The sequence below is a fragment of the Arachis hypogaea genome, chromosome 6 (genome assembly GCF_003086295.3).
Source record: "Arachis hypogaea cultivar Tifrunner chromosome 6, arahy.Tifrunner.gnm2.J5K5, whole genome shotgun sequence".
Lineage (NCBI taxonomy): Eukaryota > Viridiplantae > Streptophyta > Magnoliopsida > Fabales > Fabaceae > Arachis > Arachis hypogaea.
In genome coordinates this window covers 5,246,444-5,384,305 of record NC_092041.1, presented here as the reverse complement: position 1 = coordinate 5,384,305, position 137,862 = coordinate 5,246,444, and the positions used below count along the sequence as shown (strand labels likewise).

The following is a 137,862-nucleotide window of genomic DNA, read 5'->3' as shown; positions in this document are numbered from 1 at the left end:
AGAAGAAGTTTTTGAAGTCGTGGAAAGATTCGTCAAAAAGGGTGAAAATCCTCCGACCTTGAATGGCTCGGAAGGATACCCATTGTTGTTTGTTGTTTAGCCCACTGAAGGGCTTAGTCATATGAAAGAGAAAGAAAAAAATCCTTAAAGAGGTCGGGAAGTCCAGAGCATGGCTTATAAACTGATAGATCTTCAAAAAACCCCAAGAATTGGGGTGGAGTTGAGTAGGGGCAACCTTACAGTGGTGCAAAACGGATATCTCGAAATCTGAGAAAGGAAGAAAAACACCCAAACGGGTGATCATACATTCATACATGAAGAAGAAATGAGGGGTCGCTTCATTAACTCTCCCAAAACAGACCCGGTCTTCAGGACCCGGGATTATCAGTTCATATTTGGGCTCGTCCTCGTCAGAAGTACAGAACCTATGATGAGTACGAAGGTGAGTGATGAACTCAGCGTCGACCAACGGTTCCTCCCCAAGGACCGTATCGTCAACCCACTGAGAAAGAACGTCTACAGAAGCCATTTTTTATATAAAGAAAAGTGGCAGGAACCTACAAAAGGGAAAAAGAAAAAAAAATCAAAAAACATGGCCCCTAAAGAAGAGAGATTCGAAACTAGAATCTACGGGTCAACCTATCTACTCGCAAAACAAAACATGCAAACAAAAAGCATGACATGGAAAAAGCAAAACTAACCTTTATCCGAAAGTGAAGGTTGGAGAGAAACAGAAGTCTTCGAACGCAAGGATGTAGTACGAACAAGATAAGGAGAAGTTTGAAAGATTGCAGAAACGGAAAATGGAAAGAGAGGGAAAGTATTTATAAAAAAGGCTAAGGGGCATAATGGTAAAAAGCGAGGCAGTCATTAATGAGACTGCACCGTTACCAAAGCCCTCAATCCCTAAATGATCCCTCAACGGACACGACGCTTGAATTGACGTAACTGTCAGAAACCAAAAGTCGCGAAAATCACGTCGGTTTCCAAGATCCGTGTTCTTTCAAATAAGTCGACTACGCACCCGAGTTGAATACTTGAACCCAAACTTTAAAGAAAATTTGGGCTCAAGTAGGGGCACTGTTCATACCCTGGCCCAAGGCAAAGGCCCAGGTCCAATTAAAAGGCCTGATCCAAAGGATTAAAGCCTAGCTAAGCGCCGCCCTTCACATAAGAAGTCGGTGCCATTCACGACTTGGTCTGAAGAGGTCGGATGTGAGATTAGCTGGCAGATCAACACTCATTCAAATGAGTAACCGCCCCTAAAATCTCTCTAACCGCCTCTTAAAGCCATATCTTAACCTCCCCAAGATAATAGGGACGGTTACCACCCTAAAGATACGGCACTACACCAACGGTGGTTATTGGCTCACCACTATAAATACACTGACACCCCTCAGGTATCTCTAAGTCCAATACTCTCTAGACCTGCTCACACTCTTGCTAACTTAGGCATCGGAGTGTCTTTGCAGGTACCACTCCCCATTCACGCGCGAGCACAAGTCGGACGGAGCCTCCCGAGTTGCGGACCTTTCCGGAGTTCTCCTCCATCATACACTTGGGCCGCCAAACGCCATCCGTCGTATTAATCTCCGGTTACCCACCGTAACACCTCCATAACGATGTTATATACCAACACTCCATATCAAAATTAAAAAATTCGAAATATGTCACGTGTAAAGTAAATGCATTATTGAATCCATTATCATTATTAAGAAAACTGTACCTGGACCAAGCATATCAAAATCAAGATAAGTACATATTTATTATATGTATTTTTTATTTTTTAATATTAAAAGTAATTAATAATATAAAAAATTCAAAAAAATATATAAAAAAATGATTACTTTCATAAAAATATTTTTATATAAAAATAAAATTACAAATCATTAAATAAATTAATATATTTAATTAAAATAATTTTGATAGTTTATAATACTATTTTAGATACGAAAATATTTAATAATACAAAATTAATAAAATAAATTCTAACCTTTTTTTTTCCTTACATTATCCTTTTAGATAAGGATATACCGATATAGTGATGCTTCCGATTTTCTTCTAGACAAACACGCAATAGTCGAAGGTGACTTCTCCCGTACTCTTTTAATCTGAGGTGTTGTTTTCGTGACTTTATATCTCCAGTGGACCCCATCCCCATTTTTATTTGGCCATTTTTATTTTTTTTAATAATTTAGTCAAATATATATAGACACCATAATACGCCTTTTTCTTTATATAAACTAGCTTTGCTCAGCTTCTGTTACCCAAAAGAAAAAAGGAGATAGAAATGGATGGCATAAAGCATAGGAAGGTGGCAGTTAATGGCATCAACATGCATATTGCAGAGAAAGGAGAAGGCCCCGTGGTGCTCTTCCTCCACGGCTTCCCAGAGCTCTGGTACTCCTGGCGCCACCAGATTCTCGCTCTCAGCGACAGAGGGTACCACTGTGTGGCCCCTGATCTCCGCGGCTATGGGGAAAGCGATGCTCCTGCTTCCATCGAAAGCTACACGAGCTTCCACATAGTGGATGACCTTGTTGCACTTATTCACTCTCTTCAAGTTGAGAAAGTGTTCTTAGTGGGTCATGATTGGGGTGCAATCATCGGTTGGTACCTCTGCATGCTTCATCCTGAAATGGTTAAAGCCTACGTATGCCTCAGCGTCCCCTTCCTTCGAAGAAATCCCATAGTTCCCCCCGTGGACGCCATGCGTGCTCTCTACGGAGATAACTACTATATCTGCAGATTTCAGGTCCATCGGGTCCTTAGCTTAATTAATTCCGATTCTAACTACATTCTTATATCTACATTATTATTGCTATGAAGCTGATTGATTGTTGTTTAATTAATTTGTTTTCAAATAGAAACCGGGTGAGATGGAAGCGGAAATGGCCGCAGCTGGGACTAAGTACGTGCTTCAAAACATCCTTACAACTCGCAAGCCTGATCCTCCGATCTTGCCCCCGGGCAAGTTTGTATTCAATCCTGATATGAAAGACACCCTGCCTTCTTGGCTAACGGAGGAGGATCTTGATTATTTTGTCTCCAATTTCGAGAGGACGGGATTCACCGGAGCATTGAATTACTATAGGAACTTTAACCGGTTAGTTTGTTAATTAATTAATTAAGTTCTGAGTTAGTTGAGCAGTGCATTCAAAATATTGATGAGAAAAAGTACAGTTAAACAACTCCTAACAACTCATTTTAAATAAGTTAATAATTATTAATTTTATATTTTTTAAAACATAAAATTTAAATATTCACTAATTTGTTTGTAGGAATTGGGAGCTTGAAGCAGCATATAGTGGAGTGAAAATCAAGGTGCCAGTGAGATTCATCACAGGCGAATTGGACATGGTGTACAACTCACTAGGGTTAAAGGAGTATATCCACGACGGTCGCTTTAAGGAGGATGTACCAAATTTGGAGCATATAATTATTCAAACCGGAGTTGCTCACTTCAACACTATGGAGACACCAGAGGATGTCACTAATCACATTTACACATTCATTACCAAGTTCGATTTCCGCTCCATCTAGACTCTGGAGTCTGGTCTACATATATTTGTGAAACAATCACTCTTGCGTCTCCTTTCTACCATGTATTCATTAATACGTATGTTATTCAAATAAGCGCGTTGGCAAACGCAGAGGAAAAAGCCCTGCTGAGAAACTCTTGAGCAAGCAATTCTTAGTATTTTTTTTTATTATTTAGTTAATATAAATATTAAATTATTTTTAGTAAATAAATTTTATTAATTTATGTGCATAAATTTTTTAAAATATTAGTGTATATTATAGTGATTTATATGTGTAAAATTTTAATAAATATAAATGTAAATTATATACTTATTATATCCAAAATGTCGATAAATATAAGTATAAATTATTATTTATCTAAGTGGTAGTAAAAAATAATAATATTTATTGATTATATTGTTGAGTTAAATATATAATTAATTTAAATGATGATGACAAATATTATTTAATTGGATTAAACACTCAATTATTTTTTTGATCAGCCTTTGCTAAATGGTGTAGGCTAAAGAAACAAAAATAGCAGCAGCCCAAAGAGGTCTCGGTAGGTTCTCTAACTCTTAAAGGCCAAAAAAATAATGCAAAAAAAAATCAGATGGGCTGAATGAAAAATAAATTCAACCCAAGTCCAAGAAGATTCCACCAAGTTGAAGCCTTCTAAACTACAAAGCCAATATTCACAAGCTTGCTTAGGTCAAAATCAGAAAAAAAAAAAAAGAGAATTCCGCCCTTCTTATTTATTTACCAGAGAAGAAAGAAATAAAAAGCTATCACAAAAATAAATGTCTAATCACACTAATCAAAGTAAGTTAAGGTAAGTTAGAGGATAAAGGTGATTTATTTCCATATGCATGCAATTTATTTTTTTCATTCTTTCTTCAAATTTTTGCAACGCTAATTTGGAATAAATGAAAAAAGTGATTTCTGATGATCACTGCTGTGTATCAAAGGCTCAAATTATTTTTTGAGGACAAAACACTAACTCAAAGGTTTAGATTTGAATTTACCATTGAAACATTTTCTCTTTGCGGATCTGAGGTCTTCGGTCAAGAAAAAGAACCTGCTTTAAAACCCCTAATTTGGAGGGTTAAATGAAGAAAGTGAAATGACAAATAAAAGAGGCTCAAGGTTCAACAAATTGACTTAAGAGAAATCCAAACCAGAACTTGAGAAGAGGTACAAAAAGAACAATTTTTGTTTTCTGAGGACAAGGAGAGAAAACCAAAATTTAAGTTTGTTTAAGAGCTTCCCTATGAATAGTTCAACGTTTTGGACAGTGTTTCTAAGTTAAAAAAACATTCTGTCAAGATAAAGAGCTTCATCAGAGATAGCTAAATTCAGTTCAACTTATAGTAACAGAGGCTGTTAATGCATTAATCTCCTTCATGTTTTATTGTTTTATATTTCAGTTTTAATGCAGAGTGACACACTTGAGAGAAAAGCCAAGAGTGAATTCTGATTTTCTTTGGTTGTAATTTTTTATCTTGTGTCAAGTATCTGTGAGGTACTCCTTGCTAAATTGAGTAAATACTTAATGTAAAGAGTCTAGGTATTAGCATAACCAAGTCAAATTTAGGAAGAAACTTGAGAGTCTAGAGGATTGTGTGAATCCTAAGAAATTGGTGTATGTAATACTTTGATTCTAGTAAAAATTTCACCACTGTTGTGGTAAAAACTGGATGTAGGTTGCATTGTACAAGACAACTGAACCAGGATACTTGCTATATCAACTTTCTTCTCTCTCTTTATGTTATGTTTTTCGATATTTATGAGACAAAATAAAATTGTCTCATAAAATTTTTGCTGCATAGTTCAGAAAGTTTGATATTAAAGGCTTAATCCATTAAAGCAAAAGAAGGCCATAAATTCAACCTCTCTTTTCTAAGCCTTCTGTAATCTTCACATATAGCGTTAATTTTTTCAATTGAGTCTGATATAGCAATTTTGTTGGATAACCAATTAAAGTATCATCCAACTTTGTCAATTTTAATATGCTAAAACCAAAAACCTAATGAAACAAAAAATTCCAAAAACAATTATTTTTACTCTTACCGTTTTAAAAAATCAATGCATGCAGAAACATCTCCCCTTTCCCCAGCCGTGCCATTCTCCATCCTCCCCAACAAATTATGTTACTGCCACGCTGCAGTCTAAAATCCACTGATGGTATTTGTTGCATCAATGAGTGCTACCGACCACGTTGAAGATGACGAGGACAATCTCATGAACGGAGTTCCAGGCACCGTCGCTATAATGAGTTGCCAACGCTGACTTGGACCAACCGTTTGCCAGCTTCATTCCACACCCCGTTAATGCTATGTCGTTTGTTGAGCAAGAAATGTCTGTCGCTGCCGATTTCACTAGGTAACACCGTTTTTGTTGTCGTCGATTTCACAAGGTGATGCATGTGGTTGATTCTTGCTCCATTTTTTGCTCTTTTATTTTTTGCGCGGAACATAAAATTAACATATCCTCATCTTCAGATGTTTCTTTTTCGAATTACTGGATGTTTTCATTTCGAATTATTGGACTTTTTTTTGAATTAGTAAAAAATTCTATATTAAAATAGTAGATGTTTCGTTTCTAAATTAGGGGATTTTTTTTAATTCATGGATGTTTCTTTTAGTTGCACTCTAAGTTTTGAATGTTTTCTTTATTTGTTTTTGGATGTTTATTTTAGTTTTATACTGCTCTTTCCAATGACTTGCAGTAGTAATTATGGTGCCGTGACACGGCAATGCAGCAACGGCAGTTTCACGGGAGCGTGATCGTGTCACTCGCGCAAAAACTCCCTGCAGCAGTGACGTTAAGGAACGCATGCGCAATTTGCGCGAGAAATCCATCCAGCAGCAACAGTGCGCCGCACTGCGGAGGTGGAGATGCGATGGTGACACAGCGTTTGCGTAATGATTGGGTAACACGATGAGAGAGCACCTGTCTACGCAGCAGTTTTTTTTGCATGTGTTTAGAATAGGTTATGTTGCCTAATCTTAATTATTCAAATTGTCATTAATTCTATTTATTTAAAATTTAATTTTAAAAAAAATTAAAATTAATTTTTGAACAAGTTGTTTAAGTTGACTCGTGGATATGTTGACACCTGTACTTTTTCTTATGCACTTTTGTCATCTTTCTTACCTAATAATAGTGTTTTTTTTAAGAGAAGTGTTAGGTAAATAATAATCATCTTGAAATATGAGCAACCATCAATTAAATAAAAATATACTATACCTCTAAATTATTTATTTAAATTTTAATATTAAAATAACCATTCGTATACCTGATAAAATAAACATTCAATATATCTATTATACATACTATTTAATATTTTCATTATCTACTTATACTTTTTCTTTGTTTAATTTTTTAGTATTATTATTGGGGTTCTTAGCTGGAATATAAGGCCGACAGATGCATAGAGCTCTCATCGCGTGAGATGGAGGGAATAGAACACAGAAGCGTGGAAGTGAATGGCATCAACATGCATGTTGCAGAGAAAGGGCAAGGCCCTGTGGTGCTCTTCCTCCACGGCTTCCCAGAGCTCTGGTACTCCTGGCGCCACCAGATTCTCGCTCTCAGCGACAGAGGGTACCGCTGCGTTGCGCCCGATCTTCGCGGCTTTGGCGATACCGATGCTCCTGCTTCCGTGGACAGCTACAATGGCTTCCACGTAGTGGGTGACCTTGTTGCACTTATTCAGTCTCTTCAAGTGGAGCAAGTGTTCCTGGTGGGTCATGATTGGGGTGCACTCATTGGTTGGTACCTCTGCATGTTTCGCCCTCAACTTATCAAAGCTTATGTATGCCTCAGTGTTCCTTTCCTCCGAAGAAACCCCACTGTTCCCACCGTTGACTCCATGCGTGCTCTCTATGGAGATGACTACTATATCTGCAGATTTCAGGCATCCTCTGTCTCACTCGCTCATATACATAACTTACTGTTTGCTCCATTTATTTTTTCGTATTTGATGGATCTGATATGTAGGAAGAAGGCAAAGTGGAAGCTGAGATGGCTCAAGTTGGGGCTGAGTATGTGGTCAAGAACATAATTACAACTCGCAAGACGGGTCCTCCAATATTCCCTAAGGGAGAGTATGGAACCGCTTTCAATCCTGATATGAAACAAGATTTGCCTTCCTGGCTCACTCAACAAGATCTTGCTTATTTTGTCTCCAAATTCAAAAAGACTGGTTTCACCGGAGGATTGAATTACTATAGGAATTTAAACAAGTAAGTTCTCTTGAATCTTAAATTCTTAATGATGAAATATATAGGAAAGTATATTCTCTAGCATTGAAGTGAAGTTTTCAATTGTAAATTGGGTGCAGGAACTGGGAGCTGACGGCACCATGGAGTGGAGCGAAGATCAAGGTGTCAGTGAAATTCATAACAGGTGAGCTAGACATGGTATACACATCATTAGGGATGAAAGATTATATTGAGAGTGGAGGTTTCAAGGAAGATGTGCCAGGCTTGGAGGAAGTCATTATTCAACCAGGAGTGGCCCACTTCAACAACCAGGAGTCACCACTTGATATCACTAATCACATTTACGACTTCATCACCAAGTTTTGATTCCACTAATTTATCATCTTATTATCTGCGACGATTTGGTTCTGTTTTACCATTTGAAGCCATACATATAAAAGTAAGACCACTATGATTAGTGTGTGTTTGGGCATATAAACGTTCAAAGCATTTCATAATATGGCTCATCAAACAATGTTCAAAGCATTTATATTGATGAGTAGTTGAGTAGTGCATTCATAATATTGATGAGAAAAAGTACAGTTAAATAACTCCTAACAACCAACTTTAAATAAGTGTTGGTCTTGTATGACCCTGTGAGTCGACGCCGAGTTGTTATTTTCGATGCCGACCTTTGAACTTTTGTGGAAGTACGAGCTTTTTTTCCGAAGAGATGTCTAATTACGCAGAGTATGAGCAAGGAACAAGGGGAGAGTGTACCTGCAAAGGCCCTCCGAATATTAAGTTAGTATTGAAAATCAATGTATCCTTTGAAGATAAAATATCATACTTTTATAGGTGAGATAAAATAGGTCGGTTACGTTTCTATTAATCATCTGAATTGAAGAGTAATTAATAGGTTTTAACAAGTGATAATGTCTGATTGTAACGTATAACGCCGAGTTATAACGTAATGCCAAGTTATTGTATATAATGCCGAATTATGACATCGAATTTGTAACGGCCGTATTAGAAGATAAAATATCATATCTTTATAGGTGAAATAAAATAGGTTGGTTACGTTTCTATTGATCATCTGAATTGAAGAGCAATTAATAGGTTTTAATAAGTGATAATGTCTGATTGTAACGTATAACGCCGAGTTGTCGAGTTATGGTGCATAATGCCGAGTTATTGTATATAATGCCGAATTATGACATAAAATTTGTAACGGCCGTATCAAGTGTAATTAATAATTATTAATTTTATATTTTTTAAAACATAAAATTTAAATATTCACTAATTTGTTTGTAGGAATTGGGAGCTTGAAGCACCATATAGTGGAGTGAAAATCAAGGTGCCAGTGAGATTCATCACAGGCGAATTGGACATGGTATACACCTCACTAGGGTTAAAGGAGTATATCCACGACGCTTTAAGGAGGATGTACCAAATTTGGAGCATATAATTATTCAAACCGGAGTTGCTCACTTCAACACTATGGAGACTCCAGAGGATGTTACTAATCACATTTACACATTCATTACCAAGTTCGATTTCCACTCCATCTAGATTCTGGAGTCTGGTCTACATATATTTGTGAAACAATCAATCTTGCATCTTCTTCCTACCTTGTATTCATTAATACGTATGTTATTTAAATAAGCGCGTTGGCAAACTCAGAGGAAAAAGCCCTAAGTGAGGAACTCTTGGTCAACCCAACTTTTGTATATTTTTTTGTTATTATTTAACTAGTATAAATATTAAATTATTTTTGATAAATAAATTTGATCAATTCATGGATATAAATTTTAAAAACTGTAAATGGAAATTGTATTGATATGAGTGTGTAAAATTTCGATAAATAAAAATATAAAATATATGTTTATTATATTCAAAAAATTGGTAAATATAAATGTAAATGATAATATTTATTAGTCATGTAATATTATTCTTTTTAATTGCCTCTAATATAACAATTTTGCTAAATATCTAACTAGAGTATTAACTAACTCTATTAATTTCAATAGGCTAAAACAAAAAATCTAATAATGAAACAACAAAAACTCCAAAAATAATTTTTTTAATTTTTACTCTTACAATTAAAAAATCAATGCATGCAGAAACATCTCTCCTTTTTCCTAGTCGCGCAATTCTCTATCCTCCCCAACAAACTCTGTTATTCTCCCCAACAAATTCTGTTGCCGATCACGCTAAAAATGACGAGGACAACTCCATGAATGGAGTTTCCGGCACAATTACTGCTATAACGTGTGGCCAACGTTCGCCAATTTCATCATTCCACACCCCGCTAATCTTGTGTCGTTTGCCGAATACGAAACATTTGTCGTCGCTGATTTTACTAAGTAATACTGTTTCTGTCGCAGTCAATTTCACTATGTAACAATGTTGTATATGGCTGATTCTTGTTCTATTTTTTGCCTTTTTTTTGCACAGAATATAAAATTAACATATCCTCATCTTTAGATGTTTCTTTTCAAATTATTGAAAGTTTTCATTTTGAATTAGTGGAGTTTTTTTTTTCGAATTAGTAAAAGTTTCTATGTTAAAACAATAGATGTTTATTTTAATTAGTGGATTTTTTTTAATTTGTGAATGTTTCTTTTAGTTGCACTTTAAGTCTTAGATGTTTCTTTTGTTTGTATTTTGGATGTTTGTTTTAGTTTTATACTACTCTCTCTAACGGTCTGCAGCAACAATCATTGCGTCGTGACACGACAAATGGCGATGCAGCAAAGCAGTTTCACGGGGGCGCGCGGGATCGTATCACTTGTGCAAGAACTCCTTGCAGCGGCGACGTGAAGGAACATACGTGCAATTTGTGCGAAGAATCCCTCTAGTGGCGACAGTGTGGCGCATTGTGAAGGCAGAGATAGGCGGCGGCACATGTCCATGCAGCGATGTTTTTGTAGAGTAGATTACGTTGTCTAATCTTAATTATTCAAAATCTAATTTTTAAAAAAATTTAAAATTAATTTTTGAATAAATTGTTTAAATTGATTGGTGGGTGCGTTAGCCCATATACTTCCTCTTATGCAAATGACATCATGCATGTGATCAATCATTCACTTTTGTCATCTTTCTTACCTAATAATACTGTTTTCTTTTATTTTTTAGTATTATTATTGGCATAGTTATAAGAATTGAACCATTGATTAAATTAAATTACTAATTTATTAATTTATTAATTCAATTGATAAATCACTCGTTGAACTGATAAAATCAATTATATGTAAATAAAAAATATTAAATAGTCAAAAAATTAAAAAATTTATAATACATATTTTCTCCAACATTTTAAGAATAACTAAATCTCAAATTTTAAAGACAACTAATATAAAGATAAAAATAAAATTAGTTAGTACTACTATATATAGTATTTTAATTTGACACAATAAAAATACCAATCCATAATATCATTTAATTTTAATATTAATATCAAAACAGATAATTTTAATCACAATAATAACATTGAAATAGGTTAAGATTAATAAATTTTTAATAAAATTTATATTTCTATTAATAATAGTATATAATTAAAAATATAATTAATTTAAAAAATATAAAACAAAAAATAAAAAATTAAATTAAATATTTATAAAATTATTTAATTTAAAATTTATTATATAATTAGTCTTTGTCATATATAACATTGGAAAGTATAATGATAGAGTGGCAATGAAGATGGCTGCAACCAAAAAGGTTCCCTGTTCAACTCAGGTGGAAATGCAAGAACTGGTTGATTCGATTTTTCCGATTCTCCCCGGTTCATATTGGTTTCATTCTTAAACAGTCTAAAGAATGAATCGAATCGGTTTATAATTCGGTTTACTAATTTTTTCACTCAACCTTATAATTCTTAGCAGCAATATAAGGCCGACAGATGGATAAAGCTCTCATCGCGAGAGATAATGGAGGGAATAGAACACAGAAGCGTGGAAGTGAATGGCATCAATATGCATGTTGCAGAGAAAGGGCAAGGCCCTGTGGTGCTCTTCCTCCACGGCTTCCCAGATCTCTGGTACTCCTGGCGCCACCAGATTCTCGCTCTCAGCGACAGAGGGTACCGCTGCGTTGCGCCCGATCTTCGCGGCTTCGGCGACACCGATGCTCCTGCTTCCGTGGACAGCTACAATGGCTTCCACGTAGTGGGTGACCTTGTTGCACTTATTCAGTCTCTTCAAGTGGAGCAAGTGTTCCTGGTGGGTCATGATTGGGGTGCACTCATTGGTTGGTACCTCTGCATGTTTCGCCCTCAACTTATCAAAGCTTATGTATGCCTCAGTGTTCCTTTCCCCCGAAGAAACCCCACCGTTCCCACCGTTGACTCCATGCGTGCTCTCTATGGAGATGACTACTATATCTGCAGATTTCAGGCATCCTCTGTCTCACTCACTCATATACATAACTTACTGTTTGCTCCATTTATTTTTTCTTATTTGATGGATCTGATATGTAGGAAGAAGGCAAAGTGGAAGCTGAGATGGCTCAAGTTGGGGCTGAGTATGTGGTCAAGAACATAATTACAACTCGCAAGACGGGTCCTCCAATATTCCCTAAGGGAGAGTATGGAACCGCTTTCAATCCTGATATGAAAGAAGACTTGCCTTCCTGGCTCACTCAACAAGATCTTGCTTATTTTGTCTCCAAATTCGAAAAGACAGGTTTCACCGGAGGATTGAATTACTATAGGAATTTTAACAAGTAATTAACTTCTCTTGAATCTTGATATTGAAATATACAGGATATAGTAAATTCTCTTGGATTAAACTTAAGTTTTCAATTGTAAATTTGGTGCAGGAACTGGGAGCTGACGGCACCATGGAGTGGAGCGAAGATCAAAGTGCCGGTGAAATTCATAGCAGGTGAGTTGGACTCGGTATACACATCGTTAGGGATGAAAGATTATATTGAGAGTGGAGGTTTCAAGGAAGATGTGCCAGGCTTGGAGGAAGTCATTATTCAACCAGGAGTAGCTCACTTCAACAATCAGGAGACACCACATGATATCACTAACCACATTTACAACTTCATTACCAAGTTCTGATTCTACTAAATTATCATCTTTTTGTCCACTACTATTTGGTTCTGTTTTACCATTTGAAGCCTTACATATAAGAATAAGACCACTCATCCTGCTCTCTGGAATATATCTCTCTCTTTAATTTTCACTTGTATATGTCATCCTAGAATTTCTCTTTAAAATCCTCTTTTAACTGAATAATGTATGGCTAAAAGGAGTTATTTACTAATCAGAAACATTAAAAAGACATGTAATGTAATCCCATTATGAATTGTAGGTGTGTAACTAACTGTGAACACAATGCTTAGCAAACCACAATTTTTACAGATTATAAAGCCAACAAAGTAAAAAGTACAACTAATATTCATAAATTACCATAAAACATACACCAGAGAGTTGAATTGATCATGTCATATCCGGTCAATCATTTCATAGGGATAATTTTAAGATTACTCTTATGATTATACCAACGAGAAGAGAATCAAAACCAATAATTCTTTGTCACTGATGATAAGTTTGACAATCAGCTAAATCAAATTAAACTCCTTTGAAAGCATAAAATGCAAATCAAGCGAATTGATTATACTATGAAATGGCAGATTCACTTAAAAGTTAAAACAAACATAAGTCAACAATTTCTAATAGAAAATTTTAATTTTTGGTTGAGTTAGTTGCTGAAATTGATAAAGACCCAAAAAAAAAAAAATTGAAAGTAAAGGACATGAATCCCAGAGATGGGAGCCAGAGTAGCAGGCTCATTCAGAATATAGCAGCAAAAGTGGGATCTACAAGCGCAGCGTTGACCAATCAGATTGCTCTAACACTGTTCCTTAAGGAGGTACTACTATGAAGATTTTATTATTGTCTTTATATGAAGATGTTTTTCTTTTATCATTAATGATGAATTATATGGTTTGATTTTGATTTATTATAAAAGTGTTATTTTTTTTAAAGTGTGACTAAATAAACAAAATACACTTTTAACACAAGAATATTTATAAAAAAATATTTTTAGCATCTTCATTTGAATAAACACCTTTTTTTAATGTTCAATTACCATCACAATCAGTCATATAATAAACTAGTATCACATCAGCTCTAAGTTTGTTAATCATAGTGGATTTATTCAATGTGAGAGAAGAGCTTACGAGAAAGCAATTTGTTCATAATATGGCTCAAGCTAATTAACAACAATGCAGATCTAGTTTCTTAAAAGTAAAACTTAGTGTGTCATGTCTTATTCGGTTATTCGCATTTCTACTTATGTTTCACGTTGTGTTTTTTATGTTGGTTCAATTTGGTGTAATGAAGCCCCTCTATTTGTACTGCATTAAACAATTGGCAATGATACACTGCCAACCCACTTCCAATATATAATACTCGTTCCCTCCCCTAATTGCTTATTAGCAATGGATGACCAATGGACAGAGTTGTAATTTCTTGCTTCTATAAGTTGTCTGCTGCATTTATATTAGGGACAAATTGAAAAAATGGGGGCCATCATTGAGGAGCATCCTTCTATTAATCCACCTCTGGAAGAATCCAAACTACAAGTTCCTTATATATGTAAGGCATAAAAGTAATTAATTAACAAATTATAGAATAACTCATAATATAACCCATTGTGGAATCTTCTGGAACTATAAAAAAAAATGTTTTGCTTGTATTTTAATCTTACTTTCGATTAGAGTTATCAACCAAATTTGTATACATATCAACCAAATTTGTATACATCTTAATTCGGGATGCATATACAATTTTTTTTTAAAAATAATTGTTCAAAAACTTTGTATCGATGCTAAAAGAAACTTAAAAAAAATTATTAATTTCTTTATTAATGTAAAATTTTACAAGTAATTAAGTACAATAACATAATTGCGAAAAAGATTTGAAGAAACTAATATCTTTTATTTTTTGAAAGTAAGAACTCAACACTTAAGTGAAGCATTGTAAATAAATAAAAATGATAAAAGTATAACAATTCCTATGTCATATCCGGTATAACAATCAACAATATGAGTTATTGACAACACCATTCCTTAGCACATGAAAATGATTGCTCCACGCAATCACCAATTCCTGTTCCTGAAAAATGGCATCATTTTTTTCTCCAGATACTCCATATAATTGAGAAGAATCCAACTAGCCAAAACTTGCGTCTTTCTTTTTTCATTGGCACTAATCTCCAACTCTCAAACTGCTCTTTCAACGTACCAGGGACAATCCATGTCTGTCCAAATGCCAAGATTCAAACACACCACACATGCCAAGAGTACTCACATGTAATAAATAAATGTATATTTTCAACATCTTTCTGGCACAGCACGCACACCACATCATTCTGTTGGAGGATACCCAATCTACTTAGTCGGTCTTTCGTGTTGACCCGGCCTACCAAGACAAACCACGAGAACAGCTCCACTCGAGGCGGAATTAGACCTTTCGATATCTCCTTTGTGAATCTGAATCTCATAAGCTCCTCATCCAAAATCTCTTCCTGCAAAACCTGCACAAATGAATTAGTAGAATAAACGCCTTCCTTATCAAATTTTCACACCACTCTGTCTTGCACGTCCGCTATCAGTCTAACAGATTGCAAGACATTAAGTATTTGGTTCAGTGTATCTGTCTCCCATTGTCTCAACTCTCTTCTCCATTGTAATTGCCACACCCACTCTATCACATTCCAAAACCCACAATCCCCAATTACCAATCTTTTTTTGGTTTGAAATTAAGAAAAGTCTTGAAAAGGAGTCTTTCAGCTTTCCCACTTGCAACCCATGTATCCTCCCAAAATCTGGTAGATCTTCCATTTTCTACTTCCATAGCCAGGCCATCAATGATCTTCTACTTGACATGTTGATCCCTTATTTGCACATGACATATGTCTTTTCATGGTCCCCCCTCTCCGGTAACGTCTGAGTTGACAGCAAGTAATTTGGGTTCAAGTTATTGCATGAGCATACAACCTTTTTCCATAGAGGGCATTCCTCCTTAGAGAACCACCACCATCATTTAAACAGTAAAGCCGAATTACGGACTACCGCATCACCCACCCCCAATCCTCCTATCTTCTTCGGTGCATGTACCAGCTCCAACCTCACAAGGGTCATGCCAGGTCGACCATCATCCTTCCCCCAAAAAAACCTCCTCTGCAAGGATATAAGTCTTCTAGCAACCGCATTAGGCATCTTGTACAGACTCAAATAATAAATAGGCAGACTGTTGATTACCGACTTAATAAATACCAACTTTCCAGCCTTATTGAGTATCTTTGGTTTCCACAAGTTGAGCTTCTCTTTCACCTTTTCTATAACCGATTTCCAAGTTTTTACCAACCGCGGATTTGTTCCTAGGCTAATGCCAAGGTACCTTATCGGTAGAGCTGCCTCTTGACATCCTAGTAGCTGGCACATCTGAGTAACCCACTCCTGGCTACAGTTAACTGGTATTAAGTTAGACTTCTCAAAATTAATACTCAACTCAAACATCATTTCAAAGCACCTCAAAAGCCTCTTATAGTTTCTCAGCGTCTCCTCCTCTGGTGGGCAGAATAATATAGTGTCATCAGCAAATTGTAAGTGTGATAACTCTATATTATCCCTACCGACTAATAGTGGAGATACCCGACCATTTCTAACTGCCCCTCCGATCATCCTGTTGAGCACGTCCACCACCAGAACAAACAAGAACGGTGATAATGGGTCGCATTGACGTAGTCCCCTTTCTATTTTGAACGGTTTTGACGGTGATCCATTAACCAGGATAGAGATAGAAGCCGAAGTAACACACTCCTTAACCCACGCCCTCCATTTCCTTCCGAAGCCCATCTTCTCCAGCACAGTATCAACAAAGCACCATTTGACTCTGTCATATGCTTTTTGAAAATTCAGTTTAATAATCGCTTATTTCTTCTTCTTCAGCTTCAACCATTGCACAGTTTCACATGCAAATAACGCTCCGTCGTGTATTTTTCTCCCCTTCTTAAAGGCACTCTGTGATTCTCCGACTAGGCCTGGCATAACCTTCCTCATTCTTCGTGTCAACAATTTAGAAATAATCTTATAGACACATCTCACCATACTGATGGGCCTTAGATCTTTTATAAGTCAGTTGCATAATTAAAGTACGTTATACTTTAAATTGGAACTAATTTTATTTATATTACAAATTTTTTAAATTATTTATTTGAGATAATCTTATACTTTAAGTATATTTGGATACCAAACATAATTAGAACCAAACCGATAATTAATTTACTTAGAATAATAGATTAATGAGTTACTGATTCAATCGTCAGATAACTGGTTGAATTAATTAACATGATCATAATTTAATAATTATATAAAATTTTATTATCTTTTTCTTAAAATAGTAATTTTAGCTTTTATTTTTTACCTATTGTATTCTTCAAGTATTTAATTAAAAATATTGTTTAATAAATATAATATAACTATAGATAGAAAAAGTATGTTATAATAAACGAAAGTATTTTTGTTTTTTTACATAGATGTATAACAAAATTTAATATTTATTTTAATAATTATTTAAAATAAAAAATATAGTTAATTTGAAAAAATAAATTTGAAATTAAATAAATATAAAAATAACATTGAACAGAAATTTTAGGCAATATATATTTTAAGAATTATTCTTCACATACAAGCCATTTTTCTATACAAGTCCGTACAAGTCATTTTACCCTAATTCACCTTACGCGCCTCTTAATCTAACTAACTTTTCAATCAACACGCGAATATATTTATGCCTTTTTTGAAAGGATTTCATTTTCGTTTTCGAATTTTCTCAACGTTTTTGATCTACGGGTCTCTTCCATCTCTGCGTTCTCTGTGTTTTTCTTCGTTCGTTCTATACATTTTTGAATTCAAGCTCTAAAATCAGTTTTGAACAGTTATCTCGTTGTTGAAGATAATAAATAATTCAAGTTCAGATTGTCAATTGAACCAGAACGAAGTTGATTATTGTTTTGAATCCAATCAAGTGACTGAGGTGTGATTCGATTCTAGTTAATGTTTTCGTTAGTAGTTTATGATTCTTTAGGTGAATAATATTGTTTTTGTTTGTGAAAATTGTTGTTCATCGTTGATGGTTTGAATTGAACGTAATATAAAAGTTCTGCATTAAAGAAAATATTTTTCTATATTTACAACAAATTTCGGTGTAATACGAAGATATTTGAGTGTATTGTTTAAGAATTTTATGTGTGTGTGTGTGCTGATAAGTTCTGCATAATTCAAATCTCTTCCTCTTCCTCATTTTCTGCTGCTGCTTCTTTTTTTTCATCATCATCATCATCTTCTTCTTCTTTTTCTCTTATTCATATTTTTGTTTTTGTTTTACCTTCTCAAGTTTCTTCTTGTTTTACCCTTTTAACAAGAACAAAAACAAAAAAATCAAATAAAGAAGAAGAAAAAATACATAATGATGCAAAATTACTTGAAAGAGGATGAACTTATATTCATTCAACTAAAAGAAAGAAAGAAATAAGAAAAAAAGAAGAAAAAAATACAGCATTAGAGAAAATATTTTTCTATATTTGCAGCAAATTTGGGTGTAACACGAAGATATTTGGGTGTAACACAAAAATATTTGAGTGTATTATTTAAGAATTTTTGGTATATGTGTGCTGATAAGTTCTGCATAATTCAAAACTCTTTTTCTTCATCCTCCTCATCTTCTGCTACTTCTTCTTCTTCATCTTCTTTTTTCATTTTCGCATAATTCTTTTCGAATTCAGCTTCGCAACTTCCTTTACTTTTCGCGACGATTTTTAGAGATTTTTGAGAGATTTTGATCCTTGTTTGAATTTTGAGCGTTGCGATTTTGATTGAGGGAAAAGACCCGTTTGCGTTATTAAAGAGTTAGGGAAGTGCGTGTTTACACGCAATCTAATTGAAGGTCGTTTTTGTTAGGTATGAGTCAACTTGTACGAACTTATATACTAAAAAGACTTGTATGTGTAGCAGATTTCATATTTTAATTCACACATATATTAATAAAGACAAAGACGGAGTTAAGCTTCTCTACCTTCATAATGCATGTTCGAATAAGGGTGGCAACACTACCTGAGCTCGCGGGTATCCACCCCATCCCTACCTGTTCGGGGAAGGTAATTACCCGCTCTCGCACCAGGGCGGGTTCTTGGTCGGGACGGGATGGGGTCGTGTTTAGGTTAAACCCGCCCTTACCCATCCCGATATATATAATATATATAAATATATATATTTTTAATATATAATATATGTAATATATATAAAATAATTAGTAAAATGATTAATAATATTGTATTATATTTAAATTTTAACTTTAATTTATGTTATGTATGTAAATGATGGTTATATAATTTTTAAAATTTAATTTTATTTGTTGGATTTAATAATTATAGGGACGGATACCCGCAGGAGCGGATTAGGGTTTAACACTTTACTACTTACGAATAAAGACGGGGCGAAGTCGATGCGAGATTTTGTAGGATGGAGCGGGATCGGGTAGAACGAAAATCCGCCTCTATCCACCCTGTTGCCAACCCTATGTTCGAACCCTGGCGCCAAAGTCCTTACAACAGCAATGACAACGACTCAATGGTCGCAAAATTTACCATTGCTAGCATAATCTTAAATTATCGTCAGTTTAGGCTACTAGTAAATTTATTTAACTTTTATTTTTTAGTTATTTAATTAAGTTATTGACAATTTAACCGTCGAGAAATTAAAAAAATAAATAAGTCATTTTGTTTATTTTTTATAAGGTTAGATCATTTTAATTATAAAAAAAAATTTACTATTTCTATTCGCAAAAATGATGATTGCTAACAAAAATATCTATAAAAAAAAAAGCAAAACTAACGTTTAATCTATGGAAGGTGAATTTCATATTTTCATGTAATAAAAATATCCAAACATTAAATTGTGATTAACTCTTTTAAAAAACTAATCAAAATTCTAAATTGCGCATACTCTTTATGTTTAACCTCTAAACCACCACAGCAGCTCGTTCAGAGGTGTCTAACTACCTCCTCCACTAGCCTTACTGACATTCGGTGTGCCTACTACTTTGTTTAGACTGCCCACTCCTAGCAATATCACCCACATACTAGGTGAGTAGGTGTTGGTACAATCAATTAGTTTTAATAACTTCCGGTAAGCGTCGGTAAAAGTAAAACCGTAAAAGTAGCTCGAAAATTACTAACAAAGACTTGCCTAACCGATATTTATCGGTCTTACCCATCGTTAAAATTGATTTGAATCTTTGACAGTCGGTAATATCGATTTTTTTGTAGTAAGTAAACTTAGCCGCTATCTAAGGTTTGAAGTAAATTTAAGCACCAAGCAATCAAGTATATGTTATCTCGACCACCAAATTTAATTATTCTTATTTTTTATAACCACGACTAGGGCTGAAAGTGAGTCAAGCCATCTCATGAGCTAGTTCGAACTCGACTTGTTAATAGTTCGATAAGCTAAATTCATGAGCTAGTGAGCCAAGCTTGAATTTAGAATTGAGCTCATAAATTAAATGAGTCGAGCTTGAGCTTGGATAAGCTCAGCTCATTAGCTCGTGAGCTGACTCGATTATATATATATATATATATATATATATATATATATATATATATATATATATATATATATATATATATATATATTAATACACATATCCTATATGTATTTAATCTATATTTTTAATATTATATATATATATATATATGAAATAGTACTATATACTTATATATATTAATGATTTTAATTATTTAAAATTTCATATTTATTTTTTAGGGCAAAAACCAGAAATAAGCCAAGGGAGCAAAAAAATTACCTGAATCAGCCAAACAAAAAATTGCTTCACGAATCAGCCAAAACACATTACTATGTAATTCGAACTAGCTTGGTTCGAACTCCATAAACATATAATTCGAACCTACTTGGTTCGAACTCCATGTAGTATAATTCGAACTTGGTTGGTTCGAATTACACTTGTGTTTCACTCCCCTAGTAATTCGAACCGAGTTGGTTCGAATTACTCTCAAATTGCATCAAATAGTAATTCAAACCAGGCTGGTTCGAATTACTAAGCATGGGATCCTAAGTAATGAAACTGTTTTGTTACCAGATTTTTAAGCGAAATTTCTGTTGAATGCATACGGCAATAAATAAATCTACAATTTAAATTAATACGTGATGCGAAAATTAAATAATATCAAAACGCAAAGTACATATGTTTTCATAGTAAATGATAGACGATAAAGCAATAAGTAACACAAACATACATCAACTGATAAATACATAGACGAAGATAGGTAACATACAACATGGCACATAAATCATCTAAATAGGTGTGACCCCGTGAAGCAACGACGTGGTACTCGTGTCCTCTGACCTCTCCGGATAAGGGGCTCCTCATCCTCGATCTCATCCTCCTCGAACCACACCCAAGCAGGACGTCCACCCTCGATATATATATGGAAATCCGTAAGGCAACCGTTGACATAACGGCCGTCCACTGCCAATCCCAACTGGTACACCACATCCTGAAGTGTGATCGTGCACTCTCTGAAGGGCATATGGAAAGTGTGCGTCTTAGGATGCCACCGCTCCACGAAGGCACTGAGAAGGGGCTCATCTATCCGGAACCATCTATCGTTTAGCCTCGCTAGATGGTATAACCCCGTCATCTGCAAGTACGACACATACCGCTCATCGAGTCGCATGCCCTGTTGCCGCCGCATGCTCCTGATGCATCTCTGTGGCTGGGCATTACATGGACCGCATTAGTAGATCGACATAGAAAACCAGTAAAAAAATGAATAATAACAGAAACCACTTATCGAAACCAATAACACAATATACATATGAAACCAATATAACAATCCCCTTACAAAGGCACATAGTAAACCACTAATAAAAACTACTAAACTAAACCGTCAACAAAACCACATGCTTAAACCGCTAACATAAACCGGAAGCTATTTCACTTACGAAAACCACATGCAAATCCACTATCATAAACCGCACATAAAACCACATGATAAACCTCTTCCAATACCACCTAAAGTAATCCGCCAAGATAAATCATCAACAAAACAACTATAAAAAAATCACTAATATAAACCGCTAACTAAAACCACATACAAAACCTCTAAAAGAAACCACTTGCAATACCACTATGATAAACCACTAACATAAACCGCCACTAAAACCACATGCAAAACCACTAACTTAGATAAACTGATCGCAAAGAAGTGTTCTATCCACTAACCTCGTCGTTGATCACCCCGGCTATATGAGCGACTCCGTCCAACCGATATAGCCTTGCCGAATCGTCTCCCATCGGTAGAGTTTTCTGTTCGAGTCTTTGTCGAATGGAATCTAGGTCGTTTTCTCTGGGATTTGGGTGGGGTATGGGAATGGAGAAGTTGTTCGAATGAGGGTGATTCGAACTATTTATATAGCCGAAAACTTAGTAATTCGAACCAGCCTGGTTCGAATTACTATTTGATGCAATTTGAGAGTAATTTGAACCAACTCGGTTCGAATTACTAGGGAAGTGGAACACAAGTGTAATTCGAACCAACCAAGTTCGAATTATACTACATGGAGTTCGAACCAAGTAGGTTCGAATTATATGTTTATAGAGTTCGAACCAAGCTAATTCAAATTACATAGTAATGTACTTTGGCTGATTCGTGAAGCAATTTTCAGTTTGGCTGATTCAGGTAATTTCTTTGCTCCACTGGCTTATTTCCGTTTTTTTCCCTATTTTTTACATATAATTTTGATGTAGGACATAAATAAAAAATTTATAATTTATTGATAGATAACAATATATAAAATTGATATTTTTAAATATTTTTTAAAATATATAAGTTATAATTTATTGATATAGAATTATAAATTATGTATTTGTGTTTCTATTATTTGAGCTGGATTTGAATCCTCTAAAGTTTAAATTTCACTTTAGAGAGTAAAGTATAATCTTCTACCCTTGAATAGTTTCTCTTTCATATTTATTCTTGGTCCCACCTATAAAATCAATGGTGAGAGATCACACTTTACTCTCTAAAGTAAAATTCAAATTTTAGAGGATCCAAATCCATTTGAGCTAGCTTGTGAGCTCGAGCCAGCTCGTGAGCTTTCGGTGAGTCGAGCTTGAACTTAAGAAATAGGCTCAATTATTAATGAGTCGAGCCGTGAGCCAAGCTCAATTATTGTGAGCTGAGCTTGAGTTTGGTCTAACTCGACTCAGCTCGGCTCACTTCCGGTCTTAAATCCACGACCTACTTTACATGCATATTATCTTTGACTTTTAATTATTGATTTTTTTTTTTTACTGCTGAGTTATTCCTTATTCGGATTGTTTTTGTTTTTACTTCAACTGTTGAAATCTTTTTCGAGGATGACTATTGAGATCTTTACTATTTGCACCATTTGTGCCCAATTATTTTTGGAACAACAACAATATAATTCTCTGTTTAATGAATAAAAATGAAATAAACAAGAGTTGATGGACCGGCTTCGATCCTGGTGGTCTTAGATGATGATATTTTTTTTGGAAACTATTAGAAAATATAAATAATGTTATTTTTCCAATCTTCTAAAATTGGAGAAATTTATTACTTTACTTTTAGATATAGGCGATAATTAAAGGTTGTAAACTTGTAAATAAACGAAAAACTAGTGTTTACACTTTACACACTATTATATAAAAGAACAAGTATACAGAATTATTTTTAATTAGTTAATATTAGTCAATAATTTTTTTATAAAAATATTTATGTGTATATAAAAAATCAGTTAATAAATTAACTAATATATATTTGTATATAAATATATATTATTTAATTTATTTTTAATATATATTTTATATTTTAACACATATTCTATACAGATATCTGATTTAATAATTGATATATATATATATATATATATATATATATTAGTTGATTTTTTTATTATAAAATTATTTTTTTCTTTCATTTTTTGGTAAATTAGAAATACATGGTTTAGAATTTAAAATTTATAATTAAAAATAAGAGTTAAAATTTAATATAAAAAATAATGTGATACTATGTATATAAGTCTTTTTGTAACAAAGTTTAACTAAGTTAGTGTAAAGGTCAGTTAAAAAAATGTGTGCATACATCATTATTTTTTTTTGTGCGTTCTATGGCACATAAATTTTTGTTGATGAGCACAAATTTATTGATATACCACACAAATTTTCAAAGCTTACTACACAAAATTTTGCACATAACACAAACGTATGAATATAACATACAAATTTTATCTCATAGCATACATATTTTTATACATAGTACACAAATATTTATACATAGCACAAATTTTTGCTATAAATGTATTTTATTAATTGAGTGAGTCAATATTTTGCGTATGTAGTTTTTTAAAAATGTCTATATTATACATCAAAATTCTATGCTATGCAACTAATAAGATTTTTGTATTGTTCACACAAATTTATGTGTTGTGCGTTATTAGTTGGATGTTAATGTTGACATATGATCTTTAAAAATTTTTTATATTATATACTAAAATTTGCATGCTATATGTTAAAATTGATATGTTATGAATTAAAATTTTTGTATTCTATTTTATGAATATTTATAAGAGAAAAAAATAATAATAATAAAAACGATGATAATAGTTAAAGAAAAGAGAAGTGGCGCACCTAACATTTTTGCTTAAAAAATTGAACCCCTAGTTTATCAAATTTGCCTTCAGTTAGGAGGATATGAGAAATTCAACTTATTCTAAAGTTTTAAGAAACAATAGACAGTAATAACACAAATTTATTTACTTTTATATATATATATATATATATATATATATATATATATATATATATATAATTAGAATTTATGGCAGGATAAAATAGTCGTAAATGTAAATATGTAATTGAAAAAATCTCCAGGGCATAACATCAGCATGCAGTAGCACCGTGCCTGCGTGCGTGCATTTCCGCCATGAGTAATGCTGCCCGCATTGATGTTGGCATTTAATTTGGACAACCAGAACTATAGAAGCATCAACTAACAAGTTCCTCCGGCAAAATCAGAATATTAGTGCTAGTTTGTATTGATTTTTTGAGTAAAAGATATGTATTGTGCCTCCAAAAAGTCGGATAAAACTGAACAGATATCTCGGTTCAACGGTTCAATCCAAACGAATTACGTCTCGCAGATCTCGGATCAAAACATCCCACACAATCTTGGATTTCAACAAACAAGAATTACGGAGACTAACCGACCACTAAGCGAACAGACCACGTTATAAAATCAGGCCAAAGAATTAAACAGGGACACACACAAAAAAGAGAAGAAATCCAGTATTCTCATCGAGATCACACCTATTCTCATCCACTTCTTTTATTTAATCTTTTATTTCACTGATTTGGGTGTCGGAGTCCTTTTTGCAGGTACCACGCTCGGGTCCAGATTCTTGAGGATACAATCCAACCAGCTTGGGTCGCCGAGCTCATCTCGATCGACAGGAAACCGACGTATAGCTCGGCATCAGTGTCCATACAGGAACATTTGACGCCCACCGTGGGGTCCGAATAGTCTAGTTTCGCCCACGATCATTTTAATTCTCATAATTTGTCTGCATCTACTTTTGTATTCATTCTTCTTTGCAGGAAATTTATTTTTCTACTGCGAGGTATGTATTCATTTTACTTCCCATATCTCATTAAAAAACCTTTTTCAGCATCATTTGCAGTGTTTTCGACTGTTTGATCATTAGTATACTTTTTTGCATCTCGATCCATCTTTTTAGAATTAGACTTTTTGGCAATTCATCTATATCCTCTCGTCTCAGCACACACAACATATGACTACAAGGATACCCTTCGTGATCCCAATGACAACATTCACACTCTAATTTCTTCTCATTGCGATCATATACAAATGTAAATATTTTGACTCTCTTTTGAAAAACACAAATCTTGTATACCATAGTTGTGGAAAGGGGCTGACTATGTATAATGTCTAAAGAAACCACTTCTTCAATTTGCTTCCTCACTAGTTTGAATATCTCTCTAGTGTATTGCAGCACAAAGCTCGAGAGACTGTAAGGCAGTTGTCAAAACAGGATAGAATTGATTGTCTTGAATTGAGCAACCATCTCAATGTTGTGATAATCTCGTAAAGCCCGTTCAAGATTCTCCACCAACTCTAAAATTCTATGCCTTGAATGAAAAAATCTCTTTATGAAGTTGTTAATGCCTTCGCATCGTGAAGTGGTTCTAAAACCAGCACAAAATTTATTCCGAAAAAACGCCCTAGCTCAACTTTCTTTGTTTTCATATTGTTTGTCAATCTATGACGTGTCGCTACCACCAAACTCTTTAACCAATTTTGACCATTCCTCTTCAAATTCATCAACATCCCACTTGACATAAATAAACCTTTTAAATGATTCACATAAGCCTGGGTCTTTGATTCTCAAAGTAGCATTTTTTGAAGATGCCATCTGCACAACTATGAGTTGTATTTGGAAAAATCTCATTAATGGCCTCTTTCATAGCCTCATCTGCGTCAGTCACAGCAACTTTAGGATGCTTGTTCATCATAACCTCCAAAAAATTAGCCAATAACCACTTGTACGTGGATGCCATTTCATTATCAAGTATGGCAAACCCGAATATACACGTTTGCCTGTGATGGTTACTCCCAAAAAAGATTACCAAGGATTTCTTGTACTTATTCTTTTTGTACGTTGCATCAAACGCAAGGACGTCACCAAAATATTGATAATCAGCTCAGCATATTCCATCGTCCCAAAATAAGTTACCTAACCGATCCTCCGTAGTTGAACTATATCGTGCCATAGCCATCGGGTCAACGTCAGCCTTTCCAAACAGGTAGCTTATGGTAGCATTGGCATTACCACCTAAAAGGCGTAACCGTCGACTCCGGTCAAAGTGGTTATCTAAATCTTTCTTTGTAAAATCAGCTCTGGCATACCCACCAGCTTGTCTTGTCTAGCCATAAACCCCATAATTTGAGATGTTGGCACACCATACATATGCATGATGTTAGCTTGTGCCTTGTTTGCATCAGTTATCTGTAGATGGTTTGGAATTAGGTGAATCATGCATTGTGGTACTAAGTCATGGTTATGTTCATCGAACAAATTCTTAACCCTCCAAACATTTGCACTTTTATCAACGTATAAACACAATTTAGCTTGACAATTAATTCGTGTCTCAGCCTTTTGTTCCCTCTTTCGTGAAACATTGTCATAATATTTCTTCTCTCTCAATTTGGCCTTATTACAAAAGAACTTTCGTCTTGAGTAACAACCATCTTTAGTTTTCACAAAATCGCCTTTCCGAACTCCAAAGCCCACACATTTGGCATATGTCACGTACATATCATATGCTACCTCAGATGTTGGAAATATATTGCATCCACCACATTGACATTTTTCTGTTCCTATCTCTTGGTCCAAGCTATCATCACCGTCATTGGCTGAACCCACTTCTATAGTTTTCATCTCTATCTGAAAATTACATAAATAAAATATATCGATGTGTAATTTAATATCAAGGTAAATATGTATATAATATAACATTACTCTATTCGCTTAATTAAGACTTATTCTAATAAATTTGAGAGAACAATTATTCCTTTTTAAAATAATGATAAAAAAATATATAAATTATAATTATATTGTAATAAGTTATATTATGATAAAACAAAATGATGTGATAAAAAAATATTAATTTATATTATTATAAGGATTATTGTTAAATATGCACAACTTTAAAGCAAGTAGGTAAAGATTTTACAAATTTTTTGGAAGACTATTTATTCTCATCTCCAAAAGCCATGAAACACTATTCTTACAATCCTATTGTGGTAATGAATTTGTCAACAAATTTTATTAATTTAAGAAATTTATTTATGATATTTTATCACCACTCACATCTAATATGAAAGAGTACACTTTAAAGTGCATGAAAATAAAATTTATTCTTTGGCTAAAATTAGCCTCAATGCCAACCAATCAAGAATCACCATAAATCCAGAACAAGTAAATAGTTTGCAAATTAAGGTTTATATCAATGATTAAATTTCAGCAATATAAATTGCTATTATTAATTAGAAAGAATAACCTAACAATTAGTCAATAACAAATTATAAATTATCAATTATCATCCAAACCAAGAACACAATAACAACTAAAATAGAAAAAAATTAAAGATATAAAGATCCATTACTTCACTTTTGTTGAAAGGAAGTGTTTGTGGATGCTTACCTGATGAAAGATGTGGCAACGACTAGAACCACACTGTGGAGGGTAGAGTGCCAGCGGTAACGAGATTTACACCGTGGTTATACCTCCTGCAAGAAAGAGGACCATAAAAAATTTAGTGGTGAAAGGGACATGGATTAGTATTGTGAAATACTGGGCTCATTCAAAATCATAACTGAACTTACTGATAAAATTGTGAAAGAATAGCAAAAGACGAGAAAAGAACTTTTATTGATTGTTGACTGATTGAATTGAATTGTAAACTATGAAGGTAAAACTAAGTATATATAGAGTATTGGCCTATGAAAGATAAAAGTAAATAAAGATAAGATAGAGATAAAGATAAAGATAACTATAAGATAAGATAAAGACTAAAAATTACAATTGAATTTGTGTATTCTGTTGGGCTGAATTTGTGGACCGTGAGACGTCTTTATTGTTGTCATGGGCTAAGGTGGAAGAGTGGTTTAATACGCTCCCGCAAGCTGGAGGATGAAATATGTCAAGAACACTAAGCTTATTTAGATTAAAATGGAAGGGCTGAGGAGACAAAGGCTTGGTGAAAATGTCAGCTAGTTGCTCAGAAGAGGAAATTGGGAGAAGTTTCATCACTCCAGCTTGAGCTTTTTGTCGAACCAAGTGACAATCAACCTCTAAATGCTTGGTTCGTTCATGAAAAACTGGGTTAGCAGCAATATGAAGAGCACTCTGATTATCACAATATAAAACTGGTGGGCGGATAGGAGAGATGCGTAAAAATTGTAACACATTTAGTATCCATTGAAGTTCACAAGTTATGTTGGCAAGTGCACGATATTCTACTTCCGTGGATGAGCGGGCAATGGTGGTTTGTTTCTTGGTCTTCCAAGAGACTAAAGAACTGCCTAAGAAGAAACAATAACCTGTTAAAAATCATCGAGTGTCAGGACATCCGACCCAATCAGAGTCACTGAAGCCGAGAAGCTGAATTTCTGATTCCCTTGGAAAGAAAAGTCCTTTGCCTGGACTAGTTTTCAGATATCGTAACACATGCTTGGCAGCTTGAAGATGAGATTCAGTAGGAGATGCCATGAATTGACTTAATTTTTGAGTGGCATACATGATGTCCGGTCAAGTAGTGGTGAGATAGATAAGACGGCCAACCAAACAGCGATATACAAAAGGGTCAGATAGCAGGGGACTTTTGTCTTGATATAGTCTTGTGGTACTATCTATTAGAACAAAAGCAAGTTTAGCACCTAATAAATCAGAATCCTCCAAAAGATCAAGACAATATTTTCTCTGAGATAAGCAAATTCTCTTCTCTGATTGAGCAACCTCAATACCCAAAAATATTTTAATGGGCCCAAGTCTTTAATTCGGAAGTGTTGGTGCAAAATAGACTTAATGGCAACAAATTCAGAAATAGAATTACCAATGAGAACAATGTCGTCAACATAGACTAAAAGGATAGAAATTTGATCACCAATGAATTTAACAAATAAATTATAATCAGATGAGGTCTGCTGATATCCATGAGATAGCAAAAGATGAGAAAGTTTGTCATACCACATACGACTAGATTGTCGTAAACTCTAGAGTGACTTAAGTAACTTACAACATTGATTCGGTTGAGGAGATGGAAATCTGGGCGGCAGAGTCATATAAACATCCTCAGAAAGATCTCCATATAAGAATGCATTATTGACATCCAACTGATGTATGGGCCAATGCTTCATAGAGGCCAATGCCAAAACTAATCTGATGGTGGCAGGCTTGACAACAGGGGAGAAAGTTTTCAAGAAATCAACACCTTCAGTTTGAGTGAACCCTTTAGCCACAAGACGTACTTTATATCGATCAACTGAACCATCAGGCTTACGTTTGATGCGATAGAGCCATTTACAGCCAACCGGCTTAACCCATGTAGGGCAATCAACAAGACGCCAAGTTTTGTTCTGCTCAAGAGCATCCAACTCATCTTTCATAGCACTACGCCAATTAGAGTGTTGATTGGCATCCTTAAAAGACTTTGGCTCAACGTCAAAATGTAGAGATAAAAGAAACTTTTTATGTGAAGATGAAAGAGAAAAAAAAGACATGACTGAAGATAAAGGATACTTGCACTTTGAGGGAGATTGATTTGTAGATGTGAGAGAAGAATTACACAAGTAATCAGAGAGATATGCTGGAGGTCGGCGAGGCCAGTCGGAATGACGAGGATGGAGTTGCTCAGGTGGTGAAGAAGGTGACGGGGGATGAGAAGGTGATGGTAGACTGGTGTCTAGTGTTGAAAGTGATTCGGTGGTCATAGGTTCAACTTGGTTAGGAAACGATAGTGAGGAAGAAGGAGAGGTTATTGGAGAAATTAAAAAACTAGGTGGAGTTGGGTCAATGGGTATAGGTGAGGGTTCGACTGAGAGACTAACTGAATCTTGTTTTTGAGAAGGTGTGTTTGGCAATGTTGGGCTGAGTGTATGAAATTGGACATTTTTTGTGACTAAGGGCAAAATCATTTCATAAAAAATCATGTTTCTAGAAATCTCAATTCTTTTATCTTCTAAAACATAAACAATATATCCTTTAAAACCTTGTTGAAAGCCAATAAATACAGCCTTTTTGGCTCTTGGATCAAAGTTTGATCTGTTTGCCGTTAGGGTAGAAACAAAACATAAGCATCCAAAAACTTTAAGGTCATGATAATTTGGTGGATGATTGAATAAAATCTCAAATGGTAATTTAAAATTAATTGCGGATGATAGAACTCTGTTAAGTAAATAAACAGCATGTCTAATAGCATAAGACAAAAAAGATGATGGTAAATTAGATTGAAATATAAGAGCACGAGCTATATTCAAAATATGTTGATGCTTGCGTTCTACCCTTCCATTTTGTTGAGGAGTTTCAACATAACTACGTTGATGAATAATGCCATTTGAAGCATAAAAATCAGGTAAAATAAATTCTGGTCCATTATCGGAACGAATAATTTTGACTTTGGAGTTGAATTGTGTTTCAATTAAAGTAATAAAAAATTTTATTTGATTTTGCACTTCTCCTTTTGATTTTAATAAAGTAACATATGTAGAGCGGCTAAAATCATCAACAATAGTAAAAAAATATTTATGATTATGAATAGAATTTTATCGAAACGGACCCCAAATATTAAAGTGTAATAAATCAAAACTTGTATTGGCTTTGTTAAAACTTTGAGAAAATGAAAGTTTTTTTTACTTAGAAAGATGACAAATGTCACAAGCCTCGTCATGATGCATAGAGATAAAAGAAAATTGTTTATGTAAATGATTAAGTCTTTGCCCAGAAAGGTGTCATAAACGAAAATGCCATATATTGAAAGGTGTAATGGGTGGAGATTGGATGGAATTTATGGAGTGTGTAGTGGATGAATTTCTACCGAAATTGGGTTCAAAGACATATAATCCCTCTCTCATTCTGGCTAAATCAATCGTCCCCAAATTGTTGCTCTGCAGAGTGTAAGAAGAAGATGAAAAAGTGAGTTCACATATCAGTGCTAAAGTAATTTTTGAAACAGAGATAATATTAAAGTTAAAATGAGGTAAATAAAGAACATCATGAAGAACCAAGGATGGTGAAAATTGAATGATGCCTTTATAAGAAACAGTAGTTCGAAAACCATTTGGTAAATGAACAATAATAGGAGAAATTTGTGTGTAAGAAATAAACCAAAACAAATTTGATGCAATGTGATTTGTGGCACCAGAATCAATGATCCAAGTATTCAAGAATGAATCTCGATTGTAACAGTAGAAAAAGTATTGAAAGAACAAAGATAATGAGTAGTTGGATTTGACAAAAGTTCAAGTTGGTTTGAAGGACGAGCTTCTTCGTTGAAAGGAAGTGTCATAAAAGAAAAGTGTTGGGCTGACGAAAGGTCCAAAAGAGGCTCCGGATGAAGTTGCTGGTGTGCCCTTTCTCCTTGATCTAGGACAGAGTAAGAAAGTTGATTATTCATAGCGAGAGGAGAGGTTGAAGGGGTTTTAAGATCTGAATTGGTTGATTTACCCATAGATATCAGCAGAGCTCAAGAGGAGCTCTGATACCATGATAAAATTGTGATAGAATAGGAAAAGACGAGAAAAGAACTTTTATTGATTGTTGACCGATTGAATTGAATTGTAAACTATGAAGGTAAAACTAAGTATATATAGAGTATTGGCCTATGAAAGATAAAAGTAAATAAAGATAAGATAAAGACTAAAAATTACAATTGAATTTGTGTATTCTGTTAGGCTGAATTTATGAATCGTGAGACGTCTTTATTGTTGTCATGAGCTAAGGTGGAAGAGTGGTTTAATACTTACTTCTTGTTGTAGAAACATTACTTCCATTATTTCTTTCGAAAAATTATTATAAGAAATTCTAATAAATTTTACCTTCTCTTTCTTTCTGAAATCTTTAACCCTTGATAGCTCATAGAAGAGAGTAAAGGGGAGTGGGATTGAGGATTTTGAAACTTAATGGCTCAAAAGAGGAAGAGGGGGATTAAGGGTTTTGGAAATTGTTAGGTCGGAGAGAAAGTGGAAATGGAATATACCAACTCATAATTAATAAAAAATTAAAATTATACATCAACTTTAATTTATGGTCCATCAAAAAAGACACATGTCCATAAAATTTTAAATCTCAAAACGCAACTAATGGTCAGGTGAAGTCATTTTTGATGACTTCATTATTGGAGTGGCCGCCTTAAATTATTCATTGTATTTCTATGTCTCAACCATGATATTGAAACAAAAATTACTCTAATCATTTTGGAATAAGCAGCCACCATAAAATAAATTATCAACTGTGGCAATTACGTATATGATTCCATCATGTGGTCAATAATTCAGTTTGTCGACTTTCTCAAGTACAAAACTGTTTTCTTAGTATTAATATCCGGTTCCTTAGCACTTAGCAGCAAGATATAAGAGCGATAGATCGATAGAGCTTTAGTCACGAGAAATGGAGGGAATAGAACACACAAGAGTGGAAGTGAATGGCATCAACATGCATGTTGCAGTGAAAGGGCAAGGCCCGGTCGTGCTCTTCCTCCACGGCTTCCCAGAGCTCTGGTACTCCTGGCGCCACCAGATTCTCGCTCTCAGTCACAAAGGGTACCGCTGCGTGGCCCCCGATCTCCGCGGCTTTGGCGACACCGATGCTCCTGCTTCCGTGGACAGCTATAATTGTGTCCACGTTGTGAGTGACCTTGTTGCACTTATTCAGTCTCTTCAAGTCGAGAAAGTGTTCTTAGTGGGTCATGATTGGGGTGCAATCATCGGTTGGTACCTCTGCTTGTTTCGTCCTGAACTAGTCAAAGCTTATGTATGCCTCAGTGTACCTTTCTTCCGAAGAAACCCCATTGTTCCCACCGTTGACTCCATGCGTGCTCTCTATGGAGATGACTACTATATCTGCAGATTTCAGGCATCCTCTATCTCACTCTCTCACTCATATATATAACTTACTGTTTGCTCCATGCATTTATATATCATGGATCTGATATGTAGGAAGAAGGCAAAGTGGAAGCTGAGATGGCTCAAGTTGGGGCTGAGTATGCCATCAAGAACATGCTTACAAATCGCAGGACAGGTCCTCCAATATTCCCTAAGGGAGAGTATGGAACCGCTTTCAATCCTGATATGAAAGAAGACTTGCCTTCCTGGCTCACTCAACAAGATCTTGCTTATTTTGTCTCCAAATTCGAAAAGACAGGTTTCACCGGAGGATTGAATTACTATAGGAATTTTAACAAGTAATTAACTTCTCTTGAATCTTGATATTGAAATATACAGGATAGTATATTCTCTTATTAAAGATAAGTTTTCAATTGTAAATTTTTTGCAGGAACTGGGAGCTGACGGCACCATGGAGTGGAGCGAAGATCAAAGTGCCGGTGAAATTCATAGCAGGTGAGTTGGACTCGGTATACACATCGTTAGGGATGGAAGATTATATTGAGAGTGGAGGTTTCAAGGAAGATGTGCCAGGTTTGGAGGAAGTCATTATTCAACCAGGAGTAGCTCACTTCAACAATCAGGAGACGCCACATGATATCACTAATCACATTTACAACTTCATTACCAAGTTCTGATTCTACTTAATTATTACCCACTACTATTTGGTTCTGTTTTAGCGTTTTACCATAGGAAGCCATATATATAAGAATAAGGCTACTCCTCCTGCTCTCTGGAATGTATATCTCTCTTTAATTTTCACTTCTATATCTTATCCTAGAATTTGCTTTTAAAGTCCTCTTAAACTGAATAATGAACCTATTTTTCAGTTGCTCCGAGTGGTAGTTTTCTGCACCAATTTGCCACCTTACAAACCACATTTATAACCCTACCTACTCAAAACCCAGAATGTTCTAAAAGCAATTATTTACTAATCAGAAACATTCAAGGAAATGTAATGTAAGCTCATTATGAAGTGTACGTGTGTAAATTAAAAGATTACTATGTGATGATATCAATGAGAAGAGATCAAAACCAAATATTCTTTGTTAGTAAGGATAAGTTTGACAAACAGCTAAATAAAATTAAACTCCTAAGAAAGTATAAAACGCAAATGAAGCTGTTATGCAGAACTTTTGCATAAGTGGATGTAAATGATCGACTATTAAATGTTGTGAGTTCTCAGGTCAATAAAAAATTTTAAGATAAAAGGAAAGGAAAAAGAAGGAATTAAAATGTAAAAGTAAAGAAATAAAAAAAATAAAAAGAAAAAATATAAAATGTAAATGAAAAATATAAACAACAACTGAAAGAAAAGGTATAAGATGTAAATGAAAGACTCAAAGAAAAGGTAGGAGGAATATTTGATTTTTTTTTTTTTTTGTGAATCCGTTTGCGTTAGTGTGACATTAGTAATTTTAGAGTATTTTGCCAAATAATTCTGACCCTTTATTCTGATCCTAAAATTTATTTATAGAGAATTTTAATAATTAAAAATTATAATTATATCTAATAACTTTTTAAGAATCGTTTGTAAAAGACTTGTTCCACATATTTGGACAGTATAACTCTATCATAGGAGAGTATATAACGTAACTGTTTCTAAAATTGGCTCTAATAGTGACTTCCAAAGTTGCTTTCGATCTACACTAAAGTTGGTGGTTTTTTTTACAGAAAGAAACGTTTTTCAATTATAGAAAATTCAAACGGTACTTATAAATATTAAAGAAATATCAATTCTAGATAATAAGAAGATAGATATCCTATGTATTAAATTAAAATCTGATAACAAGCTCAATATTTGATTACTAAAAATATTAACAGAAAAAAATAAAGATCAAACAGAATTTCTTTTTTTTTTCTAAATCTACACATATGTGTTGCAAACAAATAAGATACATCTTTTTCTTTTTCATATATGATATGACCAGTAAACATCGGTTACGAGTTATGAGCTCGGCAACGTATGATCCTCGGCAACCGACCTTTTTTCTGAAGGATAGCATTAATCATTGCTTGTAACGTCAGATACACAATCAATTCTCAGACGTTACAACCTCATCCGTTCGGATACACAATCAATTCTCAGACGTTACAACCTCGTCCACATGGATATAAAGGAACGAGGAAACAACCAAAGGTAAGATCATCTTTTTATGAAAGCATTCACATCACATATTACTCTACTGACTTAAGCATCGGAGTGCCTTTGCAGGTACCCGACCCCCCGCTCCAACCGACCGACGTATACTATACTCATTAGGGAGGAATCGCCGACCTACGTCAAAGAACCGAGTTATACCTCCACCTCATTCAGGCAAGAATAGATTGGCGCTAGAAGGAGGGCCTTCGTGTGAAATTTCCTTCCACGAGCCCTTGAAACCCTGACATTTGACGATGGCCGATGTCCCTCCCCCCACCCCGTCCGAACTTCTCCGGATGGTAACTGAGCTCCAGCAGGCGAATCAACGCATGGCTGAAGCAAACCAGCGCATGACAGAAGAAAACCAAAGAATGCAACAACAGATTCAACAATTGGCTAACGCCAGACTGGAACATAACAATGATCGTCGCGAGCGCCAGGAAAATGATGACCGACGCTCCGAACCGACTCATGTCTCGGAAACACCTCAAGACAACGACGCTGACAATCGGGACGAGGAGGCGATACCCGAGGATGATGATGACCAGCCCGACAACTCGGCGGGGCCTTTTACGGCCAACATCATGAATTTCCAACTACCACGACAATTCACGTTACCGACAACACTAACCCCATACGATGGGCTAGGGGATCCTAAGCAGCACATTAAAAAATTTAGATCTATTATGATTGTCAATGGGGCATCCGACCCCATTTTATGTCGTTGTTTTCCTTCCTTTTTAGACGGACCCGCGCTTGACTGGTTTTGCTCTTTACCTGCAGATTCCATTTCACGCTTTCAGGAGCTAGCAAAGCAATTCGAACAACATTTTGCAGCATCGGCAATTTACTTGCATGATTCTGACTATCTGACTACAATCAAACAGGGTCCACAGGAAAGTCTGAAGGATTATATTACCCGTTTCACGAAAGTAGCCATGCAAATTCCTGGTCTACACCCAGAGGTCCACTTGCATGCAATTAAAAGCAGCCTCCGACCTGGCAAATTCCAAGAAACAATTGCAGTGGCCAAGCCAAAGACTTTGGCCGAGTTTAGGGAGAAAGCTAAGGGGCAAATAGACATCGAAGAGCTTCGACAGGCCCGACGAGCAGAAAAGTCTCCCTTCATGAAAGATGAGGATAAACCTCGGGAGAGCAAGAAAAACTTTAAGCCTGTGCCACGATACGAGTCCTACACTCAGTTCAACACCAAAAGGGACGACATTATCAAAGAAATTTTAAACTCCAAGCTCATCAAGCCACCCCGTAAAGCCGGCAACTACCCCGAGCCAAAGAACGTAGACAAATCGAAGTACTGCAGTTTTCACCAAAAGCATGGTCACACTACAGATGAATGTGTGATCGCCAAGGACCTATTAGAACGCTTGGCGCGGCAAGGACACCTTGATAAATTCATTGCAGGACATATGCAGAAACGTCCAAGCTCCGACCAACCCGCGACAATTTCATCATCCAAGGAAAAGGACAAAGCACCAGCTCAGCCCAGAGGAGTCATTAACTGCATTTCAGGAGGATATGCCGGTGGAGGAGAAACAAACTCGGCAAGAAAACGGACATACCGGGCCATGTTGGCGGTCGAACACTCTTCTGTCCAATATCAACCAACCCCAGACATCCCTGAGATGACTTTTGGTTGCTCTGATTTTAAGTCAAACCATATGAACTATGATGATCCTGTGGTGATCTCAATTCAGTTGGGAGACCTTATTGTCCGGAAAGTGCTGCTTGATCCTGGGAGCAGCGCCGATGTACTATTCTTCACTACATTCCAGAAAATGAAGCTCAGCACCCATATCATGCAAACTTACTCAGGAGATCTAGTTGGATTTTCAGGTGAACGAGTGCCTGTACTCGGATCTGTGTGGTTACAGACCACACTCGGTGAGCAACCCCTAACTAAGACACAGGATATACAATATCTCGTGGTCGATTGCTTCAGTCCTTATAATCTCATACTAGGAAGACCCTTCTTAAATAGATTTGCTGCTATTGTTTCCACTTTTCATCTTTGTATCAAGTTTCCTGTGCAGGATAATATAATCGCCACCGTACATGGTGACCTTCACGAAGCACGGCAGTGCTACAATTCCAGCCTCAAGCCAATCAAAAGAAGCACTCAGGCACGCGTTCACTCCATACAACCCGGGAGACCACTGCTAAACGAGCTCGACCCTAGGGCCGACTTCGAAGATCGCCCAACCCCAAACGAAGAGCTGGAAAAGGTTATCCTCAAAGAGGATCCTACCAAATTCACATTCATCGGAACATCTATCACCGGAGTGGAAAAGCAAAACCTGATAAATTGCTTACGCCAACATGCCGACCTATTTGCTTGGACTTCAGGAGATATGCCGGGGATAGACCCAGCAGTAATCACACATAAACTACAAATGAATCCTACAGCTCGGCCGGTCTGCCAGAAGAAAAGAAACCTCGGAGCCGAGAAGCGATCAGCGTCCGTAGCAGAGGTCAAGAAACTTATTGATGCCGAGTTCATCAGAGAACTCCGCTTCACGACATGGTTAGCCAACATCGTCATGGTAAAAAAGAAAAACGGTAAATGGCGCATGTGCGTCGACTTTACTGATTTAAATAAGGCTTGCCCTAAAGATGCTTATCCTCTGCCAAATATTGACACCTTGGTTGACAATTCATGTGGTTATGGTACCTTGAGTTTCATGGATGCATACTCTGGTTATAACCAGATCCTTATGCACCCATCAGACCAGGAAAAAACAGCATTTATAACTGAATACGGCAACTATTGTTATAATGTTATGCCTTTTGGATTAAAGAATGCAGGTGCAACTTACCAGCGACTCATGAACAAAGTCTTCGAGGAACAAATCGGCCGAAACATCCAGGTATACGTAGATGACATGGTTGTCAAAACAAAGGATGGCTCCCCTCACATACAAGACCTCGAGGAGATATTTGCACAAGTCAGAAAATATAACATGAGGCTGAACCCCGAGAAGTGTGCTTTCGGCGTCCGAGGAGGTAAATTCCTCGGCTTTATCCTGACAAACCGAGGCATTGAGGCAAACCCTGAAAAGTGTCAAGCAATACTTAACATGCAAAGTCCCACGAGCATAAAAGAAGTGCAGCGTTTAACAGACAGATTAGCAGCTCTATCGAGATTCCTTCCAGGCTTGGCATCTAAATCACACAGCTTTTTTCAATGTCTAAAAAAAGATAAAAAAATTTTTACTTGGACCGAAGACTGTGAAAAAGCATTTGCCGATTTAAAACAAATCCTTTCAAAACCACCAATTTTACAAAAACCCAAACTCGGCAAGCCACTATATTTGTATTTATCTATTACTGACGTGGCAATTAGTTCTGTTCTCATTACAGAGGAAGATAACCAACAGCGACCAGTCTACTTTGTTAGCAAGTCATTACAGGATGCAGAACTTCGCTACCCGAGGCTCGAGAAACTCGCCCTAGCCCTGATCTTCTCCGCAAGGCGACTCCGACCTTATTTTCAAAGCCATACAATCATCATCAGAACAGACTACCCACTTTGTCAAATACTCAGCAAGCCCGAGTTAGCAGGCCGGTTAATCAAGTGGTCTATAGAACTTTCCGAGTTTGACATCTCATACCAACCACGCGGCACCATCAAACCACAATGGTTAGCCGACTTTGTCGCAGAATTAACAAACTCACACCCAGAACAGGTAAATCAGACATGGACCTTGTTTGTTGATGGTGCCTCAAACCCTCAAGGATCTGGAGCAGGCATACTACTGGAAAGTTCAGACGGCATAGTCCTAGAGCACTCCCTCCGCTTTTCCTTCAAAGTTAGCAACAACCAAGCGGAATACGAAGCTCTCATTGCAGGGCTAAGGTTAGCAGCCGATTTAAATATTAAAAATTTAACAATACTCTGTGACTCTTTATTAGTTGTTCAACAAGTCAACCGAAGTTTCCAGGTAAAAGATCAGATTTTGCAAAGATATTTAGATGTTGTTCAACAACTCTTAACAAACTTTTTGAACATTACAATACATCATATACCTAGAGAACAAAATCATAGAGCAGATGTTTTGTCAAAGTTAGCAACAACACAAGCACACACTGCCAAACTATTGCAATCAACTTTAGAAAAACCAAGCATTGATACAATGAGCATTTTAACTACTTTAAACAAAGATAGTTGGCAAAATTCTTATCTCCAGTACCTCAGACATGGATCTATTCCCGATGAAATCCAAGACAAGAAAAAGTTTAAGAGACAAGCATCTTTTTTCACATTATTAAATAACACTTTATATAGGCGGGGTTACTCCCGACCGCTCTTAAAATGTTTAGACAGGGATGAAGCCGACCTTATTTTATCTGAAGCCCATGAAGGTATATGCGGAATGCATACCGGAGCTCGCAGCTTAGCACAAAAAATTCTCCGAGCAGGATTTTATTGGCCCACACTATGGGAAGACAGCAGCAAGAAAGTCAAGACCTGTGAAAAATGCCAAAAGCATGCCCCGATCATTAACCTACCTGCCGAAGAACTTCATCATTCCGTGGTAAGCTGGCCCTTCAATAGATGGGGCATAGACATCCTCGGCCCTTTCCCCACAGCCTCGGGACAGGTAAAATATCTGGTAGTTGCCATCGATTACTTCTCTAAGTGGATTGAGGCACAACCTTTAGCAAAGATAACATCATCACAAATGGTAAACTTCGTTTGGAAGCATATTATCTGTAGATTCGGCATACCACAACACATTGTTACTGACAATGGTCGGCAATTTACCGACCACAATTTCAAAGAATTTTTGCAGAATCTGAAAATCAGGCAACATTTCTCATCTGTAGAGCACCCACAATCAAACGGGTTGGCAGAAGCAGCGAACAAGGTCCTCTTGCAAGCCCTAAGGAAAAAGCTCGACAACGCTAAAGGGATGTGGGCCGAGCTAATTCCAGAAGTGCTATGGGCATATAATACTACAACACACTCAACAACTAAAGAAACTCCATTCCGCCTAGTATATGGCTCGGAGGCGATGATACCGATCGAAGTTTCACAAAGCTCGCTAAGAACGCAAGCTACAAATCATGACCAAGCTTGGTTAGCCGAACTCGACCTTATCGAAGAAATCAGAGATATAGCAGCCATTCGACACCGTGCATTACAACAGCAACTTGCCCGACGATATTCAAAGAAGGTATTTCCCAGAGACTTCCAGACCGGCGACTTAGTGCTAAGAAAAACAGAACAGGCTCGACGACCTTCCACACACGGAAAGCTCGCAGCAACATGGGACGGCCCATATCGAATTTGCGAAGTTCTAGGAAAAGGTGCCTACAAGTTAGAACATTTAGATGGAGACAAAATCTCCAGCACATGGAATGTACAATCCTTAAAGCAATACTACAGTTAAGGACAACAGCATGCTAGTACTCTTTTTCCTAAACTTGAGATTTTTCCCAAAAGAGGTTTTGCTCAAGAAGGTTTTAACGAGGCTAGCTTACCCGACATATAACATGTCAAGGTACTGTTCATAATAAAAGTGATTATTTATTAGCATATCTTTTGCATTTTCTCAGTAACAGAATTCTTTTCAAACTATCAGATTCAAACGACCTTTCCAAAAAGGTTATCAAACAAAGTCGCATTATCAAATAACGGATGCGCAATATTTAAGCAACAAACAAACGCTTATAACAGTCAAAATATCCTCATAAGGATAAACCAGAATCTGAATATCCAGTCAGCAAACACAAACAGAAAATCCCAAATACATACAAAAATCACAGATACTATTCCAAAAAGCAAGGAACTAAAGTTCTACAAAATGCAGACCAAAAAAGCTAATAGAAACCCTAATCCGCTAAGTTATCATCGCCTTCCTCGGCACCTTCTTCATCATCAACAAGCTCACCATCACGCACAATTTTCCCAGGCTCCATGGCAGAGAAGTCTGCCTCAGGTACAAGAAACTTGGCTTGAGTAACAGCTCGCTCAAACCCCTCCGCAAATGCATCCAAGATATCACCCTGCTTAGCACTTTCCATTTCTTTCATCTTAGAAGTCAGTTCAATAACTTGATTGCTTAGACTAATCAGATCCTCTTCCTTTTTCGCCAATAAATTTACTGTCTTCTCCCGACCTTCTTTCTCATTCTTCAATTCACTTTCAATCTCAGCAAATTTTTCTTTCAGATCAGACAGGGACTTATCCTTCAACAGAAGCTCCTCCTTTAAGGCAACAGTTGCAGAAGCATCATTCGACAATTTCTTGTGCTTCTTCTCTTGACTCCGACCAATACTAGCAAGACGAAAACCTAAAACCTAACAGTCAAAAAGATCACAAGTCAGTATACTATTTTCTTTCCAAAAAAAAAATATATATATATATATACAAAAATACTAACCTGCAGAAATTGATCGACTCCTATGTCGCCGACATCCTCCACCAACGAAACATCGGAAGAGGACTGAACAACCTCGTCAGCAACAACGTTAAACGGAAACTTCGGACACCAGACAGAAGAACTCTCCCCTTCATTATAAAAAGCATGCAATTTCTCTTGCTTCAAGGTAAAATTCGACAAATCTTCCAGCGACAACATCTCTTGTTTACTTCCCGCACCATCCAACTCCACAGAATCTGTTTTTCTTTTCTTAAACACAATTGCCTTTTTCTTCGGTGGCTGGTTAACCTCGGCTCCACCATCACCCTTCTCCGGGTTTGACGAAGAACCTTCGAAATTTTTAGCCTTAAAACGAGATCTTAAGCTAGAAGCCGATACTCCAGGATATTTCTCGGCTACAAAAAAAAAAAAACAAAACAAAACAACACAAAATATTATCAACAATATCAAAAACAACTCACGTAACATAGGCCACAAAAACCCTCACCTAGATAATCCAAAACAGCCGATTTGTCATCCTCCCAAGGCAGCAACTCGGACACAGACACTAAACCTCCCTTATTCACCATTTCAACCAGAAAAGACAAAATGCATTCATTCCGACCACTAATAAGCTCGGGCCCTAGTATATGATTCGGTTGACAACACCAATACATCGGAAATTTCTCTCCTAAATGCTCGTCAAGATAAAATGGAAATTCCTCATCTACAGATTTTACCTTTAGAAACATTTCTTTAAAATCTTTAAAAGATGATTTGTAAAGCTTGAAAACAGCAAAGCCGGGAGTGCTATTCAGATTTATCCATAATCCTTTCCAAACACCCTTGGCTTGAAACAGTGAAAAGAACAACTCCAAATCCGTTTCAACTTCAAGAAATTCCATCAAAATTTCAAAACATTTAATAAACGCCCAGCCATTAGGATGGATTTGAGAAGGAGCACAATTCATCTGTGTCATAACATCACACTCAAAGCTGGAAAAAGGAAGCTTAACACGCAACTCCTCCAACACAGGACTATACATATAAAAACTCTCAAAATCTTTACTCCTATGGTAAACCCGATCAGAACGGTTGCATGGCAACAGTTCCAGACGAAACCCTGGTTTCACTATCCTAGACAAAGCGACTCTGCCCACACTGTCTACATCAGAGAAAAGCGAAGCCCGTATCTGAACATCACTATCTACCCAGTCATAAGCATCACCATCTCCAACCTTGGGCAACACCTTTTTCTTTCCCTCACCCATTTTCGAAAACAAAATGAAACTATAAGAAATACAGAAAACGAAGCTCACTAACCTCTAGTACTCATTTTCCCAAAGAGCTTCTGAAGACTTCTTGTACTGCAACAGAAGAACCACCAAGTCCCTCAACTTGTCATTTAAGAAAACTTTTCAGATCCGTAGAAGGATCTCAACCGTTCAAACTTACCCACTTCGAACGGCAGATACCACGCTTTGGAAATAGCAAAACCATTATTAAAACAATAAATAAAGTGTGAGTTAAAAAGCATTAACCCCCACTACCCTTCCATTTCCCAAAAACCTCTCGAAAGAAAAACGGTTTCACTTAAATGAACCAAGTTAAGCTGGGGGCCCCACTCGTCGAACTATAACTCGCTAACGACAAATTAAAAGCTTAACCTGTCTCTTTTAAGTCAGGACAAGCTTGGGGGCTGTGATATGACCAGTAAACATCGGTTACGAGTTATGAGCTCGGCAACGTATGATCCTCGGCAACCGACCTTTTTTCTGAAGGATAGCATTAATCATTGCTTGTAACGTCAGATACACAATCAATTCTCAGACGTTACAACCTCATCCGTTCGGATACACAATCAATTCTCAGACGTTACAACCTCGTCCACATGGATATAAAGGAACGAGGAAACAACCAAAGGTAAGATCATCTTTTTATGAAAGCATTCACATCACATATTACTCTACTGACTTAAGCATCGGAGTGCCTTTGCAGGTACCCGACCCCCCGCTCCAACCGACCGACGTATACTATACTCATCAGGGAGGAATCGCCGACCTACGTCAAAGAACCGAGTTATACCTCCACCTCATTCAGGCAAGAACAATATAGATTTAAATATTTTTTGAATTTGAAAATTTTCTTATAAACAAAACTATTTTTTCATAGAGTTTTCCTTCAAGATCTGAAACGATTTGTATCATCAGAATACCACCAGCAACCATAACGGGAACCAAAATGCTACCACAAACAAGGGAGAAAAATCACAGATGGGTTATAAAATCAAGAACATAAAGCTAAGTTCAGGTCCGAAGGAAAGTTATTTTAGATCTAGATCTGAATCTTAAATCTAAATTTCTAAAAGAAAAGCAGAAAACAGAAACAAAACAAGAAATAAGAAGCAAGAAGATAAGAGAGAAAAAGTTAAAGAGGTGGCAGAACAGTGTGGGCGAAGGTGGAGAAGAACAGAAAATAGAGAAAAAGGAGAAAGGAGGAGAAAGAAGGGGAGGCAGAAGAGACGAAAAAGAGAGAAAAGGTTAAGGAAACAGGAGTTAAAGAAAAAATGTTAAGGGAGATAGAAGCATTGAGGCGGCAACGACCCTCAAGAAAGCTTTAGGGTTTACCTCAACAGGAGAGAAAGAGAACCGATATTCTTTAAAAGTTGGTGATTCACAATGCAATATATTTTTGGCACTTGGCAATATTAAAATTTAAACTTATACTTGTCAAAGAGTTCAATAATATATTGTCGAAAATATTATTTTTTAATATAACAAATGTCTTCTATTTATGTTTTTTACTAGAAAAAACAAAATATAATACTTAATATTATACTCCACTTGAGAGATTGTATTTATAAAAGTAGTTGTATATTTTGCTATAAATAACTAACTAGTTTATTGTATGTAATTGTTGGTACAAAAAATGGATATTTTTTATTATCAGTAATTTCGACCATAAAAGTGATATTTCAACTGCAGAAACAAAAATGAACAAGTTGAAGCCGATAAAAGACGAGACAAATAATGTTAAAGTCGAAGGGTAGTTAGTGACTTTTTTTGAACATCAAGATTTACTACTCGACCTTCAAAGCTGAAGAAGAGAATATGGGATCGAAATTTGAGGAGTAAGCTAGGACTTGAAAACTAAAAGATACGTGAGTGTCAAAACTTGGGAATAAACATTTTTCATGATCAAAGCAATGTCGTGACCGAGAAAAAAGAGAAAATAGAATCGTGGACAACATGCTACATAATTAGTCAATCTTATGGACTATACATAATAAAAACTCAGAAGAGTTCGGAGATTCAATCCAGAACGCTAGATCATCACGTAAACTCATAAAATTCTCAATCTCTACGACGCAACAAAAAAATATAGAGTGTAAGTACATGTGAGTGTTAGAAATCAACATTTAATTCGCTGTCGTTTGCTTATTGTATTTATTGTTGTTTATTTTCTTTATATTATGTTACTGCTTTGATTTAATCGATACTTTATATTTTTATTGTCTATTATTCTATTTGATTATCTATTCCTTAGTTTTGCATCATCATTTATTATAATAAATTTACCACTAATAATATTGACATAAATTGCTTTGACACTAATTAAATAATTTTTTGATCGAGTTTATTCTTTTTTAAAAGAGTTATATCTGTTTTTTCTACTTGAGATCTTAATACAAATTCGTTTCCACAATACTTGTCTAAATCGACAAAAAAACGAGTTAAACAGTAACAACACAAATAGATATAAATAATAATTTCCTCAGTTTCTCTTGATCTTAACAGCCATTGTTTTTTAATCTTCAATTACCATCACAATTAGTCATGATTGGTAATAAACTAACATCACCGTCTGAATCTTTTGGAACACCGCGACAAATCAGATACGGGAAGCATATATGTTAAGAATCACATCAACTCTGAGCTTGTTAATTCATAATGGATTTTAAAGCAATATTCAATGTGAGAAGAGCTTACAAGAAAGCAATATATCTATCATATGGCTCGAGCTGATTAGCAACATTGCAGATCGTAGTTTCTTAAAAGTAAAGCTCAGTCTGTCATGTCTTGTTCCCATTCCTACATATTTTTTACGTTGTGTTTAATATGTTGGTTCAGTTTGGTGTAATGAAGCACCTCTTTTCGTACTGCATTAAATAGTTGGTAGTGATACAATGCAATCCACTTACAATATATAATATTATTTCCCTCCACTAATTGCTTATTAGCAGGCAATATTCTCAGTGGTTGGTGATGATTATGGATGACCAAGTAATTTCCTGCTTCTATGAATTACGCTGCGTTTACAACTAACATGGACAAATTTAAAAATGGGGACCATTGAGGAGCACCCTTTTATTGATTCACCTTTCGAAGAATCCAAACCACGAGTTCCTTTACATAAAAGTTAAATGGTGTATCTCATTATACAAGGCATAAAACAAATGAACAAATTACAGAATAGAAAAATGCTATATAAGTCATAATATAATATTAATTCATTATAATTCGATTGTAATTTCTCTCGTATGGTAAGCCACTTATAAAAGAAATATTCAAATTTTCGAATTATATTATTTTTATTTTTAATATTCAAAATACAATGTTCTATTTAAAGAATGAAAAGGAAATAAATAAGAGTTGAAGGCCGGCTTCGATCCACTATAACACCAGTAAACACCTCCACTGAAGAGATGCCGTACAATGATATTCTGTGTTGCATATAACTGCAGCAAGGACGGACGACACTCTCCATTGAACGAGATATGAATATTCCAAATTCTGAAAATAAATAAATAAGTTGGATAAAGAATGTAGTGTCCCATTTCCATCGTAGGAGCCACTACCCATTGCCGAACCAACTCTCTTTCTCTCCGTTTAAATTCATTCATTCTTCGTGCCATCCATACACAAAACAAAACAAACATGGAAACCATACAGCACAGAACGGTGCCAGTGAATGGCATCAACATGCACGTTGCAGAGAAAGGAGAAGGCCCAGTGCTGCTCTTCCTCCACGGCTTCCCCGAGCTATGGTACACCTGGCGCCACCAGATTCTGGCTCTCTCCTCCAAGGGATACCGCTGTGTGGCGCCAGATCTCCGTGGCTACGGGGACACCGATGTTCCAAAGTCGGTGAGCAGCTACACTTGCTTCCACATAGTGGGAGACATTGTTGCGCTCATCGACTCACTTGGAGTGGATCAAGTGTTCCTGGTGGCTCATGACTGGGGCGCCATGATTGCTTGGTACCTCTGCATGTTCCGGCCGGAGAGAATCAAAGCATATGTATGCCTCAGCGTGCCTCTCCTGCGAAGACACCCTACCATAAAAACCGTTGATGGGATGCGTTTCTTGTATGGTGATGACTACTACATTTGCAGGTTTCAGGAAGCGGGAGAAATGGAAGGTCAGATAGCTCAAGTTGGAACAATCAATGCCATGAAGAATATCCTCACAACCCGCAAGACTGGCCCTCCCATCCTTCCCAAGGGACAGTTTGGAAATGGAGTCAATGAATCTACCCCTGAGACCTTGCCTTCTTGGCTCACTCAGGACGATCTCGATTATTTTGTCTCCAAATTCGACAAAACTGGCTTCACCGGTGGCTTGAACTACTACAGAAATTTGAACTTGTGAGTGTGTGTGTGTGTGTGAAGGCATGATAACTAATTAATTGATTAATAATTGTAGTTAATTAATTTGTGAATGTGCAGGAACTGGGAGTTGACGGCACCATGGAGTGGAACGAAGATAAAGGTGCCGGTGAAATTCATAACAGGTGATATGGACATGGTGTACACGTCGCTAGGGATGAAAGATTATATCGAGAGTGGGCTTTTCAAGGAAGAGGTGCCGAATTTGGAGGAAGTCATTATTCAAGAAGGTGTAGCTCACTTCAACAATCAAGAGGCAGCAGAGGATGTCACTAATCACATTTACACCTTCATTACTAAGTTCTAATAATATCATCATCAAATGAAAGCCTTGTCTACTTGGCGTTACGTTCCTTCTGTTTCAAATAAGTTAGAGCTCACTGCTCACTGCTCTTTTTGTTTCACTTGTACTCCATGCAAGTCTTAGAGCAAACTTCCTTTTTTTTTTCATTTTTATAATAAGCTAAACTTGTCCTAACAATAATTCATTGCATCTCTTCTTCATTCTCTGTTTTCGGTTTATACTATGCGTTTTTGCCGCCTTGTTCTCTCCTTGATTTCTTGGACCAAAGTGCATATCTCAAACTAAGTCTGCCACTTAAGCAGAATGATAGGAGACCAATCACTTTTGTAATTTATAGTCATTAAATAACTATTAATAATATTTTTAATGATATAAGATTATTCAATTTTTTTTTATTAATTACATGCTCACTAAAATTTAATAATCCTCAAATTTTTCCACCACATAATACCAAGGGAAAAAGTTTGTCATCATCATCACATAAAACGCCACCTAGAGAACGACACCCAACTCCAATGATGTCTACATCCTATAAATTAAGATTAACTTAACCAAATTGGTAGTTAATTAGAAATTAGAGATTTAAAGAGATTACTGTTGAGGATGTTGCGAATATCTTCTTCCTAGTACCTGGATGGGCTCTAAATGTGACAAATTTTCCATGTTTTGTTGTTGGAAGGGGGACCAGAACAGAACAGACCAGACCCTAAGTCAAGATAGCTTATCGGGTCGGTAGGCGGATACAGATATTGTCCTTATGTATCACATGCCATAACAGAAAGTAGCTAGTGGTCCTTTCTTATTAATTGAAATGTTGATTCTTGAACATATCATAAAAGAAATTGAAGACTAATCTCTGAGGTGATTTCGTCAATTCAATTCAGCACCGACCCGACACTAGTAGCCAGTAGGTAAGAGAGAAAATAATTGTACTAATTTTTTTTTATTATTCTTTTTTTGTACATATTTTTTTTATTATTCTTTAACGTATAGAAGATTCTCTTTTTTGCATTTTTTATCGATATCTTTTATTACTAAAAGTAAAAAGTGTTTACAAAAAATGATATATATATATATATATATATATAACATTTCTCTTTATAAATAGTTTAAAATAAAAAATATTATTTTAACAATTAATAACTGCCAGATAAATTATTCAATTTACCCTTTGTTGTTAAATACTAGAAAAATTAATTCAGTTATCAATTGTTAATTGTCAAGCTACTTTTAGTTGTTGAAATAACTGTTTTTCTTTAAATTATACCCCACAATCATTTTAATTTACAATATTTAAAATTAAATAGACTTGTTTTGCGCATATTTGCAGTACGATTTTTATTTTACAGTCGTCTGATAAAAAAATTAAAAATATCTCTCTAAACATATTTAGCTAGATATATTTAAATGTTATTGTATGTGTATTTGATTTTACTCTTTAATTTATACTTTTAAAATAAATTTAAAAATAATATGTATTATTATTTATAAAAATAAAAATATATTAAATATTTTATATAAATAAAAAAGATATTAAAAATGTTTTTAAAAACAATTTACATTTTAATATTTATATTATTATAATTTATTTAAAATATATATAATGTCACGTATTTCATAAAAAATTAAAATTAATACGTCTTTGTATTAATGCATCTTGTTAGCGTATGGATTTTATAAATTTATTTATCCATAAATTTTTCTTATTAAGTAAAACCGATTACGTTTTCTATTAATTAAATAAATCTTTTTTTTTATTAAGTTTATATCATTAAATATGTTTGATGTCAAATGCTTTTGATTTGCATATATATATACTCTAGTAAAGTTACCATTACTCCTCCAACTCCCACCGCTTCAGCTGCCCAACTACTGAACTGATGAAACCTTCCTGCTCCAGAGTCAGACACATAAATTCAAATTAGGTGAAAACTTGCATAAAATTATTTGTATCTCGAGATTGATATTTAAAAATGGTTAAATAATTTAATAAATTTAATTAAATTATTATTTAATAAATTTTAATTATAAATTTTACATAAAAATAACGGCGTATAAATGTAAATTTGAATTGATCTATGTGTCCACTTTGTTTTATTTGAGGCAAATTTTTCAATGATAAAAATTTATGTATAATTTTTTTATATGAAATTGATAATTAAAAATTATTTGATAATAATTTAATTAAATATATTAAATTATTTGATAATTTTTAAATATTAATTTTATATAAAAATAATTAAATCTAAATTTTTATTTTTTTTTAATAGTTGGCTAAAATTTTGGAGGAAATTTGAATAAAATGATTAGGCATGAACAATGATGGCACTACCCTATAAATAATTGTGGCTAAAATTTTTAATAATAATATATAATGTTATATAATTAATATTATTTAGTATATATATATATATATATATATATATATATATATATATTCTAATATTCTAACTCTAATTTTATGGTTAATAATAAAGAAATAATAATTTAAATTATTTTATTTAATTTAATATTTATAATTTTATATATATAATATTTATAATTATATAATTATATATATTTTAATTATTTTAAATAATTAAAATATATATATATATATATATATCATTTTTAACTATTTTAAACTAATTTTTCGTTATCTCCTAAACTTTTTTGTTTTATAGTATAGATGTAGAATATTTATAACGCGAAACAATTATAAATCAAGAGATCTATTTAAGGAGAAGTGGAAATGTGTGCGAAACAGGTGTATGCCTTTCCCATTTCTATCCCTACTTCAAATTCATTTCATTCATTCATAGTTTCATACACACAGCACCCAACCCTTCTTCTCACATCACAAACATGGAAACCATAGAGCACAAAACAGTGGAAGTAAACGGCATCAAGATGCATGTTGCAGAGAAAGGAGAAGGCCCCGTGGTGCTCTTCCTCCACGGCTTCCCGGAGCTCTGGTACACGTGGCGCCACCAGATTCTGTCTCTATCCTCCAAGGGTTACCGCTGCGTGGCCCCGGATCTCCGCGGCTACGGAGACACCGATGTTCCTTCTTCAGTGAGCAGCTACACTTGTTTCCACATAGTGGGAGACATTGTTGCACTCATCGACTCGTTGGGCGTGGATCAAGTGTTCCTGGTGGCTCATGACTGGGGTGCCATAATCGGCTGGTACCTCTGCATGTTCCGCCCTGACAGAGTGAAAGCATACGTTTGTCTCAGTGTTCCTTTCTTGCCCAGAAACCCAAACGTGAAGCCCGTAGACGCCATGCGTGCCTTGTATGGCGATGACTACTACATCTGCAGATTCCAGGTTTTCTTTTCTTATGACAACGACAACTCTGTGATACAAAATCCGCACACTTTCAAGTATATACGTGTGTGGTACAATTAATTAATGCGCTTTTTTTGTTTCATTTATTCTATGCAACAAGGCTAACAATAATGTTTTCTCAACTTGTCAACAACCCTCTTCAACTTCATTTATTACAATTAGAGAGTTTGACACGATGAATTGGGTGTGGCAGGAGCCAGGGAAGGCCGAAGCGGAGTTTGGAAAAGCTAAGCCAGAACATGTGATGAAGAAGATGTTTTGCAATCGTGCCACTGGGCCACCAATTCTGCCAAAACAAGGGATGCCTTCAAATCCCCCCAGTACTACCGAAATTCCTTTACCTAATTGGTTAACTCAAGAAGATGTGGCTTATTTTGCTTCTAAGTTTGAGAAAACTGGCTTCACTGGACCTCTTAACTACTATAGAAACATGAACTTGTGAGTTCCCTTTACTCGTTGTAATTATTTATACTGTTTTTGAGTGCTGATATTTACAGTGTGATATTTACAGGAATTGGGAGCTGACAGCGGCATGGACTGGGGTCCAAATAAAAGTGCCGGTGAAGTTCATCACAGGTGAATTGGATATGGTATACACTTCCCCTTCGATTAAACAGTACATAGAGAGCGGTGCTTTCAAGAGAGATGTGCCAAATTTACAAGATGTGGTTGTGCAACAAGGGGTAGCTCACTTCAACAACCAAGAAGCTGCTGTGGACGTAACTAATCACATTTATGACTTCATTAACAAGTTCTGATATTAATTTTGTTATCATCACAATTATACTTTCGTTTTTTCTTATATGGTCTAGTTTTCTCCTGTAATTTAAAATATTGAAACCGTGATGCTATGTCATTTTCTTTTAATTGCAAGATCAAATCAGTGCTACTTCGATATCTATAAGCCAAATTTATATTTATTTGATTTCGGTATCTATAAGCCAAATTTATATTTATTTGATTACATTAAGTTGTTTTTTTAGTATTTAATTATACTACAATTCAGAAGTATCTTGAATTATGACAAAGACGACCGTATTTCGGAAAATAAATATAGGTTAGAATTCAACCTTGAAAACATATGAATATTGCACAAGACAATTGTAAACGATGGGGGTGAAATTAGAGAGAAATTTGGGCATCACCCATTTCAGATGGCTTGAATAAGAGACTGGTAGTTCAACACTCATTAGATGGTTTAGTAGATCGATTGTGATCTACATCAAGATCAAATCATATTAGGGATAAGAATCTAGCTTTAACAAAATGTGCCTGCACTATAGAGTTAAGTGCACAATCCCAATTCAAGTTCATACCGCTGAAAAGGCTACCGATTCAGTAGACTAACAAAAGGAGAACAAAAACTTCATAATAATATAATATACGACAACAAAAATTATAGCACTTATAGTAGACTTCAAAGTATAAGAGGAGAAAAGCAGCACAACCTCCATTCTCCATACCAAATATTTTTTACCAAAACATAACATAGGAAAACTGTCTTCAGCACTAGGATATGGGAGAATGTGTTAAATTTCAAAACTAAAAACTTAAGAAAAATACGGAAATAATACAACTTAAACCCTAAATCCTTTGCTGTTTCTCCTTCCTCTAGCCCTCTCAAACTTCCTTCCCTTAGATCGTACATAAGGCTTGGTATGGCTGTGAGGAACACCAGGAGCAGGACCAAAGTGTTTCACAGCTTCCCTGGAGTTCTTTGGGCCTCTAAGAAGGACCTGCATTCATACAACAATATATAAACCAAATTAACCATCTAAAAACTGATCACTTCAATATTTCCAAACTCATCCTATCATAATGCATAGTACCATTATTTTGAACCAGTCCAGGTCAAATATCCATTGATAAGTTTATATATCATAGTCATAGACATCATTTGAAACTAGTAAGTGGATTATATATCTCATCTACACATACCGTGTTCTGTCCGAGAGGAGCCCTAAGTGCAAGCTGATCAAATGTCAAGCATTCACCACCAGCCTTCTCTATTCTAGCACGTGCAGTCTCTGTAAACCTGAGTGCAGTAACCTTCAATGCAGGAACTTCATACACTCTGATATCATCGGTTACAGCTCCCACTACAACGCCAATTTTACCTTCCTGCATCAAAAAAACAAACATCCAGTGGAGAGTGTAAGTACTCAAAACTTTAAAGAATTCCTATCTTACCACTAAGGAATATAAGAGATGGAAAAACAAACCTTTCCCTTCATGAACTTAATCAAGCGTGACAAAGAAAGCGGAGGCTTGTTAACCTTGCTCATGAACAAGCGCTTCAGTATCACGGCATTGAAATTGCTGCCGGTCCTCCTCACAAGGAAGCGGTAAAGCTGATCATGTCACACCAAATCAGAACCGTCCAAATACATAAATAAATAAATCTCTAAAACAGATCAAAATCTGCACAATTTATGTTAAAGGAGTTCCCTCAGTATAATGAAAGGAATAATCAAATGTTATTCAGCATTAGCATGGTAAAGAATAGCAGCATCATTGGGAACCTTGCAAATTACAAGCACTAAAGTATTACTAAAAAGCATAAATTATAACGTGTTAGTGAAGTGTGTGTTGAGGCTCAGAGAAATGTGGAGAATTCTATTCCCAGGCCTTGATAATAGTGAAGGCCTCGTAATGAGCTGGGATCACATTTTCATCATCGTCGTGAATATTATATAGAAAAGAAGAAAGAAAGGGATCGGGAGTTTGAGAATAATAATGAGAAGAACCTTGACGAGGAGCTTGAGGTAGATATCATTGGACTTGGGTGCGGTCCTTTTGCTCTTTTTGCTCTTGCCGCCAGCCTTAATATCGATCCCCTGCGTATTCAAATTTGGAAATGCAGAACGGTCAGCGGTTACAGCACAACAACAATAAGAGATGGAAGAAGGGGAAGATGAGAGCGAAGGGTACCATTGCAGCTTTGGATGTGTTTTCTGTGTTGGAACCAAGAGCTTCTCCGACGCTGCGCCTGCTCGCTATAAAACACCATCAAGCCAAAACTAGGGTTTTTCATTTGCTCTCCTTTCATATGGATTTGGGCCTTATGGGCCAAACCCGTTCTATTTTATTTTTTATTGTTAAGATAAAAACTCTATACCCAATATATAGGTTGCTCTGGTATGCGTCCTCCACTGAACAAATTTGGGGACCATGAGAACAAATTGGGGGCCTACTTTGCAAATAGAGTACACATAAAAATAATATTAAATGGAGCTCAGTACCGCGACGGATTAGTCTTTGGCATGTCGAGCCGAGGGATACCGTGGGAAACCAAAAAAAAAATAATATTTGTACCAATTTCATGTATATTTTGAGTAAAATACCAATTTGATTTTTGTTCATTTGTCCGAATGACAATGAGACCCTTAACTAAAAAAACGATTCACTTTCGCCCTTGACTCTATGCTTCATTTACCAACACAGTCCTTCTGTCATTTTTACTGTCAAAGAATAACGAAATTTACTAATATGCTCGTTAAGTTGGTGAGGTGAGGTTCAGATGGTGAGGTGAATATTAGATGTTCACGTAACTCATTAGAAATGACAAAAATCTATTTGTTCCGTTTCATGTGAGTACGAATCACACTGTTTTTAGGGGTGTTCAAATCCAAACTGATCCAAATTAAACCGCTCATTCAATTCGATCCAAACCGAAAACCGATTAAAACCGCATTAGTTCGGATTTGATTGGATTCTATTTTTTGCAAACCGCTAGATTGGATCGGATTTTGGATCTACTTTTCATAACCGATCCAATCCAATCCAAACCGCACAATGTGCTATAATATTATTATTTTATTATTATATTTACAATTATACTTATAGCATGTTCAATTTGTTATACATTTTTCTATTATTCATGTATTATTATTATTTAATAAATATTTTATGTTCAAAATGTTATTTATTTATTTATTTTAACTAACTTATAAATTTATTTCTATTGTTATGTTATCATTGGCTTTTTAAGATATTGTTAAGACTTGTTATGTCATTGTTGATTATTTAAAATTTGATGTTGAGACTTGTTATATGTATTTAATTTTTTATATTTAAAAACCGCAAATCCAAACCGCTTGTAATCTGATCGGATTGGATCGGATTTTCAAAAAGATTTCATCCAATCCAAACCGCACCGCACATCAATTAAGCGTTCGGATCGGATATTTTTTTCCTTAAAACCGAACCAAACCGCACTGCGAACACCCCTAACTGTTTTGCTGCTCCCAGAAGACGTTATTAGATGATTTTTGTCGTCATCTCTCCCTTTGTTTCATGTTTGAAACCCTAAATCTCTATTAACAGTAGCAGAAAGTATAGGAGTGAAAAAGATAAGGTGAATGATGATGATAGGAGTGTAGATAAATTTTATACATATTTTGATTATCCTGTAGATCTACTATAAGTAATTGATGATGGAGTTAGAGAGAAAATTCTTGAAGGAGAGATGCATTCTAAATACCAGAAAGACATTTGAAGTAACTTGTATTAAGTGTGGCCAAAAGGGCCATTACTACAAGACTTGTTCAAAGTCTCTAACGATTTTAATTGGAAGTATATGGCCAAGAAGAAAAGAAGAGTTAGAAAGGAGAGTGTTGCATCAGTGGATTCTACCAACACCACAAATGTATAATCACTCTAGGATTCGATTGTCGGAATTTTAAGTGTCATATTATATTTTCATGAGGGGTTTAATTGTCTGTAACTAAAATGCTCATGTGTTTAATTCATCATATTTAAACAATGATTTATATAGATTTAGGAAGCACAGAAATTCAAAAAATAGTCAGAATGTCAATTCTGTAGTAACTATCATGAATCTAATGGTGAGTAGGTTCATGGTTATATCTCTCAAAGTTGTGTTCATAATCTTGTCATTGTTTATATATGAATTGTATGTTATTTGTAACTGTAGGTAAAGGCGAAAAAATAAAAGAAGAAACTATCTAAATCAATTCGAAAATGAGGGACTCTAGTAGCACAAGTGGATGAAACTCACTTTCATCATTTGTTCTCCCAAATAGAGGTTGTAACCTAAATCACAATTAAATTATACTATTTCATCGTTCACCCCATCTCTTCTACTCCCACCCTCTCTGCTAGCTCATGAAGGTTAGGGTTCCAAACATGAAATAAAGGGAGAGAGACGACGAGAATCATTTAATAACGTCTTCTGGAGACTACAAAACAATGTCATTCGTGATCCTGTGGAACAAGACAGATAACCCCTTATCCTTTTTAACAAGCCACATGAGTATTTAACATCCACCTCATCACTTTAACCTTCCACTTCAACAACTTAACGAGACACATCAGTAAGTTCTACTACTCTTTAACGATAAAAGTGATAGAAAGATTGGCCGACGAAACATAAAGTTAGGAGTTGAAGTGAATTTTTTTTATTCAAAAATTACGTTGTCATTCGGACAAATGAACAAAATCAGATTGGTACTTTATTATGTATATTTCACTCGTATACCTTTTTTACAGTATTAAAAAAGAATTCATTTTTCATCTCCTTCCACTTTTATTAATTATTTTTAATATCAATAATAAAAAAATATACAAATTATTTGGAATAAAAGACAAAAATGGATACACAAACAAATTATGGCCCAAAGATTAAACAATTTAAAATTTTTGTCCACTCCAAAATTGGAACACAAACTTGTTTAAGACACAGAAATTTCTAATAACTTTTTTTTCTATACTTATTAAATTAATTTGAGTTAGTCAAGTGATCAACTCACAAGTTTGTTTGATCGAGATTTGAATTTCACTTTGTGTATGTAATAATTCATTGACCAACAACAGACTCTTAAATTAAGCTTAGATCTACGACAGATTAATCATTGACTTGTTGAACTAAAAGATACCATGAGTAGCTAATTTTTTTTAAACCCACTCAGATAAAGACACTTAAAACGTATTTTTTAAAAAATATTTTTAAGTAATTAAAATTCAATATATGTAATTAATTAAACCATGTTGTTTTATCAAAATTAGATCAGATAAATTGATTTGGCCAAAAAATCGATAAACTATACCTTGAACAGTTCAACCTGTCTAAATTAATATTTTTTTATAAAAAATAATTTAAATATTCCTATTATAAAAAATTACTAAAATACTTTATATATATATATATATATATATATATTTGAGAACACTAAATTCTAATCTTTTTTTTATGTGTCGTTATGGGGTTAAGATTTAGGGTTTTCAAAATTAAATATATATATATATATATATATATAATAAAAATATTTTAGTCATTTTGTATAATAGGATTATTGTAGTCATTTTTTTATAAAAAAAGAATATTAATTTAAATCAGTTCCAGATTTGGTTTATCGATTTTTTTTTTCAAATCAATTTATCTGATATAATTTTAACAAAAATAATATAATTTAATCGATTATATGTATTAAATTTTAATTAATAAAAAATATCTTAAAAATATTTTAAATATTTTTGTTTGAGTGGCTCCTTTTTTTTTCTTTCTATTATATCAAAATTCCAAAATTTCTCTCTCCGTGTGTTTTTTTTCTAAAAAAAAAAAGATATTTTATTTTAGTTGATGATTTAGATGTTATATGTGAAGAGTAGTAGTGGAAAAAAAATTGAAAGTTGTTTATTAATGTAAAAAAAAAATATGATGATTTTTTTTCAGTATTTATATTTATGTTTGTTCCAAATAAGATAGAGAGACCATTTTTTTTCTTTATCTCGAATTTTTTCTGTCTTTTCTTTATTTATATCTCCAAACACAATTTAAATGGGAGCCCAAAAATCAGATGAGGACGATTTGGTGATAAAATCTAATTTTTCTTCTTACCAAAACATATCCTACATTTGAGCTGTCAAATTATAACTTATATGCAAGACTCTTCTTCCATGCACCCCACCATGGCACATCAGCAACAATGCAAGAGATATATTAAAATTGAAGAAACTGACACACGAAAGAAATTGAAACACTACGCAGTTGGCAGAAAGCAGAAAGTGGACCTAATTTATAATCTTAAGACAAATCGATCTCCTTGCTGATACAAATACAGAATTACAGACATCTACATATGTATACCAAACTTTAAGAAAGGCAAATATGAAATATCAATAACATCGAATAATATGAATACACGCCCTAGCTAGATATACTCATATATGGGTGGACCATATCTTTGTGAACATTGACAACTTCACCGGGATCACTGCTTTAAGATCATCATCATATAGTATTTTAAAAATGTCACCTCTTACACACACAAATTATCGTGCTTCATATATATAATCACACTAGAAAGATGCATACTCCCTTTTTATTTATTTATTTTTTTGGTTTCTTTTAACTAATTAATTATTGGATTATCAAATACATGATCTCCCCTACCCGCTCCACTATTCTGCATTGTACCTTTTTCCTTAGAATTCAAATTCAATTGAACATTGAACTTACCAAACTCAGCACCACACGTTCATTCAATCTTGTAACACAGTACTTTTATTAAATTAAATAAGTAGTTAACAAAAATATCGCTGATTATCCTACCTTTTGGACCTAATCAATCGCCAAATCTTTAATATATAAGGTTAGAACTATTTAATCAACAATTTCCTTTAGAACAATATATACATAACAAAATATAGTCATCCTTGCACTTTACACCATGATATTTTCTTTTCAACTTTTTCTTTCCCCGTGCATCATTCCAAGGTCACTTTATGAGGAATACTACACTCCTAAAAATTATAATATTTCTTTTTTCTAAAATCATAATAATAATTGGATGAAATTAAGTTATTATAAGCTTATATTTTCTTAAGGACAAAAGCCAATTTATATAACAAAAATCGTGCTGTCTAATATTTTTTATTTATTATATTTTTTTTTATTTTGTTATACTGTACCTTGTCACATCTCTCCTTTAAGATACATAAACATTTCATTGGCGACGGACCAGCTAATATTAAACTCGTGCCAACTATAAATTATAGTTGCTAACAGTAACATGAATAAATTTTATCGGAATATTTCATATCGCGAAATTGTAATTGTCACTACACTTTTGTTCTAATTTATTTAAAATTAAAAATGACGGATAAGATAAAACTAATAAAGCACAAGTAATATATGGTGTAATAATATAATATACCTTTTAACTCTCTGGTTGCCAAGAAGTACGGTTATTCAATTAAGAAACACACCACAAAATTGATATTTAATTAAGAAAATTCGTTATGATTTTTGGGAAAGAAAGCTCAAGCGAGCCAATGGAAATATGAAATAGATCCTTTGCAACTAGTTATATTAGCTAGCATGCAACATGTCCCTGTTATATACGTAAAATCAAAGTCGATATATATATATTCAAGGAAAAAAGAAAAAAAAAATAATCAGGTCGGTGATTTAAGTGAAGACAGATTATAAAGTGTTTACAATCAGATTTATCCAAAAGTTGCTTGTCCTTTCACTAAATTAAAAATAAATTACCAAGTTGCTTCCAATATCCGATGGATATAAATATGCTGGAGCCTTCAAAGTTTTTGCATCTTACCATACCATCAAATAGGATTAACACATACATAACTTTTTATCTAAATTTTATTGTTTCATTCATACACATCTCTTCTTCCTTCATGACCACCTTAATCTTTGCTGTTGGAATTATTGGCAAGTCTATACAAATCTTCAACTTTTTTTTTTCCATTTATTATTTGATCACTAAGCTCTTCATCAAATACATTTACTGTTTTTTTAATCTAAACTTTTTAATTTCTTTGCATGCAGGAACTGTGTTATCCCTTCTGGTTTTTGCCTCTCCCATGTATGGATCCTATGTCATCCTACATAGAAATCGTATTAATATATTAATTACTAGGGTTATACTAATATATATACCTTAATTTTGATTAAGATCATAATTAATGTCATCATCATATTATTTAATATTTATTGAAGTCATTTTAATTTATGAATTTTATATTAATAAATCTTATTAACCATTTTCTATTATTAACTTTGACATGTTTTCACAATCAAAAGAACGACGTTTCGTGAAGTGGTGAAGAAAAAATCTACAGAGAATTACAAAGTAGCTCCATATATAGCAACGTTCCTGTGTACAAGTTTATGGAGTTTCTATGGAGGTCTAAAGCCCGGTGGTTTTCTTGTGGCAGCGGTCAATGGTGCCGGTGCCCTCTTTCATTGCGTCTACATACTTCTCTTCCTCCTATATTCGCCTCAACATACCAAGGTCGAAATTAGTTACAACTTATTAACATTGTGTATGTGATATATAGTTTAAGTAATTACTAATAATCAATTACAGGTAAAAACGGCGCAATATGTGGGTGTAGTGGACGTGGGTTTTCTGGCGGCAGTAATTTCAGTAACTGTTTTGGGTCTCGATGGAACCATCCAACTAACAGTTCTAGGAATGTTATGTTCTGGTTTAACTGTAGTCATGTATGCTTCCCCGCTATTAGCCTTGGTATGAATTCCATTTCAGCTATTATTAACTTTTGAATAAATTGTCAAATTAGTCTCTTACAAATTTTTTTAATTAAATTCGTTTTTTAAATATTTTAAATTATTTATATTTTTGTTATTAACAACGTTAAAATTTATTAATATGACATATTAAGTGATACTATAACGTATATTTAATTGGCAATTAATATGATAAGTTTATGAAATTAAATCAAATCAACTTTAAATTAAAAAATTTAAATGTCTCAAGATTCTTCTTCAATTAAGTTTTGATTTAATTTAATATCATTAACTTATTATATTAACCGTTAATTAAGACTCTTCGATATATATTGTAATATTATTTAATATGTTACATTAATAAATTTTGATTCTATTAATAAAAAAAATAACAAAAAAATTAACATTATTAATTTAAAATCTTTAAATAATAAATTTAACAAAAAAAATTAAAAAATAATTTAAAAAACAAATAATTTTTCATGCACAAATTTAACTATTTACTCCGTTAATTCTAAGAGTGCTATCCAAAACTAACAATTGCAGCAATATAACTGTGTAACAGAAAACGGTGATCAAGACAAAAAGCGTGGAATACATGCCGTTTCTGCTCTCACTTTTCATGTTTCTAAATGCTGGCGCGTGGGCACTCTACTCTCTCCTCGTCAGAGATTTCTATATTGGAGTAAGCTAATTTCTTTTACGTATTCAAATTTTTTGGTCATTTTCCTATTTTGGGCCTAATACATGGATAATACAGATACCGAATTTTGTTGGGCTGATATTGGGCTTAGCCCAGATCACAGTTTACTTAAGGTACAAAGAAAAAGTGAGAGCGGCTTCAGAAAAGGGGAACATGGTGAGTGCGATGGAAATGGGAGCATACGGTTACGAGTGCGAAGAAAAACCAAGCAAGACGAATACGAATGGTTATGATGGTGGAGCTATAAAAGTGGCAGAGAAAACTCTTAAAAAGGCGAATAGTCTCCCAAAGCCAACACTGAACCGCGAACAAACCATTGAAAGGGTCCTCCAAAAAGCACTTTCTTTTGGGGAATACAATGATGATCATCATCACGACGATGTTTACTCCATTATTCAACTTATAAACTTCAGACCTCGTACTGTTGCTTAATCGACACTTGAACAAAAAATGGTTGCTGTTTTTATTTTATTTTATTCTATTTTTACCTGGAACTATATATGTGTTGGACTAATCTAAAATTATGTATGCCTCAAGAAAATATACGTATTATTTAAAATGCTTTCATTCATTCAGACATTTAGGAGCATGTAATTGTAAAGTGCCGAATGGTACAATTGATATATCACTGATTCACTGTGAAACTAATAAAAAATCACGTGTGATGTACATTTTACTGCTATTTATATATTTTTATGTTTGAGTTTGAAGAACTAAATATATTTTAAAGATGATGATTAAAACATTAATCAGGCATGCAGGACTCTAAGCCAGCTAGTACACCTATGATTAGCAATATAACAGATTCTCTTTTTGACAATCCAACCCTTTTTAGATCAATTGTAGGTGGTCCTTCGAGCCTATAATCCAATTCTATATGAGAGAATCAAGCACTTTGAGCTGAACTTGTATTTTGTTAGAGATCGAGTTTCAGGGATTGGTTGCAGTCACACATATCCCAGGTTCAAAATAGGTTGCAGATATTTTGACTAAACCCCTTTCACAAGTTCTCTTTCAAAAATTTAGAAGCAAACGCAGATTGGCAACAAAACTTTCCTAAGTTTGTGAGAAGATGTAAGAGTAATTGATTGAAAGTTAGTTATAATAAGTTAATAACTGAACTTATAAATGAGTTAGCTATAACAGATTACTATCATCTGTTATACATAAAGAAATAATGCTGTACAAAAGACACAATCAATAATATACACTTTGAACTTTACATTCACAAATCTTTATTCTCTTTCTCTGCTCACTTTCTCCCCGTCTTTGATTGCATACCAAGCTTTCTTTAGCTTCTCTATTTTGAATGTTCATAATATCAATAAAATGAGAAGATCTACTATATGAAAATAATAGTATAGTATTTTTATATCTTTTTTTTTTACATGTGAATATCAAATACTCACCTTTTTTAATAATATAATGTTTTGTATTTTAAGCAAAAATTACTATAAAAAACAAATTATAACTAAAATTAAATTTTAAACCTACAAACAAAGAATAATAAATTTTCAAAGAAATAAATTTAATTTCACGAATACAATTAAAAGTGAGAATTTTTCTATCATGTCGTGTTAAGAATAATCTGAAGATTCAGTTGAAACGACAACGTTGCTTGTTTGAGATATAGGATAAAAAAGAAAAAGAAGAAAAAAAAAGGACAGGGGAGCAATGATTCCGGGATTGACCAAACTCGAGAAGGGAGTACGGGAAGACACGTGGGTTTGAATTCATACGCGCCAAATGGTGTCAACCTTTGAAGGTTTCAACTTTGAGCGGAATAAAGGAGCCTACTTGGCAGTTGGTAGCGAATTTTACATAGATGAAGGAATGGTTGATTTTGGGCGAAATAAACAGAATTAGTAAAGCTATCTTGTTGACAACTCTCTCTTTCTTTATTTGCCTTCCTTCCTTCATTTAACAGAGAAAGAAAGGGGGCCATCGGGTTGTTTTGGATGATGATGACAATAGAGGGAATGATGGAGAAGGGGGTTCTCGATGACGTCATTAGGAGGCTGCTTGAAGGCAAGGGAGGCAAGCAAGTTCAGCTCTCGGAGTCTGAGATCCGTCAGCTTTGCGTCAACGCCAGACAAATCTTCCTCTCTCAGCCCATCCTCCTCGACCTCCAGGCTCCCATCCGCATCGGCGGTTAGTTAGTTACATCAACTAACTTTCTTTTCCTCTCTTTGCAAAATGTTTACCCTTCAAACGTTGCAGGTGACATACACGGCCAGTACCAAGACTTGCTGAGGCTTTTCGAATACGGCGGTTATCCTCCCACCGCCAACTACCTCTTCTTGGGGGATTATGTAGACAGAGGCAAGCAGAGCTTGGAAACCATATGCCTGCTTTTGGCCTACAAGATAAGATATCCTGACAAGGTTCACCTGCTCAGAGGAAACCATGAAGACGCCAAAATAAACCGGATATACGGTTTCTACGATGAGTGTAAAAGGCGGTTCAATGTTAGGCTGTGGAAGATATTTACAGATTGCTTTAACTGTTTGCCGGTTGCTGCACTCATTGATGGAAAAATTCTCTGTATGCATGGAGGACTCTCTCCTGAATTGCAAACTTTGGATCAGATAAGGGAGATTTCAAGGCCTACTGAGATTCCAGATAGCGGTCTACTCTGCGATCTGCTCTGGTCCGATCCCGATCCCAGCCTCGACGGTTGGGCAGACAGCGACCGAGGCATTTCCTGCACTTTTGGTCCTAATGCAGTTACCGAGTTTTTGGACAAAAATGATCTTGATCTCGTTTGCAGAGGTCATCAGGTAAACCTCCTACTTCCTTGCTCTTCCTGCTCTGCCCTCCTTCCGTATTTATTCTTGTTTTCTTTTCTTGCAGGTTGTGGAGGATGGATATGAATTTTTCGCTAAACGGCGATTAGTTACCATATTCTCTGCTCCAAATTATGGTGGCGAGTTTGACAATGCTGGTGCATTGTTGAGCGTTGATGAATCTCTTGTTTGTTCCTTTGAGATATTGAAACCGGTGGATAAAGGATCCTCATCAAAGGTCACTCTTAAAAAGGTATATTAATAACCTAGCAATGTTTTGAATGGTTGTGACTTGTGAATGTTAGTTTCTAACCTAACTTTTTTGGCAGCCCCCTAAACTTGGCAAGGTATAGTCAGTTGTGGAATTAAAGACGTTCAGTTCAAATAGGAATGCAGCTAACTCAACTTGTACGGAGATGAAACTTTCGAGTAGGAGCTTGGCATGAGTTGAAGACTGTGAATGATGTAATGGCTGAGAGTATTATTATTGTAAACTAGAGTACCCAGGGTAGGCATTCTTCTGTGGCAGCAGCAGCAGACATTTTTGCTTTTTCCACCAGTTGCTTGTGTTAGGATTTGGTTGAATTAGTCCCACATTGCTTAGGATAGCAAATGGAGTGGGTGGCCTAGGCTATAAATATGAGGCTAAGTTCTCCATTTGTTTTTGCACCAGTCAGAAACACTTTAAGCTTGTATCTGATTTTTCTTTTCCTCTGTACTCTTTGATTAGAGAGTGTTGTGAGGTGTAGTTAGATATTTGCTTTGAAAGAGTGTGGGTGTACTGGGGTGCCGGTGAGAGAAAGAAGTCTATGTGTTGTAACAATTTTCACATAGTGATATTCTCTGGTTGTCATTTGACAACGGCCGTGGTTTTTTCTCCGGTAATTGGAGTTTCCACGTTAAATTCTTGTGTTGTGATTGTGTCTATTTTATTTCTCTGTCAAAGGTGTTTTCTCAAGGGGGAATTGTGTCTTATTCCCAACAAGTGGTATCAGAGCTTCGGTTCGGTGGGATTTATTCTTAGTATGCTCTGTGGTTGCAGCCTAGTCTAATCTCTTTGGTTGCTGTTGTTGTTGCTGGAAGGCAGTGTGACTCTGTGAGAGTGCAGTTTGAAAAAGGTTCTGGCTAAGGAAAGACTTGGTATTTAAGTGTGTCCATTGTGACCCACCTCTCTTTCCTGGGGACCCTTCCTAGTGCACGGTCTACAGTTGAGTTATAATATTCCAGTATACGGTTGCAACAATGTCAGGATATTCAAGTGCTGTGAAGCTTGAAATAGAGAAATTTGATGGAAGAATCAATTTTGGCTTGTGGCAAGTACAAGTCAAGGATGTGTTGATACAATCAGGTTTGCACAAGGCGTTGAAGGAGAAGATCTCTGGTTGCTCTCTCTATGAGAGAAGATGATGTTCTCTAGAAGACAAGAAGTATCCTCATGGTATTACCGCACTGCCATGGATAAGGATAAGTTGTGGCAATCGGGTCCACAATTGCACACGGGCATTGGTTGGCGTTGAGATGCAAGGTGTGTGGCGGAGTTAGGTCGATGGCTGAAGAACTTCCAGGAAAAGCCAATTTGGAAGTTGCACCATGAATTTTCAGCAAGGTTTCGATCTGTACCAAGGCGAAATTCTTGGAGTGGTCTAATTCCAAGTGAGTATACTTTCATGGTGGAGTATGATAGTTCTCTGAACTATGATTGTCGGTATAGACAATGGCAGCAAAGAATTGTCGGTGTTGACAATGGAAGCTGAAGATGTGTGACTATTTCAATCAAGGTGGAGATTGTTAGGATTTGGTTGAATTAGTCCCACATTGCTTAGGATAGCAAATGGAGTGGGTGGCCTAGGCTATAAATATGAGGCTAAGTTCTCCATTTGTTTTTGCACCAGTCAGAAACACTTTAAGCTTGTATCTGATTTTTCTTTTCCTCTGTACTCTTTGATTAGAGAGTGTTGTGAGGTGTAGTTAGATATTTGCTTTGAAAGAGTGTGGGTGTACTGGGGTGCCGGTGAGAGAAAGAAGTCTATGTGTTGTAACAATTTTCACATAGTGATATTCTCTGGTTGTCATTTGACAACGGCCGTGGTTTTTTCTCCGGTAATTGGAGTTTCCACGTTAAATTCTTGTGTTGTGATTGTGTCTATTTTATTTCTCTGTCAAAGGTGTTTTCTCAAGGGGGAATTGTGTCTTATTCCCAACAGCTTGTAGCTTGTGTAATGTGTGAGCATCAAAGATATTTCATGTTTTCAAATGTAAAGATTTCTATGCCATTTGTCTGAATGACTGCTCAAGGATATTGTTTTTGGCAGTACGAGGCTGGCTATGGCACTAAATCGTATGAACATTTGCAGTCTTCATATGAATAGAATGCCTTGTTCTGATTCATAGCAACAACCATATCTCAGTTATTTAGTTATAAAAAAAGAAAAAAAAAGGAGGTGTTTTCCTATGCAATCTGTAATTCTGTATCGTTTAGTTGAATTGAATTGTGTAAAAATGATCTTACTTTCTTAAACAATGCCAGTATTTTGTGTAGTAGCTAATTGCATATTTAATTATCATCATCGTCATCATCATCACCACATTTCTCCTTTTATCATTGTCAACCGGAAATGAAAACTAAGAAATTATTTATTCTCTTAGTGATCATTTGAACATTTAACCGTTAAATTGCTGGAAGAATTAACAGATTTTAAAATTATAACAAGATTTGTTGAGCTTACTTTGTAGTTTATTCAATATTTAAGAGGATATCTTACAATAATTTTAAGATACTACTATATCTTCACTCAATGAGAAAAATCATTATGATGTTTAGCAGTTTTGATTGACTGTGCAAATAAATAGAGATGTAATGGTAAAATCCACAAGGTCTTTGAAGTAAATGAAGAAAATAAGCATTTCCAAAATATGAGTGGTGGAACAAGATAAGCGTACATTTTCTTGAATTAGCCCTGTTGATTTTCATTTACCACAGAAGGACCTAAGAATAAGATAGAATGAGAAGCGAATAAGTAGCTAATGAACAGAACTATTTCCGGTATGCCATACAGAAAGGGCTTATTAAAGATAGAATGAGATGGAAGAAGAGGAGGGAAAGCTGGAAGCCATTTTCTTCTGTGCGACTGTGCGGGAACTACACTCAAATAAAAAGATTAAAAGATCAGCATTTCAGCATAAGAAAGGTGGGTGGGGCCTATGATCTGAAAGTAAGCGATCCATTAAGATAAAGCCAATTAGTTGGATACTTATCGGAGAATGGGAACGGAGCTTACTTGTTTGGGAGGGTCGTCCACTTTGTGTGCCTCTGCAATATCTGAAAGATTAGTCATTGGACTTCTAACATGATAGATACCCTGGTGCAAACAAAAAAAAAGCCAATTAATTGGATTGAAACATAGTAGCACACACGACCCGAGATAGATAAATAAAAACATAGGTCAATAGCAATAAATTTAAAAGGAGGACAAATAACGATTTTATAATTATCTTTATGTAAACTTTTTTTATTCTTAGATGATAAATTATAGAGATAAATTTTAATATATTATTGTTTTACTTAATTTTTAATACTTTGATCAGGATGTCAAATTGAGCTTGTATTAAAATATTAGTTTAGAAAGTAGATATAACTCTTCTAAAAAAATGAATTTGACTCAAGAATTATTTAGTGTTTATGTCGAAATTGAGTGCGTCGAACTATTAGTGGCAAGTTGCAACAAATAATATAAAAATGTGTAAAATAAATGAAAAAAAATTTAAATTATTGAAAATATAAAAGTGAAATGAAAATTAACAACAAACTAATATGTAAAATAAAGAAATTAAAAGAAAAAAAATAAAAAATAAGAAAATAAAATAGGCTCCTAACACTTACAATCTCACATACACTTGCATTCTATGATTTTCTGTTTTGCTGTTGAAAATGAGAATTTTTGTAGAGTTTGTCTCATGTAATATTTTTTTTTATTAAAATTCCTTTTTCCCTTCTAAACTTCTTCTATTTATAATTCTCAAGACCTGCTACTAGGGGTGTATATGAGTCGGGTCACACCGGGTTTGGTTTAACTCAAATCCGTACCGAAATATAGACCGGGCCTAATTTTTAGACCCTAACCCGATTCTAAACCCGATAAAATCTAACATCTTCGGACCGGGTGAAAATCAGATAAAAACCGGATAAAAACCGTGTCTTTAGCATGTAAAAATCACCTAATCTCCAACCATTATTTCACAATTCACATAGTAAAATTCACTTAAAAAAATATAACAAGAACCAACCCTTCTCTAAAATTAAAGCATAACCATAATCAATACTAATATTGTCTAAAAACACCAAATATTTAAATCAATACAAATAACACAATGTTATGCATTAGTCTAAAGTCTTATGCATTTTAAATATAAAACATTAACTTATAATCTTATAGGTAGCGTTTGGTGGAGAGACAGGAACGGAAAGACTGAGACTGAGAGACAGAGATTAAGAGACAGAGATTGAAATAAATCTTAGTATTCTGTTTGGTACAAAGTGAGAAACAAAAATAAAGGTATTTTAGATATAAAATGTTATTAAAGTTTCAGTTTTCATCTCTAAAAATTTTAGTCCCCTGTGTCTCCATTTTTTAGAGGTACTGAAATACTAAAATTTTAGTACCAGTTTTTGAACTAATAACATGATACTGAGTCTCAGTCTCCCAATCTCTATTTTAGTACCTCAAAACAAACGCTACCATAATGACTAATAACACAAAATATTAAGATTTACAATATTTAAATTCCACATTAGAATAGCCATGAGCCATCACTAATAACACAAAATATTAATTGTGTATAACGACTGAGTCATCGGGCCGAGTTCGGGCGACCCGAACTATGACCGACCCCGACCCGAAATAATAACCGGGTCTATTTTTGAGACCCTTATCGACCCTAAAACCGATGAAATCACACTAAATTAACCCCTAAAATGTTCGGGACTGGATCGGGTCTCTAGACCGGGCCGGACCATGTACATCCCTATCTACTACTGAAAAATTTTGACCACGACCTTAATTCCTCTTTTTTCTTATGTTCTTATCTTGCTCTTCAATATCCACGTTTTTCATTGTGAAGGTATTTAATCATGTGATTTTTATGGTTTCGACTCATTTTTTATCATTAAGTCCTCGACTTTGACTATCATTCTTATTGTAGTTGAAAGTGTTATTTTTCTATAGCTAAAAATAAATATCTGATCCGTCGATCTTTCTCAAATTTCGATGAATCGCAGTCGAATTGTTTCATAAGTCGAAACTCATATCAATTGTTATAAAAATGTTATCTTTATTTAAAATATGGCTAAAATAAATAAGTCACATTTTTAAACAAATATTTTTATAATTTATTTTTAATTTTATTTGTAGTATGTGTCAAAAATAAAAAATAAAAAGGACAACATCGTCCAAAAAACAAAAGTGACAGCGGAACATGGATTGAAGTGTGAGGCGTGCATGTCGAAGTAGCCATCAAGCCAGACCAAAAAAAGAAGTGGCCATTAAGGGAGACAATGCAAGGTGAGTAGGTGAGTGTTTCCCATTCACCCCTAATTTTTTTCTGTATGGAATAAATGAGCGATATACCCATCATAATTTTTTAGTGTTTTTTAAAATTACAGAAGAAATGTCTAATTTTGATTTATATTAAGATTAAAAAATTTATAAAAGGTCAATTATAATATAAATAAACTCAAACTAATTTTTTTTATTCTTTATTTTAAAATGTGAGAAATTAAAATAATAGTGTTACATTTTTTTGTAATAAATTTATTTTTCAATTAGTTAGCTAAATTTCTAATTAGTTTTCTAACGGAACTCAGAAATTAACAATCCTACCGTCAACAATCTAAAAAAATAGTATTATCTATATCAAAAATAAAACAAAGCGCCCATTCACACTATCGTTAACTCAAATTCGTATTTTTTGAGCTTAATGCATTACTGAAATTGTATTTACAGTGACTTAGTGCATTACTATAACCACCAATGAACTCAGTGCATTAATCAACCAATGTTCCTCATTCAACACGCCACAAAGTGGATTCTTCAATATGTTTTCTTAGACTCCAGACGGCAGTCAAGAGTGTATATATATTATGCCCCCCTTTTCCCATAAAATATATATATTGTTAGCTGGCTCTTAAATTACAATATGATTTAATTATTATCATTAATGCCCACAATTGTTTCAGGACATTCACTAGTTCTGTTAAACTACCTTATAGCATTAGTAAATTATGAAGAATTTCACTCTGAAGCCTCAGCACGCAGCTCATATCTAAAACCTACCGATGGAGGACAGATGATGATAAAACTCAGATGTAAAACAAATTACAAATTCGTGGGATGCATGCTTGTTATTGAGGGAACGAAAACTTACAGGGAGAAGAAATGAGCAATGACAAACAAACGCAGAATTGCTCTATACACACATACTAATTACATACAAAGAGTTTCCTACAACTTACTAAACCATTACAAGCTCACCTAAATGACCTAATGTCCTAATTATTAAAGATATATAGAAGCTAAAACCACACAGCTGCATCGCATGATCTGAACTGGTGCGCGACCTCACCTTTACAGAATTGAAGGTCAGCTCACTCGAACACATACACATACACATACATTCATGCATATATAATATACGTACATACACTAAACAAAATTGGCCCGATACAGCAAAGGCCAAACACAGCATCCACATCAGCTACAGATACATTTGTGAGTAGTGTGACTCATTATTTCTCACACATCGAAAGGAGTAGAAGTGCTTGATCTGTTCTGGCCTCTCTTCTCGTACGCATCTGATGCCGATTTTCTTCGAAACCGAAACGACTCTCTAGACCCTGATACCACATATGAGATCAATTTCAATCCTCTGTCTCTGAGAGTGATGAACACCAATAATTTACTCAAAACAAATTCAACTAAGTCAAAGACCAAGTGGTCCTGAACACTCAACTATTCTCTAGAACCACAAACCTAATCAATGAACTTATGGATATTATTTGTATTCAATGATGACTTGTCGATTATTTTATTACTAACCAAATTATGAAGTAATAACCCTAGTTAGTTGTAGTTGACACCTGGGTTAGGTTGGATCCAGAATTATGGACACAAGTAAATGACTTATAATGGCCAGATAATTGTGTTTTTGAGAAAATGTCCTTTTCGCATTCGAGTATCATAACTACCCTACCAAACACTGCTTATAATGAATTATTTTGAATGATAGCCTACCACGCCATAAAAGGACAAATTTGCCCCTACCACCAATTCTGGATCATCCGTTTCGTTTACGACAAACACCACTTGAGTTACAGTAGATGCATAGTAGTACTAAAATAGAGAAACAACGACCTCACCGGAAAACGGAGACACCGGAGGAGTAGAACCCGCGGGAGAAATCGGCGGTGATCCACTCTGGTACCCCGGCGGTTTCGCGATCATGATACTACGAGTTACTCTCATCGTCTCCTCCGACGATTCGTCGCCGTACGATCTCATGCTCCCAATCTCTGATTCTGATCATCAATCAACCAATATGCCTAGCTGTTAGCACCATATTTTAATTTCTTACGAAAACCAAAATAACACTTAAAAGGAAAAAAGAAACACGAATTTCGTCTGGTTAATTAATTTCGATTATTTCAGATCTTGTATCATCATATGAAATGAATTCATTTAATTCCTTTCGAGCTTGGAGCTCCGTGATCTGAGGATATGTAACCTAAAACACAGAAATTAAACTTCGTTTCCAAGGTTACTTAAACAATATGAACCGTTAGATTATAACAAGTAACAGTAATAATAATTCAGTTTATGATTCATGATTTGAGATTTGTAGTTGCGGTCCTTCGAGAATTCGCATGCAAATATCGCCGGTGAGTTTATATATATTAATATGTTATTGGTAAGCGCAAGTAGTAGTAGCAGTAAGTAATTAACGTGGCAGAGTACAGCTCGTACCCTTGCCGGAGCTTGAACGGAAAGTGAAGGTGTGGTGCTTTCGGAGCTTGCCGAGACCGCTCTCCGGCCGAGGGCCGGCGACGGTGTCATCCCACAACTGGTCGAGAAGGCCCATAAGTGTGGATCAAGCGTATTTTAGCAGATCCGGCGTAACGGCGATCCCAATGACCAGGTTTCAGAATCAGGGATGCTACCATGTACCCAGGTGCCCCCTATTTAACGAGCGCCATGAGTTAAAGGTCGAGCAAGTTGGTAGGGTCAAGGTTAATCTCAGCCGTACGATGCGATCAATACTGAGGCGGTGACGTGGCCACTTGGTTCGGGTTCGGGTTCGGGTTCGGGTTCGGATAAGGATACTCTAGCGCATGGGGCCCAATAGTACTGAGTGAGTCTTTTACTTGACCGAAAAGAGGAAGGGTGACACGTGCTATTGCTTGTGTCACGTGACAAAGCCATTTTCCCACGGTTTTTGTTTCTTTTTATCCGATTAAATTAAGATTCGATGAGTCCTTTTTTACCTTATATTTACATATCCAAATTAAAAGTTGACCTTATGAATTATGATTCAGCTGATGATCTCTTATCAAGCTTGCAAATAAGGACACTTATAAAAGACAATTCTCGCGCAAGTAGGATTACTAATAGCAGCCGGCACTGTGCTGAGTTTTCTGATTAGTTTAGATCATTGTAATTATTTTGGGTCCCTTAAAATGTAAACACACTAGTGTCGGTAAAAATGATGCAAAAGTACGTGTATATTCCAAAATATTCTATATGTTATAGTGACATGGGGATCAGCAATTTGAAAACTAAAGAATACTGAATTAAAATTCATCATAAAATTTGGATTTAATGACGAATCGATATCTAATTTTTTATTTTTAGATATTTAAATTTTTGAAAATTTAAAAATATATTTAATTTTTTAATTTTTTTAAAATTTAAATATATTAATCTTTTAGTATAATTTGTTTAATTTTAAAAATTCTCTCACGTGTACATCCATATCAATCAGGTTAGTACAATAGGAGTTACCGTTTGATTTTTTTGTTGAATCTCACAAACTCAAGAGAACATGAGGGATTAATATTTTCAGATTTTAAAAAGGTCATGAAATTAAATGTATTTATAAATCTTCAAGAATTTAAATGTCTACAAATCAAAAGATTAAAGACTTATTTAACCTTTTCTCTAAAATTTGATACGGAATATTAATGAATAAATCGGTTTCGTTAGGTAAATAATAAAAATTGTGAATAACGTAAATAATGGATTATAATTTTGGTCCAATAACATTAAAAAAATCATCTTTAATTATTTTTATTAAAAAATTTATTTTTTATATTTCAAATTTTAATTTTTTTTTGTTTTGTTGACCATCGTAACACTATACTCATAAACTCTCTCATTGGTGATACTCCATTTTTCATCGGCCACACTGGTCGGCGTTAATTCGCCTCTCACAGCAAGTATCAACATTGTTCTTTCTTTTCTACCCTGCCTTCTCATCAGCAAAAAAATTAAACATATAATTAAAAATAAAATTAATCATCCGCATAACTAATAAAATGAATATCTATTATAATTTAATTGTATATATTTGAACTCCAATCCAAAAAACTAAACATCCAATTTGAAATAAAAATAACCATCTACATACCTAGTAAAATAAACATCCAGTATACAATGGTACCAACACCACGCCTACAACATCAACCACGATAATGAGCTTGGGACTTCTATCAGCGGTGATTGTGAACAGTGATCACAAGATAACAATGGAAAGAGGATACGGAAGGTGCATAGGACAGTGAAGGAAAATGGACGGGGATGTGGCTATGGCTGCATCTGAGAGCGGTGCAAGTACAGCGGTTACAATTGCGACTGTACGGGTGTGGGGGAGAGCAGTGTTCAGTTGCGTCTGCAAAGGGTGAAGGAATAGTAGTATTTTGCTGCATCTGAACGGCGTGAGGGGGGACGGCGACATTCTGTTGCGTTTAAACTGCTGTCTTTAGTGACAACGCTGAGTTCTGGTGGTAGATCGAATATGAAAAATGTATGATAAGCAACAAATATAAAATAATGGAGTAACCGTATGAATGAATAATAGAATTATGCATAAATTCTTATTTTTAAAATTTAAAAATTTAAAAATTAATTAATTAATTAAGAATTTGAGTTAATTTTTTTTAATCTGTTGTTCATATTATTTATTATATACATTATTTCTTATATTTTTTTCCGAATCAATTAATGAAAGAATAAAAACAAATGAGTTAGCCCAAAAGTGCTATTACACCCGACGCATGACTTGTTTGAATAAATAAATAGTAAAATATCATTTTTATCTTTGATATTTGAGGTAAGTCTTAAAGTTGTATCCAATATTTCAATTGTCTTATTTAAATCTCTAACGTTTTAAAACTGACTCAATGTTATTCTGTCGTTAGGAATCCATTAACATAATTGACGGCGGGACAAAATTGAGACAATTTTAAAACGTTACGGACTTAAATAGGACGAAAACGTTGGGGACAAAAATAATACATAGAAATAAATTTTAATTTTATCTTTTAATAATATCAATTTTTTACTATACATAGTATTCAATTTTTTAATCACATCTAAGTAAATTACACTTAATCATATTACTTTTATTTTAAATAAATTATTTTTTTTATAATTTTACTATTAAAGATTTTTAGTTATCATGAAATGTTTGTAGAATTACTAGTATATAAACTTGCAGAAAAGAAAAAAATATATATATACAATAAAATATAAATTATACCTTTTGTCTCTAATGTATCAAAATTCTTTAAAATTAAAAAAATAAATTTATTTAAAATGAAAGTAATGTAATTAAGTATAATTTATTTAGATATAATAAAAAAATAATTGAATACTATGTGCAGTAAAAAATTAATATTATTGAAAGATAAAATTAAATTAAAATTTATTTTTATGTATCGTTTTTGTCCCTAACGTTTTCGTCCTATTTAAGTCCTTAACGTTTTCATTCTATTTAAGTCATTAACGTTTCAAAATCGTCTCAATTTTGTCCCGCCGTCAACTCTATTTTGGGGTGGCTATGGGGCAGGTTTTTGTTCTACCTGACTCCGCTCTACCCTACAAAAACTCGCATCGAACCCACTCCTCTCCTATCCGCGGGTAGTAAAATGTTAAACCCTAATCCGCCTGCCCCGATAATTATTAAATCTAACAAATAAAATTAAATTTTAAAAATTATATAACTATCATTTACATACATAATATAAATTAAAGTAAAAATTTAAATATGATACAATATTATTAATCATTTTACTAATTAATATATATCGGGTGGGTTCAACACAAACCCGACCCGACCACGCCCAAGAACCCTCCTCGGTGCAGGGGCGGGTAATTATCTGCCTCGAATGGGTAGGGGCGGGGTGGGTAACCGTGTGTTCGGGTAGTGTTGTCACTCCTAACTCTGTTAATGGATCTTTAACGGTAGAATAATACTGAGTCAATTTTAAAAGACTTAAATAGGACAATTGAAGCAGACGATTTTAAAACTTATTCCAAACGTTTGGGACAAAAACGATACTTTAGTTATAAATAAATTGAGCAATGACACGTAACGACATTGTTAAGGTCGTTTCCCATAATCGGCAAGAACCACACACACGATGGCTCCATAATTATGTTAGCTAGCAGGGTCCTTTTCATGGGCAGGGCCATCTTTGTTTTAGCTAGGGTATAAAATACACCAGTTTCAATTTGATTCCGTCAAATAGAGGTAACTTGTTAAATCGTTTTTCTTCCTTTTCCTTTTTTCCGTTTGATTAATCTCTTCTTTCTTTTTCCCTGTCTCTTATTGATCTTAAAAATTGACATTAGATAGAGACATCTACCAGTAGAGAAAGAGCCCAATGCTAAACTTTAACCTACTTTTAACGTGGGCCTTTCAACTCTTAATTACTTAACCCTTGTTTGGTATGCTAAAAAGGACTGCAAGAAAAAAAAAAAGGAGGAGGAAATTAAATCAGACTTTTTTCTTCTCTTGTTCGTAGCAATTCCCCCTTGAAATGAAATAATTTGGAATGGGAAAGCTTTCAACGTTTCTAAACTTTAATTTGTTTCATCTCACCCTCTAATTGCATGAGAGGTGTTAAGAAGGGATTATTTTTTTATCTTCGAATTTTGCACATTATAAATTAACTTTTACTACATCGAAGTAATAAATTAATTAGAAACATTCGTATATGTTTCAAACTTTCAAATTTGTTTCATTTCTTCGATGATATCTATTCAGAGGGGAAGCATCCTTTTGTTTCTACTTTCTACTCATCCAAATATTCTTATTTTCTAAGTTTCTTCTGATGCAGTAACTTTGGTAGCTAAAGGTAAATTAATGGGATGTCCAAAACAAAATTTTAGGTGAGTCTGACGGGAAGCTGCCACGCTCTTTCCCTTTTAGGAGTTTTCTAGCTTTGGGTCAACACTGTCTCAAGAAGAAGACAAGAAGGTCAACAACAAGTTAATTATTATTATTGTCAACACCAATAAAGATAAGTTCACTAAAGAGATTCCAGTGATGTACATCTAAAATATATATATGGGCCTAAGCGTCAGCCCAAACCACCGACAATATTCGTAACTGATTTCTTTTGGGCCTTTTGTGCTAGTGTTTGATTACGAAACAAAAAAGAGAAAATGATAAGGTTCGGCGGATAGATACATTGTACAATATCATTCACACAAATTTATTTATACTTTTAATGTATTTTTTTGTGTATGAGAAGTGAAAAGTATGAGTGTGTTAGTAATCAAAAGAATTTTTGGTTAGGGATCCAGAGTAGGGAACATATATATCACAATAATATTGGGCGATAGTAGTTGAGAGTAGCATATGAACCTTCATGTTGGCCCAACACGCAACCTCAAATAAAGTGCAATCCGTGCATAAACACCACCACACCCATGACCCACTCAAACCATCTCATCTCCTTACACTAATTTCATGCATAAAAGGAGAAAATTCTATTAAAAAATAGAGAATATTGTTGATGGAGATTAATGAGATCATTGATGTAGTATTATCCGTTTTAGGCAACATATGAAGAAAGTAGTGGTTGCAAGTTTTGGCGGCAGAAAGTGTATGGCCAACAAAATTAAACTGACATACATACATACGCAATGATCAGTGCAGTGAATCTAAAAGCCTTGATCAGGGTAAGAATAAGATTCAGTGGGTCCCCCCTCAAATTCCTACCATCACACACCTCTTACTCTTATCAATTTTTAATTCTAATCTTACTCCAATAATGTGTTGCTCTAATTACAGGGGCCGGGTAGTAGGGGTTATTATTCACTTACTTGAAGTTGTTGATGATTGCTTGTATAGCTCCATTCAGCTTTAAAGCATAGCCACTTGGAGACTCAATCTCTTAAATTCCATGTTTCACTCTCTCTTTCTCTCTCTCTCTCTCTCTCTCTCTCTCACAAGATAGAGTTACTTACTTACTTCACTTCCCCTGTATAAATATGCAAGAGCTTTTCTCATCTTCTCTCAAAAGAACTACCATGCATTACCATTACCTTGGTGGGTTGGTCTTGTTGGAGAAGCAGGGCACGTGCAAACATCTCTATACCTTTCTCTGGTGGGGTCTAACTGCACGTGTTCTCCTTCTCCAACATGATTCTCCCACCACCCTTGTTCATGCATAACCCAATTTTGGTAACATTATCCTTGTAATTAACGTTTGTAAGTGTACGCCAATCTTTCTTTTTGTTTTTATCTCCTACTTCTCTCTACTGATGATAATGGTAAAACCGTTGCTTTCTTTCTAAACGACAAATAAAGGTGCTATCTTATTCAGTTCATTCTTGCTTTGAGCTTTTACTAATATTTGTTTCTTTATTATGTGATCCCTCTTATTTTACAGGTCAATGTACATCAAATACATAGTGATGAGCACTGATCATGAGGGACCCGTGGAAAAAATATTGGTGTTGCCACTGACTAGTGATTAGAGACTATAGAGACTAGTACATTTCCATTTTCATTGCTTGGAATGCACGTTTTCCTCTGCTTCTACGTTATGATTAGACTATATGTGGGTGGTGATGGAAGCACTAATGTATCTTTATTCTTAGTACATTCTCTTTAGTATTAGTATGATGGTATCTACTGGTTACATTCATAAAGTGATTGTAAATAAAGTCTCAGGCGTTTGATCTGGTTTCTGTGTTCACCTCCTTGAGCATTTTTAGTTAGTTTCAAAATGGACAATAAAATAAATAAATTCTGAAATAGAACATAATGAATTGACTTTTTGAGCAAGGCAATTCCATATGAATTTCTTATCATCATGCGTGGTCAAACAATAGTGGAAGAGATGGATGCTTTTCTGTCATGTCTCGCATTATTTACAATGTTTACCTTAAATTTTCTGGTGTGAACTGAACTAATGCTGGGGTCATACATTAATTCATTAAAGTACTGGTTTTGAATTCCTATAAAAGAAAACATTTTGTTTTGTTTTGTTTCATGCAACTATTATGTGTGTGATTCAAACGAAGTCCCTTTCAATAACTTTAATAATTGTGTAAAGCTGTTCATAGTGATAAGTGAGAGAGAAGTTGTTTTTTTATTTACAAAAAGATACATGTCTTTTAATACATTTATCTCAATACAACCAGTAGAATTGTCAAATTATTGAGTAATTAATTCTTTTCGTATTCCACACTACTTAGTACATTTTCTCTTGCAATTATGCATAGAGAATGTTTAATAAGAATAATAATCACTCCCAAGTCTCAGTGATCAGCAATAAAAAGCTATGCAGCTAATTGGAAAGAAAGTAACAGTTGTCATTTGTCAATAAACTTTGGGTTTAATGTGAGTGGAGCCTATTCTATGTTTTGGAGATATTAATTATAGTAGCATCTGAGCAATGAAGTGTTTGACAAAGCATGACATGGGAATGATGTAATCAGGTGGTAATGCATTGCCCTTCCATTTTCTATATTGATTTTATAAAATGGGAGCTACTCAAATGAAGATGCAAAAAACATCTTTTTATGAAGATGCTTTGTATAAAAATGTGATTTATTGATTTGGCCACACTTCAAATAAAAACAACACTTTTATAACATATCAAAATCTAACCCTACACTCTATCATCTAAGGGTCAAAAAGAAAAATCATCACATGAAGATAATTATAATATCTTCATGGGAGTACCCACCTTATAAAATATATAGAAACAGGATAATGTATTTATTTGTTTTGTATAATATTTGTATTTTGTCCCATGTAAAATAAAAAGAGGGAGGGAGGTGTGTGTGAAGAAGAAAAGAGAGATGGGAGTGGAGTTATGGAAATGACAAAAAGATGGCGTCAGTGGTGACAGTGAAGAAGGAAAGTTGTCAAAGCAAAGAAAAGGAAGAAGAAGTATTTGCCTAAGAAAGTGGGGGACTCTGCTCTCTGTTGAAGTTGCTGGCTTAATTTAGTTGTGCATGTAAGGCAAAGTTGCTATTGCTATTGGAGCTACCTTGGAAATTGAAGTGTAAGTTCAACAACACAACCACCTTCAAAGGCAAGCAATGGTATGAATGAAAGAGCCAGATTTGATGGACTAATTCAGACTCATCTCAACACGCAATGCACACATATCCATGAGACCATGTCTCAAAGAATTTCTTCACCCCTTATCATTATGGTATCACAATTTGTTAGAGTTAGACTTGGGCTATACTAAACATAAATACTTGTTAGGATACAAATGTAGTAACCCAAAAGTGATTAAACCATTTCTCAACAAAACTATTTTATCATTATGTGTGCTCACATCATAAATTCACTTCTTGACAATAGAATTGTTACAGGAAAAAAAAAAAATTCTTTTTTCATTTAGTATATAATAAAATATAATTTTTTAATTCTCAAGAGAATTTTAATTTTCACATTAAAATTTAAATTAAATCAGACTAAAATAGGTCTGATTTGTAATTTCATTACTACTAAAAATTAAATACTAAAATTATTTTTATCAAACAAATTCTTACTCTAAAATAAAAAAAGACAAATAAAAGAACTGCAAGTATAAAATAGTAAAAAATATATAATTTGTTTTATTAATGCAATTAATTATTTTAAAATATGAATTTAAATTTGAAATAAAATTAGTATTATTTTTTAATAAAATTAAAATTATTTTCTCATTTTAAAAGCTTTCTAAAGCACTCTTTTTAAGTTGTCTACTTTACCATTAATATATACATATCCGTACATACATACATAACTAATTGGACTCATTTTTTTACATATAAAAAAAAGGGGTATTACACAATGAAATAGATGTTTGTACGATATTTACATTGCTACTATGCTAACAATAACAGTAATACTAACAGTAATAGTAATAATACTAATAATTAATAACAAATAAAAAATCATAATAATCATAACATAATATATTACTTATATAATAATAATAATAATAATAATAATAATAATAATAATAATAATAATAATAATAGTAGTAGTAGTAGTAGTTAATAATAATAAAAAATATATTAATTATATATTATTTATAATATGCTAAGATTAATAATAATATGTTAAGAATAATAACTCATGTTTATGAATATATTAATAATTAATAATAATATAAAAATATTAATAACATTAACTCATGATTAAGAATATTAACAGCATATTAATAAGGGTAAAAAACACAAATAAACTATGGGAGGAAACTTGTTACATGAATAAGCCAAATGAAAAAGTGTCTCACGAATCAGTCAAAGTCTATTTTTATATAATTCGAACCTAATTGGTTCGAACTCTATTTGATCATAAATCGAACCTAATTGGTTCGAATTACTCTTTATTTCGTGACTCAAATAATTCGAACATAATTGGTTCGAATTATTTTAAATGCAAATTGAACCAAGATGGTTCGAATTAGTAAGGAACATAGCTGAATATGTTACGTGCATAGGAATAAATTAGTGTACGAGTTACATTAATCAAGACATGATGCGGCAATTAAATAACATCAAAATCCTAAGTACAGATGTTTTCAGAGTAACACAGACATATATGTAAAGGTGGATACGAAGTAACACTGGTAACAAAATACATAGACGAACATGGGTAACATACAACTCGGCACATAAATCGTCTAAAAAGGTGCGACCCCATGAAGCAACGACGTGGAACCCGTGTCCTCTGACCTCTCCGGATAAGCGGCTCCTGATCCTCGATCTCCTCGTCCTCGTCCTCGTCCTGCAGGACTGGCTGTGCAGGCGTCCTAGGCTGGACATGTACCGGTCGGGATGAGGACGGCCCGGCAACTGAATGTGACCCAGCAGTATGTGCCGACGCTGGGGTACCACCCAAAGCGAAATACTCAGGAGGAGGCACGGAGGGCGGCTCATTCAGATCGACATCTAATGGTGCCTGTGTCCCCGTCGTCTGACTCCGCCCAGGGACAGCCTCATCATCATGCATCATGGCACTGATGTCATCAAAGAAGGGGGATCCAAGATCCCCATCAAACCCAACACCGGCAAGTAAGTCTGAAAACGTGCTGCCTAGACTCACCCATGGCCTACTCTCCTGAGGTGTGTGGTCGTAAGGAGGAACTCCAACGAAGTAATCTCCCAGCGGCCCCTCCCCAAGTCCAGCCTCAGCATGGGCAGCGGGATCTCCGGTGGCGTGCCCCTGTCCACCAAGGCCACCAGCCTCACCATCGTCCTGGCCCACAACGGGTGCCCTCCGTCTGCCTCCACGCCCTCGTCCTCGACGACCACCCCTACCTGCCTCATCAGCCTCGTCGATAGCCTGCTCTAGCCACCTCCACTCACGATGGCTCCGTCGTGTCCCGACACGAGTTCTCCTCTCAACCCGACACCTATCAGGGACGTCGTTGACTCGATCCATGTCAGGAACTCGCCCAGGACCCCTCTGTGACGCCTCGATAGGAATAGGAATGCCCCTCGGATCCCCCAGATAAAACTCGAGTGACAAGAACCTCTTTCCATGCTGACTCCACCAGTCTAGGTAGGTGTGTGAAGGTCCAAGATCGGCAACAACATCGAACCAGAGGACGTGGTCCGCACGGGTCTCCCAAAGTATATGCCAATCCGGTAAAGCGGACGGGAACCAACGATCACCGCCTCTCCCGTCCTTCGACATCAGAAAGTCGATGTTCAGGGCGGGACGCGGGAGGGGCTGCACACCACCGAACTGCAGTAGCACCCTATCTACCGGATGCCACTCTACGACGGCAAAGTATATCAGCGACGTGACAGACCGCCACACCGCCATGTGTCGAGGCTCCAACGCCTCCGGATGCACAACCTGAAGTACCTCGGGGGAGCTATACGGCATCCAGATAAACTGCATAAAAAAATACCGATGTTGTCACGCCAACTCCCTCTACAGAAACATCTGATGTCTACTTATTTAAATAAAAGTAACCGGAACAATACTCACATCCCTGGCCTGTAACATGTCTATCTGCAGTCTCGTGCTCTGCAGTCGAGGACCCTTCTGGCTGTAGAAAGGGCTGTAACCTGACCACCTGCAGGGCACATGGGTGTTATGTTTAATCAGAAGTATGACAGATTTGTAATATGGTACAGTCATACACTCACATCAGCTATCTCAACTTGAAATAGAAAAGCCTGAGTAGCGTACCTTGATGCCAAAGGCCAGCTGCACGTATCATACCCAGCAGGCCTGAACTTGGGAAAGCGCCAGAAGATCTAGGACTGAAGTAGCAGAAGTGGGATTGCTAACTTCACCACATGTCTGTTTGTCACTCGGCACATGCACCGGTACAACCATACCAATGCTGCAGACCCCCAACTGTAGGAACCCATCTCCTCAAGCCTAGCTATGTGGGAAAGCCATCTGATGTGAATGCGGTTGCCGGACTTGTCGGCAAACAGCTGAGTGTCCAACAACATCATGATATAGGCACGAGTAAAGCGCCGCACAGTCTCCTCATCGGCTCCCTCGGGGCACTCTCTGAAAGTCTCCTGGAACCAGGTGCAGTTTACTGCGAACTTCTGAACCTGGCTCGGAGGAGGAATCACTCCAAGCAACTCCTCGAACCATACCCAAGTTGGACGTCCACCCTCAATATACAGATGGAAGTCTGTAAGGCAACCGCTGACATAACGCCCGTCCACTACCAACCCCAACTGGTACGCCACGTCCTGAAGCGTGATCGTGCACTCTTCGAAGGGCATATGGAAGGTGTGCGTCTCAGGACGCCACCTCTCGACGAAGGCGCTGACAAGGGGCTCATCTAACCGGAACCATCTATCGTTCAGTCTAGCCAGATGGTATAACCCGGCCATCTACAAGTACGGAACATAACGCTCATCGAGTGGCATGCCTTGTTGCCGCCGCATGCTCCTGATGCATCGCTGTGGCTGCGCATTAAACGGACCGCATTATTACAACCACATACAATACTGCTAACCAAAAAATAAACTAACACAGTAAACCAATTACATAAACCACAAACCCTAAACCATCAACACAACCGCATATAAAACCACGTACAAAAAATCACTTACGCTAAACCACCAACTAAACCGCATGCAAAACCACTAAAATAAACCATTTGAAATACCACTACAACAAACCACTAACAACAATACCACCACGATAAACTACTAACATAAACTGCCACTAAAACCACATGCAAAACCACTAACTCAAATAAACCGTGTGCACAAAGTTTTCTATCTACTAACCTCCTCGTTGATGACTCCGGCTATATGAGCAACCCCGTCCAACCGGTACAGCCTTGCAGGATCGTCCCCCATCAGCTGAGTCTTCGGTTCTACTTTTTCTCGGATCGAATCTGGGTCGTTTTCTCTGAGATTTGGTAGGGTATGGAAAAGGATAAGTGGTTCGAATTTGCTTGATTCGAACTCCTTATATAGCCAAATTGTTCATAATTCAAACAAATTAGGTTCGAATTATTGGAGGCACGTAATCAAGAATAATTCGAACCAATTAGGTTCGAATTATAACTATGAAGTTCGAACCAATTAGGTTCGATTTATGATCAAATAGAGTTCGAACCAATTAGGTTCGAATTATATAAAAATAGACTTTGGACACTTCTCTATTTGGCTTACTCATGTAACAAGTTTCCTCCCATGGTTTATTTGTGTTTTTTACCCTATTAATAATATTTTATTATTATTAACATATTATTCACAGAAACCGTGTAATACACTAACAATAATAATGAATAATGATAATAATAATAGTAATAATAATAATAATAAACGGTAATAAAATAAATGTTTGTTCCGGTTACTTACAGTAAGTCAATAATAATAACATTCTACTCATTAATCTTAATACTACTACTAATAATAATAACAACAATAAAACTTAACAGATAACTTATATACCAAAAATCTCCTAATAACAACATAAATAAATAAACTTATTTATAATTAAAATTTAAAAAATATTTATCCATTAAAAATAATCCAAATATTTAACAATATGTTCTTGAGGTAATATAAACTTACGAACTATTTTTTGTGGTGTATTTTTTTATCGAGGTAAATACCAAATCGGTATGCGAAAGATTTTGTCGCTGACAAAATGGTATTTAACTTTTGTTATTGACAAAATAGACCCTAAATAATTTTAAAATTTGACAAGCGTATTCCTGAGTTTGCCGGAGCACATTTCTGATGAAAAAGATGCTGAAGTGGCCACCGAAAAATCCAAGGTGGAATTTTTAATTAATTACCCAGTCCAACCTGAAAAATCCAAAATCCCCCAACCATAATCCCCTCCCTTCTCCCTCTAAACCCTAATCCCCCCTTCCCCAGCGTACCCTCTCACTCATAAGTTGCCCTAAACCTGAAAATCTTCCTGAACCCTAATTCAGCAAAAGATCTCTCTTCTCCATCACACTCTCTCACTCTTTCAATCATGAATTGTCCCAAATTTTTAGATTAATATACAATTCAAAAAAATTAATAACAATAAAACTCAGAGAACAAAAACAAATTCATATACAATATTCAAAATAAAATAAAATAAAGCTCAATATAGACACCAGCGAAGCAAGAAGTAGATTTAGGCTAGACCAGAAGAAGAACACCAGAGACAGAAGAGGCATGGCACGATGGAACACAGACAGAGAAGACAGGGCAGTGACTGGGGGCGAGCAGCAAGCAGAAACAAGCGACAACTGGCGGTGAGCAGCGAGCAGAGGTGACGGAGACGAGGCCGATGAGTGAGATACTGCTGCTATGTATGTCTATTTTTATGTTCGACCACAAAGAGGGAAGCAAGATACCGCGAAGCACAACAGTGAAGACGCACAGACAACGCAATGCCGACGGAGGAGACAAACGATGCTAGATCTGATGACGAGATGACGATCGTGTGGTGTCGGTGACAGTGGCTCTGTAAGACTGAGAAGGTTGAGCTCCATTGCCGTTTTGAGGGAGAGTGAGTTGAGAGTGTGAGACAGTGCGTTGAGAAGGGGAGATTAGGGTTCAAAGGGGTAAGGGAAGGGAATTAAGGTTCAGAAGGGGGGATTTTGGATTGGGGAGGTGAGAAGTGTATTGGAGTGGAAGGGATTAGGGTTAGGGAAAGGAGGGAGGGATTCATGAAGGGGAAGGGAAGAGTGCACTGGGGAAGGGGAAGGGGAAGTGCGTTAGAGGGGAAGGATTAGGGTTAGAGAGGGTTTTTGCCATGTCATCAAAACGTAGTGGCCATGTCAGCATTGTGTTTGCCGAAGATTTGCTCCGGCGAGTTCGGAGACACGCTTGTCAAATTTTGAAATCATTTAAGATCCATTTTGTCAGCGTCAGAATCTTTCAGGTACTGATTTGGTATTTACCTCTTTTTTTACCTCACTCATTCAACACACAACCTTCTTCCTGATCTTTTTCTTCCTTGGAAGCAAAACGCAGAAATGAGTTGATGTTGCCTTCCAAGCACAACGCAGAATGAATTATAAAGATCCCATATCATCATTTCACATACACGTGTCCTGCATGCAAGTTATCTTCTTGCGAAATATAGGTCACACTTTGCTACAAGAATCTGCCAAACGCAGGTCACGTTTGATGTCTCCCAATGTGATCAACCTGCAAGTCTAGTCTGCATGTAGGATGATAGGGGATACGTTTCAACATTTGGTTATCCCTTTTTGCAAAATACGACCTGCATTTTGCAGCAACCATTTTCTTTTTTTTTTTTAACTTCCATGCCAATCGTAAACTGCATTTTGCAGGTTTGTATACCTGCAAATCCACATCTATGCATAATACACTATGCGCGGATTTGGATCCTCTAAAGTTTGAATTTCATTTTAGAGAGTAAAGTGTAATCTCTCACTATTGATTTCATGGGTGGGACCAAGAATAAATATGAAAGAGACTATTCAAGGGTAAAAGATCATACTTTACTCTCTAAAGTGAAATTTAAACTTTAAAGGATCCAAATCCATCTACTAATATATTTGAATTACTCTATTTTTTACTCCATTATTAAATTAATTTCTGACTCAATTGCTATACTATTCATTTTCTCCGGTTTGTTATAGTCTACATGGGCTCATTTCCTTCAGGTAAAGCACAAAAGTCTTAGTCCATCATGTTATTATGTCTCCTGTCCTTAATGGTATTTGCAGTATCATGAATGCACGGCACTAGGCAGTGGTAGTCTTGGGCCTTGGCTCATTGCTTGCAACACTTACCAAGAGACAGCTACCCCCCACTCTATCGCAACATTACTTGCATATGTATATCATAATAGTAAAATACAGGAATAATAAATTGTGGACCTAGCTATCCCCCATGGTAAATTAATTAAACATATTACATAAGCTCTACGTAAGGATTTCCTTTCTACCTTTCTGCACTCTTCTTTTTCCCCCTATTCAATTTGGGAAAAGGGTTATTATTGCCTTTGACTCTCAAGACATTTTAATATTTTATACACGCTTGATATATTAACTATGCGCACCCTACTCATAAGTCTTCACCATCATATGTTGGACTTCTTATTTAAGATCCTTGTCAAGAAAATTATGAAAATTAAAGAGACACACAAAAGATGAATTGTGTTTAAGTATATCACATAAGAGCATGGTCGTTCTTATTAAGATAATCATCGCTACAATGGGATGGATTGATATTCTTTTTGTAGAAGCTTTAGGCAAACCGGATCAGTGAAAGTGATTAATGGATACATAACCGGTTTAATGAAATGTACATGTAGGAGCAATTTCAGATCGTTGGGAAAAGTTATTCTTGATTTGTGAATAGATAATGCTTGCAAATTTGTATTTAACTATTCCAAATTCAATAACAATGGCACAACACTTAGATAATCAAAATTGTTTAATTGCAACCGATGTAGACAAACCATCATATCTCAAGCAACACTGGCAAAAAGGGAAGCTAGATCTAAGAAAAATGCTAAAACAAGTTCTTAACAGAATAAAAATCGATCAGACATTTAATCTTCTTCCTCTCCTTCATTCTCAGCAATGTTGAAGTACCTCAGTTCATAGACATTCCTATCTTTGTTAGAAGCAATCACCCGGAGCCAATCACGCACATTGTGTTTCTTCAAGTACTTCTTTGTCAAATACTTCAAGTACCTATAACCAAGTACATGCAATCTTAGTTTAGGTAAACCCATTTGAATGGAAGCTCAAGCAAGTTTAAAAGAAGACAAATCCCATGGCAAAAGATAAACAGAGACAATTTCAATTTGACCCAATGGTTCTTATAAGTAATCTAGGATCTATAGCCACAAATTCTCTGCTTCATTTTTCACACAAGACTTTTGTTTATAATGCCAACTAAACGGCCTAAACAGTACACAAGGCAATTCACTCAAAAATAAAAATAAGATAAGAGTACTGAAAATAAACTGTAAAATCCAATGTCCTACCAAAACAATAACAAGGCAAATCATTATTCAACTAAAGCAACATACACTCGAAAAAATATTCAGAATATTCAGTTGCCAAGATCTAATAGCACAATCATTTCACAGCATATTAAGAATGTAGAGCTGACAATATAAAAATAACAGAATAAATAAATAAAAGGGTAATTACCGCTTGGAGAAGTTACTGTCAGAGGTGACAGTGATCTTGTTCTTCTCACGGGAGACAGTGACAGAATCACCAAGAGCACCAGCTTTGCCACCAACCTTAATCCTCTCTTGAAGGAACTTCTCAAGAGAAGCAATGTCCATAATCTTGTCCTCCACTGGTTTTGTGCAGTCAATGGTGAATGTTGCACCCTTCTTTTTTCCCTTAGCTCCAACTGCACCCCCTCGACTCATTTTTCCCTTCTTTTACACAACCCTAAAACGCATTAACACACCCAAATAAAAAAAATGTACTTCAACGTGCATTCTTTTTTAAAAAATAATATTTTTTCATGGGATCAAAGGGGGACCCAATCAGTAAACTCAATTTCAATTAACGGAGTGATCAAATTTCTACAAGTACAGTGAAATGAAACCAGCAGCTACAAATATAGCTCAAGAAAATTGAAAATAAAAAATGGTGAAAACAATACTTTGGCGTAATTGTAGTTGAGAAGGAAACAGAAGGAAAAGAGTAGGGTATTACCGATGGAAACAAAGCAGGTGCGAGTGAGAGGACAGGGATGACAACGGCGCTGCAGATTTAGGGTTTGGATTCGGCTAGTTTATATCTTAGTTCTTCAAATATCAATGGGCCTGCTTACTCTTGATTTTAGATCATAAATTGGGCCCAACTCATTAACGAATTTGACAAAATATTTTCACACCTTTTTTCTTTTCGATACTTATTTAGTTATTTTCTCTTTAACGCCTTGAATTATTATTACTACTGTTAGACTATGAAGCACGACAATTTGCTCACTTGCCTAATGCTCCGTGTATCCGATATATTTTGGATACGATACTTATCAACATTCATTCGATATGTGTGTCTTTTATATTTAATTATGTTTTAATAAAAAATAATTTTTTTAGACACATTTTGGACATACTTAAATACTATCACGTATCAACGTGTTTAATTTTATTCTTAATATCTATTCTTGAAATAAATTTAGAAATGGTATATATTATTATTTATTAAAATTATTTTAAAAATATTAGATATAATTAAAATAAAATATTAAAAATAATTAAAAAAATTAATTTATATTTTAATATCAATAAAATATCATTACAATTTATCTAAAAAAATTATATTTTATATGTATACGTATCTTTATATCTTATAAGATTTTAAAATTTACGTATTGACATATCCTATATTATATTGTATTTCGTGTCCGTATATTAGTTTGAGATTAATGTGGTACACCAACAATTAATTCCACAAGAAAAACAAAAAAGTGATGCCAATTGCCAAGCATTTCATTCAGTGGATCAACTCCTGCCTATAGATCAGTGGCAGAGTTCTTTTCTTGCAAATTGAAGTTTCCAGTGTAATCTTATGCAAATGATTCTTATTTCGTTAAAAAATATTTCTACCAACTTAAAAAATATGGATACTTATACTTCAAGTAGCAGTAGCACCAAGCTATTTTGGATATTTCTCGCACTTCATAATTATACAAATACTTTACCAATTAGAGGTGACAATAGATAGAATAGGATTTGAACTCAACCATAATTCTATTCACGGATTAAATTTATTATTTTATCCGCAAATTGAGAATAACCCAATCTTAATTCTATCTGTAGTTAATTTGTGAGTATCTGACTTTACCTGTAAATTTTTACAAATATGCAATATTATTATATAACATAATGAACATGCAAATTAAAAATTCAAAACAAACACAATCATCCCACAAACATAATCGTCCCATAAACAATATAACCCTCAAATGTTCAATTCTACATAAAAATCTTTATTAAATTTAATAACACAGACATAAAATATTATGATATAATATTGTATTTATATATTACTAAGATAGAATTGGCTTTTATATAAATAAAAATGTAAAATTATTAATTGATGATCTTGGTTCAATGACAAAGATCTTTTGTATTATGAAAGGTTTTTGGTTTAACACCTACCTATAACATGTTACCTATAACATATTACATATACAATGGATTGGTCGAATAGGATTGAAGACTCAACTCGCACTCTACCTGACCGCGGTCCAGGTTGGGTACTGACAGATAGGATGCCTAATCCGTCGCGAATCTGAGCTCTATTTAAGGGTCTACCGCTAGGCAATGAGTTGCTGCATGCACAAGGCGGGGTTCGAACTCCCGACACTTGCTTAAGCGAATGAGTGAGCTGACCACAACCACATATTCTTTTTATTTAACAAACACAACAAAATGTTTATAAAAAACACAAATACCTTCTCATAATATTTTCCCAAACCAACCTTAGTCTCCACTTTTCCTCCTTGGCTTTGTAGTCGCCAAATTTTCTTGAAAACCAATCTATTTCTTATCAGGAACCAAGTTTACCAAATCGACCAAACTTTCGAATTGTCTTTCTTATGACCTTATTTACCAATCAACTATGGAAGATAAAGAGTAGTTTCATTTTCCTTTCTTTTTTTCTTCTTGAAACTAAGTTTAGTATTCCCTTGAATCAAGTGAAATATATTGATTATTACTAGTTAAACTTCATTTTGTCAAAGCATGGCAACCATTGCCATAGTTTTGTACTTATTCATGAGAAATGATAATAACATACCATAATCTGAGTATCAGACCTAAGACAATTTTTGTAAATCAACGTTGAACGTGTTGATTAGTTTTCAAGCAAGTTCTGTACCCTGCGTCTGTTGTAGCACAATAGATGAACAGATTATAATCACATAAGCCAATGCAAAGTATTTTCATGAGCTTTCCATATCAAACACAAACAATTTAACGGCTAAAAGTCCAACCACAACTGCTCTCATGCACTTGATCTTTCACTTTAGAGATGAGAATACCCAACATTCCTTTCAAAAACCTGATACTCTCCAACTAGTAGATAACGTCTTATTTGATGCCCACCAAAAGGCAAAGAAACTAGAAGCCAATGTCCATCACACTGCCTCGTGGCTGCCAGAAAGATCAATTCCAGGGCCAGCCAGAGTATATATAAGTCTGACATAACATGCCAGCCAGGCCAAAGCATTATATAACAATTCTCAAAGCATACATAAATTTTGATTTTCCATAAACAGCCGTTTGCTTCAGAGGGAACAGGACATAAAACAAGTGTATCATCGATTTTGTGAAGGCATTCTTTCTGTTCCGTGCCTTAATCGAAAGCTGTTGGACCTAATACTTGGTTCTGATCCGCTGGCAGCCTGGTGGTACGCTCTCCAACTTGATTCTCTATCTGCGTGGTTCAAAGATAATGAAGGCAAATGATCTCTTTCCCATGCTTGGAAGCGACTTGGCATATGGACTTCTTCCGGAAAATTGCGTCCTGATGAACCTGATGGAATCAACAAGAAGCCACCACTTGGGTCCGATGATGGGGAAACTTGTGCTAATTGAACTGACCCACTATGGCTGTTGGATCTTCTAGTGCCAGAAGCATTAGGTGTTCGCATTGAGGTAGAGTTAGGAGGTTGTGGAGGTTGATAGTATGCCTGAAGAGCCTGGACTCTGTCCTGGGCCCGGGCATTGCTACCTGGATACGGAGGTATCATTGAAGATGCAACTGATGTCCCAGCCCTAGCACCAGAACTGCAGAAGACATGCATCAAGTGTCAAGCATGAAAGCACAAGATGCCTAGTTCAATCGTGTTATTTGTTGCATTTAACCCAAAATCACATATAAGATCCTGTATATAAGCATATACTATGATTTAGCTCACATAAAATCACATAGCAATGCATAAACCGTAAAGTGATACCTATGACCAACAATGAAGGGATGCATAAAAGATCCTGGTCTTGGAACCTCTGAACTACCCCTGGCTGGCCTTTGACTACCAGGTGATACTGCGGGATGATCTGCAGTTCCTAGGTGACTGCTTGCAGATGAAAAATGAGGCGAATGATGTTCCCAACTGTGATAATGGAGATCCATGGCAGGAAATGCATAGGACGTTGGCATGTCACTAGGTATAGGTGGGTTACTCCAGTGGCTGAAGTTAGATGTTTCTGAACCAGTTCTGCCAGAGTTCGAGGGGGAAGGATGTAATGGTCCAAAGTATGCTATATACGGACAGGGATGACTACCAGATGATACGGCCGTATGTTCAGCAAATATAGCATGTTGTCCCAGTATATCATGATCTGCACCACAACATTCAAGTCAAGATATACATCTTCAGTTGAATGCAAGTTCATATATGGAGGCTAATTTTGGGAAAGGTCTTACATGCAGTTGATGAAAATTCCCCTTCCCTGAAAAGAAAAGAAGACAATGAGTTATCATTTCCTCGACTCAATTGGAAGAGAATGAATCCACTGAAACAGAATTTATATAGCACACTAGAAAAAATAACGATGTTACATCCTCCATATTCTTAATGATTTTCTCAAGATATCCATTATTTTTCTCAGATTTGCTCTTTCCTAAATGTTTGTTTTGAAAAACCACAAAGATTAAGAACCTTGGACAGTATAAATACTACCATTAATTTCAGCAATATTTATTTGATGTCAACTATCCTAATTTGGTTCAACTCAAACGTACCAAATTAAACTCATTATGAGGTTGATGTACAGCCAACAGTGTTAACAGAAGTCATGTGTGATGATAGCCACAAGCAGCGTCAGTAACACTTTGACTTTAAATAACCATGCATGTTTTTACTCGGGCCAGACAACAGATTATCCCAAAGCACAGATCAAGCGTTAAAGAATTTGAACACATTTAGTTTCATGCATATTGTGGTATGTTAAATAGGCTTACTCAAAAGAAGGAAGTCGGGTCAGGTTACCAAAAGGACACCAGTGAACTCCAAAGGACTGCATAAAGAATTAGCAAACTGTTATCTATCCAGATACAACAACCAAAAAAAGAAAAAAAAGAAGAGTAAATCCCATTGACAGACCTAGTTTAAGACAACGGGAGGCCATTCCCCCCACCCCGCAAAAAATTGTGCTACTACATATATGAACTACTTGTTTATTTGAGATGGTTTGCAATTGCCATATAAGGATTTTGTAATTAAACATATATGGGGATAATCAGTTGTCTTTTGCGATAAAGAAGTTTCATGTGATTTGCCTCCAAGGGGGAGGCTGAGGCCAATGATTTTGGGGATAAAGAAGAAAAATGGCCTATCTTTGTATATCTTTACCCTTTGTTAAGGAATAAAATCATGTTTAATTGCTTTGACCTCAATTTATTGCTCTTCTGATGGCTATCTATAAAAAATGAGTGTTTGTGTATTTGCTATATGGATCAAATTCCACCATATTGTTCTAATTATATTTTCTTTTCTTATCCAAATAAAAATCCTTGTTTACAACATTTCTATCGGACTAACGAGAAAGGAGGAGCAAACATTTTATAAATGCAGATGAAATACAACCAATATAGGTGGCTTGAAGGAAGGATGGGAAACTGTTAAAAGTAAGATCTTTTTTTGTAATAAAAAAATAAAGATCTGTTCTTAGAGATTCTGAAACAATAACAGTACAGAAAGTAAAGCTATATAACCCAAAATGGCAAGCAACAAAACAAACATTCATTGTTCATGTAAGGCTGCTTCCTGAGAATGAAAGTGCAGGAGCATGTTTATGGAAATAAAAATTAAAATGTTGGAAATTACAAAGATGGCGTGGTTTCTATTACCATTTCAGAGTAGCTAAGATCATATAGATCCTCATCGTGTGCCCAATCATCTGTGCTGAATTCTGGATATGACCGGGAGCCATAAAGCCACTGACCTTTCTCAATCTTCCGGCAATTAGGGCATTGCATTGCCCCTTTTATATTGAAGGCTGAGCCAATGCAATCTGAATGACATATAAATTATTAAGCATAACAATATGATGTGATACCATAAAGATGCAGCTATCATCTTGCAGAAACCGATAGTTTGATACTAGTAGAGCACAAAACCTAGAAATATTGCCTTAAAAAGGAGATGTCTACATACACATATGGGGTTTGGTTTATAATTAATGCATAATGAATAACAAGTACTCATTGAGGCCTGCAATTTTCCCATTTTTCCAATTTTTCGTACATGTCGGTATATCATCACTGTATTGTAGGTTTTCTGCGTTGGTTGTAGGTTCAAGATACACCAAAAATACAAAATGTACAAAAATGTTGCACAGCTCATCGAAATCAGTCACTTTGATTTCCTTTTGGTTGAGAACTAGAAACTTATATATTTTATATAGCCGACATTTATAGTCCTAACTCCTAAAGAAAATGCAGTAGTAGATGAGTACAAACATTTAATTTAACTGAGCTCATTTCAGTTTCAGATAATTTATCAACCAATTTGAGAGCCACTAAGTATCTCAAAATAAGTCAGCTTCTGCCAGTTATGGGGATTCGACCGTACAGCATAAGAAATCCACTCTACATAAATTCACACTATAACCTCCTATACCCAACTAGCAGGAGCATATACCAAGCAACCTGAGAACAACAAGAGGAGATATCTACCTTTGAGCTCTCGTATAAAAAGATATTAGGAAGAAGGAAAAAAAAAGTGATAAAAACAAAATGCATCTCTCTCTCCATCTTATATAAAACGCTCCACCATCTCCTCCGATAGAGTTTTCTGGATAAAAGAAACCCGTTTCTAGACACTGGATCACCGCAGCTAACAAAAGTAGAACCACCAACCTCTACAAACAAGCTCATCGAATGAAAATTCTACTCTACCAGATTGCATAACAACATTTCCAAAAATCAGATAACATAAAGAAGCGTTCCTCGATCCTCTCGCACGGTACTAGTTTTAGTTCAACACGAAAGATAAGCAAAACGACAATTCAGATCTCAATGTCGGTTCAAGTCAAAATTGATTGCAGAAATTGTATGGCGATCAAATTGGATGCATCGGAAAACATCGGCGAAAGAAAGCATTGACTTACCGAGGTGAAATTGATGGCCGCATTGAAGGTTGGCCCAGGATCTATCGCCGGTGCGGGAAACAGGGTCGAGGCAAATGGAGCAAGAGACGGATGGGAAGGGGTTGGAGTCTCCGTCGTGGACGACGTGGTCGTCCTTGTCGGTGCCGAGACCCATTGTTTCATCCAAAACCCTAGAATGGCATCACAGTGGGAGCAGAGGGAGAAGGATGTCGTCAATTTTTTTAATTGGTTTAAAAATCGCGCCGTAAATGTGTGTGTGAGTTAGAAGAGATTAAGACAGAGGTGAGAAAGCTACGGATGAGAAGAAGAAGACGCGTGTTATTCTTCTTCTTTTCTTCAGCGAAGAGATTAGTTAGAGATAGAGAGAGAGTAAGAGAGAATTGGAAAGGAGCAACATCGTTTCATTTTAAGTTTAGTGGAGCGTCTGCCTTGCTATGACACCGAAATGGCGAAATCTCTAATCTCAAGTTTTATTCTAGTTGGACTGCTATCCAAACAGATTAATTTCTACTCTCTAGTTTTGGGTGAATCCGTCTTTCCATTTCTACACGATCACTCACGCGTTTGACAATTGACATTTTTTTAAGAAGAGTGCTAGAAACAAGGAAGTTTTGTGAAAGTTTTGTGATTTGTAATAATTAATTAGTTGTTATTAGTATTTTAATAGTGTAAAATTATATCTAATAGTATGTAATTATTCACTTTTTTTTTGTTGGTTAGACATTGACTAAATTTTAATAAAAATGTTAGTCCTTTAGATTTTTTTTTATATATATTTTAAAATAATTTATTTATTTAAAAAAACCCTTAGAATCGCATAATTTTCTATTTTGAAAAAACTTGTCAATTTTTTATCATCTAATTATCCACAAACTATTTCCGCCATTTCTAATAAAAAATCGAGTAATTGACTAATTGCTCATTCTAGTGGGCTGGAAAGATAATATTAACGATTTCAAGGTAAAAAAAAAAGAATAAAAAAGAATGTTATCCAAATGTATTTTATACAATATTTATGTTTATGTGCAACATGGAAAAAACTGAATTTTTCATTCATTTTATATTAACTGGTAATTAATATTATGAAAAGGGATAAAATGTGTGAAAAACAACTAGCATACGTTCATTTAACGAGGCAAATCTATAACGGATAAAATAAGTGTAATAGCTTAATACCCATGAATATATATATATATATATATATATATATATATATATATATATATATATAATACTAACTAAAATTTTAACCACATTAATTTGTGCAAATCAACCTTGAAAGTGTCGACTAGTTTTCAAGCGAGATCTATACCATGCGTCTGATATTAACAGATTACAATCACATTTGACAATACATAGTATTTTCATGAGCCAATCAAACATAAGCATTGTTTACCAGCTAAAGGTCCAACCACAAGTCCACAACTGCTCTCAATTCTCATGCACTTAATCTTTCACTTAAGACGTGACAATCCCCAACATTCCTTCAAAAGCCTGATCTCTCCAACTAGTAGATAACATCTTATTTGATGCCCACCAAAACAAAGAAACTAGAAGCAATGTCCATCACACTGCCTCGTGGCTGCCAGAAAGATCAATTCCAGGGCCAGCCAGAGTATATAAGTCTAACATAACATGCCAGCCAGGCCAAAGCATTAAATAACATTTCTCAAAGCAAACATAAAATAGGATTTTCCATGAACAGCCGATTGCTTCAGAGTTCAGAGGGAACAGGACATAAAACAAGTGTATCATCGATTTTGTGAAGGCATTCTTTCTGATCCGTGCCTCAACTGAAAGCTGCTGGACCTGAAACTTGGCTCTGATCCGCTGGCAGCCTGGTGGTATGCTCTCCAACTTGATTCTCTATCCACATGATTGAATGATAATGAAGGCAAGTGATCTCTTTCCCAAGCTTGGAAGCGACTTGGCAGATGGGCTTCTTCCGGAAAATTGCGTCCCAATGAACTTGATGGAATCAATAAGAAGCCACCGCTTTGGTCTGGTGATGAGGCCACTTGTGCTAATTGAGCTGACCCATTATGGCTGCTGGACCTTCTAGTGTCAGAGGCATTAGGAGTCCGCATTGAGGTAGAATTAGGAGGTTGTGGAGGTTGATAGTATGCCTGAAGAGCCTGGACTCTGTCTCGGGCCCGGGCATTGCTACCTGGATATGGAGGTATCATTGAAGATGCAACTGATGCCCCAGCTCTAGCACCAGAACTGCAGAAAGACATGCAGCAACAGTCAACCAGTAATGGACAAGATACCTAGCTCAATTGTGTTATTTGTTGCGATTAACAAAATTTTAATATGGATTTGACACCCACTAAATATGAGCATATGATATGATTTAGCTCACATAAAATCACATAGCAATACATAAATTGTAAAATGGTACCTGTGACCAACAATGAAGGGATGCATAAAAGATCCCGATCTTGGGATCTCCAAACTACCCCGGCCTGGCCTTTGATTACCAGGCGATACTGAGGGCTGATCTGCAGTGCCTAGACGGCTGTTCGCAGAAGAAAAATGAGATGAATGGTGTTCCCAACTGGGATAATGGAGATCCAAGGCTGGAAACGCATAGGAGGTTGGCAAATCGCTAGGTATAGGAGGGCCACTCCAGTGGTTGAAGTTAGACGCTTCCGAGCCATTTCCGCCAGAGTTGGAGGTGGAGGGATGTATAGGTCCAAAATAAGCTATATACGGACAAGGATGACTACCAGATGACACTGCTGTATGTTCCGCAAATATAGCATGGTGTCCGAGTATATCAGGATCTGCATCACAACATTCAAGTCAAGATAAACATCTATAGTTGAACACAAGTTCATAAAAGGAGGCTGATATTCAGGAAGAAGGGTCTTACATGCAGTCGATGAAAATTCCCCTTCTCTGGAGAGAGAAAAGAAAATAAAAAGAAAGAAAAGAGACGATGAGTTACGTTTTCCTCAGATCAATTGTAAATAAATGAATACATTGAATCAGACTTTATTTAGCACAAAAGAAACGGACTTGTATCATTTTAACCAGAGAGGAAATTATAATGATTTTTACGTTCTCTAGATCTTCATGATTTTCTCAAGATATTCATTAATTTTTTAGATTTTCTCTTCTAAAAAAGTTTATTCTGAAATACCACAAAGACTCAGCACTTGAGAGTATAAATACCATCATAATATAGGGTTGAGATAAAGCCAGATTTGGTTAACTGAAGTGTGATTAAAGTCCTAAACAGTGTTAATAACATGCTACTTTAAGTTACTATGTATGTTCACTCAGGCCAGACACTTTAAACAACAGATTATCCCAAATCACAGATCTAGTGTTACAGAATTTGAAAAAGTATTTAGTTTGCATGCATATTCTGGTATGTTAATTAGGCTTACTCGAAGGCAGAAGGAAGTCGGGTCAAGTTACCAAAAGGGCACCAGTGAACTCCAAATGACTGCAGAAAGAATTAGCAAACTATTATCTATCCAGGTACAAATAAACATATTGGTTGTTTTGTTGTTGGGGGGGGGGGGGGGGGATCCAACTAGACCAGGCAGTGCCAAACTTGAAATTCAAACTACTAGTAGACTAAGAAAAAATGGATTTTGTCTAGACTTGGAACCTCAAATGAATTTTAAAAAGGACTTTGTCTGAATTTACATACTAAAATTAAATTGGTAACGGAGATAAGAAATGCAAAGACAGAGAGTAGTGGTACACCATACACTTGGAAGACTTCAAGATAGAGTTAAACTTCAGTTGGTAGCAAGTCAAATATTATGTTATATTATTTTGCATAGCTAAATGAACTCAACAACCATTTCTTTGTTCATTCCAGAAAGAGATTATTCTTTTTCAACGCACATATACTTTTCTGAAATAATAACAGTACATAAAAAAGCTACATACTCTAAAACAACAAAAAACAACCGAACATTCAGTGTTCACAAAAGGCAGCTGCTTGAGAATGAAAATGCAGGAATATGCTTATGGCATAATAATAAATAGAATGTCAGAAATTATAAAGATGCATGTGGTTTCTATTACCATTTCAGAGTAGCTAAGATCGTATAGATCCTCATCATGTGTCCAATCATCTGAGCTGAACTCTGGATATGACCGGGAACCATAAAGCCACTGGCCTTTCTCGATCTTCCGGCAATTAGGGCATTGCATTGCCCCTTTTATATTGAAGGCTGAGCCAATGCAATCTAAATGACATAAAAAAGTTAATAAACAAAACAATATTAGGTAATACCCTGAAGATGCTATTATCATCTTGCTAAAAAGTCATAGTTTGATACTAGTAAAATGTGAAACCAACCAATATTTCCTTAAAAAAGGGAGGTGTCTGTGCACATATTATTGGGGGCATTATAATCAATGAATAACAAGTACTAGTTTAAGCCTGTCGTTTTCTGTTTCACCATTTTCCACGGGTCAGTATGTCATCACTGTGTCGTAGGTTTTCCGTGCATGTTGTAGGTTCAAGTTATAGCAAAAATACAAAATGTTTCCCAGTTCATCACTTATAATTTTCTGTTAGGATCAGAACTAGAAACTTTTAACTTATATATAGCCAGCCTTTACGGTCCTAACTCCGAAAAAAGTATAAAGTAGATTATTTGCCTACATTTAATTTAATTTAGCTCATTTGAGAGCCATTAAATATATCTCAAAAAGACTCGGTTTCTGCCAGTTTTAAACAAGACGGACTATTAACCATAGTACATAACACATACTGCGTGCAGAAATTCAGAGAATCACACTATAATCTCCTATACCCTAACTAGCAGGAGCGCAATACAAAGTAACCTTAGAAGTGAGAACAATAAGACGAGAGATCTACCTTAGAGCTCTCTTATAAAATCATATAAGGGGGAAAAATATCAAATTGAAATGCACTCTCTATACAACGCTCCACCCCTCCTCCGACAAAGCTTCCTGCATCAACGAAGAAACCCGTGTCCACATTGAATTCACCGCAGCTAACTCAATTAGCACCACCAACTTCTACAAACAAGCTCATCGAATGAAAATACCACTCCAGCAAATAGCATCACAACATTTCCAAAACTCAAGTAAAATAAATGAAACGTCCCTCGATCCTCTCAGGCGGTACTAGTTTTAGTTCAACAAGAAAAAGATATGCGTAATGAAAATTCAGATCTCAAATGCAGGTTCAAGTCAAGTAGGGTGGAAAATTGGTGGCAGAATTCCAAAGGCAGATAGCAAGTTGTACGGGACCAAATTGGATGCATCGGTAAACGGAGGCGAAAGGTATCATTGACTTACCGAGGTGAAATTGATGGCCGCATTGAAGGTTGGCCCAGGATCTATCGCCGCTGCGGGCAACGGGCTCGAGACAAATGGAGCAAGAGACGGAGGGAGAAGGGTTGGTGACTCCGTCGTCATCGTTGTCGTTGTCGGTGCCGAGACCCATTGAATCATTCAAAACCCTAAAATGGCATCGTAAATTTTTAATTGGTTTAAAAATTGCGCCGTAGATGTATGTGTTTTTGTGTATGAGTTCGGATTGAAATTAAGACAGGGAAGAGAAAGCTACGGTGGTGCAGGTGATATGAGATATGAGATCTAATTTCTCAACTGTTTCTCTTTTGTGTTATTATTCTTCCTTTCTTCAGTGAAGAGATTAGATTAGAGATAGAGAGAGAAAGAATAGGAGAGGACCAAGATGGTTTCAGTTTAGCAGATTGGGATTGAGAGATTGGCCTTGCCATCACACCAAAATCTGCTAGCTTATTATTTTATTTTATTTAGATGTTTTTATAAAAAATAAATGATAACTAAAATGTAAATAAATAGGTAGATGGTGAACGAACTCAAATGATGTAATTTTTCTATTTTCACTTAGAAAGGATATGTGTGGTTAATTAATATTAATTTGTTTATTAAAAATATTATTTGTATATTAAGATTAGCTACTAAAATCAGTTATTAATATATTTGTATATAAATATGTATAATTTAATTTCTTTTTAATGTATATTTATATTTTAACATATATTTTATATAAATAGTTAATATTAGTAGTTAATTTTGTTATACATGTAACATATTTGTTTATTTATTTATAAAATTATTTTTTTAACATTTATTTTATTTTAAAAATTTAGGATTTAATGTTAAAAATTAAAATAAAAATATTACTTTAAAAAATTGATTAATAATGTTGAAACATAGGTGATTTCTTACCTAAATTCGTTTTTTATATTAAACTATTTTTTTTTTGCTTAAGCGGACTAGTGAACTAACCACTAGACCAACCCAACTTGGTTTATATTAAACTATTATTATTATTATTGTAGTTGGATTTCTTTCCAACCAAATTAGTTTGAAACTGGTCCTTCCTTTTCTACATGATCATTCACACTTTTGATACTGGTCATTTTGACGAAAAAATATTAATCCCTATATTTTGTATCGTTCAATTGTCTAACACTCTAACTATTTCTAATAAAATAATTTATTATTAACGAAACCTCCAAAAAAAACTTCTAATAATATAATAATAAAACTTTTAATTTTTTTTATATATTCAATACATTATATGTAAACAATTATCTTTTTCAAAAAAAATTTATTTAAAATTTTTTATGATCTTTTAAAACGTGCTCTAAAAGTGTATGTTCAATATTTCAATTAACATATGTTCTTTTTTTTTTTCCAAAAACAAAAAAACTCGAACTCACAATTTTTAGATAAATTATATCATTTAAACTATAACTGGTTGGTTAACATATGTTCCTTTAATAAGAAAAACAAATCTATAATGTATAAAATAAGTGTAATGTGTCGAAAGAATAATTAATATTTTCAAACCCCAAAACACATTCTATAAAACGAAAGAGGGGAAATCTCACATTGTAGCTTTTGATACAGTAAGAGCTACATTACGTAGTTAGTTTGTAAAAGGAAGAGAGATAGGATCCTGAAATATTACAAGTAATTGCGAGTGAAAATTTTGTGTGAACAATTGTTATGACCCTTTACAAGTCCCAACTTTTATGCGATGATTTCATGCTGGCTTTGCGTCTGTAGATTATATACTACTTAGAGTGCTCCTAGTCTTGACCTAACCAAAACTAACTAAATTAATTGTACAAGTAAACAGAGGTTAGGTTATTATGTTCAGATTTTGTTCTCCGCCTCATCAATCGTCATAGATCAACCCACATACACCAAACATAAACCAGTCTCGCGACAATAATTAATGATCGTACAGAACCTGGCAGCCTTGTAACGTGAATAATTTACCAAATAGCAAGCAGATGAAATGTTTATCCTTACATGCAGGAATCTGAGCAAGCTATATGTTACATAAACATGATCCGAGAAAAAAACAGACAATAGCAAAAGTATTGTACAAGCTTAAGCATAATAATTTAAGCTGGCTTTCTTCTTTGCTTGAACCTGAATGATACCTTCGTTAAAGTCCTCATGGTTCACCTGCAGTTGTACAAAATGCAGATTTATATTTATATTTCAAATTATAACTTGGGGTTTTGCATTGAATTAAACCAAAAAATTACAAACATCATTGCTAAAACAACAATCTAGGGCTAGCTAAAAACTGTTGCATAAGTAGTCAAAGAAAGCTAGGTCATGATGTGATTTTTCAAGTTATGCATACCTCAGTTGCATCCCGTCGAAGGGCCAACATGCCAGCCTCAACACAGACAGCTTTAAGTTGTGCTCCATTGAAATCATCTGTAGACCTAGCTAATTCTTCAAAGTTGACATCTGGGTGAACATTCATCTTCCGAGAATGGATCTATCATGTTAACGTGTGTTAGAAATAAAGAGAGTATTTTATAATATCTCTATCATATCTTAATATATCAAACAATGTCTCATAGGATTAGTTTTGGCATTAGTGATTGTACATGATTCTTTCCTTATCTACGAATAGGGTTTCACTAATATTATTATAAATAGAGGCTATTTGTCCTCTCTTGTGTGACACCATAACATAATCATCAGTGTTTTCATATTATTCACTGTATTTCTATTTTCTCTTCTTCCTTACCTACCTAAAACCCACAATCTCAGCATCAGCAGTAAGTCAGGGTAAAAGAGAACATGATAAAGATAGCATGTAGCTTAAAGATACCTAACCTGCAGAATTCGGGCTCTTGCTTCTTCAGTTGGGTGTGGGAACTCAATTTTTCGGTCCAATCTACCAGAACGCATAAGAGCAGGATCAAGAATATCTGCACGGTTTGTTGCCGCAATGACCTGCATTGACGAGAATAAATGAATACGTCATTTCAAATGCCTAAGTCCTAACTCCTAACTGAACAAAAAATGAAATATATTTGAAATGTTACCCTTCAGAGAGTATTATGCCAACTTCTAAGTAACCGCTATTTGAGTTGTTGATTGTTAGTTGTTACACTTCAAAATTATAAATAAGTAATGTGGCTAACATCCCCAGAAGGGTTTTAAGGAGATATATTAGAATAAGGGATTGAGAAAGCTTTTATGGAAAATAAAATATACATACAACATTTAAGTTTCCAATGCATTCGTTATGCATTTATTTGAACAAAAAAATTAAAAACTTCTACTATCAGTAACCTTATCCTTTTGGGTATATATTAGCTAAACCCTTAAAGTATTCTTACCCAAAGACAGCGAACATCTTTCGAGATTTCTGTTTGTCACATCAATCAGAAAAAAGAAGACCCATAGATAACAATAATAGAAGAGGTACCTTAATCCGGTCATCACTACTAAAACCATCCAGCTGATTCAGCAACTCTAACATTGTTCGTTGTACCTCCCTGTCTCCACTTACTTCACTGCATTTGGCCACCCAGTACACCATAAGCTCATAACATTACTGAACCATTATAATTGAAACAGGAACTACATACACTGAATTAAATCCCTGCCTACCCATACCTATCAAAACGCTTGGTTCCAATTGCATCAATTTCATCTATGAATATAATGCATGGAGACTTCTCTTTTGCAAGCTGAAAGGCATCACGAACAAGTTTTGCTCCATCTCCTATGAACATCTATAAAATTCTAGCTAAAATCATTCTTCCAATCCACCCAAGAAGATGAAATAGAAACAGAAGGAAGTAATGCAGTTGTACAGGAAGTATAAGAATAACTAATATCATGTAATAACAAACAATCAATACAAAATTGTACTATTCATTTATAAAAAGAAGGAACAAAAAAGGTAATAAACAGCCAAATTATCAAGCATAGTAAAAGGAAGAATCATACTTGCACAAGTTGTGGACCTGCCAACTTCAGGAAAGTGGCATTTGTTTGTGCTGCACAAGCACGTGCCATTAAAGTTTTCCCAGTTCCTGGAGGTCCATATAAGAGAACTCCCTTTGGTGGACGAACTCCCAATTTCTGGAACCGCTCCTTGTGGGTCATTGGCAAAACAATGGCTTCAACTAGTTCTTGGATCTGTAGCCAAAGACCAAGTTATTTAACAGAGGGATTTTTTGAAGGCCCCGATAAATTGTTAGTAACTAAAGCTTACCTGCTTCTCCAATCCACCAATGTCATTGTAGTCCTCTGTTGGCTTTTCATCAACTTCCATAGCCTTAACTCGAGAATCATACTCAGAAGGCAGGGTATCCAAAATTAAGTAACTATCTTTGTTAACACCAACGAGATCACCAGGTTTTAGCTTTTCAGGGTCAACAAGACCAACAACAGGTAGAAAGATAGTCTGTAGTGAGAAGAAAACATAACTGAGTAAGAGTTACACCAAAGGCTTTCCATATAAATAAAAATCAGTCTCATCTATATTTGAACACCAGAAGCAGATGGAAATCTTTATATAGAAACATAACTTGCTCTCTAAAAGAAGTGAAATTATAAGGTTTTTAACCTGTCGAGTAGACGTCTTTAGCACAACACATTTTCCTTTCCTTTGGGAGTCCAGATCAATATTGGCACCATCTTCTTCGGCCTCATCTTCTGGGTTCATTTCAAGTATCTGGAAAGTTAAAAGAAAAAAAAATAGAAAATCAAGTCAGAAAAGTGTAGAGTGTGGAACATTATAGTTACAAATGTTTGCAACGAGATTGAAGGTGAGAATAGTTGAGAAACCTCGACAATGTTGCCAACGAGGTAGGGCAACTGTTTATTGAGCTTAATCTTCTCCTGGTTTTCTTTGATCTTCTCCTTATAAGATTCCAATTCGAGATTCGTCCTCTGCAGCTCTTCCTGCAGGATTGATTTGAATTGAATGAAACCCTAGGGTGCGTAGCGCTAAGATGAATGAATGATTGAAGGGGAAATAAAAAACCTTGAGAATGCGAATTTCATTGTCGAGAAGACGAGAAGCTCTGACGACGTCATCGGTGGTCATGTTGGCCAGCTGATCATCTTCCAAGTTGGTATCCTCTACCATGGCGCTCGCCATCCCTATCAACCAAGAATGCTACTATGCTCTCACAATTCGGGATTCCTTGTTCAAGAGGCAAGCTCAATTTTCAGCTTTTCACTTTCCTTTTTATTTGGCCATACAACACACTCAGTCACTCACACACACTAACACGTGCCTCAGCACAGTTTTTCACTTTCCTCCTCCACTCTCTTGCTCTCTCCATTTTTTATGGGTCAACTCTCTCAAAATAAAAAAGGAGCAATGCTAGGGGCAGCAACTTTTGTGATTGGTAGCCAGCAAATAACTATCAATGATGATTTAATGGTGTGAGATTTCATCCAATGACTCACATTTCTTTACTGGTTACACGCTGGCCAAAATTCAACAAAACTGCTGGCCCCTTAGACTTTTCCATAAAAAATTAGCCCAGGTCCAAAAAAGAGAAAACCCTAAAATTAGCCCTTTGAGGTTGGCTCAAATAGAGAAGGTATAGAATTGGGTGGGTGTGTATTGTATATTTAAGACTGGGGTTGTCAAATTTATTGGGGTACTTTGTCAAATTCATCGACCCAAAAAAAATAGAGAAGGTATAGGATGTTACTGTCCAAAAACAAAAAGGTATAGGATGTTAATTTTTATAGGATCTACTTAGCACACGTTTTAATCAATTTGAATTTGTTTAATGGTTAATTTATTAATTTATTTAAATAAATATTGAAAGTTCGAATTTTATTTTGTGTTAGTTGTGTATGATATATATCCATTAGTTAATGAGAAACCTTTAAATAGAATTCGAATTCATAGTAAATTAGTATTTGGATTGCCAAACTAGGAAGTGCGTAAAAAATAAAAAAGTCAATATGTATTCTAAGGACACAAATTAGAGTTACTAATTAAAAAGGTTTTTATAAAAAAAAAATTTAGAGTTACTAACATGTGCCCTAACTTTAATTAATGTTGTTCCTTTTTCTTTTAAATGAATGTTTTCTCCGCACATTTATTAAAATTTGACTTCAATTTTCAAACACCTCACTCATCTCTCTGATGGCTTCCAATAAAATCATCATTTGCTTTGAATATTTTATTTTACTTTCAAATGTATTTTCTTATTGAGATTCTGTTTTTCTTTTTATATGATTTTAGATGATCGAATAATATAAGTCAAAAAATGAATGCGAAAAAGTCAGTTGATATTAGTTATAAATAGTTGGTTCCTTCTTAGGAATACCATTGATTTTTGTTTTACTAAAGGATTCCAACATTGAACTTAATAACAAACAAGATGATATATAAAGTCACAAGAGATGGTTATTACTCTAATTACAATTCAAATTAATTAAAGCTTCCAATATATGCCGAATAGGTGCAAGATGCCTGCGACGACGGCCCAGAATAGGATCTCAGCAAATATTACATAAAGCAGAATCCCAACTTTGGTTGAATGCCACACCTTGATGAACACATGCTTTTGGATCCAATATACCTGTCTCCACAAAAACCAAATCAAACACAGAGACATAGTGTATCTATTCATAATTGAACTCAAACAAGAAAGAACAATACCAGTGTATTATGAGGGTGATCATAATACCATCCATTGATGAATCCTGCAAAGATGCCCTCAGCTGCCATAACATACACAAACATGGCATTCATGCCAATCCATTTTAAAGGCATGAACCAGAGTTTCAAGCCCCAAATATCAACCTGCAATGCAACAATCCATTGTACAAGATAATATCTATCACTCTCATGATACAATGGCAACTAGAACTTTCATAGTATATAATAATACCATTGTATAGAAGGCTGAAAATACTAATGCTGCTGCTCCAGATGTTACACAAACATAGCTTAGTGTATACAATAGCTTATTCAGAGGAATGGCTGCGGCGCACGAAGAAGTAACATGTGAGTGGTTTACAATACGTAGTAAAGACATTCCAGCTGAACACTTGGTTAATTAGAGTTCACCATGAGTGAAGTGAAGAATAAGTCCTGAAGTAAGAAGAGATAAACCCAAGAGAATCCAGTGCTTCAGTCTTGAAAGATGATCCTATGGTAAAAATTACATAACTGAAAGAGTAATTACAAGTTGAAGAGATGTGAAAAATCAAATATTATTAGATAATTGCTTTGATTCAAAGGCTTCATCACCTGCATGTGTATGAGTACATGTCCAAAATGCAATCCAATGATTGTGGACAGAACAGCTGATATTGAGCTGCAATTGCATATCATAATTATATTACATGTCATCAAAACTCAAACTATGTAAAGACATTTTTAATTACAGACCTTAGAATTCCTTCTGGCTCAAAAGGAGCATAACACCATGAGGGAGCGTTTTTCCTAAATGGCCCTTCGAAAGGTGATTTCTCAGTGCAAGCCTGAGGAAAAGGCAGTAAGTCATTGAAAGTTTGAAACTCTCATTTGGAAAGTTTGTTTTCAAATTTGTAGTAGAAACAAGAAGTGTCTGGTTTAAAAATTAGAGTTGCAACACACTTGTGATCTCTTCCAAGCTGGATGCTTATACATGTGGTTGATTCCAAGCACCTCTCTGTCTATGTATCCCACAGCATTACAAGGGGGATCTAATTTCCCTCTGACTCCACATTTCACCTAAATTTGAAATAGCAAGTGAGCAAAAAAAGTTTATTAAAGATTGGAATATCATCGAATCAGAGGCATGCAATTGGAAGCTTACAGTAAAAGTTGTTCCATTATATATGCTATCTGGATTATGGACAGTGAAACTCCAATCTGGAACATAAATTCCATAAAGTAAAGCCAAATAAATGGTAAGTATACATGCAGCCACCACCCTGAAATTTTAATAAATAAAATGTTCAAAAGCATTTCATATTGGTAATCAACCATAACCATAATATCAAAGACTAACCAATGCCAATAGTATGATTTGAATATTGAAAGGTGGGTGGGTGCCAGTTCTGGATCTCTAGCTTGTGCACTTCTTGAAAATATCTCCATCATTGCTACAACCAAATATGCTAGCGCAATTCTCTAACAAAAGTATTAACTATACTCAATTGTATTATCTACATTATATAGTATGCTCTATGAAAAGCAGAAAAATTATTACACTCACCTGAAGAATGCCACACCACCTTATTCGTTTCATGTCAACTCCATATGTTAGTTCGTCGGGAGCATGTGAGAAACCACCTTCATCATAGAGGTCCATCATCAAAATAAACCATTAAGATGTGTCTTATCAAGAGAGGAATTGCTCATATGAAAAATAACTTTCACATTGTCAATATTGATGAGTGAAGCTTATGAAATTTTTCAATCATGTTTTTATCAGACATAGACAAAAAGAGTATGGCATGTTCATTGTGTCAAGAGAAAATCTAACCTTGTAAGAGGAGACCCCAGAATATGAGTTTGATTGTTCTAACTATGACCTTTTTCACAGCTACAAGATTATTTGGTATTCTCTGAACATAAAAAAATGAAGCATTGACAATTAAAGAAGACATAGATGTAAAGTACAAGAGTCCTTGTTAGCCATCAGATTTGTCTAACCTTGAGGGCAAGTGGAATGGCCATGCCAACAATGAACAAAAAGAAAGGCATGACAAAATCGGCAAGATTGCAACCATTCCATGGCGCGTGACCAATCATCGGCCATTGTCCTCCAGCATCATCAACTAACACCATTAACTGCATCACTTATTAATTACGGTAACATTAATGAGCTAATCAAATCGTACTTCTCTATTGTGAACTTAGCTAATTAACGGAGAGAGAGAAGAAACAAGTTAGTTACCGCAACAGTGAGACCTCGGAAGATGTCTAGCGACGCAACGCGCTTTGTCTTTGGCGGTTTCTTGTCGGAATCATCAGACGGTACTGCTTCCGAAACATTGAGTCTATGGTCGCCTTTGATTTCCGCCATTATAGAGTAGCTGAGATTCTTGTACTCTCGCTACACTGAAATAATTGAACACCCAGGTAATAGAGTAAAGCCTGAATGAATGATTGGTTTTATTATTTGATTATAATAAGATTATTGTGAGTTGCTTATTCGCTTGGAATATCTATCCTGATCTTCGTGAATAGAAAAAAGTCCATGTCAGTCCAAGCCACTTTGTACTTATGTTTGTTCTTGTCCTTTCTAAATAATAGATAATTCAGCACATGGTAGTAAAATACAAATGTCAAAGAATTTAATAAGTAAGAGAGAGCACTGGGGAAAAAAATTGAATTCTTCGCATACAAGCGATTAAGGCTTGTAAGCCTTACAAGTTCAATTAAAACTAACGCTCAAAACACGCTTTCAACCATTCTTCTTCCTCTTCGTCTTCTCCTTCTTCTTTTCTTTCGTTTCTTGTCTTCTCTTTCTCCTTCTTCTTCTTCACGTTCTTCTTCCTCTTACTCTTCTTCTTCTCATTTTCTTTCGTTTTTGCACCTTCTTCTTCATCGTCTTCCTCTTCTTCTTCATTTACGTTCTTTTCTCTCTGTTTTATCTTTTTTTTTTCCGATTTTTCATGGTGAAATCGTTTTTGAAGAAGAAGAAGCAGTAGAAGATGAGGAGGAGAAAGAGAAAGAGTTCTGAATTATGCAACGAATTTTGGGTGTATTTCTTAAATCCTTTGGGTGTATTTTTCGTAATCCTTTGGGTGTATTTTCTATAATCGTTTGAGTGAATTCCTGTAACTATTTGGGTGTATTTCTGTAATCATTTTGGGTGTACTTCTGTAATCGTTTTGGTGTATTTCTGAAGTTCCATTATTTTCAAAAGGATTACAGAAATACATCCAAAGGATTACAAAAAATACACCCAAAGTATTTAAGAAATACACCCAAAATTCGTTGCATAATTCAGAACTCTTTCTCTTTCTCCTCATCTTCTGCTGCTGTTTTTTCTTCAAAACGATTTCAAAGCTTGATTTCAGAAACCATGAAAATCGAAAAAAAACGAAGAAGAAGAAGAGGAAGAGGAAGAGGAAGAGGAAGAAGAAGAACCGTTCTGAGTGTAACGCTTTGAAAATAGGAAACGTTGAATAACGCATTAAAAGGCCTAGTAACTTGTAAGACTTGTAAGTCAAAAAGACTTATATGTATAGCACTCCTCAAAAAATTGTGTATTCAAACCAAAATTTTGAAAACCAATCGATTATTGAACGGTTTTAGTTATTGATTTATTGATTTATAGATTTAATTGGTTCAACTGTAGTTGAATCGAAAAAATTATTTTATAATAAAATATTAATAAAAATATTAAAATATAATTATAATTTACTTTTATATATATATATATATATATATATATATATATCAACAAAATGTTATTAATAGCTAAATTCATTATTTGCATTCTCTTAAAGATTATACAAGCTGATTTATTGAACCAAAAAAAAACTCAAATCAAAATATATACACAAAATAACCAAAGAGTTGAACAATGCTAATACAAACTGAAATCTTGCATTAAAAGGCCTCTTTTAGCCCACATATTCAACACATTATTAAAAAAAAAACACATACCTTGCATTAAATCAAACAAACGTTCCAAGTTCCACTCAATCCTAAGAACACATAAGTAAAGCTCTTTAATCAATCAGATAGAATAAAGAGTTTTAACTCAAGTGGCATTTTACCTCTTTCTCATCACTAAGGTCTAAAGTTTAAATTCTAGAGGATACATTTGAGAGAAAAAATGTGATAAATGTGTGAGGAGTGTGTGAGTATATTGTGTACCTAAAATTGGAGGTTGTCCAATTCCCGGACCAAACAGAATTAGTTTATTACCAAGAACATAATTAATTCAATTCGTTAACTAGTGATCCTAAAACCGGCATTAGGTATTCTAGGCTGCGTTTGCTTTCAGAGACAGGACAGAACATGACACTGAGACAGAGACAATAGGATGGAGACACTAATAATTATTATTTGTGTATTGTGTTTGAATACGATGTACAAGACACTAATGTAATGTCCAGTATTATGTTTGGATACACATGGATAAGACTAAAATATTATATGAAATGACTAAAATAACCATATGATTCCAAATTTTCTACATCAAGTACAAACTAATTTAATAGAGAATGACGAAACTTGAAAAAATCTTTGAAAAGACCAAAAATTTTAATAAAAAAATATATAATTATATTTATATTAAAATAAAAATTATAAATATATTTATTTTATTTTTAAATTTATTATTAATATGTAGGAGTAGGAATACATCTGGTTAAGATTAATAAAAAAATAGATCTGAGTTTGATTAATAAAAATTTTTGTTTAAGTTAATAAGTCAAATTAATTTTAAATAAAAAATCATTTTTTAAAAAGAATCCGTTTTTACATGAAAAAAATAGTTTTTACACATAAAAATCTATTTTTATTTAGAAAATCAATTTTTTTATCTAAAAAATGATTTTTTTAAAATTATATAAAATCAATTACAACTTATAAATTATTTTTAGCATTTTAAAGATCAATTTTATCTTTAATAATATTTATCTTTCAAAAGTTTTAAGACTAACTATAGAAAAAATAAGAAGGAATAATAGTGAAATAATAAAAAATATCTATGGATAAAAAGGAAAACAAAATTTATAAGAAGTCCGTGTCCACTCTTCTAAATCCCGTGTCTATCATTGTCCTTCGTAAAAGAGTGGATACAAAAATATAAAAAATTGTGTCAGAGACAATGTGTTCTGTGTCCATGTCTCTGCTTCCAAACACATTTTAAATATGTACTGTCCATGACTCTGTGTCCTGTCTCCGAAAACAAACGCTACCCTAGCAAACACTTTTTTTCATTTTTATTATGCAAATTTGAGACACTTAAGTTTAGTTAAAAGCAAATGTCAACTTCTAGTGTATGAGTTTCTAATAAGTAATATCAGCTCTAAATCTTGTTTTAGCTTTCTAAACAAAAAAAAAGTGAAATAAATATATCAGGTACTTCTTTTTGTTTATTTTCAACCTTACATCAGTAACATGAGTTGTATAAACAATAATTAATTCTACTATTAAAGTCTATTGTTATCTTGAAATGACATCAGAGTAGTGTAATATATAAAGAGATAACAAAAAAAAAAAGGTGTTTGAAGTGGATACAAATGCAACAACCAAAGAGAAAATCCAAAGTATAACCAACAACCAAAGCTAAATACAAAAGCATGCTAATAAAAAGTACAATTTCTGGCACTGCTTTATTTGAATTGAGGTGAAATATTCTTATGAGAATGCCTTCTTCCAATTATTAATAAAAAATTAAATTTTTTTATATAAAAATAATAACTAAAATTTTATTATTTAATTTTTTATCTATAGAGACTTTGGTCTTTTTAGTTAGAGATTTTTATTAATCTACAACTTGTTTTTTTATAAAAGTAGTTTAATTTTATAAATTTTTTATGCAATGCATAATCTATACCGTCAGAACAAAATGGACCACAATTTTAAAAAATTTATATTTCCGTAATGTTATTACGAGTAAAAATACTAGTATAAAATAATTTTAATAAATATAATTTATTTTAATTTACTTTAATATATTTTCTCAAACTCAATTAACAATAGATGCTTCAAATTTATTTAAAATAATAAAATAAAAGAATTATAAAAATTGATGAAATGGTCACATACAAAAATTATCAAAACAAAATATAGATGAAACTGTTAAAAGAAAGTGCAGACAAATTTATTAAAAGAAAGTGCAAACAGAATTATTAGAAGAAAGCTCATGTAAAATTATCGAAAGAAAGCTTAGATGGAACTGTCAAAAGCGAGCACAGACAGAATTGACAAAAAAGTGACGAATTGTCAAAAAGATGGTGAACTGTCATAAATATGACAAATTACAAAAAAACTGCCAAAAAAGTGACAAATTATTGAAAAGATGATAAACTACCAGAAAATTACTGAATAAGTGGCGAGTTGTTGAGAGATGACAAATTGCTAAAGAATGACAAACTATCGAAAGGTGACAAAAAATATATGATTTTTTCATGAAAATAGTAAATATTTCACAAAAATGAAAAAACAACAAGATCAAATAAAAAATAGTAAAAACAAAGGGCAAAATAAAAAAGAGGACACTAAAATATCTTAGTTGGAGTCCACACAGAGGTACCACGTCATTAAATTGGAAGAAAATATCACATCAACATACTGCCTCAGCCTTAGGTGACATCAACAGACGCGGTGTTGGGAATAAATAATATGACCACAATCTAATCAATCATGTGTCAAATAATTTATTATTGTTATTATATTAAATTATTAATATAATAAGGTTCTTGATTAAATTTAGAGATTTATCATTGTAATAGTGATTATAATATTGAGAGATAAATCTTTTATAATTCAATCTAAACTATTCTTGGTCATAGGATTATTAAAAAGAATATTATAATCCGGAAAGATCAATATATGTATAATGGTCTTCATTGGATGAAGTTAATAGATCTCATTTATTAAATTATGTGTGTGTGTGTGTGTTACATATAGAGATATGACCATTGAACTGACTCACTTTGAGAATTCCTAATGGTTATAATTACCAGATATTTGTCAATATGATATTCTCAAAATGAATATAGTAATAGAGTTCATTTGACTTGCAACTATCATAATAATAATTGACAATGTATTTATTATACTTTAATTTCGGAGACTTAATACCTTAGGGTGCTAGTTGAATAGACATTGGGTATAATTTAAATACTTGTAGAATTAATGATTAGTCAATAAAGAATCCGTCAACTCTTGGTAAAGAATTTGAGCTCTATGATTATAATAACTGGGATGAATAAAACATTGGTCAAGAGGATTGAATGAATGAAGAAATGAGTTTCTTAAGTCATTCACAGTTCATTATAATAATGGTAACAAGTTAGAGTTTGAAAATTAAACCATACTCTAAGGGTTAACTAATAGCTAAAAAGATAGAAGGAATTATATTTTATTCTTCTCGAATTCTTAGTAAAAATATATTACTTCATACTATCGGGTCGTTAAGGAGTGTTGCTAGACGCTAACCTTGATTAATAAATTTAGTATGACTAATTTACTACCCGCATATTAGAGGTGGACATGGAGCTTCTAGTGCTACGTGGAGGCGTGTGCGACAGCGAATGACAATGGCGTTTAGCTCATTAGACTTATAAAGATAAGACAAGGAGGATGGATTAATCGATGAGGTGAGAAATCATCAAAGTAGTGACGAAAAAAATGACAGAGAAAAATTGTGAAAAATACGGTGATTTCAGTAGAAGTAAAACAACTTATCATTTTGAAGGAAGATACCATGACTCTGATACCATATTAGAAAGGTAAGAGAGAGCTGAAAAAAATTTGTGTGTAATCAAGTTGTATAAGAATGATACAACATACAAGGATATTTATAAGTGTTAAGAGAATCAAAATAATAAAAACGTAATATCCTACAATAAATATTCAAATATACTAAATAATTCTAATAATGAATGCTATTGATCCTAATATTTTTCATGCACAAAAATCTTGTCAGGATGCTAAAAAATATATAATAACTATTCAACCATTAAAATTATGAGTTTGTAGATTATAACGACCCAACTTCTAGCATATCATAATCACACTAAAAACTAAGCGTTACTAACTTGTTTTTCTTAACTTTAGCTAGTATTTATTATATGAGTCTGATTCGTTGTAAAAATGTAGTTATGTTGCGAGGTTATTTTTTGAAAATGTCTGGTTTTATACGCAAAAATATTTAAAGATAAAATCAGAGGTAATAATAAATGAAATAGTTATAAACAACTAGACGTACATACATCTCAAAGCAATTAACGACACTCAGTTATCCAGCTCTTCGTTATGATACTTCTAGAAGTAGCTAGATAATAACTATATACATATACATACAACATCACAGACTTTGACCTGTCAAAGAAATTCTTAAGTTGGCACCCAAGCTAGCCGAAACTTTATACTCACCTAATCTCTCTACACTACAAAAGCGATGAAAAGACATTCTAGGTCTTTAAAACTTGGGACAAGCTGAATGTCATCAAAAGCAAAATATTACCCACTACTCCTCTGCACGAACATACATCATCTCTGGATCGTCGGTGCTCCATATCAAGGGGAGAAAAGGGTAAGAACTTGGAGTTTTTAGTAAGGTTGGAGTTGTTAGTAGATTTCTTTTATTCTTTGAGGTTTAACAAACAAATAGTAGAATACAGAGAAATATTATACAATCAAAGAATACAAAATAATATCACGTATCTGTTTGTCCTGTGCAAGTCATGAGCTCATATATCGGTTTACACCCTACAGTTCGACATTATCTGAGAACAAGTCCCAGATATGACTTTTTCGTTGCATCAGTTGCATATAAGTCGTATGGCTGAAGCCACATCAATTGACTTTAAGTTGTATGGCGTAAGTTACATCAGTTGACTTTAATATAAATATGCATACAACTGAAAAGCAGTTCTTAATTGTAGGCGTCCCTACTATATGTTCGGCTTCAAAGCCTAAAATCGACATTCACCTTTCCTTTGTCCTTTTTTTAACCCTTTTTTCTATTTCTTTTCTGTTTTCCTTTCTTAGTCTTTCTTTTCGGTTGTCAATTCTCAATCTCTTTCTGTTTATCCATGGCTTTGCCCTTTCTTCTTTTTGCTCTCTTTTAATGTCTTAACTAATATTTATTTTTTCTTCTTGGCTCACTTTAGGTCTTTTATGAAGAGAACCTCTAGGTTCTAGACTTTGAATGATCTTTTTACGTCTTTTACTTTAATTGTTTTTATGTCTTCATTTTTTACTTTAATTCATTTTATATTCTTTAACTTTTAATTATTAATCTTTAACCTCAAGAATTTAATTATTTGTATTCTAATCCCTAAACTTTGATTAATTATATTTTAACCCTTTAACTCATTACCTTTTTATCTTTGAATTTTTCACCTAATTATATATTTTTTTAGTTATTTATGAAATTTCATTAATTTGTGCTCAGGTGATTAGCAACAATGATGGGCACTCAGCGCTTCAAGTCACAATATTTGGTGCTTAGCATCCAAATTGACACTCAGCGCCTTAGAAGCGTGAAATTTTGTCACAAGACGCAGATGCCTAGTGCTCAACACTAGACGCCCAGGACTACATATTGTGGGGCACCCAGCACCCATGGTATTTTAAGGAGTGGGCGCCCAGCGCCCATGTGTTTGTCAAGGGAGGGTGCTCGGCGCCCTGCTGTGTAAATGGATTGGGTGCTCAGCGCCCATAAATTTCAATATGCGAGCGCCCGACGTCCATGAAATTTTAGGAGAGGGTATCCAACATTCAACATTTCAACCACGAAATATACGTTAAAACATTATGTAAATACTTAGTTTCAAGCATCTAACAATCAACCATCATTCACGCATCAAGAACACATTCAAATCATTATTAATTTACCGAACCTTACTTCTTCGTTTTAACTTCCAAGAACCGGTTTTCTCTTAGCGATTTTTAGCTCGCTTCCTTCCTAATGTTAAATCAAAACAACTTTTAAATATATAATTCATGATGACCAAGTCTTCATCATAGATTCATATAGAGATTTCTCACTTTCTCAAGCTGGGACTAAGAGATTCTTACTCTTAGAAAAGTCTAAGCAAGAGTTTCTAAGTAAGAACGTCAACAACGTTAAATTCTTCCATGATTTAGCTATGGTCGAACCTTCAATAAAAGCGTACAACACGATACTTTAATTCATCTTAAAAAATCGAGTACAGTTGTGAAAAGGAAAAAGAGTTGAACATTTTAATCGGTTTAGAATTTTTGTTAAAATTTTAGAACTAAATGATCACATATGAAAGCTTAAAGAGACTAAGGGAGTTTACTTGAATTTTGCTCTCTTTTTCTTTCCTTGGAAGCTCTGAAAACTAGAAGAAATTGGAAGAAGGAATTGGTTTCTCAAGATATCGTACCAAAAAGTTAAAAGAAGCAAGAGGTGGCTGAAGCATGGGGCCATGGGTTTTGAAAAGTGATTCATCAAAATTTTAATAATAAAATATTATTAAAGAGTTAATTACTAAAGTTAGATATAACATTTCACTAGTAATTATATTCCTAAAGTAAATATATAAATTATTAGTATAAATGATACTAATAACAAGAGTGTTGGTATTAATTTGTGTCAGTAAATTTTTAGATCCAATCACTATAATAAAATATTAATATATTAAAATATTTTTATCTTAAACATTATTATAATAAAATATTATTATTTATTTTTTTGCTTATTCAAAATCAATTCGTCAAATAGAATCTAACCGTATCACTTGAATTTTGCAAATTCCTAAAATATGGAATTCGAAAAATCCATTACTAAAAATATAAGTTGTTACATAAATAAGTTATGTTAATTTTTATTTCTACCATTAATTCAGAAATTATTTCTAACATCAATAAAATATCTTAAAATTTATAATTATTACGTCATAAGAGTATAACTCAAAAACATATCCAGATCAATGTCATTGACTTTTGAGATGTTGTTCTTAGCTTGTAGTTATTCTTTGATGACAGAACCTAATTTTAACCCTTGTGACTTGTGGATTATGGACACACTACACTTTTATTGTTTCTACTTTCTAGTGATTTTTGGGTCATGGACACACCGTACTTCCACTGCTCTTAGTTTTTTTTTTTTCCTTTTTTTTTCATTGATGACATAGAGAATTAATTGTTGTATTGAGTAAAAGTATTTTTTTTATTATATTATTTTCTATAAAAATATAACCTCTATTATTTTTGTTCTAAAAAGAGAAGGAAGAGATACCTTTTACTTATTATTTAAAATTCTACTATTTTTTTTTTTTATCGAATAACAACCATCATACTTAATTCACCATAATTAGAATTAGTTTTATTATTTATATGAACTATATTATTATTTTAATAAAATAACTTACAATTTTTCACTTGAATTGAATTATAGCGATAAATGTCCATTAATGACATGCTTCATTTCATCTTTTACAAAATTAACTCAACTCAACTTCTATATGAAGGTTTATTGTTCAGCTTTTTTCTGTTAAAGCTATTTAGTTTGATGTTAATACATTCTTTTTTGTTTATAGTAAGCATTGAAGAGCAGTAATAACAAAGGAAAACAATCCCAGAAAAAAAAAATCTCAAGTTCTCTTTTCATATAGACGAATCTAAACCTTACATATGGAGAACACACTTATCTTTGTTGGAGGAAGCCAAGATGCTTTTTTGACAAGAAAACCTTATACTATTGGTTTCAAGTATCAATAATTCCGTTGTCGTCCAGCGGTTAGGATATCTGGCTTTCACCCAGGAGACCCGGGTTCGATTCCCGGCAACGGAAATTGCTTTTTGGTTTTTCTAAAACTTGTTTGTCAATCTGATTTTTACTTTTATCTTATGCCTTGACCTTCGGGAAATGAAATACTTGTGTGGTTTATCCTTTTAATGAAATAAATTCGGAAATGAGCCATCGAATGCATTAGTCGATGCATAATAGAATTTTTATCAAGTGCGAGAAAGCACGAAAGTTGAAGATAGTGATGTTTCTTTGAATTGCAGTTAAGTTTTTTGGGAGTAATAGCTACAAACAAACGTTAACTCTTTGCTGCTATACACAACTAATGTCAAAAATAAAATAAAATACAACCCTCCTAAGATACTCAGAGAAGCAGGGTGCATCATGATAAAGAAAACCAACCCTAAGAATCATTCGATACAAAAGGAACATGTCGCTGTCAACACTGACTTGTGAGTATATTTACTTCCCAAATCCTAGTTCTTTTGATACTTCTCTCGCCAAGATGAACTTTAAAGTATCATGACACGAAAATAAGGTTCTGGCGTGCGGCTGAGTGGAAGCTTCCACCAAAGATCCTGCAAATGAAGTGTAACTGGCTCAAATTGAAAAACTTCAAGAGATAAAGCATGTTACAAAATAAAGCATGAGCAATAACCAAGATAATGGTGGACCTTTACTCTTATCTGAGAGGTTACTATTCTAGTCTTCTTCATAATATGGTGGTGTTGCTTGGATGTACTGCTCATTCTCATCCCCATCCCCATCATCTTCATCATCCTCTTCAGCCCCTACCCAATTACTTTGGTGATGCTGTGAAAACCCTCGATCATTATTCTGTGCCACATCTGGATAAATGTATTAATTAATATCTTAGTTGCTGGAGGAACAATAATTTTGTTAGTTTGAGTTATTAGCCACTCCAATAAACCAACCTTGTGGCCCGTGTGCATGATCCATTTTAGTTGGTAGGCAGCTAATTCATCAGTCAGGGTAAAGACCGACAAGTGATAACTGATAACTACACTACACATAACCGCTACAAGTGCTTCAGCGAGTGGTTGAGTTGAGGCTTTGAAGAGATGAAAGTATTGAAATAGTAAAATGGATTCATACCCTTCTCCAAAACCACAACTCAAACACACTCTAAAGTGAAAGTACTCGACATGCAACTAAACAATTATAAAAATAAAAGAAGCTTCATCAGATGGTAAACCAAGAAAAAGAAACAAAAGAAAACAGAAAACTTCATTCACTTTCTGGTTCAGTCCAAAACTTGTAACTTCCGTATAATAGATCCTACCAGATAGCAGATGGTATGAAATGCGGCACTTTTAACATCAGTGACCAAAAAAATGCAAAGACAATAAATTGTGATGCTAATATATTGAGAAAAGTATCAACATCAAGGATACGAATTAGATTCAATGGGATTATTTCCAGCAGGTAATGGTTCTCTTGAAATTTGCATTCTACTGATTCTTTGAATTTCTCTTTGTTCGTTATCATTCAAAACTGTTTCTGCCTGTGCTTGCCTTTCCTCCGAAGCACCTATGTTCTTCATGGCGCTTCCTGAAAAAATGGACATGCCAATGAGAATTTATATCAAACACATACAATCCATCTCAGTATTTAGGTTACCTGAGAGGTCGGACCATATACGGGTGTGGTCAGATGGAAGCTCAGACGCATTTGATCTGCAGTTCTCTTGCTGCATGTGAGATTCATTTCTTTCTTCATTTTGAGCATTTGTTCTGGTGGCCACTTGTGGAGGTTCTGCGGCAGCACCTTCATGAAGCTGGGATGTTAACATTGTTGCCAGTACAAGGGTACCATCAAAATTTGAGTGGGACCCATCTTCCAAACCAAAGTATGGTGCCATAAGAATAGGCCTGCTCAAAGACATTACCATTCGAGAACAGAGATTAATAACACACCATAACCATAACTAATTAGTCCTTGAACAAAATATGGAAAGCAAGAAGAATATTTTTTTGTCCCGTTTTTACATCAAAACCACTAACATGTTATTCCTATTTAAAGATCTAGAGAAGTTTGTTTCTGTGCATTTACCAACGTGCATGTATTTGCAGCCGAATAACAGACTGGCATGAATAATGACTACGAAGCAATACACATAACTTTGAATGAAGAGGCTTTCCATCTCATTCTTAGGAACATTTTTGGCACAATCAGACAACTTATTCCTTATGTGAAGAAAATGACAAGGATAACTTGTGTCATATACTAAAACATCTTACTCGCCAGCTTTCTCAAAATGTAAGTGGATGTCAAGTTCACAACCCTCGCAAAATGAAAGAAATGCCTGCAGTGTGACGAGGAGCAACACAATGCATTAAAAGGGGAAAAAAAGTAGTAAAATTAGCCCTTAGAAGAGAAAAGAAAAAGAAAAGGGGGGGGGGGTCCTCTGGCATTACAGGACAACAATCCAGATTGCAGGTAACTTGCTAACCTTCAGTTCTTTTACACTGAAAGTTACATCAATTGGGTCTCCAGTATGAAAATACTGCACAAATTCCTCTTTAGGATCTATCCACAGTTGGGTATGGAGCGACGCGTCATTGTCTGCCACAAAATCGTCATAAATAAACATATACGTTTCTAAAAGCTAGCTAGAAATTACAAATTGTAAATCTTCATTACCTTTTGTAGGGTCATTATAACTTCGCAATTCAACAGCCTTCCCTCCAATTTCATTTGCAGCATCTGGAGGTAGAGAAGCAGGTTCTGTTGCTATGATGGTGATCTCTTGAAGAGATGATTGAAAATTACCTAGTAACCTGTTCAGATCTCGTGGTCTCACGATAAAGTTGCTTGGAAACTTTTGCCGATCAAGGGACAAGTGCTGTATGTCAGGTTCAACATTGCAAGTAATCCAATAGGTTTTCCTCATACCTGCAGTTTTATAGATAACTTTAAAAATGTTCAAAGGGTCAAACATATGTGACTTGTTGAATGAGAGATGGATATACCTATCAGAATGTACAGTACCCCAAATGGTTATTACTCGATTCCATAGAAGGACATATATAATAGGACGCCCTTGAGTTCATTGTTTTCAAAGAATTTGCTGCTATACAATTTTAAATTTTTCAAAATGCCATATTATATTATTTGATTTAGTTGATATATTAAATAAGCCACAGAAAAATTATCTTAAAGCAGAGGGTCAATTCCATAACAATTAAAATATCAACTGGAAACTGTGGCAACATCAATTTAGAGACCTAAGACTACATTATCAAGCTTTTTACAAAAGACAAGTAAATGACTAGTCTCCCGTGATAACCCAAACTAAATTCTATAGCAATCAGTGGCTGAAATCCAAATATGGCGCAATATTAATCGAGCAAGTTTACCACTGTAGCAATCCAATATCCATTGCACCTTGGGAGCATCCGGATCAGGTAGTTTCACGGTCAAACGATCGATATTCGAAATAGGTGTCCTAAGCACAGAACAAACAGCCTAATCAAACTATGTGAGTGATGATTCTCTGTTTGCAAAGCCCATTTAAAACAACAAAAATGAATCCTCACCTTCAAAAGCACACTACATTGCACGGGGTTACTAGAAACCGTATAGACGTCAAAGAAGCCAGGTCTGAAGGTGATGGATTGATACGCAGAACGCGATGAATTAATAGTGTGGAAAAGAAGCTGCAACAACAAATTAGCAGCGAAATCTGAGTACCAAATGTGGCTGGAAAGCCCTAAATCACTAAAATACAGTGAGATTTGGTAAAGGTTGTGTTACCTGAGAGGAAGAGGCTTGAATTGCGAGCTCATTTCCAATCCGAGAGAGACAAGTGATGCATCGCGAAAAGGTTTTGAGACTGTTATCGCCCAAAGTGAACTCCATTTTCGTCTTTGATCTCACAAAGCAGAATGAGGGAGGAACGTTGGGAATCTATAACAAAGTGATAATAACAAATTATGTATGCGTTGGATTGATAATAAAGAAGAAATCAAAATTCAAAACCTTCGATACTGTGGTGTGGTGGTTCTAGTCAGGAAACAGATACACCAATCTCCGTTGATGATCATCACACATTGATTATGCGCTTCAACATAAAAGAGAATTATGGAGCACATCAACGTCTGATTTGGCTAATTCGCATCATTCCAGTAACCACCACACACCACACCAGACGAGACAACGCTCAGCATTTTTTCATTACTTTCAGACTTAAATTCAATAATCAATACGGTTACTGATTACCGACAATTGAGGTAGGAAAGCAAAAATGAAAGGATACTGCAACAGATAAATGGACATGAAAGTTTGCTTACTTGTGGAACATAACCAGCGTTGACTATGTAGATATGACATTCAACATTGACTAGGCAAAGCAACCAGCAAACATGCCTTCATCCCAAACAAAAGCCAGATGAAACGACTACGAGTAACAGCTAAAGTGGTACTATAAACCCTAGACCACCAGTAAACCCTGGAATGGACTGAACGCGATTTCATACACGCATAGGTTAATAAAAACATAATACACCATCAGCAAATCCGTTGTCGTCCAGCGGTTAGGATATCTGGCTTTCACCCAGGAGACCCGGGTTCGATTCCCGGCAACGGAAATTTTTAATACAATTTATTAGAAACAACAAAGTAATTAAAAATCAAAGAAAGAAACAAAAAAAAAAAGAAGAAAGATAATGAAGCTCATTTGAAGGCTAAATTATTCCACATAGTGTACCAAAATGGATCAATAGAAAATTAAATCTTTTTATTTTTTCTAGCATAATCACCAAAACCATAAAAATATGATTTTTAGTTGTTTACCATCTTTGACCGCGAAAATAAAACTAAATACACAAATGATAAATTTCTGTATTCCGATTTAAATTGATAAATAAAAATATTTTTATTTAATTAAAATCCCCTCCAAAATATTACTATATTAATAAAAATATACAAATACATTTATACTCCACTTTTGCCTTTAACAACTTTTTTATTATTCTAGAAATCTTTATAAAGAATTGACATTCTATTAAGAAAATAATTTATCCATTTTAAAATTTAATTATCTGATAATAAAATTTATTAAAAACAACAAAATTAATCTATGTAAAAAAATAATTCTAAAAAAATTTTAAAAAATAAAAATTTATTAGAAATTAAAAGATTAAATCTAAAATTCATTTAAGATTTTTTTGTAACTGAAAATGAAAGAAAGAAACAAAAAAGAAAAGAAAAAAAATTAAATTAATTGATTGATTTCATGTCTAAACTCTAAACTAATAAGATAATATGGTTCATTTTTTTAGTTATACTTTTAGAGAACGTGTTATCCATAAATATGGATGATGGGGTGTTTTTAAACAATATGGATTTTTTTTTAATTTGAAAATATAAATTGGAGACAGGTTTTGGAAGGTATGAAAAATCGAGGTTTCGGTTTATAGAGTGACAAATTTTTTTTTTTTTGGTCATGAGAGTGACAAATTCAAATTGGTAGGGTTGTAAATTGGAGCTTCCGATTTAAAGTTTTTTTTTTTTTTTGAAGGTTAAGAAATCGGTGAGTCAGTTTTAAAGTTTTAAAAAATAAAAAAAAATTAAGAAATCCAATTAGGTGGGTCAGTTTTGTGTCTTCCCTAAATCAGATTAGTCTAGTTTGACCTATCGAGTTAGGAGATATCGTGAAAAATAAAAAAAAATGATATAATACCAAGTTTTCTCAATATGTAAATTAAAAACTCATATAATTTGCACTGTCTTCGAGGTAGCTATTCTAGCAATATGATCAGCAACATAGTTTGCAGTCTTTTGAATCAAACTAATGTTTGCTTTCCAATTCCAATTCATAGTTCTTGATTTAGATGCACTGAGTCACTTTCTATAATAGTATTACCACTTTGTCTTCTATGCACCATTGAAGAAATCTCCAAATAATCCGTTCGACAGAGTACCTCACGAAAACCATAATCCCTTCCAAATAGCATGAAGCCCCGCATGCAGAACATTGACTTTCTCTAACTTTCTCCGCACAAATTTTCAACCAATTCCCATCCGAGTTGCAAATAATACAACAAAAATCCAAAATATCATTTAATCAAATATTAATTGAGACTAATTTAAATATGAATTTTTCTATCTAGGACACATATTAAATTTACAAATAAAAAAATTCATTAAAAATATAAAAAATTTAAAATTTCAATATATTTATTTTGCATTCATTAAATAAAAATATTTAAAGCTTTCAATTAATGGTAAACTTATCATATACTCCTAGAACAAGTGTTAACTAAACCCTTTAAATATTTAGTCTTTATGCTCCAAATAGTCGTAATTAAATTCTTCAATGTTCTACTTAAGAAAAACACTAAAAGCTCTAGTATATCTTACTTTTTTCAGAACTTAATTCATTATTAGGAATTTTTTTTTTCTCTTTATCGCAGGATCACATAACCAGAGATTGCACCATAACTCTGTAAAATAGCAGAACTGCAGAAGGTTATATAGCCAGCTTCTTGTAATTTCGAATTGTCGGTGACGGAAAGTTCTTACATCTGATTGTGGGGAATAATTAATAGCTGGAATCAAGCGTCAAATCTTTTTTACTGCTATACAAATGCTATTAAAAAAGGAATTACAGTACAATACACCTAGGGAATAGACTACGACAGTAGCAGGGTGCGGCAATTGTGGTAAAGTAAAGAAAGCCAACCTGAAGAATGATTGACCTTACCAAATTACAATAAAGTGAGTGAATACATAAGGAACTTGTCACCACTGACTTCGAGTAAACACAACTTTCATTTGTTGAGCAATATTTACTTAATGCCAAGTTCCTTTGAGACCTCTCTCGTCAAACTGAATTGCAAAGTATTATGCCACGGAAATAAGGTGCGGGTGACTGGTAGCTTCCTCCGAAGATCCTGCAAATTATTGTAATTGAAAGAGTTTAAAGATTGAGTGATTGACACATTGTTGCAACAGTTGGAAATTTAAAGTGAGACCATAAATGTCACCCAACATTGTAGATCAAAATGAATTGGTACAATTGACTAATAAAGAGGGACCCACCAGACCAGAAACTAATCAGGGAAATCAAATTGGAAGGAAGGGTAGAAAGAATGTAGAGTGTTTTTGTAACAAAGTTTAGTTAAAGTTCGGTAAACATGCAGATGGTAATAGAATGCAAAGAAAAGGTCTCCTATATGGGATTGCTTTAATTGGAAACAACAATAATTATCCTAGATTTGGCAGAAGAGCCCTATCTCAGACTAAGATTAAAAAACAAATTATCTAGGAAGCCACAAAGAGTACCTTGAAAGTAGAATCAGGCAGGCTTAGATATGATGCCTGTCAAGTTAAAGTAATTTAGTAAATCATCTCTAGATTCAAATTAAAATACAAAAATTAAAAATATTTTTATATAAAAAGATAAAAATAAAAAGAGACCCCAACTACAATAAAACAAAATCAGAACCTCGAGAGAAGCCATATACTCCGTTTCATGGTGACGAATAATGCCTGATATGGCAACTGCACAATCGTCAGAGGCCTGAAAAGAAAAAAAAAAGAAATATAAACAGATGAACCTGGCACAAATATGAATACACAAAGAAACCAGGCCAATGGCCATGAATCATGATACAAGTACCCTGGGGATTGAAAATATACATATGTATGACATGAAGTTATAACTCACAACTAGTAAAAAGGAAGCGATTTCATTTATGGTAACCTGAAAAAGAAGAGTTGCATCTTTGCATTCATGTTTCGCATCTAGCTGCACATTTCCTTCCTCAAAATAGTGTGCACCCACCTGAAAAATAGGACAAATAATCATGTATTGCAACAAGTGTACCATCTCATTCAACCCAATACATCAAACATCAGCACATACCTGTATTTTACCCTTAATTTCCACTGTTTGTTGTTCATCTTTGAACTCAACATTCCATATTGAACACCAACTTCCATTGCTATACACAAGAAAAAATGAAATATAAAATGTATCAAAATCATTAAGTCTACAGAATTCTCTTCCTTTTTTTTACTAGTAATGTAGAGATCAATCATCGAAATTGAAAAGCAGAGTTGGGATTCCATTCAACTAATTTCACCCACCAGAAATTTTGTGGGCTATGCCTAGCAGCAGAAATCACCACAGCAAGCTCAAAATCAGCACCTGGGCCCTCTACATCTTTCCCATTTGCACAATAGACAGAGCAAACACCTTTTGGATAAGCTTCTTCAACATATTTAAGTATTTCAGCATCCAGACTGCACCTGCACTACCAAACAACATTGTGTTGTGCAAAAAGAGAAAGGAAAGTATAAGATTCAGAATTCATATACTCAATTTGTTTTATTCAAGAGGTTGGATGGTCCGTTCCAACCTCCTGTCTCCAAATGCTGATCAACATATTATTAATTGAAAAGCAGAACAAATAGCCAGATAATTATGATCTATCCCTTTCAGCGGGCTCCTTAATAATACTATGCAAAATCTCCATAAAACAGTTGCATGTCACCATGAATCTTTATCACAACCAGTAGTAAGCACAACAATTAAAAGGATTATAAATCAAAAATGAAGAAGAAACTTCCAGAGTCAATCTACAGCAAACAATTAACACTTTCTGAGTTGACAGAGCTAAGAGAATAAAACATTAGAAAAGGAACATAGAACTATTCAGACCTTTGACAAATGAACAAATTCATTAAAACCTAACAGGGACAGTGTCTCATTCAACATTATTTATCCCCATAGTTCAGCAATTTTTATGATCAGCATAAAATGTCTCAACCATGGAAATTGCGGAGCATTACCGATATTCTTCAATGTATGGAGATGGAAGTTCTTCATCCGCTGCAGGCCTCACGCCTGTACAAACCTGAGACATTCAACAGGCTATCATGAGACAACACATTATACAAATTACAGAACAAATGAAACTCATGCAATAACAAATTCTCACTATTTGCTCTACACCCTAACTTGCAACGAAGTTTTCTCCCACATTTGGTGTATTCAGCTCCAGACAGTCACTCTAAGACAGAGAAGATGCTTACTTGTTTAACGTGATCGACAGTAGCCACTTGAGTAGTCCTGGGATCAAGAAACGCATTCCCTTCAAGCTCACTGAAGGAAGTAACAAGTACCTGCATGCACCTCTCAAGTGAGGGTTCCATATTGATCAATAGATTCACAGTGAAAGAAGATTCATAATAATAAAAGAAAAAAGGAAAACCCTAGGATTAGGATTGGACTTACGTCACCACTTCGGTTGGGCAATGCGAGGCAAATCAAGTGGGATTTGTTGTAAACGGGGAATGCCTCTGACGCCGCCTCATCGAACAAAACGTCGTCGTTTAGAATCGATTTCACATCTGCGCAAGCCATTTAAGAATGAACATAATTGCATATTAGAGAGAGAGAGAGAGAGAGAGAGAGAGAGAGAGAGAGAGAGGAAGAAGAGAAAGAACCTTTAGCGACGTATTGGATTTCACCAGGGGGAGAATTGAGAAGGAACCATTTGGCTATTTCCACCTTCTGCTTGTCACTAAGCTCTGATTCTTCTTCTTCATCCGCCATTGTATCTCTCACACAGTCACACACAAGGCAAGAAAGGAATTCTAAAATCCCAAATGCGAGTTTGAGGGAAGATGGATCGAGTTCGAGGGAGGCTGTTCAGATATTAAAATCGAAAAATGCTTCCACGACATTCAGGACCGTCCACGAGGCGGGCTCCACCATCCTAATCATGACCCTTGCAGTTGCACAAGTGGGCCCCGCCTCATAGGAATAGTTTTACTTAACAAATCGTTGTGTAGTGTTGGTCTATGTCTGGGATCTGGAAAGTGTATCTGACTGCCATGGCAGCCTGAAACTTGAAATGATGTTGCATTTTGCTCGACAATCACGCTCAACCTACCATCTTTCACTCATACAGGTCAATAATTACCTTTGACCTCGCTCACGCCACAATCAAACTTGAACTTCCAAATGTTACAGTGTTACACTACTATACTAACTCTCAAAAATACAATCATGTCTCGAAAATATTTCCTTGTTTAATGTCTTTAATCAATCAATTAAAATAAGATGCTATTACCTACATTTCTTTTAATTACTAATCAAAACAAAAAGGTTAGGCAGTCAAATGTTAAATCCTGCACACGATGATACTAGGCACAAGACCTCTTGCGAGACACTAATTTTTTATTTTCTTTGGAAAAACTAAGTTCACCTCATTATGACCGAGTCACCATTTGAATACACCCTGCCATAAGCTGATAGTAACCGATCAGCCAAAGGCACAAATTGGCTAAGTTACAATTTATCCGCAACTATATTAGGCTACACAAAATTAATTTTTAATCCATAACATTACATTCCAAGTTACATCTATAAATATTTTAGCAGTGAACGTAATTCCACGGCCGTAACAGGTTAGCTTCCAAATACTGTTTCCATGCCTTCAAGGGTCCTATCTCCCTATTACGACCGGTAGAGTTTTTGGTTTCATTAGTCATAAATATGCCTCTAGCAGCGAAAGACATTAGCTCCATCTGATCCATGTAACCTCGCATCCTGTTCGAAAAACCTACTCCCCAACGCTGATCACTATGAGATTCCTGAGGTTGAGGGACACTTTTATTTGGGCCAATAATGGTTTCTTCTCTCTGTTTAGAATCATCGTCGTCTGCAGACATGAAGTTACCCAATCCAAATAATTCCCAATCAACCTGCTGCAAGATTCCAGATGCACGCGTAGAGCTGTGTGAAGAGTGAGCTTGGAACTGCATTTCTTGCTCCATTGCTAGTGTGTCAACTTGGACCTTCAGTTTGTGTAATTGGTCACCGATTCTTGATGCTACTGCATCATATAATTCTTTTCGTGGCATGTCAGAAACTTTTTCCGCGTTTAGTATATCATTGAAATTGATTGGATCACCAATTAGAACTGTAACCTACAGAAAAAAAAACATGCCAAGACTATGTGGGAGGTTTTCTACTGAATATATAAAGTATAAACACTTTCGAAGTAAACACTTCAACAATAAAGAATAAATTGGCATGCCATGAAGAAACTTTTTGTAGTTTAATATCTTGATCATTTTTCTGTGGTGAGAAACACAGCCAAAGCCTAGGTGACAATGAGTGCATTAGTAGCAGGCGGCAGAGAGCAATTTGGCCTTTTTCAATTTTCAAAAATTAATCAAATCTTCCTACCTCTTTTTCGGGTATAAATTCCATTCACAATCTGCATGGCAAAATTTCAGATATAAAAAAAAGACTGCAATAGTGCATACCATTTTGCCAATTTTGGGAAAGTTAGCACCTATTGGCATGATATCTTGCATCCCTGTATGTACAAATGGGACAACAATAGGCAGGCTATCTCCATCCAGGACCAACCTGATGGACAAAGTTTATGTCATGATACACGTTTAAAGTAGACACACAGGCATAGTAAAGCAATGAATACAAAACAAACACTCAATGTTGAACCCGTAGTTTGGAAACAACAAACTTCTAGAAAATGATGGGGGCATAACAGAAATACAAGTCCTGAAGCCCAGAGGTAATGAATGACAAAAGTAAGATAGAAGAACCATTTATTCATATACATTACTACATAATACGTGATCAACTATCTGTAAATTACTTCCACAATAAGCAAGCTAGCACCCAAAAAGACAAATATATATTTATCCAATCCAATATATAAACATTGATTTAAACATGTTTCTTTAAAATATGATATAAGAACACACGGATGTATTCTTGAAGGATATAGAAAACTCCATATTATAATGATCGTGCATATAGAATAAATCATATTTCCACAAACCAATATTAAAATCTTAAAGGAGAAAAACTATAAATATTGATCCTTAAATATACTTATGAGTTGTCAATACACAATAACAGACCTAAACACTGGAACAGGTCCAGTTCTAATGATCTTCACCCTTAAATTTATTGGCAATCTCAAGTAAATAACACAACAGAAAAGAACAACAACTATTCACAACATACTTAAACTTTAAGAAGCTATGCTCCCATTTGAATATAGGTAGGCAATGGATAACAAAATAAATCAGACAGACAATTTTAAAAAGTCTTATAGATACTTCAAGTCTCTAAATCAGAATAGAAGACCAAGGCTGGCATTCAAATCAAATCTACGTGCAATATTTCTCACTTTGTCATTCTCCTACCAACAAACAATTTCAATATTCTCTCCCACACAAATTATTAGCTCCATCAATAATTTCAACCATGATACTATATACCTTATAAAGAAAGTAATGTAGTCAAGAAACAAACAAAGTAGGAACCAGTATTAGCAACTTTTAAGTTAGTATTCTACTGCATAATAATATGGAAGATTGTTACCTCCCAACACCTCTTTTTGAAGATCCCAAGGTTTTTCCACCATCCCGGGAGCGGCTTCCTTCAGGGAATATGTGAACCCAACCACCATGGTTCAACTTTGAAATGGCCATGTCCATTCCCTACATAGGATAAGAACTTCAAGTTCAGACTGGAGAGCCAAAATAAGAAGACCGCAAAAGGACAAACTATAAATGACAGAGAGTATGATGCTTTGTCAATTACACTTCAAAATCAATAAATTAGTTCAGTTTTCAGGACAAAATAAGAAGACAAAAATTCACTACAGATGAAAACAACAATGAGATTTTAACTAACACATCCGCACATTTTAGCAGAAGTTCCCTATGATACTCAAAACATCAAATCAAAGACATAATACTATAGGATGCATGCTACGGTGAAGAGGGAAAATGGTGAAGAGGTGAAGATTCACCTCCATAGATAGTTAGAGACCTTTCTAGGAGAATGTGCCATTTTATTTTTATTAATTTTTTAAAATAAATTATACACACTACTCTTCATTCTCTTCACACAAACACCTCTACATCATAGAATTATCCATTCTATAGAACCACTCAACAAATAATGTTAAAAGATATTATCATGTGTTGGGTATACCTTCTGATAAATACCATCACCACGAGAAACTGGCAATACTTTTACAGATCGAAAGAATGCCGAAGTTACAGGGTTTTTGAAACATCTATCAGTTGCACAGAGTGTCCATCTGACGTTCTTAGCGTCCAATAGAACACTAGGAGGAAGCAGCGAAGCAATAACAAGCGGGTCGTCCATGGAAGCAACGTGGTTGCTGACCGTGAGAAGAGGTTTACCCTTAGGTCTATGCAGCAAAGCATCATGGAGTTTCTCTAAGCCATAAACCTGTTCTTCCACAACCACAATTAAGTCAGATCAAAGCACCAAAAAGCACGCGAAAATTTTCAATGCCACAGAACAGAAGCTGGCAAGGCATACCTGAACACGGTTCAATCCATTCATGAAGACATGACAGACATTTCCAACAACAGGAACAGCAACAGCTTGCATCATACGAACAAGAGTGGATTCTTCTTCAGAAAGGAAATCCTTACTCACTGTACAATAATAAGAAACGAATCATTCACCCTTACAGTGTAAAAAATCGAGCCAATTCCTACACAATAATTGAACGGGAGAGAGCAGAATGGTAATTGAAGACAGACCTCGTTTGCGGTAGAAAGAAGAGGAAGAAGGCAAGGAGTCCCTGCGGAAATCGCGAAATCGGTTGAGCCAACGCTGAAAGGTGGAGGAGAAGTAACCCTGGGCGTGGGGGATGAAGGCATGGCGGCGGCGCCAATGGCGATCGACGGCGACTCGGAAGCGGTCCCTTAGCTGCAGCTGTAGGGAACGGGCCTTGCCTTTCCAAACATCACCGCGATCGAGACGGTGCATCGGTAAGTCGGTGACGGAGCAAGAGAGAGAGACACACAGAAAATCTCAGAGCGAAGAGAACAAAATTAAAAAAAATTAAAAAGAATCAAGAAGTGGTTAGGAATCGTGCGAGCAGTTGCAGAGGCACTAGTAGCGAAAGCGCGAGTGTCGAACGAAGGGGGTTTTGATCAAACTGCAGCGAGTTCCACCACCTGCTCCTTTTTAATTAGGGTACGCTGTTAAGCCGCTGGCGTTCAATATTTGTTTACTATTTTAAGTTTTCCGTATTCCAATATATATTAAAAAATATAATTTTAATGACAATGTATAAAGTAATTTTATAAGTATATTTAATTATGTATTGAATAATTATTTTTTATATTAAATAATTATCTAAAAATAAATATAATTATATAATTGTATAAAATATTTTATATTATTAATATATTAAAATTAAATTTATATATTAAAATATAAAATATATATTAAAAATAAATTAAATTATATAATAACTGATTTTAATTTTGATAAAAAAAATTGATTTTAATAATTAATTTTAATATATAAATAATTATTTTTCTGTTACTGTGCCTGCCATGTGTACTTCTTACATGGATGGAGCCCGCTTTTTTAAAGTCTTTGGATAATGAAATGATCCATGTGGATAGGATAACCCGCTCCAACAAAAACATGACACGTCGCACATCTTAATCTCCCATTTAGGAGTGGGACCTAAAACGAGAGATATTAAAATATTTATGATTGTATTTCGTCAGCCATTGCGAGATCTTCCTTAATTGTCATCAAGAAACAAGAATCTAATTAGCTTGTAAATTCTAGAAGAATCTCTACTCTGCTTTGAAGTAGTTTTTTGTTGTTATTTTGTTAGATAAATTAGACAACTTTGAATTTTAAATTTAAATATTATAACACCACAACATCACAATTGATTTACACTACATACACACCCATATAATACTTAATTAAGGGTTTATATTCACTAGTTAACATTTTTCAAGATTCAAATCTGAAGGTAATAACCTAAGAATTAGTTTGGTAAAATTTTTATTTTTTAAAAATAATTTATAAAAATTAATTTTTAAAATATAACTTTTTAAAAAGTATAATATTTATATTTGATAAAATTAAATTAAAATTTTTTTTAATAAATACAAATAATAATAATTATATTTAATAAAATAGTTTTTAAAATTTAAAATACTATAAAAGACATAAATTTAAGCATTAAATTTAAAAATTAGTTAATATATGAGGTTATATTAGATTTTTAAATTTTGAAAAATACAAGCTAATTTTAAAAAAAAAGGTCTTAGTTACTTTCAAAAGTATCTCGATCTTTTAAGAGCGACAAGTACAAACACATGATTTTTATGATTTACCATATATAAAATGAGGAGCTTGTGCTTCACCTCTTCAAAAAAATTTACTAAACTAAGGATAAGAGGACAAGCCTAAGAGGAATAAGATTTATCAATTGAACTAAAGTCTTTTTTTTTTTTGGTCAGGTAGATTGTCTAATCTCTAAACCTAGGCATTACTCATGCATAACATATCCACATAACACACTCACATACATTACATTGGTTCATTTTTAGGTTTATTTTTTCTCCCGAACTTAAATTCAGGTGTAGTTGTTAAAGAAGTATATGATATGCCACTCAACCAAGCCTCCAACCACAATTGAACTAAAGTCTTAGCGGATGCTTAAAAGAAGTTAGCAATTTAGGTTTGGTTTGGCAAAGTTTTTTAAAAAAGTGCTTATACTTTTTAAAAGTTTAAACTCTTTATTTTGTATTTGGTAAATAAAAAAAACCATGTGCTTGTTCTTGTAATTTTAAAAAGATCGGAATACTTTTAAAAATGTCTAAGATAAAGTTTTTTAAAACTGGCTTGTGCTTTTCAACATTTAAAAATTTAATATAACCTCATATGTTAGCTAATTTTTAAATTTAATACTTAAATTTATGTCTATTATTGTATTTTTAAATTTTAAAAATTATTTTACCAATCGTAATTATTGTTACTTGTATTTATTAAAAATTATTTTTAATTTAATTTACTAAACATAAATACTACAACTTTTAAAAAATCATCTTTTAAAAATTATCTTTTATATACTATTTTAAAAAATAAAAACTTTACTCAACTAAGCCACTTCTTCTGGTTTTTGGGCTTTTGAATCTACTTTACACATACTTAGTCCGTTCTTTTGATATGGCCCGTAGTTATGTAGGGATCTCACTTTTCGCCTAATCTTTGCCTAAATTACTGAGAATTGAAGAGAACTACCCCGTCCAAAAAAAAAAGAGAACTACGACGCAAAATCAATTATAGGGGAAGAATTCGAGTAGAACTCATGTAACATTTGTGGTATAATAATAGCGTTTTGAAGAGCAGAGACTTGGATGCCAAGGGAAAACAAATTGCATGCGCATAAAAAGTAGTATTTGAAGTTTTGAACAAAGCTATAAAATCAATTGACCCAGCAAATTGGTTCGTAATGCACTTCAATTCTACGTGTAAGCTTTGGCAATCTTCATTTATATCAAGGATGGTGTACGTTGTGAAGTCAGTTCTATGTCATAGTTATCCCCAATACATCATCTTCAACATATGAATATTTGATAGTTTGGAGATTCAGACCCTACATTCAAGTAGTTCACATCCACAGCAACTTCCCCGAGATCATCTAGAAAGGAAGAAAATGGACATAACATAATTAGTAATTCATCCTTAACAAAATTTTGAGCTAACAAGTTTCACTCTTAGAAAATCAGCAGCATCCAAATGAAATGGAACAAAAACCTTCATATATAGTCCTTGCGAATTTTACATAATCTGGTATTAGATCTCTGTATATGATTCCATCTGGACGAGCATCCAACACTACCAGTACACCTGTTCAAATGAAGTTGAGGCTATAAATTATTAATTATCCTAGAAAGGATATAAAGCATGGGGATTCTGAGTAAATCAGTAAATCACAATTACTCAATGTAGGGGTCTCATAACTTCATTTGTGCAATGCAGTAAAACTTAAAAGAGGAATATCTTCAAGTAACAACAGAAAGGTACAGAAGACTGTCTAATGTGGTAATGAGTGAATGACCTGTATTCCATTTCACTTTTCCCTTTAAAATTTGGATTTAGCTAACTTGTGCCATAAAGACATATTTTAAATATACAATTAACAGAAATTTTTTAGAGTTTTTGAAGTATTCATTGCATTAGAAATGTAAAATATATATATATATATATATATATATATATATATTTCCAATAACTTTTATAAAACATTTCTCTTTATGGTGTTTTTAACCTATGTTCTTAGGGCACAAGTTAGCAAAACCCTTAAAAATTTAGGCTACATAGGCCAACAATTTGTTCAATTTAACACAGTAAGCTATATAGTGCCAATAACGTCTAATAAATTCCAAGACCAAAAGGGAGCTAGGAAACAAATAAAAAAATGTGAATTGTGTGGAAATGATAACTTTACCTGGTGCTGCCCAAGACTTCGGAGAATTGCCGGGTAATGGAGCCAGCCAAAGAATATTCCTCATGTTCATTGAATCACCATATGTCACATTGGACCCTGAAACAAAAGGATCACAGTATTAACAATAAAGAAAAGAGTAAGACAGTTGGCCATCTAAAATATATGTCACTCATTTCACAGTGAGCAACAAAAAGGTACACAGACCACTCTACTCAAATCATGTCCTCTCCCTCGCACACAAGTGAGCACAAAAATAACAAAGCACTCCCCCAGAACCAGAAAATATAACACAAGAACTTAAAAACATAATGTAGGCATACAACAAATTTGAAGATAAGATTAACAGGGAAAAATGTAACTTGAGCAACACTCACAAGTCACAACAAATTATACATGTGGGGGAAGTATGTAGCATCTAGTATGTACCTCTCTGACAGTAACCCAAATTGTAAGGAAAGTCTCGTTTATCATAAGCAGGGTATTCCCTCGCATGGAATCTGTGAAATATGAAATTGCTGCATCGTTAACTCGGGAAAACATAAATCATATCCAACACAAACAAAGAATGCAAAAGAGGACAATATGAGAGAAAGGTATCAACATACAAGATACCAAGTCTACCAGAGTCAAGGGCCAGAAACATGTGACCATGGAAGAGATCAAATCGGTTCAAAGCAACATCTAAGCCAATAGATGGAGCTCGAGCAGCAATGAGCTCGAACAAGAACTTCATGTACATATTCAATTCCTACAATTTATTATAGAAACTGAACATGAATGATAATACTATTCTGGTAATTCTGTCATCTATATACGTAATATAAGTATAATCATTGTGTTGAGCAAACCTCATTAATGAAAACCCTGCCATAGGGAGTTCTAGTGAGTTGACAGCGATCTTGATTTGATCCTTCAACGTCAGGAACCTATGCTATAGCAAAAACCAGTCATTAATTAATTTGAAATAAACAACCGTGAGAGTGTGAAATGAAAACATTGCTAAACGAAAGAAAACTGACTAGAATGACGCTTGGATCGAGGAGGCGATGAATGGCTGAGGGGTCACCGCCGGAATCGACGGCAAGGCGTGCGAGGTCCAAGACGGGCTGCGGCGGCCACCAGATGAGGCGGTCATCTTTCTCTCTGCGGTTGGAACCGATGAGAGTGGCGGAGGCGAGCTTTCGGTGACGAGGCTCCGGGGAGAAAGGAACGAGGAATTTGAGGCATGAATTGAGGTCACGTGCAACGAGAGGATCGACTGTTAAGGATTGAGATTTGGAAGAAAGAAGAGACAATAAGTCAGAGGGTTTGGCTTTAGGGGTGGAAGCAGGCTTAGAAAAGAATGGTAATTGTGGGAAGGAAGAAGCCGTTAGTGAGAAGGAGACGAAGAGTGTAAATCGCAACG

At 34.6% G+C, this 137,862-nt stretch overlaps 19 protein-coding genes and 5 non-coding genes across 35 annotated transcripts in view; 10 read left to right on the top strand and 14 right to left on the bottom strand.

The window, feature by feature from the left end:
• The first annotated feature begins 2,095 nt into the window (after positions 1-2,095).
• Positions 2,096-3,676, top strand: LOC112695557 (epoxide hydrolase 2). The gene is made up of 3 exons (XM_025747933.3): positions 2,096-2,755; positions 2,868-3,106; positions 3,282-3,676. The coding sequence occupies exons 1-3, from the start codon at positions 2,291-2,293 to the stop codon at positions 3,541-3,543; spliced, it is 966 nt and encodes a 321-aa protein (XP_025603718.1). The 5' UTR covers positions 2,096-2,290; the 3' UTR covers positions 3,544-3,676.
• A 3,267-nt stretch (positions 3,677-6,943) lies between these two features.
• Positions 6,944-8,226, top strand: LOC112695558 (epoxide hydrolase 2). 2 transcript variants are annotated; one of them, XM_025747934.3, is made up of 3 exons: positions 6,944-7,441; positions 7,525-7,769; positions 7,868-8,226. In XM_025747934.3, exons 1-3 carry the CDS (start codon positions 6,977-6,979, stop codon positions 8,112-8,114), a joined length of 957 nt encoding a protein of 318 aa, XP_025603719.1. In that variant the 5' UTR covers positions 6,944-6,976; the 3' UTR covers positions 8,115-8,226. The 2 variants fall into 2 exon arrangements, with proteins under 2 accessions (XP_025603719.1, XP_025603720.1); XM_025747935.3 differs by having other exon boundaries at positions 7,844-7,972.
• A 3,182-nt stretch (positions 8,227-11,408) lies between these two features.
• LOC112695555 (epoxide hydrolase 2) lies at positions 11,409-12,919 on the top strand. 2 transcript variants are annotated; one of them, XM_025747931.2, is made up of 4 exons: positions 11,409-11,468; positions 11,615-12,124; positions 12,208-12,452; positions 12,549-12,919. In XM_025747931.2, exons 1-4 carry the CDS (start codon positions 11,427-11,429, stop codon positions 12,793-12,795), a joined length of 1,044 nt encoding a protein of 347 aa, XP_025603716.1. In that variant the 5' UTR covers positions 11,409-11,426; the 3' UTR covers positions 12,796-12,919. The 2 variants fall into 2 exon arrangements, with proteins under 2 accessions (XP_025603716.1, XP_072052674.1); XM_072196573.1 differs by having other exon boundaries at positions 11,428-11,468; positions 11,612-12,124.
• A 20,052-nt stretch (positions 12,920-32,971) lies between these two features.
• On the top strand, positions 32,972-34,563 carry LOC112695556 (epoxide hydrolase 2). Its single transcript, XM_025747932.3, has 3 exons — positions 32,972-33,494; positions 33,578-33,822; positions 33,915-34,563. Exons 1-3 carry the CDS (start codon positions 33,030-33,032, stop codon positions 34,159-34,161), a joined length of 957 nt encoding a protein of 318 aa, XP_025603717.1. The 5' UTR covers positions 32,972-33,029; the 3' UTR covers positions 34,162-34,563.
• Positions 34,564-46,700: 12,137 nt separating this feature from the next.
• On the top strand, positions 46,701-48,221 carry LOC114927801 (epoxide hydrolase 2). The gene is made up of 2 exons (XM_029298815.2): positions 46,701-47,696; positions 47,778-48,221. Exons 1-2 carry the CDS (start codon positions 46,987-46,989, stop codon positions 48,022-48,024), a joined length of 957 nt encoding a protein of 318 aa, XP_029154648.1. The 5' UTR covers positions 46,701-46,986; the 3' UTR covers positions 48,025-48,221.
• Positions 48,222-50,713: 2,492 nt separating this feature from the next.
• On the top strand, positions 50,714-52,276 carry LOC112805202 (epoxide hydrolase 1). Of its 2 annotated transcripts, none has more exons than XM_029298814.2 (3): positions 50,714-51,330; positions 51,545-51,789; positions 51,863-52,276. In XM_029298814.2, exons 1-3 carry the CDS (start codon positions 50,866-50,868, stop codon positions 52,107-52,109), a joined length of 957 nt encoding a protein of 318 aa, XP_029154647.1. In that variant the 5' UTR covers positions 50,714-50,865; the 3' UTR covers positions 52,110-52,276. The 2 variants fall into 2 exon arrangements, 1 of the variants encoding a protein (XP_029154647.1); XR_011862804.1 differs by having other exon boundaries at positions 50,737-51,401.
• A 419-nt stretch (positions 52,277-52,695) lies between these two features.
• On the bottom strand, positions 52,696-54,448 carry LOC112695554 (large ribosomal subunit protein eL18). The gene is made up of 5 exons (XM_025747930.2): positions 54,283-54,448; positions 54,099-54,188; positions 53,574-53,702; positions 53,290-53,472; positions 52,696-53,087 (listed from the first exon to the last, which is right to left on the bottom strand). The coding sequence occupies exons 1-5, from the start codon at positions 54,283-54,285 to the stop codon at positions 52,929-52,931; spliced, it is 564 nt and encodes a 187-aa protein (XP_025603715.1). The 5' UTR covers positions 54,286-54,448; the 3' UTR covers positions 52,696-52,928.
• On the bottom strand, positions 53,794-53,873 carry LOC112700646 (small nucleolar RNA snoR53Y). Its single transcript, XR_003153550.1, has one exon. It is a non-coding gene; the product is annotated as a small nucleolar RNA snoR53Y (small nucleolar RNA).
• Positions 53,940-54,039, bottom strand: LOC112700641 (small nucleolar RNA snoR69Y). Its single transcript, XR_003153546.1, has one exon. It is a non-coding gene; the product is annotated as a small nucleolar RNA snoR69Y (small nucleolar RNA).
• Positions 54,449-59,861: 5,413 nt separating the features above from the next.
• Positions 59,862-62,239, top strand: LOC112695553 (bidirectional sugar transporter SWEET17). Its single transcript, XM_025747929.2, has 6 exons — positions 59,862-60,046; positions 60,164-60,200; positions 60,419-60,629; positions 60,705-60,866; positions 61,431-61,550; positions 61,626-62,239. The coding sequence occupies exons 1-6, from the start codon at positions 59,887-59,889 to the stop codon at positions 61,998-62,000; spliced, it is 1,065 nt and encodes a 354-aa protein (XP_025603714.2). The 5' UTR covers positions 59,862-59,886; the 3' UTR covers positions 62,001-62,239.
• Positions 62,240-63,241: 1,002 nt separating this feature from the next.
• Positions 63,242-66,477, top strand: LOC112695551 (serine/threonine-protein phosphatase PP1). The gene is made up of 4 exons (XM_025747928.3): positions 63,242-63,719; positions 63,789-64,348; positions 64,422-64,607; positions 64,684-66,477. Exons 1-4 carry the CDS (start codon positions 63,527-63,529, stop codon positions 64,705-64,707), a joined length of 963 nt encoding a protein of 320 aa, XP_025603713.1. The 5' UTR covers positions 63,242-63,526; the 3' UTR covers positions 64,708-66,477.
• Positions 66,478-70,716: 4,239 nt separating this feature from the next.
• Positions 70,717-73,149, bottom strand: LOC112695550 (dormancy-associated protein homolog 3). 2 transcript variants are annotated; one of them, XM_025747926.3, is made up of 3 exons: positions 72,370-73,149; positions 71,761-71,924; positions 70,717-71,243 (listed from the first exon to the last, which is right to left on the bottom strand). In XM_025747926.3, exons 1-3 carry the CDS (start codon positions 72,482-72,484, stop codon positions 71,136-71,138), a joined length of 387 nt encoding a protein of 128 aa, XP_025603711.1. In that variant the 5' UTR covers positions 72,485-73,149; the 3' UTR covers positions 70,717-71,135. The 2 variants fall into 2 exon arrangements, with proteins under 2 accessions (XP_025603711.1, XP_025603712.1); XM_025747927.3 differs by having other exon boundaries at positions 71,766-71,924.
• A 14,516-nt stretch (positions 73,150-87,665) lies between these two features.
• Positions 87,666-89,230, bottom strand: LOC112695549 (large ribosomal subunit protein eL22z). The gene is made up of 3 exons (XM_025747925.3): positions 89,022-89,230; positions 88,500-88,751; positions 87,666-88,034 (listed from the first exon to the last, which is right to left on the bottom strand). Exons 2-3 carry the CDS (start codon positions 88,727-88,729, stop codon positions 87,890-87,892), a joined length of 375 nt encoding a protein of 124 aa, XP_025603710.1. The 5' UTR covers positions 88,730-88,751; positions 89,022-89,230; the 3' UTR covers positions 87,666-87,889.
• A 1,913-nt stretch (positions 89,231-91,143) lies between these two features.
• On the bottom strand, positions 91,144-96,010 carry LOC112695548 (E3 ubiquitin-protein ligase RFI2). Its single transcript, XM_025747924.3, has 6 exons — positions 95,435-96,010; positions 94,173-94,336; positions 93,285-93,340; positions 92,748-92,773; positions 92,278-92,662; positions 91,144-92,107 (listed from the first exon to the last, which is right to left on the bottom strand). The coding sequence occupies exons 1-6, from the start codon at positions 95,586-95,588 to the stop codon at positions 91,636-91,638; spliced, it is 1,257 nt and encodes a 418-aa protein (XP_025603709.1). The 5' UTR covers positions 95,589-96,010; the 3' UTR covers positions 91,144-91,635.
• A 683-nt stretch (positions 96,011-96,693) lies between these two features.
• LOC112695547 (E3 ubiquitin-protein ligase RFI2) lies at positions 96,694-101,226 on the bottom strand. Of its 3 annotated transcripts, none has more exons than XM_025747922.3 (7): positions 100,730-101,196; positions 100,284-100,447; positions 99,482-99,645; positions 98,830-98,888; positions 98,310-98,335; positions 97,836-98,220; positions 96,694-97,657 (listed from the first exon to the last, which is right to left on the bottom strand). In XM_025747922.3, the coding sequence occupies exons 3-7, from the start codon at positions 99,608-99,610 to the stop codon at positions 97,186-97,188; spliced, it is 1,071 nt and encodes a 356-aa protein (XP_025603707.1). In that variant the 5' UTR covers positions 99,611-99,645; positions 100,284-100,447; positions 100,730-101,196; the 3' UTR covers positions 96,694-97,185. The 3 variants fall into 3 exon arrangements, with proteins under 3 accessions (XP_025603707.1, XP_025603708.1, XP_025603706.1); XM_025747923.3 differs by having other exon boundaries at positions 100,284-100,378; XM_025747921.3 differs by lacking the exon at positions 100,284-100,447 and having other exon boundaries at positions 100,730-101,226.
• Positions 101,227-102,669: 1,443 nt separating this feature from the next.
• Positions 102,670-106,060, bottom strand: LOC112695546 (26S proteasome regulatory subunit 6A homolog). The gene is made up of 10 exons (XM_025747919.3): positions 105,741-106,060; positions 105,542-105,658; positions 105,321-105,428; positions 104,967-105,158; positions 104,699-104,890; positions 104,363-104,481; positions 104,172-104,259; positions 103,574-103,693; positions 103,089-103,229; positions 102,670-102,904 (listed from the first exon to the last, which is right to left on the bottom strand). Exons 1-10 carry the CDS (start codon positions 105,855-105,857, stop codon positions 102,827-102,829), a joined length of 1,272 nt encoding a protein of 423 aa, XP_025603704.1. The 5' UTR covers positions 105,858-106,060; the 3' UTR covers positions 102,670-102,826.
• Positions 106,061-106,990: 930 nt separating this feature from the next.
• LOC112695545 (uncharacterized) lies at positions 106,991-109,937 on the bottom strand. 4 transcript variants are annotated; one of them, XM_025747915.3, is made up of 13 exons: positions 109,615-109,937; positions 109,371-109,508; positions 109,201-109,282; positions 108,931-109,007; positions 108,724-108,845; positions 108,529-108,646; positions 108,327-108,443; positions 108,120-108,211; positions 107,979-108,045; positions 107,796-107,877; positions 107,617-107,708; positions 107,385-107,528; positions 106,991-107,304 (listed from the first exon to the last, which is right to left on the bottom strand). In XM_025747915.3, the coding sequence occupies exons 1-13, from the start codon at positions 109,741-109,743 to the stop codon at positions 107,158-107,160; spliced, it is 1,407 nt and encodes a 468-aa protein (XP_025603700.1). In that variant the 5' UTR covers positions 109,744-109,937; the 3' UTR covers positions 106,991-107,157. The 4 variants fall into 4 exon arrangements, with proteins under 4 accessions (XP_025603700.1, XP_072054007.1, XP_025603702.1 ...); XM_072197906.1 differs by having other exon boundaries at positions 109,371-109,516; positions 109,615-109,905; XM_025747917.3 differs by lacking the exon at positions 109,201-109,282 and having other exon boundaries at positions 109,615-109,905.
• A 9,166-nt stretch (positions 109,938-119,103) lies between these two features.
• Positions 119,104-119,175, top strand: TRNAE-UUC (transfer RNA glutamic acid (anticodon UUC)). The gene has a single exon. It is a non-coding gene; the product is annotated as a tRNA-Glu (tRNA).
• Positions 119,176-119,362: 187 nt separating this feature from the next.
• Positions 119,363-123,665, bottom strand: LOC112695543 (uncharacterized). Of its 2 annotated transcripts, none has more exons than XM_025747909.3 (12): positions 123,444-123,665; positions 122,908-123,060; positions 122,691-122,810; positions 122,511-122,619; positions 121,795-122,046; positions 121,604-121,716; positions 121,392-121,456; positions 120,772-121,022; positions 120,546-120,702; positions 120,066-120,106; positions 119,805-119,978; positions 119,363-119,708 (listed from the first exon to the last, which is right to left on the bottom strand). In XM_025747909.3, exons 2-11 carry the CDS (start codon positions 123,010-123,012, stop codon positions 119,833-119,835), a joined length of 1,359 nt encoding a protein of 452 aa, XP_025603694.1. In that variant the 5' UTR covers positions 123,013-123,060; positions 123,444-123,665; the 3' UTR covers positions 119,363-119,708; positions 119,805-119,832. The 2 variants fall into 2 exon arrangements, with proteins under 2 accessions (XP_025603694.1, XP_025603695.1); XM_025747910.3 differs by having other exon boundaries at positions 119,811-119,978.
• On the bottom strand, positions 123,156-123,279 carry LOC112700650 (small nucleolar RNA snoR127). The gene has a single exon (XR_003153554.1). It is a non-coding gene; the product is annotated as a small nucleolar RNA snoR127 (small nucleolar RNA).
• A 3-nt stretch (positions 123,666-123,668) lies between the features above and the next one.
• On the top strand, positions 123,669-123,740 carry TRNAE-UUC (transfer RNA glutamic acid (anticodon UUC)). Its single transcript has one exon. It is a non-coding gene; the product is annotated as a tRNA-Glu (tRNA).
• Positions 123,741-125,605: 1,865 nt separating this feature from the next.
• Positions 125,606-129,066, bottom strand: LOC112695544 (F-actin-capping protein subunit alpha). Of its 2 annotated transcripts, none has more exons than XM_025747913.3 (10): positions 128,608-129,066; positions 128,396-128,511; positions 128,194-128,283; positions 127,951-128,015; positions 127,246-127,407; positions 127,022-127,100; positions 126,860-126,940; positions 126,602-126,676; positions 126,439-126,474; positions 125,606-126,047 (listed from the first exon to the last, which is right to left on the bottom strand). In XM_025747913.3, the coding sequence occupies exons 1-10, from the start codon at positions 128,714-128,716 to the stop codon at positions 125,943-125,945; spliced, it is 918 nt and encodes a 305-aa protein (XP_025603698.1). In that variant the 5' UTR covers positions 128,717-129,066; the 3' UTR covers positions 125,606-125,942. The 2 variants fall into 2 exon arrangements, with proteins under 2 accessions (XP_025603698.1, XP_072054006.1); XM_072197905.1 differs by having other exon boundaries at positions 126,602-126,683; positions 126,870-126,940; positions 128,608-129,039.
• A 244-nt stretch (positions 129,067-129,310) lies between these two features.
• LOC112695542 (uncharacterized) lies at positions 129,311-133,208 on the bottom strand. Its single transcript, XM_025747908.3, has 6 exons — positions 132,730-133,208; positions 132,503-132,621; positions 132,146-132,409; positions 131,528-131,646; positions 130,438-130,543; positions 129,311-130,095 (listed from the first exon to the last, which is right to left on the bottom strand). Exons 1-6 carry the CDS (start codon positions 132,956-132,958, stop codon positions 129,541-129,543), a joined length of 1,392 nt encoding a protein of 463 aa, XP_025603693.1. The 5' UTR covers positions 132,959-133,208; the 3' UTR covers positions 129,311-129,540.
• Positions 133,209-135,286: 2,078 nt separating this feature from the next.
• The window catches only part of LOC112695540 (uncharacterized), a 2,819-nt gene continuing 243 nt past the window's right edge, over positions 135,287-137,862 (bottom strand). Inside the window, exons 1-7 of the mRNA XM_025747906.3 lie at positions 137,477-137,862; positions 137,306-137,383; positions 137,063-137,205; positions 136,884-136,954; positions 136,458-136,553; positions 135,764-135,856; positions 135,287-135,647 (exon numbers count right to left, since the gene is read on the bottom strand). The exon at positions 137,477-137,862 is cut by the window's right edge and continues 243 nt beyond it. Coding sequence (XP_025603691.1) covers positions 135,565-135,647; positions 135,764-135,856; positions 136,458-136,553; positions 136,884-136,954; positions 137,063-137,205; positions 137,306-137,383; positions 137,477-137,862 — 950 coding nt within the window. The 3' untranslated portion in view covers positions 135,287-135,564. The remainder of the gene's footprint in view (positions 135,648-135,763; positions 135,857-136,457; positions 136,554-136,883; positions 136,955-137,062; positions 137,206-137,305; positions 137,384-137,476) is intronic.

Excerpts from the sequence above, each read along its gene's own strand:
- LOC112695546 (XM_025747919.3), bottom strand. The coding sequence starts at position 105,857 with ATGGCGAGCGCCATGGTAGAGGATACCAACTTGGAAGATGATCAGCTG. Across the intron at positions 103,694-104,171 it reads GTAGTGATGACCGGATTAAG|GTCATTGCGGCAACAAACCG; the intron begins GTACCTCTTCTA and ends TCGTCAATGCAG. Across the intron at positions 102,905-103,088 it reads TTCGACGGGATGCAACTGAG|GTGAACCATGAGGACTTTAA; the intron begins GTATGCATAACT and ends GTACAACTGCAG.
- LOC112805202 (XM_029298814.2), top strand. The coding sequence starts at position 50,866 with ATGGAAACCATAGAGCACAAAACAGTGGAAGTAAACGGCATCAAGATG. Across the intron at positions 51,331-51,544 it reads ACTACATCTGCAGATTCCAG|GAGCCAGGGAAGGCCGAAGC; the intron begins GTTTTCTTTTCT and ends TGGGTGTGGCAG. Across the intron at positions 51,790-51,862 it reads TACTATAGAAACATGAACTT|GAATTGGGAGCTGACAGCGG; the intron begins GTGAGTTCCCTT and ends TGATATTTACAG.
- LOC112695555 (XM_025747931.2), top strand. The coding sequence starts at position 11,427 with ATGAAGATGGCTGCAACCAAAAAGGTTCCCTGTTCAACTCAG. Across the intron at positions 12,125-12,207 it reads ACTATATCTGCAGATTTCAG|GAAGAAGGCAAAGTGGAAGC; the intron begins GCATCCTCTGTC and ends TCTGATATGTAG. Across the intron at positions 12,453-12,548 it reads TACTATAGGAATTTTAACAA|GAACTGGGAGCTGACGGCAC; the intron begins GTAATTAACTTC and ends AATTTGGTGCAG.
- LOC112695558 (XM_025747934.3), top strand. The coding sequence starts at position 6,977 with ATGGAGGGAATAGAACACAGAAGCGTGGAAGTGAATGGCATCAACATG. Across the intron at positions 7,442-7,524 it reads ACTATATCTGCAGATTTCAG|GAAGAAGGCAAAGTGGAAGC; the intron begins GCATCCTCTGTC and ends TCTGATATGTAG. Across the intron at positions 7,770-7,867 it reads TACTATAGGAATTTAAACAA|GAACTGGGAGCTGACGGCAC; the intron begins GTAAGTTCTCTT and ends AATTGGGTGCAG.
- LOC112695551 (XM_025747928.3), top strand. The coding sequence starts at position 63,527 with ATGATGATGACAATAGAGGGAATGATGGAGAAGGGGGTTCTCGATGAC. Across the intron at positions 63,720-63,788 it reads GGCTCCCATCCGCATCGGCG|GTGACATACACGGCCAGTAC; the intron begins GTTAGTTAGTTA and ends CAAACGTTGCAG. Across the intron at positions 64,608-64,683 it reads CAAAGGTCACTCTTAAAAAG|CCCCCTAAACTTGGCAAGGT; the intron begins GTATATTAATAA and ends CTTTTTTGGCAG.
- LOC112695554 (XM_025747930.2), bottom strand. Across the intron at positions 53,473-53,573 it reads TTAAGTTCATGAAGGGAAAG|GAAGGTAAAATTGGCGTTGT; the intron begins GTTTGTTTTTCC and ends TTTTTGATGCAG. Across the intron at positions 53,088-53,289 it reads CTCCTCTCGGACAGAACACG|GTCCTTCTTAGAGGCCCAAA; the intron begins GTATGTGTAGAT and ends GTATGAATGCAG.
- LOC112695544 (XM_025747913.3), bottom strand. The coding sequence starts at position 128,716 with ATGGCGGATGAAGAAGAAGAATCAGAGCTTAGTGACAAGCAGAAGGTG. Across the intron at positions 127,101-127,245 it reads CATAGCCCACAAAATTTCTG|CAATGGAAGTTGGTGTTCAA; the intron begins GTGGGTGAAATT and ends TCTTGTGTATAG. Across the intron at positions 126,048-126,438 it reads TGCCTGATTCTACTTTCAAG|GATCTTCGGAGGAAGCTACC; the intron begins GTACTCTTTGTG and ends AATAATTTGCAG.
- LOC112695556 (XM_025747932.3), top strand. The coding sequence starts at position 33,030 with ATGGAGGGAATAGAACACACAAGAGTGGAAGTGAATGGCATCAACATG. Across the intron at positions 33,495-33,577 it reads ACTATATCTGCAGATTTCAG|GAAGAAGGCAAAGTGGAAGC; the intron begins GCATCCTCTATC and ends TCTGATATGTAG. Across the intron at positions 33,823-33,914 it reads TACTATAGGAATTTTAACAA|GAACTGGGAGCTGACGGCAC; the intron begins GTAATTAACTTC and ends AATTTTTTGCAG.
- LOC112695545 (XM_025747915.3), bottom strand. The coding sequence starts at position 109,743 with ATGGCGGAAATCAAAGGCGACCATAGACTCAATGTTTCGGAAGCAGTA. Across the intron at positions 108,647-108,723 it reads AAATCATACTATTGGCATTG|GGTGGTGGCTGCATGTATAC; the intron begins GTTAGTCTTTGA and ends TTAAAATTTCAG. Across the intron at positions 107,529-107,616 it reads TTTCAGCCTTCTATACAATG|GTTGATATTTGGGGCTTGAA; the intron begins GTATTATTATAT and ends GTTGCATTGCAG.
- LOC114927801 (XM_029298815.2), top strand. The coding sequence starts at position 46,987 with ATGGAAACCATACAGCACAGAACGGTGCCAGTGAATGGCATCAACATG. Across the intron at positions 47,697-47,777 it reads TACTACAGAAATTTGAACTT|GAACTGGGAGTTGACGGCAC; the intron begins GTGAGTGTGTGT and ends GTGAATGTGCAG.
- LOC112695549 (XM_025747925.3), bottom strand. The coding sequence starts at position 88,729 with ATGAGTCGAGGGGGTGCAGTTGGAGCTAAGGGAAAAAAGAAGGGTGCA. Across the intron at positions 88,035-88,499 it reads GACAGTAACTTCTCCAAGCG|GTACTTGAAGTATTTGACAA; the intron begins GTAATTACCCTT and ends ACTTGGTTATAG.
- LOC112695547 (XM_025747921.3), bottom strand. The coding sequence starts at position 100,877 with ATGGGTCTCGGCACCGACAACGACAACGATGACGACGGAGTCACCAAC. Across the intron at positions 99,646-100,729 it reads CGGCCATCAATTTCACCTCG|ATTGCATTGGCTCAGCCTTC; the intron begins GTAAGTCAATGA and ends TATGTCATTTAG. Across the intron at positions 98,336-98,829 it reads CGACTTCCTTCTGCCTTCGA|AGAAGGGGAATTTTCATCGA; the intron begins GTAAGCCTAATT and ends TTCTCTCTCCAG.
- LOC112695557 (XM_025747933.3), top strand. The coding sequence starts at position 2,291 with ATGGATGGCATAAAGCATAGGAAGGTGGCAGTTAATGGCATCAACATG. Across the intron at positions 2,756-2,867 it reads ACTATATCTGCAGATTTCAG|AAACCGGGTGAGATGGAAGC; the intron begins GTCCATCGGGTC and ends GTTTTCAAATAG. Across the intron at positions 3,107-3,281 it reads TACTATAGGAACTTTAACCG|GAATTGGGAGCTTGAAGCAG; the intron begins GTTAGTTTGTTA and ends ATTTGTTTGTAG.
- LOC112695548 (XM_025747924.3), bottom strand. The coding sequence starts at position 95,588 with ATGGGTCTCGGCACCGACAAGGACGACCACGTCGTCCACGACGGAGAC. Across the intron at positions 93,341-94,172 it reads ATCTTAGCTACTCTGAAATG|TCCTTTGGAGTTCACTGGTG; the intron begins GTAATAGAAACC and ends TTCTTTATGCAG. Across the intron at positions 92,663-92,747 it reads GGAATTTTCATCAACTGCAT|ATCATGATATACTGGGACAA; the intron begins GTAAGACCTTTC and ends GTTGTGGTGCAG.
- LOC112695550 (XM_025747926.3), bottom strand. The coding sequence starts at position 72,484 with ATGGGCCTTCTCGACCAGTTGTGGGATGACACCGTCGCCGGCCCTCGG. Across the intron at positions 71,925-72,369 it reads CCGTTCAAGCTCCGGCAAGG|AATCAGAGATTGGGAGCATG; the intron begins GTACGAGCTGTA and ends ATTGATGATCAG. Across the intron at positions 71,244-71,760 it reads TGTCTCCGTTTTCCGGTGAG|GGTCTAGAGAGTCGTTTCGG; the intron begins GTCGTTGTTTCT and ends ATGTGGTATCAG.
- LOC112695553 (XM_025747929.2), top strand. The coding sequence starts at position 59,887 with ATGGATATAAATATGCTGGAGCCTTCAAAGTTTTTGCATCTTACCATA. Across the intron at positions 60,047-60,163 it reads CTTTGCTGTTGGAATTATTG|GAACTGTGTTATCCCTTCTG; the intron begins GCAAGTCTATAC and ends CTTTGCATGCAG. Across the intron at positions 60,867-61,430 it reads CTTCCCCGCTATTAGCCTTG|AAAACGGTGATCAAGACAAA; the intron begins GTATGAATTCCA and ends ACTGTGTAACAG.
- LOC112695542 (XM_025747908.3), bottom strand. The coding sequence starts at position 132,958 with ATGCACCGTCTCGATCGCGGTGATGTTTGGAAAGGCAAGGCCCGTTCC. Across the intron at positions 131,647-132,145 it reads GTGATGGTATTTATCAGAAG|GGAATGGACATGGCCATTTC; the intron begins GTATACCCAACA and ends TATCCTATGTAG. Across the intron at positions 130,544-131,527 it reads TCAAAAAGAGGTGTTGGGAG|GTTGGTCCTGGATGGAGATA; the intron begins GTAACAATCTTC and ends TTTGTCCATCAG.
- LOC112695543 (XM_025747909.3), bottom strand. The coding sequence starts at position 123,012 with ATGGAGTTCACTTTGGGCGATAACAGTCTCAAAACCTTTTCGCGATGC. Across the intron at positions 122,047-122,510 it reads GATATTGGATTGCTACAGTG|GTATGAGGAAAACCTATTGG; the intron begins GTAAACTTGCTC and ends ATAAAACTGCAG. Across the intron at positions 121,717-121,794 it reads TTATAATGACCCTACAAAAG|ACAATGACGCGTCGCTCCAT; the intron begins GTAATGAAGATT and ends ATTTTGTGGCAG.